This window comes from Bubalus bubalis, chromosome 3 (assembly GCF_019923935.1).
Source record: "Bubalus bubalis isolate 160015118507 breed Murrah chromosome 3, NDDB_SH_1, whole genome shotgun sequence".
NCBI lineage: Eukaryota > Metazoa > Chordata > Mammalia > Artiodactyla > Bovidae > Bubalus > Bubalus bubalis.
The window spans coordinates 124,953,822-125,073,252 of NC_059159.1; the positions used below are offsets into that span (position 1 = coordinate 124,953,822).

Genomic DNA, 119,431 nt, shown 5'->3' on the forward strand with positions numbered 1-119,431 from the left:
AAAATGAAAATTTCATATCACCAATGTCAACAATATCACCTGTGAAGTCACAGGTTTGTGGTATATAACAAATTCTTCTAAGGCACATTCAAATACACACCAAACTATTAAAGTAAAAGATATTTCATCTGAAATTTTCTGTACTACCCCAAGTGGAATGAATGCATACCACCTCTCGAGAAATGCTAGCCTATGCAATTAATCACTGAATTCTTTTTATTTCACAGAATTTCTAGATCATGTCCAAATTATCCTAAAATCAAACTGCCCTTTACAGTACCTCATTTATAATTCAAAAGGGACAGAACAAAAGACTCAAAATCATTCCCTGTCCTGCCACTGACCCAGTGTTATCATATCAGCTACTCTCCACAGGGTCTCTAGTTGAACATTAACCTCTCCCATTTTTGCTCTTTCTTCATCCCTTGGAATTTTAGCTACTCTGGCATAGAATATGTACTAGTACCTAACATGATGCTTTCATCTTTTAAAAAATATTTTTTCATAATAAAAAAAATTAATTAACTTGGCTGTGCTGGGTCTCCCTTGAGGCGAGCGGGGGCTATCCTCGAGTTGCAGTGCATGGGCTTCTCTTGTGGAGTACGAGCTCTAGGTGCTCCGCTTCAGCAGTTGCAGCATGCAGTCTCAGTAGCTATGGTAAGTGGTCTTAGTTGTCCCGCCTGAGACATGTGGGATCTTCCTGTGTCAGGGATCAAACCCATGTCCCCTGCATTAGCAGGCAGATTCCTAACCACTAGACCACCAGGGAAGCCCCACTTAGTCTTCTTTACTTGGAAACTTCACCTCCCTGCTTCCAGCAGATTACATCCCCTGGGCTTGATGTTTAGATTAGAATAACCTAGACGAGTCCTTGAACTCGGCTGATGAATTGCAACCTTCCAAATGGTTCAGACCCAGTGCCCGCCGAGGGCCCAGCACAAGGTATACATTCAAGTAAACGGTCATCACCTGAACCAGTTGCGGTAGAGGGGACTCTAGCTAGAACTGCTGCCACTAGATGGACATAAAAGGCAACTGCACCATTCTCACCTGTCAACTAGGCTCTGGCATTTCCCCTTAGAGGCAGCCGACCATGCTCCCTTATTCTCTTGACGCTCTCTGTTCCCCCTCCCTACAAGTCCTCCTCTGAATGAATTAGCATCAAGGATGTTTGCATACCGAACACTAAGCTAACTGATATTCTGCCACAATCTGTTCAACAAATGTTAGGCTTTTTTGTATTGTGTGTGTGTGTGTGTGTGTGTGTGTGTGTGTTTTAGTGACACTTTGGTTGTATTTTTAGCCAGGTTGGAGAGGGAAGAGAGGGAATTACTTGGGCAGGCAGAAAACATATTTCCAGGTCTTTCCTTGTTGGTATTCTCCTAAGCAGCTGTGAACACTCTTAACAGATGGAGCTCAAGATGTGATCAGATCTGATTTTATCAGCATGTATCCTGGGCAAGTTCACCGTGAGGATGAAGACTTCCTTTGTGCTTCTTTGTGTTCTGTATTGTCACCCTCTATTGTTAATACTCTCATCTCATTTTAGGAAAGCCAGCCTTTCTCAGCTGTGATAGACACTAGTGTGGGAGTCGTGTAGCAAAGTCTGATATTCCACTGGAAGAAAAAAGCAAGCAGTTCTGGCCCAGTGCTTTGTAAAGACTTTTTTACTATTATTAATTTTAAATTTCCATATATTTTTTTATATATGGTTGCACTGGGTCTTTGTTACTGTGAGCAGGCTTTCTCTAGTTGTGGTGAGAGGGGGCTACTCTTCGCTGTGTGCAAGGGCCTTTCATTGAGGTGGCTTCTCTTGCTACGGAGCATGGACTCTAGGTGCCCGGGCTTCAGTGGTTGCAGCACGAGAGCTCAGTAGTTGTGGCGCGTGGGCTTAGTTGCTCCAAGGCATGTGGAATCTTTCCGAATGGAACCCATATCCCCTACGTTGGCAGGCAGATTCTTACCCATTGTGCCACCAGGGAAGTCCTGGCCCAGTGCTTTGTGATGAGCTCTCCCCTCCCCATCAGCAACAAGAACGTCTTATTTTTAAGTGTCAGAATGTTCTTGGTAGTCAAGAGAGAAATTAAAACAAACCCCTACAGGATAACCATCTTCAGAGATATCCAGCAATATACCCAGAATTACCCATAGTTCTTCTATCTGATGGACTTGGTCTTCTTGATGAAAATAAAATAGGCTGTTATATGTTATTATTGCTATAGCCTTCATTATTGAAATTGGATACCATACTTCACTTCTCAGGAAACACTAACTAATGGGAGTAATTATCACCCTGAAGAGTATGTGGTGCAGCAGATAGAGCCTGGACTCTTGGATTAGAAGATAAGCAGGGTATCTATTTCCACAGAGCTGTTATTAACTTCTGTTTTTATCCAGTTCAGATGGGTGTACAACACTTTGTTCTCAAGCAAGGAGACTGGACAGAATTGTCAGGCAGAATTTAAATAACTTGGTTCATCCAACCAAGACAGACTTTCCTTTCTAGAAAAAGCCTACTCCTACCCTGATCTATGTAAAACTCCAATCCTGTATCCCACTACCAAATATGGCACCCACAAGGATTCAGACACCTCTCTGAGGAGGAATGAGTACCACAGAAAGTGAAAGAAAGTGAAGTCGCTCAGTCGTGTCTGACTCTTTGCGACCCCGTGGACTGTAGCCTACCAGGCTCCTCTGTCCATGGGATTTTCCAGGTAAGGGTACTGGAGTGCGGTGCCATTTCCTTCTTCAGGGGATCTTCCCAACCCAGGGGTCGAACCCGGGTCTCCTGCATTGCAGGCAGATGCTTTACCATCTGAGCCACCAGGGAAGCCAATGAGTACCATGAACCTTCACTAATCCAGTCAATTCAATTCCCCTTTAGTGGAAATTAAATTAAGATCTCAAAAATACATGGTGACAGTTCTGCTTTCTAGTCTTACATAGAAATTATACCTTTAGCTCTATATTCTAGTTATCTCTGACAGAGGAAGTGAACAGCTGGTCAAGTAATAGAGTTGCCTCAGAGTAGGGAGTTAGAGTGGAAAGAATAGATTGATGACTAGGTGATACACTAAGTAAGAAATGGGCTTGAGACTTTTTGGTAAGTCAGACAGGGATGCTTAAATGGGCAGGAGAGCTATCTGTTTTGGAAATTACTTGCAAACTTACAATTGTACTATATGGAGTTATGTGAACCTGGGACAGAGTGAAAAACAGTTCATAGAATTTCAGAGCTGGAAGAAATCTTTCATGTCATCTAGCCAAATTTCCCAAGAGATGTCTGAAAACACTGTACAGACTCAATTTACTAGAAAATGTTTCTCATTTCAAAAATTTTCTCAAAGAAAACTCCACAGAGACTTTTACAAATAACCCCATGAATTATAGTTCTGATTATTACTTCACAACCAACCCTGGGAAAGTCACTTCATTTTTGCTGGTCTTTGCTCAAAACATGCCCTTGGGCAAGTCACTTCACCTCTCTGGATATTAGTTTCCTTATCTATAAACAACAACCCAGTTCTGTCTTGCCTGCCCCTCAGGGTGGATAACGGGCTCAAAAAGATGATAGAAGTGCAAAGTCTTGGTAACCACTGGATAGGCTGTATTTTCTAAAACATAAGAAGCCTTGCTACCAGCACCTTCATTCCCCTGCCAGTGACCTCCCCTTGCTAAGCAAGCGTAGCAATGTGTCATCCCTCTCCATTCTATTAAGATGTTTCTCCCCCTTGCCCATAATTCTTCCCCATAGAGTTTACCCACAGATGTGTCCCTTCAAGAACATTCTCCAAGGGGCCCTGTGTATTTTTCGTGAAAGACAATGATTGGACTTGTGCAGGTCACAGAGTCTGAGAGGGAACAAGTCGCATGCATACAGGGAGGCTTTCAGTGGGAGCAACTGCAGGCCTCCTGCTTTTCCACCCATCCTCCGACCAGTGCCTCTTGGCCCTCAGCCTCTGTGAGTGTGGGTGAACCCTGAGGAGTGAGGCAGCAACCACACAGAGGACCCTTCTAGCAGAACCTCATAATGGCACAGATGGGTGTTCTTTCTAACAGACATTTAGTAAGTGTTTGTTATGAGTCAGGTCCTGTGCTTGCCGCCAGGGGTAAAAGATGAGTCAGACATGCTGCCCACCCTTGAGACCTCACAGTTTAGTAGGAGAAACCAACTCAGGAGTGTTATGTACAGGCTATGTTATGACCAATGCCCCCACAGTGTTTGGGAACAACTGATGGATCCCTTGAGTCTGTCTGAGGGCAGGGTGGGCTTCTCAGAGGCTGTAAGATTAAAATCTAAATAAAGGTGTAGACATTCTCCAGGGGGATTAAAGGTGGTGGGGGTGGGGGAGCATTTCAGACAGGAAGAGCTGCGAGGATACAAAGGCAGAGGGATGTGAGAGGGCAACTTGGTTCTGGGTGCAGTAACAGAGGAGCCGACATGTGAGCTACACATCAGAAATTGAAAGGACCTGAATCCCAAGGGCTAGCTGGGGGCCCAAGGAGAAGCCTTTATGACACTGTGGGGTTCCAGCAAGTAGAATGTCATGGTCAGCTAAAGTTCTTAGAGCATTATGGGGGCTGGGTGAGAAAAGACAGAGAAGATAAATTTACTGAGGGTATTAGAGGAAAGGACAGATTCTAGACAGATTTAGAAGGTAGAATCGATAGATCTTATGAGAAATTCCAAGAGCAACAGCACAGGAAATTAAAAGAGAAAGAAGGCAGACTGAAAATTTTGTGAGGGCCCACAGGTAAGATGACAACATATCTTGGATCAAGCAAATAACACTCCCTGATTTCCATTTCTTGACTGCCTGGCTGAGATGGCCTATGTAATGTTTATGGACAGGAGGTCAAAAGCTTTCATCACAAATTATTTTTAAAGCTACAGTGGTGGAGTCAGCAGTCCTGGCTGGCTAGGCCAGAGTTCCTCATTCTTCCCTTCCTGTCCCATGAGTCTTAGCCCCAAAGTTAATTGTTTTGTCCAGGAGGATGCCTTCCCCTGATAGAGAAAGGCCACACTTTGTTTGTGCTGTGCTGTGCTTAGTCACTTCAGTCATGTGCGACTCTTTGCAACCTCATGGACTGTAGCCCACCAGGCTCCTTTGTCCATGGGGATTTTCCAGGCAAGAACACTGGAGTGGGTTGCCATGCCCTCCTCCAGGGGATCTTCCCAACTCAGGGATTGAATCCAGGTCTCCCGCATTGCAGGCAGATTCTTTACCATCTGAGCCACCAGAGAAGCCCATGAATACTGGAGTGGGTAGCCTATCCCTTCTCCAGGGAATCTTCCCAACCCAGGAATCAAACCAAGGTCTCCTGCATGGCAGGTGGATTCTTTGCCAGCTGAGCTACCAGGGAAGCCACACATTTTGGTTAAGGATTGACAAATAACTGTGCCAGGATTGCCATACTAAGTACTGCCTAGACCCATGCATGACCACTAACTGTGTAACTCAGAATGCTTGGCAGTCTATAGCATACACTCACAGATCATACATGTGGTGAATTCCCAGAAGAAGTGATGTTTGCGCTGGGTCATAAAGGGGAAAACAAAGAGAATATAAGTACATTACAATGACATCCTACCTGTCCTGGCCCTTATTTATTTATTTATTGGCCAGATCATGAAGCATGTGGGATATTTGTTCTCCAGTCAGGGATCGAACCAGCACCATCTGCATTAGAAGCACAGAGTCTTAACCTCTGAACTACCAGGGAAGTCCCTAGCCCTTTTTAAGAAGTACATCTAGAATGTTCTAGACCAGAACTGTCCAATAGGAATTTCTACAATGTTGGGAATATTCTTCTGTATGATCCAATATGGTAGCCATGAGTCACATGTGGCATTTGAACACTCTGAATATGGCTAATGTGACTAAAGAACTGATATTTTGAATTTAATTTTTATGAATGTTAATTTAAATAGCCACCTGTAGCTAGTGGCTATCAAGTTGGACGGCACAGCTCTGGAGCCCACTTAGCAAGCTGAGATTCTGTTTCACGTGGTCTTTTTTTGCTTCACTCCTTATGCCCATCTCTGTTCTCTTCTGCCTAGCCCCTCCAGTTTGATGTACTAAATGACTAACTCCTAACTTCCAACATTGGTCCTGTTTCCTGGTTATTGATTTCCTCTGTCTCTCATCAGAGCAGAGCCCTGGTCTATCTTCCATGTGACTCATACCTTAATACCCCCCCAGCCTGTGTCGGTGTGTTGGCCCAGAGAAAATAGCTTCAGAGAACCTGTTTTCCCATGCTGGGCCCTTCACCAGGCCTTATCCACTCCCTCCCGTCTTTTTCTGTTTCTTTTCTAGGTCGCTTTAATCGGCCAGCTAGTAACCTGGAATATCCTTTGGTGTTTTCCCTCCCTGCCAGCTTGAGTTAGAGTTGAATTGAGGTGTGCATATTTGGATGGGGAGGGAGAGAGACATAACTGCTTGAATAAATACTTTGATTTCAGGTCTCTGAAAATAGGTGAAGAGCTCCATCCTGAGACCTCTCCTGTCAGGCATTTCAAGCTTTGATTTATAAACGGATAGCAATATCGATAGGTTGATTACACCTGTTGATGGAAAGGATTGATTCAGGACACAAAAAAGTTTCTTGATAGACCAAAGCACTGGGCCAAATTTAACAAGATGTAATGTAATGGTGATAAATCTCAGGTCCTGTTTTGGGGTCTAAATGGATAATTGCCTAAGTACCAATATATGGCTTAAAAGATTTGGTAGTTTTAGCTAATCAGGAATCAGTGATGGATAATGAGAGAGACAATATACTCTGGGAAAGCACTAATGGAATCATATCCAACAAGAGCATTCGCATCCAACAGAGACCTACTGATTTCCACCCTGGCCAGACCACACCAGGATCATTGCTTCAGGTTCTGAACGCCTCACTGTTTTTATTTCAAGGGGGGACACTGACAAGTTGAGTCACCACAGTGGTAAAGGCACTGGTAACCTGTCCCATGAGGACCTGGGACAACTGAGCCTTACAAGAGCAGACCGTGGGGACAACGTCACTGTCCTAAATCTCTACAGGATAGTCACAGGACAGAAAGCAGACATGTTTTACATGGCTCCAGAGGGCAGAGCAAAAACAGACAAGTGAAAACTCAAGCAGATTCCAGCTCAGAATGAGGAAAATGTTTCCAATTGACAAAACTGTGATTCGGGTGGTTTATCCTCTGCAGAGGCGAAGTTTGTTAGAGACCCTGGAGAAATGATGTTAAACAGGCCCCAGAGCCAGTCTGCTCAAATATTGATTGTCTCCGCAGTGATGGATAACTAATTCAAAATGTGTAGGCCCTGTATGTGCTAACCCATTTAGCTTTCAGGTTCTATATTAAGTGTCACTCCTCTCATTCTAGCTCAGCATTCTCAGTAAATAACCTTGGTTCCTTGTATGTGGGAAACAGGTTTCAAGCACAGAGTCTCTAGCACCAAGCAAAATGGCAACATAATTTTAGCTCCTGAGCAAAATGGGTCTCACAATAGCATCAGTTTGGTGTGCACATTAACATTTGAATATGCTGTATAATAAGCGTGCTAATTACTCTGAGAAGAATACTTGAAGAATAAAATAAGCTTTGATCATTAGAGGAGAAAGGGGCTAGTAATTTACGGCATGGCTGCTTGATATTCAAAAGTACATGACAGCTCTCATCGCAGGTAACAGGTAATTACTGTGATTATAAAATGTAATGACAGCTGCAAGAAGTGATCAGAAGTTTATTGGAAATCAGTTTGTGGTACAGTTTGTTTTTAATCACACTTAGATTTATTACTCATAAAAATGTGTCCTCGTTTGATGGTTTGGTTCCTTCATGCAGTTCGAACATAAATCCACTGCTGTTACTAATCTCAGCTTTGTAGGAAGTAGCCAAGTTTTCATCGTGAAGCTGAGGTGGGGAGGCCTCAGGTTGGATATGGGAACATGATCATCACTTTGTGCTGGGACAGAAGCTGTCATGGGGAGCTGGCTGACACCCCACACCCTGGATGACCTAGACCAGCGGTTCTCAGAGTCTGCTCTGCAGACCTCTGGGGAATCGTGATACTCTTTCAGGGGGTCCATAAGGTCAAAATTATTTTCATAATAATATTAAGATGTTAGTTGGCTTTTTCACCGTATTGAAAGACTTCAAATTATATGACTCAACTTATATAAAATCTGTGTGTGTGTGTGTGTGTGTGTGTGTGTGTGTGTGTGTGTGTTAGTCGCTCAGTTGTGTCCGACTCTCTTTACAATCCCATGGACTGTAGCCCGCCAGGCTCCCATGGGACACGCCCATGGGATTGTCCGTGGGATTCTCCAGGCAAGAAAACTGGAGTGGGTTGCCATTTCCTGAGAGGCATTTATAGAGACTGCTCTGTTACTAATCTCAGCTTTGTAGGGTGGCCGAGTTTTCATTGGAAATGAGAAGCTGAGGTGGGGAGGCCTCAGGTTGGATATGGAGACATGACCATCACTTTGTGCTGGTAAGGAGTTTCCAGGGGCTAGGGGAGGCCAGAAGGGGGAGTGACTGCTTAATGGGTATGGGGTTTCCTTCAGCAGGGAATGAAAATGTTCTGGAACTAAGTAGTGGTGGTGGTTGCACAACTAAATGCTACTAAATTGTCTCTTTTTATATGGTTAAAATGGTGAATTTTGTTATATTTTACAACAATTAAACAAATAAAAAAGGAAAGGTTGCATATTAAAGGAAGCAAAAGGGGAGTTCCCTGGCAGTCCAGTGGAAGCTCCTGGCCTCTGGAGCTTCCACTGCAGGAGGAATGGGTTTGATCCCTGGTCAGGGAACTAAAATCCCACATGCCACAAGGCACAGCCCCCCCAAAATAAAATAAAAAATAAAAGAAGCATTAGAGCTTCTTTCCATCCACAATATTAAAGCTGCTGGAGGGTTTTCTAACCCTGAAAGTTCTCTTTGCTAGGTCTTTCAATAGCTGTAACTCTGAAAGTATGAAACATTTGTCCTTATTCTCCTAACGTGCTAAGCCCTTCAAAACTACTTCTTTGAACTTTGCCTAATGCTAGTCTATACTTGAAATATCCTTTCTCTTAACCTGGAAGGCTACTACCTGTTGTGTGAAGTCCATTTAAAATGACATTCCCTTCAACTGCTGAAGCCTGCATGCCCTAAAGCCCATGTTCCACAACAAGAGAATCCACTGCAGTGACAAGCCTTCACAGCGCAGCAGAGTAACTACCCCCAAACCCCACGCAGCAGCAAAGACCCAGCAAAGCCATAAATAAATAAAATTCTTATTTTTTAAATGACATTCCCTTGATGAAATCTTCCTGGGCCTCCACCCCCAACCCCACCCCAGAAAATTTGGTCCCTTCCCTCAGTCTAGGTTCTTACAGAGCTTTGGTTGTGTTCCTTATGTGGTACTCCTGACATAAGATCTTGTCACCTTGTATCACAGTTACAATACATAACACCACTTTTTGTCTCTCTTAAAAGGTATTTCTTAACAGTATCTTCTTTTTATCTCTGAAGCCCAGCACACACACACACACACACAGAGCGCTCTCCAAATGTACTAATTAATAGCTTTATGTTAAGTACTTTTCAAAAGGCTTTATAAACATTGACTAATTTAATCCTTATAACTTTATATACATTTTATAGATGGTTAAACTGAGGAAAGAAATACTTTAGGACATGAAAAGATGTTAAAACAGCAAAACGGTGTGATAGCAAAACCACATGACGGCCTTTGGTGTCACACGTGGGTCTTGGTCGGTGCTCAGTAAATGGCTGTTCATCTGACTGAGTAAAAAATGTTGCCTGCCACATGAGTAAACAAAGGATGTTGCAGCCATCAAATTAGCACCTTACAGCACCCCAATGGTGAGCCCTGACGGAACTCAGGATACAAACCAGATGCCAGCTATCAAGCCAGCAGCCTCTGCAGCCACTTGCCATGGTGTGCCCTGAGGAGACTCAGGATAGGAAAACCCAGGGCACTGGTCACAGGAAAGCTGGGGTGCCTATCAAAGGAATTATTTCACTGAGCCCAGACTTCTGCATCTTCCCACACACAGAGAAGTATTAAATTCATTAACTTGAGTTGTCTGGTTTTCTTTCATTAACAATAATATTTTGGACTTCCCTGGCAGTCCAGTGGTTAAGACTCTGTGATTCCAATGCAGGGGGCATGGGTTCCATCCCTGAACATGAGTTTGAGCAAACTCTGGGAGATAGTGAAGGAGAGGGAACCCTGGCATGCTGCAGTTCATGGGGTTGCAAAGAGTTGATTATGACTTAGTGACTGCACAACAAATCTTTTGAAGTTCCGACTATCTGCTCTTTGTTGCAAATACTCCTGTATATCCTAGCTCCTCCTCCCTTACCTCCTCAGAGCAATCTCAGTGATATCTGAGAGGCTCTGTCCTGGGCTTAAAGCTCTGTTTTGTCTGCCAAATAAAACATAATTCTTTCTTTCTTTTTTTTTTTTAGTCGCTCAGTTGTGTTCAACTCTTTTGTGACCCCCCTGGACTGTAGCCCGCCAGGCTCCTCTGTCCATGGGATTTCCCAGGCAAGAATACTGGAGTGGGTTGCCATTTTCTTCTCCATAAAACATAATTCTTGACTTTTAGGTTGTGTATATTTTTCAGTTGACATGATAAAAGAAAAAATGGCTAATAATATTAAGTAAATGAAAGAGATTCATTCTTGTGACTTGTTAAATATTTCCATATATTTTTTAAACCTCATAGCGTGTGAGACCTTGGAGAGACCTTGGTTGTCTCCTCATGCAAGTTGGAGATTGGGCAGGGGGAACTCCAAGGTGATCCGGTGGAAGAAATATGGATCTGGAGCCTAAGAGGTGAGATTAGGAGTAGTAGAGCAGAGTGCTTAAAATAATAGAGAGAGAAAGGGCAGCTTTAAATTATTATCAACCAGCATTTAAGAAACCCCCTACTCAGAAGAAAGGGAAAGGCCAGAGAACTAGGAGATGGGAGAGTCCCAGAGTAGCACAAGCTGCCCCAAGACATGCATTATCAACAGGTGATACAAAGAGTTTCAAATTAAAGAACACTTCAAGGCTTCCCAACAAAACCAGCTGCCTTGACTTGTCCCATCCCACCCTGATGGGTCTCCCCAGGGGCAACTTCTGCCAACGTTTTTAGCTATTTCTTCTGATGTTTACCTCATATTTAGACACATGCTTATGTTCTATGCTTTCGTTTTTTCCACTTTAGATATTATCTATTGACTATTATCAGAAGATTAGGATTTAGTTCTCTTCTAGCACCTCTAAAAGCTGAGTGGGCACTAGTAAGCTGGAAACCAAGTGACCCATCTTAAAGACAGGCAACTGCTACTCAGCAGGTTATTGCTAGAGAATGCAGCTCCCCATTGGCAGAATGGACCAGAGTAACACTGACACTTATGTTCATATCAGATCAGATCAGTCGCTCAGTCGTGTCCGACTCTTTGCGACCCCATGAATCGCAGCACGCCAGGCCTCCCTGTCCATCACCAACTCCCAGAGTTCACTGAGACTCACGTCCATCGAGTCAGTGAGGCCATCCAGCCATCTCATCCTCTGTCGTCCCCTTCTCCTCCTGCCCCCAATACCTCCCAGCATCAGAGTCTTTTCCAATGAGTCAACTCTTCGCATGAGGTGGCCAAAGTACTGGAGTTTCAGCTTCAGCATCATTCCTTCCAAAGAAATCCCAGGGCTGATCTCCTTCAGAATAGACTGGTTGGATCTCCTTGCTGTCCAAGCGACTCTCAAGAGTCTTCTCCAACACCACAGTTCAAAAGCATCAATTCTTCGGTGCTCAGCCTTCTTCACAGTCCAACTCTCACATCCATACATGACCACAGGAAAAACCATAGCCTTGACTAGACGGACCTTTGTTGGCAAAGTAATGTCTCTGCTTTTGAATATACCATCTAGGTTGGTCATAACTTTCCTTCCAAGGAGTAAGTGTCTTTTAATTTCATGGCTGCAGTCACCATCTGTAGTGATTTTGGAGCCCAGAAAAATAAAGTCTGACACTGTTTCCACTGTTTCCCCAACTATTTCCCATGAAGTGGTGGGACCAGATGCCATGATCTTCGTTTTCTGAATGTTGAGCTTTAAGCCAACTTTTTCACTCTCTGCTTTCACCTTCATCAAGAGGCTTTTGAGTTCCTCTTCACTTTCTGCCATAAGGGTGGTGTCATCTGTATATTTGAGGTTATTGATATTTTTCCCGGCAATCTTGATTCCAGCTTGTGTTTCTTCCAGCCCAGCGTTTCTCATGATGTACTCTGCATAGAAGTTAAATAAGCAGGGTGACAATATACAGCCTTGACATACTCCTTTTCCTATTTGGAACCGTCTGTTGTTCCATGTCCAGTTCAAACTGTTGCTTCCTGACCTGCATACAGATTTCTCAAGAGGCAGGTCAGGTGGTCTGGTATTCCCATCTCTTTCAGAATTTTCCACAGTTTATTGTGATCCACACAGTCAAAGGCTTTGGCATAGTCAATAAAGCAGAAATAGATGTTTTTCTGGAACTCTCTTGCTTTTTCCATGATCCAGTGGATGTTGGCAATTTGATCTCTGGTTCCTCTGCCTTTTCTAAAACCAGCTTGAACATCAGGAAGTTCACAGTTCACATATTGCTGAAGCCTGGCTTGGAGAATTTTGAGCATTACTCTCCTAGCGTGTGAGATGAGTGCAATTGTGCCGTAGTTTGAGCATTCTTTGGCATTGCCTTTCTTTGGGATTGGAATGAAAACTGACCTTTTCCAGTCCTGTGGCCACTGCTGAGTTTTCCAAATTTGCTGGCATATTGAGTGCAGCACTTTCACATCATCATCTTTCAGGATTTGGAATAGCTCAACTGGAATGCCATCACCTCCACTAGCTTTGTTCGTAGTGATGCTTTCTAAGGCCCACTTGACTTCACATTCCAGGATGTCTGGCTCTAGGTGAGTGATCACACCATCGTGATTATCTGGGTCATGAAGATCTTTTTTGTACAGTTCTTCTGTGTATTCTTGCCATCTCTTCTTAATATCTTCTGCTTCTGTCAGGTCCATACCATTTCTGTCCTTTATCGAGCTCATCTTTGCATGAAATGTTCCTTTGGTATCTCTGATTTTCTTGAAGAGATCCCTAGTCTTTACCATTCTGTTGTTTTCCTCTATTTCTTTGCATTGATTGCCGAAGAAGGCTTTCTTATCTCTTCTTGCTATTCTTTGGAACTCTGCATTCAGATGCTTATATCTTTCCTTTTCTCCTTTGCTTTTTGCTTCTCTTCTTTTCACAGCTATTTGTAAGGCCACCCCAGACAGCCATTTTGCTTTTTTGCATTTCTTTTCCATGGGAATGGTCTTGATCCCTGACTCCTGTACAATGTCACGAACCTCATTCCATAGTTCATCAGGCACTCTATCTATCAGATTTAGGCCCTAAATCTATTTCTCACTCCCACTGTATAATCATAAGGGATTTGATTTAGGTCATACCTGAATGGTCTAGTGGTTTTCCCCACTTTCTTCAATTTAAGTCTGAATTTGGCAATAAGGAGTTCATGGTCTGAGCCACAATCAGCTCCTGGTCTTGTTTTTGCTGACTGTATAGAGCTTCTCCATCTTTGGCTGCAAAGAATATAATCAATCTGATTTCGGTGTTGACCATCTGGTGATGTCCACGTGTAGAGACTTCTCTTGTTTTGTTGGAAGAGGGTGTTTGCTATGACCAGTGCATTTTCTTGGCAAAACTCTATTAGTCTTTGCCCTGCTTCATTCCGTATTCCAAGGCCAAATTTGCCTGTTACTCCAGGTGTTTCTTGACTTCCTACTTTTGCATTCCAGTCCCCTGTAATGAAAAGGACATCTTTTTTGGGTGTTAGTTCTAAAAGGTCTTGTAGGTCTTCATAGAACCGTTCAACTTCAGCTTCTTCAGCATTACTGGTTGGGGCATAGACTTGGATTACTGTGATATTGAATGGTTTGCCTTGGAAATGAACAGAGATCATTCTGTCGTTTTTGAGATTGCATCCAAGTACTGCATTTTGGACTCTTTTGTTGATCATGATGGCCACTCCATTTCTTCTGAGGGATTCCTGCCCACAGTAGTAGATATAATGGTCATCTGAGTTAAATTCACTCATTCCAGTCCATTTTAGTTCGCTGATTCCTAGAATGTCGACATTCACTCTTGCCATCCCTTGTTTGACCACTTCCAATTTGCCTTAATTCATGGACCTGACATTCCAGGTTCCTATGCAATATTGCTCTTTATAGCATCGGACCTTGCTTCTATCACCAGTCACATCCACAGCTGGGTATTCTTTTTGCTTTGGCTCCATCCCTTCATTCTTTCTGGAGGTATTTCTCCACTGATCTCCAGTAGCATACTGGGCACCTATTGACCTGGGAAGTTTCTCTTTCAGTATCCTATCATTTTGCCTTTTCATACTGTTCATAGGGTTCTCAAGGCAAGAATACTGAAGTGGTTTGCCATTCCCTTCTCCAGTGGACCACATTCTGTCAAATCTCTCCACCATGACCTACCCATCTTGGGTTGCCCCACGGGCATGGCTTAGTTTCATTGAGTTAGACAAGGCTGTGGTCCTAGTGTGATTAGATTGACTAGTTTTCTATGAGTATGGTTTCAGTGTGTCTGCCCTCTGATGCCCTCTTGCAACACCTACCGTCTTACTTGGGTTTCTCTTACCTTGGACGTGGGATATCTCTTCACGGCTGCTCCAGCAAAGCGCAGCCATTGCTCCTTACCTTGGACGAGGGTTATCTCCTCACTACCGCCCTTCCTGACCTTCAACATGGGATATATATGTTCATATACACATAATTAAAACACAGCCAGAAAACTGACTTAACAAAGTTCACATCAAAGTACCACATCCAAGTGTGTGGTGTTAGTCACTCAGTCATGTCCAACTGTTTGCAACCCCATGGACTGTAGCCCGCCAGTCTTCTCTGTCCATGGAATTCTCAGGCAAGAATACTGGAGTGGGTTGCCATTCCCTTCTCCAGGGGATCTTCCTGACCCAGGGATAAAACCCGGGTCTCCCACACTGCAGGAAGATTCTTTACTGTCTGAGCCACCAGGGAAGCCCATAGTGTTGTTTTGACTCAGCCCAGCACCCACGTCATCAAAGCTGACCTCGATGTGAGATGGTTCCAGACAAGCCCCAGTGCTCCTCGACCATATCCAGATAGATACAGGTCACTTCTGGAAGCCTTTCTCTCAGCGGTCCTAGCAAATCTCTGTGGACTTGTACCTGTAGAAGATACTATGGGGGTTTCCCCTGATCTCCTCTTCAGGGGAACACATCTGTCCCTCAGCTGCTGGGAATAGTCTTGCTCTCAGCCTCAAGAAGCCATGCCCCCAAAGTTTTATACCCCCTCCCAGGGTGCAGCCTCAGGCCCATGACTGTCTGATGTGGGAACTCAAACATCCGGCCCCCTTACTTCAATCTGTGACAACTCTGAAGGGTCACCCGCATCCTTGAGTTCTCGGGGTCAGCTGAGACTTTGGTTGTAACTGCCACTGCACCTACTTTGCTGGTCAGTTTCTCTCCACACCCACCTCTGTCTTCTTCGCATCCCGATCGGTAACCTTCTCTCTTAGTAAACCTTCAGCATCCAAGTCTCATCTCAGATTCTGTTCCCAAGGAACCCAATCTTACAACGGTGCTTGTTTCTGAATCAGTAAAGATGACAAAAGGTAGGATTATGCTGATGAATTCAGATAAGTTTGCATGCCATGTTCTAGAACCAGGGATGGGATCCACCTCTCCAGCACACATAAGCTGAACAAGAGGGGATAGGGACTTTACTAAAGGGGGAAACTTTTGTTTACTTTACTAAAGGGGGCAACTTTTGTTTACTAAGGGAAGAATCATTGGTGAGGCAGCTACACAGATCTTTGGCTCTATCAAGAGAAGTCAGAAACAGTTTATGTTAAAAAACAAAACAAAACATGCCTTTCTTTAAAGTTTGTTTTTTTTTTTAAATGTGGACTATTCAAAAAGTCTTTATTGAATTTGATACAATATTGTTTCTGTTTTTATGTTTTGGTTTTTGGGCCAAGAGGCATGTGGGATCCTAGTTCCCTGACTAAGGATTGAACTTGCACCCCCTGCATGGGAAATCGAAATCTTAACCACTCGACCACCAGGAAAGTTCCCCTCATGATGTTTTGATGTTGAAATCTAATTGAAATATTTTGAAACATAGTCTAATACTGGCCCACATTTAAGAAGTTTGTGATCTTGGCCAGAGAGAACACAGGTGTATTTCGCAGCCCAGAGAGCTAAGTTGACACTAATGGTGATCATGAAGTCAAGATTTCAGCTCAACCCAAAAGGTTTCCTAATGATTTGAGCAATATGAAAATGCAATGAGGCACCTCAGGAGGTAGTGAGTTCCTTGGCACCGAAGGCCATTGTTTGAGTCTTGTTAGAATTTGAATTATATGATTTTTGAATTCCTATTCATTGATATCCATATAAAGTGCTGTATATACATATCACCCATACACTCCTCAGCTAACATCAATAGCAAACAGCAATGGGATTGCACCAATGGTTCTACTGAAACACAACTCAATTTCCTTTTCCTGGAAAACACACCGCACTTGACTCGTGGCTTCTGGATACTTCAGCATCAAAGGAAATAAAAGGTGAAAAGAGAAGCGTGTGTTTCATTGCCCTATTCTAGTCTTAGATACAAAAATGTCACCAGCAAATCCATTATGAGACCCTCTGTTGCTTAGAAATTAGCATTATATTCTAGGTATCAGAGCTGGAAGCATCTGAAAGATCATGCAGTCTTGCTCTTTCATTCAATAGGAGAAACCACAGAAAAGAGAAGGAACCCACCTGAAAGACATAGCAAAGCCAGGATTAGAATCCAGATCTCTTTACTCTTGAAGGTGAGTTCTTGCTACAACCCCAAACCCATTTTTTATTTTTATTTTTTTTGTCATTAAATTGCTATCGGCAAGTTATCCTGGACTGATAGGACTTCTGGGCTAATGGACCTCAAGATTCTCACAGACAGGAGGTAGCCAGACTCTGTCTTTTTCAGCAGTCTAGAATGCCTAACCATTTATAGAGATAGTTTATTTGATTCTGTTTAGAATCTTTTGTAAAAGGTAATATGCGCACATGGTTTAAACAAAAGAGGTATACACTAAAAGTTTCACTCCCACTTCTTCCCCCAATACCTCTTTCCCCTCCTATAGGTGATCTTTCTTATTAGTTTCTTGTGAATCATTATAAGAAATTTGAAATTACTTCCCCTGATTTTCAAAACCATCTTGGTAGGGTGGGGATATGCACTCATCTTCATTTTACCTATGAGGAACCAAGACTTAGGGAGCCTCAGTGAATGAAAGAATGAAAAACTAACCAAATCCAAACTCAGTGTTTTTTCCAGAATGTCACTATGACTTTCAATAGCCCCACCGTGTGTGGTAAAAGCTTAGCTACCAGGCCCAGGATGAAAGGCACAAGTGGGCCCAAAAGGCAGGTTGAGCTGCTGAACCAGAACCTCCTTACGTTTCCTAACACAACAGAGCCTGCAAAGGGAGTGATCAACCCAGGTCCTTCCTAAAGAGAAGGAGGACATACCAGGCAAATGACTACCTGGAAACAGCACTTGTTTCATCCTGCTCCTTCATTCCATACATCTGTCACAAAGCCCTGTCAAGCTTTCCTGTGAAATATTTAATCTATCTGTCCCTCCCTTTCTTCACAGCAAAAACACTGGTGTAGACTTCAGTTACCTTACATGTGGGTTGCTGTCACAGGCTTTTAATTGGTCTCCTAGTGCACAAATAGCTTTAACCTAAATGAGCATGTATTACACCCAATTTCCATTTGTAACATGGGTGTAAATTATGCTGGTCCTTTAAAAAGTCTATTTTGTAATCTTTCAACTCCATGCTGTGGAAACAAGCCCATTAGTGTGTTAGTGAAAAAAAAAAAGGTAACGTAAAGAAGACTTGCTCCAGCTCAGAAATAAAGCTAGTCATAAGAGAGAAGAGACTTGTTTAGAAAATGGATAACTAAATCACAATGTATCCATATTCTGGAATAGTACTCATAAAGAGAAATGAGCTACTATTTTACTCAACAACCCAGATGAATCTCAAAAATATGTTGAGTGAAAGAAGTCAGACACACAAGAGTACAGGTAGTACGATTTCATTCGTATGAAGTCCCAAAGCAGGCAAAGTCGCCTCTTGGGGCTATAATTGAGAACGAGGGTTGCCTCTGATGGGGCACTGGAAGGAGTACACAGGGATGCTATAGCAATGTTTTCTGTCTTGACTGGGGTGCTAGTTACACAGTTGAACACCTTTGTTATAAGAAGCCAACTGAAGATTTTCCTGGTGGTCCAGTAGCTGAGACTCTGTGCTCCCAATGCAGAGGGCACAGGTTCAATCCCTGGTTGGGAAACTATGATCCCACATGCCGTGCAGCACAGCCAAAAGAAAAAAATTTTTTTTCAAATTTTTAAAAGTTACCCCCAAAGTCACCAATTGTAAGTTTAACATCTGTGCATTGTACTGTAATTATTCTTCAATTTAAGAGAGAAAGATGGGAGAAAAAGCAAGCGAGAGGGAAGCTGACCTTCTCAGGCTATTGCAGAAAGGAGAACCGGATGTCCAAATACAGTGGCTTCAGAGTAATCCCTGCCTTCTCTCAACTTCTCTCTAAAACACATTTGAATAAATTGGGAAATTAGGGATCTCCCAACACTGTACAAAACTTGAAAGAAATGTCATGCCAGAAACTTAGCAATGTTTCTGCTCTTATAAAGTGTGTGTTGCAGCTGGATGGAGCAAATCTGACCCAATTTTGAGCTCCTATGACGCCCACCTCCATTCCAGAAGCAGACCGCCTCAGAAAGGGTGGGGAGGCCCTTGGTCCCTCCCACACCATCTGTCCTCTGTGCTCTGGGGACTTCCAAGCCCTTTTGGAATAGATCTCAGGCAGGCAGAGCACCTTTTCCCAGCATCCATACCCACAGTCAGGAGCCACTTCTGCCAGCTTGCATGCTTTTTTTTTTTTTTTAAGGAGACTTTACTCACCCTTTTTATTTATTTATGATATGTACACACTACTTTATTTATTTAGTTTGGCTACACTGGGTCTCCATTGCTGTGCGCGGGCTTTTCTCTAGTTGCAGAGAGCAGGGGCTGCTCTCTAGCTGCAATGCCCCGGCTTCTCATTGCGGTTGCAGAGCACAGGCTCTAGGTGCACGGGCTTCCGTAGTTGCAGTACAGCGGCTCATCAGTTGTGACTTGTGGCCCTAGAGCGTGCAGGCTTTAGTAGTTGTGGCAGGTGGGCTCAGTAGTTGCTCCACTACATGTGGGATCTTCCAGGGTCAGGGGTTGAACCCATGTCTCCTGCACATTCTAAGAGGTGAATCCTTTTCCTCAGAATTTCCTCAGGAGGCATCAAATGCTCCACTGTCTTCTAGTTACCCATGTTCTATTAAGTCTCATGCATTTTGATTTTTGAGCTTTTCATTATAACTTTTTTCTCTCTTAGGACACTTGCATTTGTTTTTTCATTACAATATTCCTTGATAGGCCATTTCAGTCTGGAAATCCAAAGGAACTGTGTTGTATTATTGCTTGATAATTTCATCCTTTACAGCTATAGGTACTGAAAATACTGGCATTTGGAGGTCTCTCCATGGAAATGCCAGCTTGCTTCCTGATCACCATGAAGTGATACCCACTAGTCTCTAAGACCTACCAGGACATCAGAGTTTCTGATCACCTTTTAAGTCCCTCTCTTGTAAATGTGAATGGATATTCAAGGATGACCACATACTCAGGAAAGACTTGTGAATATTAACAAAGAGAAATCGCACTAAAACAGAGTTGGGAGGCCAGAAGGGGAGCTCTCATGTATGTACTACACAACATCAATATAGATCCTCACAGGTAGAGACCTCTTTTGCATCTCTGGGAGGAAGTGACACTATTATGCTGCCTTGGGAGGAAGAAAAATTTCTCCTTGCCTGGTAACATCTCAGCCAGTTTCCTCCAATGGACTTTTTGTTTTTAACAGCGCATCCCAATTTCTCCTCCTCTTCTATAAAAGAATTTCCTTTCTTTTTCTTAACTGGACTTGCCAGTGGTTCACCGCAGTTGCGTGGCCCAAGTTGCAATTCTTTGCTGGTCCCAAATAAATTCACTTTGCTGGTAAAATAACTGGCTGTTATTGTTGCCGGTTAGCAGACTCTAATACAAGAGCCAGAAATCTGAGCTAGTAAAAAGGAACTTGGAGGGGACTTCCTGGTAGTCCAGTGGTTAAGAATCCACCTTGTAATGCAGGGGACATGGGTTCAATCCCTGGTCCCACATTCTGTGAAGCAACTAAGCCTAAATGCCACAACTAGAGAGTCCCTGTGCCACAATGAAAGATCCTGAGTGATACAATAAAGACCCTTTGTGCTGCAAATAAAACCCAACACAGCCAAATAACTACAATTTTTTAAAAAAGGAACTTGGAGAAAATGGAGACAATTCAGATATCAGAATAAAACTTATCTCCTCAAAGATAAGTGGTGTTACATCCATGAAATAAAAACAGGATGCTATAAAAATGAATAATTATAAAGACAAAAAAAGAGCCCTCCCTTGGAAATTACAGCTAAAATAAAACAAAATTTGGTTATCTTAGATGTTTACTCTTAAACCAGTCACTTTCCTCAGAAAAGAATCTTCCAATCTCCTGCCTTCAGAGATAGCTATTAGCATTCTGTAACTAAGTGGGGAAAGGGGTGTCAGAGGGGTACCTATATTTGGGATGTGGACTCCATTTTATCTTGTCTCTATTTCTTGAATTCTGATTAGTCAGATATTGGAACTCTGAGACTGATCCTTTGATGTTATTTGTCCTTTAGTATATTTCATTATCTTTTTGTTCAGTTTCTGGGAAATTTCCCCCAACTTTATCTTTAAAGCCTTTTGAGGATTTGGGCGAGTGTGGTGATAAGCATATGAGTTAAATCCACCACTGTTGTTGTTGTTCACTAAGTTGTGTCTCTTTGCAACCCCAGGGACTGCAGCATTCCAGGAATCCACCATGACTAACCAGAAATCCTTCTAATACCATTTTACATCTTGTCTGATTATCCAGTTGACTCTTGAACAACACAGGGGTTAGGGTTGCCTATCCTTCCTAAAGTTGAAAATCCATGTAAAACTTTAGAGTCAGCCCTCCATATCCAATTTACATCCATGGATTCAGTGAACCTTATATTGTATACAGATGTAATTCATATTTATTGAAAAAAATTCACATATAAGTGGTCCCACACAGTACAAACCTGCACTGTTCAAGGGTCAACTGTGTATTCTTTGGGGGACGAATGATAAGAAATAGGAAGGGAGAAATGTGCTGGGGAGCACAGGACTGGTGGTGTCACTGTGCATTCTGAAAGGTGTGTTCTCCACCTTTTACGTGGTTAGTGGAGATGCACTCTCACCTGGGCCTGATGTCTCCGAGTCCAGGGCCACTCCAAGCCCATGTCTCCAGAGAATAAATTTCTGGTCTTCTGCCATTTGTCCACTGGCTTCCCATTTGCTAAACTGTCCCAGAGGGTATAGACAGAAAAATAAGTGAGTAAAGAAGGAGGTCCAGAAATAGACTTAAGAATAGGAAGAATTTGGTATGTGATACAGGTTACATTTCATATTCTTCGAGGGAAAGATGGTTATTTAACACATGGTATTGAGACAAGTAGCTAACCATTAAAAATAAAGAAAATTAGACCTTTACTTCAAGCCATACATTAAAATATTAATCGATATAGATTTCACATAAAAATGAAACCAGAAGTATCAGATGAAAATATATGTGAATACTGATTTAATCTTGGGATGGGAAAAGCTCTTATGACATGAGAGCAATAAACACATAGATTAATTTTATCTTAAATAAAAATTTAAAATTTTTTCATCACCCTCACCAGTGTGTGTGTGTGTATGTGTATGTTTATTAATACATACATACAATTTTAAAAGCAAACAAACAAGTGGGGAAAAATAGCTTGAAGATGAATATCAGGCTAAGTGTTAATATTCTTAACATATATGGAGCACTTGTTAATAATTTTAAAATACCAACAGGACATAAACATGTAACTTACAAAAGAAAACAAACAGCCTTAAATACTTGAAAAAAAATTCAGCCCTATTAGTTATACACATAAGTACAAATTAAAGTAAAAATGATATATCATTGTCAACTTGCCTAATCGATTAAAATTTTTTACAGTTTTATTGAGATATAATTCAGATACCATAAAGTTCACTTCTAAAGATGACAATTTAGTAGTTTTTGGAGAAGGCAATGGCACCCCACTCCAGTACTCTTGCCTAGAAAAATCCCATGGACGGAGGAGCCTGGTAGGCTGCAGTCCATGGGGTCGCTAAGAGTCAGACATGACTGAGAGACTTCACTTTCACTTTTCACTTTTGTGCATTGGAGAAGGAAATGGCAACCCACTCCAGTGTTCTTGCCTGGAGAATCCCAGGGACGGGGTAGCCTGGTGGGCTGCCGTATATGGGGTTGCACAGAGTCGGCCACGACTGAAGCGACTTAGCAGCAGCAGGAGTGTATGTTCAGAGTACTGCAACCATCAGTATCAAATTTCAGAGCATTCCTGGGGACTTACCTGGTGGTCCAGTGGCTAAGACTCTGCACTCCCAATGAGGGGGCCTAGGTTGGATCCCTGGTCAGGGAACTAGATCTCACATGCATGCAGCAACTAAGAGCACAACCAAATAAATACATTTTTTCCCCCTAAATTCCAGAGCATTCCTGTTACCCCAAAAGAAACCCCACACTCAGTTCTGTCTGACTCTGCGTGACCCTATGGACTGTAGCCCATCAGGCTCCTCTGTCCTTGGGGTTCTCTAGGCAAGAATACTGGAGTAGGTTGCCATGTCTTCCTCCAGGGGATCTTCCTGACCCAGGAATCGAACCCTCATCTCTTCCATCTCCTGCATTGGCAGGCAGGTTCTTTACTGAGAAGCCCTCTTTGTACACTGGTGACAAATCAAATCTTGCAGACAGTTTTGGGTGAAGTAGCAAAGGATAGCTTTAGTGCTTTGCCAGACAAAGGGAGACACACCAGGTTTCTACCTCAAAAACTATGTGTCCCACTCCCAGAGAACTTGAGTCTTGCTTTTTCTAACAGTGGGTCAAAGGCAGGGTCTCTGACAAGATTAGGGTGTAAGCTGGTCTTGCACTCCCTCGTCTCAGTCTCCTCTCAGGCGGTGGATCTCCCAGTCCTAAAGAGTTTCTCCAGTCTCTTTAATCTTGCCTCAGGTGATTCCTTGGCTACTCCTCCCTTGATTAGCAACTGTTCAAATCTGTCCTTTGGAACTCATGGAAGGTCACTCAGACTCATGGCTGGGGTCTTGACTATAAGAAATGGGGGACAGAAAGGCCTTTGTGCCTGGGAGCCCCACAGGGCCCCACTCGGTTTCATTAGCAGTCACTCCCGATTACTCCCAGCCCTTGCTGACCACTAATCTATTTTCTGCCTCTATGAAAAAGTGAAAGCATTAGTTGCTCAGTCGTGTAGGATTCTTTGGGATTCTGTGGACTGTAACCCACCAGGCTTCTCTGTCCTCATGTAACCCATGCACACTCCTCTTGCATGGAATTCTCCAGGTAGCCATTCCCTTCTCCAGGGGATCTTCCTGACCCAGAGATCGAACATGGGTCTCCTGCATTGTAGGCAGATTCTTTACCGTCTGGGCCACCAGGGAAGTCTGTGTGGATTTTCCTACTTTAGACACTCCGTATAAGTAGAATCACACAGTCATCTTGTCAAAGTTCTTTCAGTTAGCATAATATTTTTACAATTCATCCATGTTGTAGCACATATCAGTACTTCATTCCTTCCAATGACTGAAAAAAAAATCCCATTGTATGTATATACCACATTTTGTTTATCCATTCATCAGCTTATGGACATTCACATTGTTTCCAGTTTATAACAATTATGAATAATGCTGCTATGAACATTCACACACAAATTTTGTAAGGACATATATTTTTATTCTGTTGGGTATATACCTAGAGGTGAAATTGCTGCCTCTATGTTTAACTTTATGAGGCACCTCCAAGCTATTTTCCATAGCAGCTGCACAATTTTACATTCTCCCCAGAGATGCACAAGGGTTCTAATTTTTCCACATCCTCACCAACACTCATTGTCCATCATTTTAATTACAGCCATCCTAGTGGGTGTGAAGTGGTATCTCATTGTAGTTTTGATTTTCATTTCCCAAATGCCTAATGATGTTAAGCTTTTTGTGCTTATTGGCCATTTGTATATTTCCTTTGGAGAAATGTCTATTCAAACTTTTCTGTCCATTTTTAATTGGGTTTTCATTTTGTCATTGAGTTCTAATAGTTATGTATTCTGGATACAAATCCCTTATTAGATGTATGATTTACAAATATTTTCCTTCATTCTATGTATTGTCTTTTCATTTTCTTGATGATGTCATTTGAAGCACAAAAGTTTTAAATTTTTATTAAGTCAAATTTATTTCTTGTTTTCTTTGGTTTGTTGTACTTCTACTGTTGTATCTAAGAAAGCTTTGCCTAATCCAAGGTCATGAAGATTTACTTGGTTTCCTCTGAGTCTTATAGTTTTATCTGTGTGTGAGCTCAGTTGCTCAGTCATGTCTGACTCTTTTCAACCCCTTGGACTGTAGCCCACAAGGCTCCTCTGTCCATGGAATTTTCCAGGCAAGAATACCTGAGCATGTTGCCATTTCCTACTCCAGGGGATTTTTCCGACCCACGGAGTAAACCCTCACCTCTTGTGTCTCCTGCATTGGCAGGCAGATTCTTTACCACTACACCACCCGAGAAGCCTCTTATAGTTTTAGCTTTTGTATTTAAGTCTGTGGTCTATTTTGAGTTAATTTTTGTATTTGCTGTGAGGCGGAGGTTCAACTTCATTCTTTTGCATGTGGATATATAAGAATTGATGCTTTTGAATTGTGGTGTTGGAGAAGACTCTTGAGAGTCCCTTGAACTGCAAGGAGATCCAAGCAGTCCATACTAAAGGAAATCAGTCCTGAATATTCATTGGAAAGATTGATGCTGAAGCTGAAACTTCAATACTTTGGCTACCTGATGCGAAGAACTGACTCACTGGAAAAGACTCTGATGCTGGGAAAGATTGAAGGCAGGAGGAGAAGGGGACAGCAGAGGATGAGATGGTTGGATGGCATCACCGACTCTATGAACATGAGTTTGAGTAAGCTCTGGGAGTTGGTGATGGGCAGGGAAGCCTGGCGTGCTGCAGTCCATGGGATTGCAGAGTAGGACATGACTGAGCGGCTGAACTGATATGAATCCAAGCACATTTTGTTAAAAGACTATTCTTTTATGTTGAATTGTCTTGGCACTCTTAGGTCTTCCACCTTCTCATTAGGTGAAAAACGATAAAGATTTTTAAAGATAATATCCAATTTAAGCAAAAATGAGGGGAAGCTTTACACACTGCTGAGGAACAGCCTCCGAAGGGTGATTTGCCATGTATATCTGATTTGAAAAATATATACTGATTCAGGAGTTGTACTTCTAGGAATTTATTTCAAGGAGATAACTGTAAAAGGATGTATGAATGAACTGTTGCTCAGTTGTGTCTGACTTTGTGACCTCATGGACTGTAGCCTGCCAGGCTCCTCTGTTCATGGGATTCTCCAGGCAAGAATACTGGTGTGGGTAGCCATTCCCTTCTCCAGGGGATCCAATGGTGAACAACTGAAGTAACATAAATGTCTATCAGAAGATGAGGTGAATAAATTGTGTTACAGCTGTACAATGAAATATGATGCAGTCTTTAAAATGATAAAATGATTTATTGACTTGGAGCAATAACTGTGACGTACTGCTAAGTGAAAAATAAAAGCATGTTACAAAGCACCCTTTATAGTAGTATTCCACTTATATATTTTACATATGCATCTACATTCATAGAAACAATTCACTGTTAACAAGAAATGTTAACAGTGGTTGCTGCTAGGTAATGGGATTTTAGCTAGCTTGTATTTTCTTCTTTATACTTTTGGTGCTTTTTATGTATTTGCACCATGAATATGTATTGTCTTTATATTCAGAAAGAGAAAAGCTATTTTCATTTTGCAGAAGAATGTCCTCAAGGAATATATATCGTAGAAGATTATTCAATGGCATGGAAATATGTTCATAATATGTTAACTGAAAAAAGCAGGTTATAGTATCATCCCACTTAAATTTTTTAAATGTAATATACACAGTATTTCCTAGGTACTATGATACCTTTTTTCACCACTTACTATTTCTGAAATAAAAATGTCTCTTGCAATCAATATGAATATTTAATGTAGTGGTTTCCCCCCTCCCTGCCTGCCTGCAAAGCTGTTATTAATGAGATGATCCTTCTGGCAATCTGAGACCTGAGAAAGTGCCATATGTGTGTAGAGAAAAGACTGGAGGAATAGACACCAAAACGTGAGCAATGCTTAGCCCTGAACTGAGATTTTAATTTTTTTGTTAAGCATACTTTCCAAGTTTTCTGTAGTATGTGCATAAACAAACATAAAAGAAGTCAGGAAACTGGCTGCTCCACTTTTCAAAGAAGCAGAGTGTGAGGGTATTTGGGACTTTGGGCCTTTACAAAATAAGAGACTAGCAAATTAGGGTCACACACACCACCTCAGTAGTGTCAGAGTCTGGAGTAAGGGAGGACTACCTTGCACGCCCATCAAGGGGCCCGGGCTGGGCAGGAGCTGGTAAAGCAAACTTTAGAACAGATGGGAGAGCTCAGTGAGCAGAAGCAGGGCTCTTGGATCAATCTTAGTTCTGTGAGGACAAGGAAATCCCTAAGAGGTAGGAGAGAGTCCAGATGGTGGGGATGCTGGCTAATTATGGATGAGAAGGATGCCCAACACTGTGAAGCCACACAGATATTTTCCAAGAGTATGTTCCCAGTCACTCAAGAGAGACCAAGGCTGCATGAAAGTGAACATGAGTCCACCCTTCTTAAAAGTCAAAACTTACATTGGTTAGGGAATTCCCTGGTGGCCCAGTGGTTAGGACTCGTCACTTTAACTATGGTGGCCCAGGTTCAATTCCTGGTGAGGGAACTAAGATTCCACAAGCTGTGCAGTACAGCCCCCCAAAACAAAAACAAAACAAAAAATACCTTATATTGTTTTGAGGTGAGCCCTTCCCTCAGCCAAAGGGGCAGAATAAATACAGGAGATGAAGGGCATGGAGCAGAAGTGGAAGATTAATGGCCAGAGTAGAACTTCAATAGCCCCTCAGGAGCCAGTAAGCTCTGGGCCTCTGCTAAGGAGAAGCGAGGGGTGGGTATTAACTCATTGAGCTTCCCCAATGACTCAGCCGGTAAAGAATCCTCTTTCAATGCAGGAGACACAGAAGACATGGGTTCGATCCCTGGGTTAGAAAGATTCCCCAGAGAAAGAAATGGCAACTCATTCCAGTATTTGTGCCTGGGAAATCCCATAGACAAAGGACCCTGGTGGGCTACAATCCATGCAGTTGCAAAGAGTCAGACACGACTGGGCACATAAACTCACCACTTATCATAGTAGGTGAAAAAACAAGTATCTGATTGCCAATATTGTTTTTAAAATATGTATAATAATAGAAAAACGCTACAAGGATATACATCTTAATGGTGGATATGTCTCAATAGCAGGAATCTAATTTTAAAATTTTTTCTTTAGTTTTTTTTTTTAACTTCCTCTCCACCTCCTCCTTGAGCATGTAAATCTTCTTAAAATAGAGAAAACAAAAAGGATTTTCAAAAGCAATTGTAAAGACTAGTGGATCAAAGTAATGAGAATGAATACAGTGAGATTTTAATTACATAGAAATCCAGGTTCTTACTAGCTATGTGAGTTCTACTTGACTTTGCTAAGCCTGTTTCCTAAACAATGAAACAGGATTATAAAGTCTTGTCCCAGCGAGCCATTGCCAGGATGATCTGAGATACAATGTACACGAAAAGTCCCAAGCACAGTACTTGGCATAAAGATAGTGCTTAATAAATATTAAACTCGACTCTCGGTGGTCGAAGCTCTCCCTTGCTGCCCCCGGAAGGCCAAGCATCTACAGCTGTTTCAGAGAGCAAAACGAATCTGGCTGTCTTGGCAGGGCCCCTTACTGGACCTGCAGCTGCCTGCACACCTGACACTCTCCCATCTTCTTTTTCTTGCCATCTGGAGACTAACAGGATCTCATTCCTTAACCCATTTTCACCCATTTGCCTTCCTTCTCTGTCTAGTGTCTCAGCTGTCTTTCGATAGTATTTTTGAGTACACGTGACATTATTTCAACATAACACACAATTGCAGGGCACCTATGTTCTAAAGATGGCCCCAGGCTCCTGCTCTCCATTCATATCGTCCAGAAATATTTGTATGAGCTCATAGTCTCGCTGAGAATTTAGATCCTTCAACAGCTCCCACGTGTTGCCTAACTGCTATAAAAGGCACACACACCATGCTGTAGAGACTCAGAGGGTAGATTTACCAGTGCACGCACATGTGTATGGGAGAGGAGGGAAAGAATGGAAGTATTTAGGATTTAAAGAGTAATGATTTCTTCACCCACATCTGTTTCATATACTGTCTTTCCTAAAGAGAAAAGGTGCCCCTTCTGCTAAACTGGTTTCAAGGCCAGTTAAGCCAATGCCTGTGTGGGGCTCTTCCCTCTCATCTTCAGATTTGTTAAACTCTGTACATATACTTAAAGTTTGTGGAAGGCTCTGGTCATCTGATGACATTACTGGGATGGAGAGCAGATCCAAGGAGTTACAAACTAGCTCAGAGTGTTCTCCTTAGACATTTTGGAGATAGTTGGAATACATACATTCTGATTAACAACCAGTTTTAAGACTCAACGGAGTGCCAAAACAAGGTGTTGTTTGATATCTGTATTACTTATTGGACAAACATTAACATCAATAGAAGTAAAAAGAGATTTACCCATATTTCAGATTCCCTCACAAACTAAGATTTTTTCTTTTTTCCTTATTCCCTTCTAGTCGTTCCAAACCACAAATTCATGGTCATGATAATAATTGGGGCTTAGATGCAGTTCAACATTCTACTTCTTTCTCACAGCCAGATGCATACACAGAATGATGTTAAGTACAGCATATCCAAAACCAGGGCAGTGTGACAACAGCCCCTTCAGGCCCGTGGACTGACAGTCCAGTGGAAGATGTTGGCAGGGCAGTGAGACACACCCTGTTCTGCCTGTGTTATTTATGCCTCTGGCAGTGAAGCCCCTGACAAAGAAGCATGTCACTGGAACACATGCTCTTTGTTCACAGAGGTGCATGCCAGCACCGGCTGTGTCAGAAGAGACAGTACTGGGTCTGTAGTCTCTCCTTTGGCTCTTTTGCTTTCTTTTTATTTGCTGCACATTGTGGCTATGTTTATTAATTACTTTGTAGCTTAATCTTATAAAACACACATTTATCTTTTGAGTCCTCATACCCTTGAGTTGGGCTTCCCTTGTGGCTCAACTGGTAAAGAATCTGCCTTCAATGCGGGAGACCCAGGTTCAATCCCTGGGTTGGGAAGATCTCCTGGAGAAGGGAACGGCTACCCACTCCAGTACTCGGGCCTGGAGAATTCTATGGGCTGTGTAGTCCATGGGGTCGCAAAGAGTCAGACATGACTGAGTGACTTTCACTCACTTCACTTCATGCTTGAGCTGCTCATAAGGAGAGGATAAGTACCCCAAGATTTTGCCCTCTTTCTGTAAGGATTGATATCACCTCTCCCATGAGCTACCCAGATTCTACTCTAGCACAGAGCTGCCACTTCTCCTTCAGCATCTCCTCTTTACCTACAAGATGGCACCAGCAGCCTCTGTTTGATATTAAAGGCTCTCTACAGATTGTACCCAACCTACTGTTCCAAAGCAGACACCCACGCTATATGACTTCATTCCACAGACTGATGGTGTACCAGAAGAGACTGAGGCCTTGGAGTCAGACCCATCTAAGTTCAAACCCTGGCTGCACCTCTTGTTGGTCACTTCTGCATCTGTAAAAATGAATAAAATATAATCTACTCGACAGGGTAATCTGAGGATTAAATTAGAAAGAACAGTATTAAGCCCTAAAAGTGGATGCTCAATCATTGCTTGTCAACTCATGTAACTAATTTGCCCACTTCATCTCGCCGGCCCTGTGGTTCCCATAAGCTTACAGTTACAGACTTCCTGTGACATCCTGAAGAGCACTTCCCTCATTTCCCTCACTCATAGAGATGTCTCTAAGGCTAATATTTTAAAGACTTAGGAAACAACATACTGGAAATTTTTTTTGTTTTCCATAATCCTTCTAAAATTTTTTTGTTTTGGCATTTTAATGCATCTGATGTTTTTAAAATTGATAGTTTTGTTTGCCACTAAATGAATTTAGGTTAAAAGGAAGAGTGCAGTCTTTCTTAACATTCAGAAAAACTGAGGTTAACGCATAGAATTATGCTTTTCTCTATTCATAAGTTGTTCTCAATCTTGGAGGCCCTAGTCTATACTAGAATTAAGATGGTATCTGATCTGACAAATGACGTGTTTACTTATTTTAAGCGGAATGTAACCTTGCATTACTTCCTGGAGGTCTGCAAAGCCGGCCTAGGGCTCTAACCCTGTCTCTCAGGGAGCTCTTGGAGGCAGCCCATTACAAAGGCTACCTGCCAAGCTTCCCCGAAATGGAGCCCATCAAGAATTCACACACCTCACAGGGGTGCCCTTAAAGATAAAAGTATTCGGGGAAACTCTGTAACTCCGAGGCCCCATTAGAAATGCTAATTGCTGCCTTCGTTAGCCTATATTTAAATGTTAGAAAACCCAGGGAGATCCTCCAGGACTGGGGGACTCTCGGCTCCTCTGTGGCTTGGGCAAGCGGCCCGGGCTACCCGGTCCTCGCCGGCCGCGAAGGTCGACTCCGCCCGGTGCCACGCGGTACAACACCGGACCGCAGCGCTCCTGCCGCCGACTGGGGTCTTCGCAGCACTTTCAGACCCATCCGCCCAAAGAGACTGGGGGGTCGGCCTGCTGGCCCCACACGGTGCGGAGGCGCGGAAGGAGAACCCGAAAGCCCTTGTCCCACGCTCTCTACACCTTTCCCGCCTTCGCGGGTGTCGGGCTGGCCTGGTCGAGTCTTCGAGGAAGAATTTGGTCTTAGGGACCCCCGAAGACGGGCAGTAATTTACTCCCCCCAGCCCTCCCAGCAAACGTCCAAGCGAGGGGGTGGAGACCCGCCTCCGGACGCGTGGAGGAGGGACCCCACGGTCTCAACTCAGCGGCAGGCGGGGAAGCCCCCAGGCGGGTCTTACATCAGCCACCCCACGTACGATCGGAGGGCGGGAGTAAGTCGCTCCAGTCCCCGGGGCTGCGCCTTTCTCCCTCTCCCACCCCCAGCCTCCGCCCCTCCCGCCGCGCCTCTTCCCCGCCCCGTCCTTGGTGCACAGCGGCTGCCGAGCCGAGCGGCGCCGCGCGGGGCCGAGTCGAGCCGAGCAGCCACCCGCGCCGCGTCGCCGGTTTAAGCGCAGTGCGGGACCGCGGCCGGGGGCGGCGGTAGTGAGACCAGAGCTGCGCTCCAGCCCCCTTTTCCCTCCATGGTTTCTCTCCGCTCCCGCGAGTAACTTGGCTCCGGGGGCTCCGCTCGCCTGCCCGCACGCCGCCCGCCACCCAGGACCGCGCCGTCGGCCTCTGCCTCGAGCAGACCCCTTCCGACGGGCCCTCGCTGCGCAGGCTGGGACGCCTCTCCCCCCTCCGCCCCCGCCGCGGAAAGTTAAGTTTGAAGAGGGGGGAAGAGAGAGAAACATGGACATGAAGAGGAGGATCCACCTGGAGCTGAGGAACCGGACCCCGGCAGCTGTAAGCAGACCCCCTTCGGGCGCCCTCTCCCCCCGATGACTTGCATGTAATGGTGGCCACCTGCGGGGCCCGGACCGCGGGTTTGCCGGCCCCGGCGCGGGGAAGAGCGCAGCTCGCGGGCTCGGACGGGGAAGGCGGGCGGGCGATGAGGGGGGAGCGAGCGCGCGGGGATTAACTCTTTGACGCCCGCGGTTGCCCGCGGCCGTACGGGGAAGGCAGTGGGGTAGGGGAAAGCAAACTTTGAGCTCCTCGCCCGCCGGGGTCCTTTCCCTGAGGAGCGCGTGTGCGTGTGGCCGGCAGCGAGGGAGGGAGGAGGGGATTGTGTAACGCTGGGAGCCATGTTTGCAGCCTCCCGGGATGCGCGGCCGGGCGGAGGTCGGGCCTGCCGAGGAGCCGCGCGGCCAGCCGGAGCCGGGCCCGCTGCGGGCCAGGTTGGGCTCCGCGCGCCCCAGGCCGGCGGGGGAAGGGGCTCGGGGTGGGGTGGGGGGCGGGGGAGGGTCTCCTCAGGCCAGGCCTAGCGGTTGGCCCCGGCCGGACTCGGGCAGGGGCCGAAGGGCGAGTAGGGGGTTCTTCGCCTCTAAGGGGGACGGGAAGCCCCCTCGGGCGCCAGGGGGCTAGAGCGGGCGCGGCTGGGCGCGCGCGGAGCGGGGGAGGGGCGAGGCCGGGCGGCGTAGGTGGCGCAACCGCCGCCCCTCCCCGGGCTAAGTTTGAAAAAAGGACGCGGTTCCCGCCATTTTTCAAGCCTAAAAATAAAACTTTCTCCCCCATTTCTCTCGCTCCCCTTTCGCCCCCGGCCTTCCCCAGTCCCGGCCTCCCAAAGCGGGCGTCGCTCGGCCGGGCCGGCCGTTGTGGCGTAGACGGCTTCTCCCTCCCCCCGCGCCGCGGCGGCGGAGTCCGGGGGCCCCTGCCCGGGAGGCTGGCCCCTCGGTGTGGGCGGGCGGCGGCTCCTCGCGTCAGCCCGGGCGCGCCACAAGCCGACACAGCGCCATGTTGGCTAGCACTCGTCTCCCTCCGCCGCGTGAGCCAACATGCTGGCTCGGCCTGCCAGGCCCCGCTCGTCTGTCCCGGCGGTGGCTGTGGGCCGCCGCTCGCCAGGCCGAGCTTGCGGCTTGTTTGGCGCCCGCCTCGCCAGGGCTCGGCTCGTTCTGGCGGGAGCTGCGCGCTCCGGCGGCCGCCGACTCATCTCTTGGGCGCACTGCCGTCCCCTCCCCCCTTCTTAAAAGGGCAACGCCAGGCGGCCGCCTCCGCCCGAGTCGGGCGTCTAGTGGAGTGGGGTACTGACGGGTTTGGGCTGGGCTCTCGGGCCGGGAGGCCTCTGCCTCCGCACGTGCTACAGGCTGTCGACCGAGGCCAGCACTCGCCTGCCGCGGCGGGTGGGCCTTTTAAGAACCGTCTTTCTTTTCCCCTGGTCCTCCTCGCGAACTAGAGCAGCTTCCTGCGGCCCTCGCCGGGGGGCCGCACCTCTGCCAAACCCCCTTTTCGGGTGAGTGGCGTCCTCTGTCCCCGGGGCAGCCCATGAGGAGTCCTTCCATCTCCGCCCGGGCTGGCGATGGGCTCGCTTCGTGCAACCAGAGAGTTGTGGGTAACAAGTTGCCCACTTGTGGAAATTTGTCAACCCGGCCTTCCCTTGTGCGCACGAGGTTTTGAATCCCTGAGGTCCCCACAAATGAAGTGCGGGGTTGTGGCACCTCGTGGCCTCCCCACTCGTCCCTGGAGGACCTCGAGGGGTGAGCGTCTCGATTCCGTCCTCCCGAGTTTTAAGGTTGAGGTTTAACCGCGGTCGTCCCTTCCGTCCGTCAGTCAGACATTTTGTTTCGGCCACGTGCTAGTATCCTGAACTGTTAAGCTTCTTCACACCGTAAACTTGCAGAGTTGTGATCTCATTTTGAGGCGTTGTTAATTTAAGACGTTTGAATTATTACTGCGTAGTTCCAAGTCAGTAGAATATGGAGGTATTTGATTTAGCCAAATTTTCCAAAAGAAAATACACAAGAATCTTCACAGTGCCTTAGAATGTAACATTTGAATTCTTCGAATGTGCATAAAGCACTATTAAAATACTCAGCCAAGAGCACCGTTGTTCCTTCTGGGAAACACAACTGGGCTGGTTGTATATGGATTTTTTTGAATTTGAAATAACTAATTACTGCTTTTAAAAATACATATACATGTGCACGTGTTAATTTCTCAAGAAATCAACTTAAGCCTTGCCCTTTTGTCGAAAACAGCCTAAAGTCGTGTGGCTATTTAACTTAAAAGGTTAGTCTGTCAGTTGCACTGTTCACATATCAGGTACTCAAGCCACAAGTGACTATTGGCTACTTTATTGGACTTCACTCTCCTACTGTAACCCACGGGTTTTATTAAATAAATACTTATGTGCCAACAGTATGGCAGGGCCAGAAAAAGCAGTGTGAATGAGGCAGAGAGCAGCCCCTTCCCTCCTGAAGCCTCAGAACCGGGTGGGGCCTGTTGCATTGTGCAAGTTAGGGGCCTTGGGAGAGTGCCTTGGGAGCCAACCAGGATTGTGGGGTAAGAATGGCTCCCCTAGGGACTTAAGGGATACTGAGTAAGGCTTAGGTTTTTAAAAAACCTTTAGGTTTTTAAATTTTTTTAATTTAAAAATGTTTTGCACAAAAGCATCATCTTTAAGGTAAGTGAGAAGTTACAGAATGATTCTAAGTCAGCTAGTCACGGGGCTCCATGTGTGTTGGGGAGCCAGCTGTTAGATTAGGCTTGACCTCTGGGATCCTGTAGACTCTTTTCATCTGGGAAAAGAGGAAGAATCCTGTCTCTTGTAAACCTATTGGTATAAGACAAGAGGCTTTTAAATGCACAACAGTATATTCCTTGGTTGACCTTGATGTCATCGAGTGAGATGAAAGACTGAGGAGGGTAAGTGGAGTTTGATCTTCAGTGTTTTTGTTTGAAGATCAGATGAGCTTTTTTTTTCTGTGAGTACGGCTTCTTTGTTTTTATTTTTATTAATTTTTCATTTTAATTGGAGGCTAATTACTTTACAATATTGTATTAGTTTTGCCATACATCAACATGAATCCTGTTTTTATTTTTTTATTTGGAAGTTTGAAGAAGGCCCTGGTAACACTTTATAAAGTTATCTTCAAAAAGAATAGTGATCACTATTTTAAAATACAGGCAAAGGGTAAGAATTATTTTATACAAAATATTGGTGTTGTCAGTTGTTTCATTGAGAGCAAATTGTATAGCACTAGAACATGCCAGGTACACCACAGAAATTGATGGTACTGTCAGATGTGGAAAGAGACACGTGCAGTAATGAGATACTGATACAGTCTGGATCTGGATCTGGAATTTAGATATATACCAGAATAGGAGGAAAAAATGTCTTTATGTGAGGCTGTCATTTTCCTATTATGCCAGACATGCCACTGTTACGAGCACCTCAATGAATCTAGGAACATCTGTCCTTGATGTTCCAGTCTGTTCAAAGTTAGAAAGTCTGTGCAGCTGGTGGGAACACGGGTGGCCTGTATGCTAAACTGAGACATTTTATATTCCACAAATAAGCATACTTTTTCCTTAGTCCCAAGATACTGACAAAAAATTTTTTTAAAATACATAATGTGAGGGGACTTCCCTGATGGTCCAGTGGTTAATACTCCATGCTTCCAATGCACAAGCATGGGTTTGAACCCTGGTCAGGGAACTAAGATCCTGCATGCCACATGGCAGTGGCCTTTTAAAGAAGAAAAAAAAAAGTCTATAACGCAGGAAAAACCTTTCCCCCAACTTTTGGCATTTATTGTGTCATGATTTTAAACTCAAGGGCTTATTCAGATTTGCTGCATGGCAGCCAATTGGGTTCTTTTTCTTGTATTATATAGGATATATATTTCTTGTATTCTTTAGTTTACAGCTTCATTGAATGAAAAATTAGATACAGATAAGCTAAAAAAATAGTAGATATAGATTTAAAAAACTTAAAAAAAAAAAAACAAAAAACAAAAAAACAAAAAACAGAAATCTCACAAACACCCATTCTACCACCAAGATATTCTGGTATAGTCCACAGGAAAAGTTTTTTCCGAACTTGGATCTTGCGATTAATGAATATAACACCTTGTTAAAGTATAGTAAACATCTGTCTTGCATTGTTAATGTCTACATAGATCATAATTTAACCATCCTCATTAGGTGGTTAGAAAGTTTTTTGCTGTTTTAATTAGTATTGTAACAAACATTTTGTAATGTGAATCTCTGCCAAATTGCTTTTTAGAATGGTTCTCTTTTTTACCTCCCCACCAGTAGGATGAGTGTTTCTTTCTTTCATACAGGCAGTTTTGCCACTCAAACATATTTCAGTACTACTAATGTTCTATTGTCATTTAGCATTCTTTTAAAATAGTAGCAGGGTGGAAGGTCTGAAGGTTGGTTAACTCAGAAAGATGGAAATTGTCAAGGATGGCAAGAGTTACTTTTCATGTGTTTGGATTATTTCACTCACTATAATAACCATTTATTTTCTAACTAAAATAATTGATAACTTAATGATCTTTAATTCTCCATATTGTCTTTTCCCCCTCTTATAACTGTTGTAACTGATAATTGGGGAAGGTCACTCCAAGAGTAGCTAGGTAGCTTGTTCAGTGAAGAACCAGCCTGCAGTGCAGGAGATGCGGGTGTGATCCCTTGGTCAGGAAGATCCCCTGGAGAAGGAATCGGCAACCCATTCCAGTATTCTTGCTTGGGAAATCCCATGGACAGAGGAGCCTGGTGGGTTACAGTCCATGGGCTCCCAAGAGTCAGACACAACTTATCGACTAAACCACCACCAGCCAGGGAAATGGGAAATGAGACCAAGTGGACAGGATGAAAGGAAAATTCCTTGATCTCCTCTGTGGCTCCTAGCCCCAATCTCTGTAATTTGGCTACCATGTATTTCAATTTTCATGGGAAAACTAGAGTATCAGCTTTGCTGATAGCTGTGGAAAACTAAAAAGTTGCGTAGGAAATAGTTTGGATTTTTGTTTTTAGTTCTTAAGTGTTTACCTTAAATTCGTGTTTGAGGAAAAAGAACTAATTTAGTTGGAAAATAAGGGATGAGGAAGAGTGAACTTGGCCCCCAAAGTTGTCATGTATCTTCAAGCAGAAGACCAAGTAACTGTGCCTTGGATCAAATAGTGGTAAGTGGTACACACAGATGTACAATTGCCTGCCAACATTCCCTCCTGGGAGGGTTTGGGACATAAGGAGGAAAACTAGGGCTGTTTTCCCTTGATTCGAACCTCCCATTTATTCTCGGTCTATATCAGGAGGCAGTGACGACATACGTCCCCCATCCCGTACACCCTCTCTTGTAAGGTATTCTGGATCCTGTCACACTCAGGAAGGCCTTCAGGGAGAGGGAAGGCCCAGTTAATCTCATATGCTGCTGACATAATGCCTGAGAACAGACACCTTTCCCTCAAAGTCCTGTTTAGAACTTTAGGCTGGCTAGAAGGGTGCTTATGGCAGGCTTTCCAGGCCTGTCATCCTTGGGCACAGCCCTAAGTGAACCCTCCTTTGGTCTCTGCTTTCTGCAGTAATTTCCACTCTGCTGTGTGCTTTTTTGTGGCTCATCTTCTTGCTGTGACTCTGTACTTTGTTCTGGGGTTAACACATTTCTTTACTACATCCTTAGCCTTGCTGGAAAAGTTCAGGGACATGACTTCACTGCTGAGCCATACAGCCCTTCCCTGTACTCACCCCAATAAATCGTTTCCTCCTACTCATGGAGAAAATTAAAGGTCTCAGGTATGTATTCCCTGACTTCTTCTCACTCCCCACTTGTAAACTTACCAGCTCCTTTTCTTATCCTATCTCTTCTCCCTCCTCGAGAGAGTAGAATGACATCTCATTTTTAATACGTATCTTTTATGATTTGTTGTAAACAAATGAGTTTGTTTACTGATTACCTTTTTATGACTTGTCTGCTTTTTTGTCATTATTTATTTTGGGGTATTTGGTTTTTTCCCTCAGGGTAAAACCAATATGCTCAAGAAAAAGGTAACTATATGCATATACCTAGAATTTCCATATATCAAGAAAGGTAACAGAAAAAGCTTGAGAGAGGTTGATTGTCATTTTAAGATAAAGAACTTGTAACTCAAAAGATTCTGATGTTTGTTTTTTCACCTAGCAATAGATTGTGAGGAGATAATCCTTATTACAAAAGAAATTTCACATAAAAAGATAGCATGACATTATTTATAATAGGGAAAGTTGGGTAACATGTTCATTAGGGAGTATTGTAATTTATGTTACATCATACCTTTTAATTTCTTTAGACATTAAAAAGTATAGTTGTTAATTAAGTAATACTGTTCCATGTTACTGTATTTAAAATATACAAAGACTGAAAAAAAACCCCAAAATATTAAGTGACAAACAGCAACATTCTTTGCATGTGATTATGCCTATCATCAGAAAGTAGTTTCTTTCTATATCCAGGTTTCCTGTTTTCATCCTTTCCTCAGTCCTCTACAATCCTGACACAAGTTCCTATGCCAGTTTTTCCGTGTTTGACTGTTGTAAATGCTCTTTCTCACATTGGAATATCCAGTTTAGTTGCTCAGTTGTGTCCGACTCTTTGCAATTCCATGAACCGCAGCACGCCAGGCATCCCTGTCCATCACCAACTCCGAGAATATAATGGTAACTAAAATAGGCATGACCCTGCCATTGTGATGCTTGATGAAATTTAAAATCTAGCACTGACTGTTTTTAACCTTAATTTTTTTTAATAGATCAATAATCTCATTGTAAAAGTGTTAGATAAGATTATGGAAGAGTTCCCAGGACAGTCACTTTTACTCCCTGAGAAGAATATAAGAAAGTGAATGTGTGACAGGTTACATAAATGAAAATATTTTATGTATTCATCCCCCAGTGTCTCCTGGAGATGTCTCTCCTTGATGGACAAATTATCTAATTTTTTTAATCCTCCCCCTTGCCCCAGTAGCTTCTTATGCCTTATTTTATAAGCCTTTCTACGTGTTTGAAAGTAATGCTTCACATTTGGGTACTACTACTACTCATTCTTCTCAAGTTTCCTTTGCAGGATCCCCAGGATTCCATCCTTGGTTCTTTTCGTAGGAATTCCATCCTTCCACTATTCTCTGCTCTGGTGACTTCCAAATACAGAACTTAAACCTTGAACTCCAAATTATCCTGTCCAACTCCTTGGGGATACTTTGACCTGGACTTTTCATGAGAACCTTAAACTTGGTATTCATTACATACCTGCTCCCCTTCCCGCGCCCAAAGCTGTTCCTTCCTATTTCCATCCAGTTGCATAGTTCCCATTTCTTTAAACCAGAACCTTAATTCCTCTCCATCTTCTTTCAGACCCAACAGTTTGGTTTGCAGATTTGGACCACTTTAACATCTTTTTTTCCCTACCAGTTTCTTTTTCTTGATTCCTATTCTGCTGTTTGCTTCAGCAGACTTGTTCTCTTTGACTCTAATTAAAGCGGAATTTTACCAGTTGAGAAAAATGTCCAAGAGGTGATTTCACCCATGAGCTGGGAGACAAAATGGCCATCTAAATTCCTCCTTATTTGGCTTTTGGCATATTGGTGTCATTCTGTATAACATTTTTGGATTCTCTGTCAGATATAGTCATAGAAAACCCCCAAATCAAATGGAAATATTTAGTTATATTGCAGTATACTGCTTAGGTTGGTGGGTAGTTACAGTTGACTTTTTTTTAACGATTTCTTGGTTTTCCTTTTTTTAATGCAAAAGAGAGACATGTTTGTAGAAGATTTAGTACAGACAGGAATAAAGTAAACCACAAAGGTCCTTGTCATTCTACACCTTTTCCCAGAGGTATTTTCTCAGCTTTCACTGTGGCTAAAGCACTACTTTCTACAACAGTTCTACTTCACCTTGAGGACACTGAGGCATGGATAGGTTAAGTGACTTGCCTAAGGTCACAGAGGTTGTAAATGGCAGGGCTAGAAATTGACCCTAAGCATCTGTCTCTGGTGCCCAGCTCTCCTCAGTTTACCTTAAGTTTTCAGATAGGCTAATTTTTATCAGAAGACGGAAGACTGTCCATAAAGAGAAAAGTGGAAGGAAGGGAAGAAAGAAACAAAAAGATGTAATGGCCCTGTGTGCATCCTGAGAGCAAGGCTTCTAAAGAGGAAGTAGAGTAGTAGCGAGTGAGAAGTTGTGGTGGTGTGGGTATCCCTGACTCTCTTAAATCTGTTTCCTTCTCTGTAATTGGGGGGAGGGGGGGTATGGTGGTAAAAAGAATAATGAGTTAATTCTCCATAAATGTTAGCCATTACTAGAGTGGTATCTTTGGATTTTATATGGGAGGATAAAGATACTAACTCCTATTTTCATTTTAGAGCTATCAGCATCTCATACATGTTTGATTACTCATTAATGCCATTAAATGTGTTAGATTTACTGCAAGAATGCCTTTGGCAGTTAAAACTTATTTGCATCCGTGTAAATTTATCAAAACGTGTTTAAAACTGGGAAGTGTCAGAGTCAACCACAGAGCAAGAACGGCAATAGAGATTAGCATGGTAGATATTTACACAGTAGACTTTATTAAATAATCAGTATTCAGAATTTTCACACGTGATACTCTTGGATGGGTTTGAATTCTGAATTTCAGGACCTCTAAAGGAGGAGATTTTGTGGCCTGAAAAAGGAATCTAATAGCTAACTGTTCTCTTCCTAGAAATAGCTTTTTTACATATAAAACAAAATGATCTTGGTTTTGAATTTAAGAGCTCTTGCATCTTGGTCTTTTCCAAGTGTCAGGATAATCTTAGTAAGGATTAATGAGACCAGAGGTAGAAGTGTGTTAGTCCAGAAACCTGTAGCCACAATCTCTTAGTGACCTTGCTGGAAAAGTGAAGTTTTCTTCTTCTTGTGTCAGTCTCCTGGGCCTTGTGGCCTAGAGTTTATGGGTGGGATGGGCCGAGAAGAGGGGTGGGTATCTTCTCCTGCACTTGTAGTTAAAGCGCCTCTTGGAACAGACTTGGGAAAAGGACTAAAGGGTAGGGGGTATTGTTTCTTCACTTAACATCTTAAGAGCTGTAGTTTCTGTCTGGAAAGTAGAGTTAAAATCTTTATTTGTAACCATGGTGTGACATTTCACCCTTGATATCTATTAGAATATTGTTATTAAAGGCTTAATCATTTTTTTCATTTATTTATAACTATGATCTGGGTCTAAGTAGAGGCTGCCCCTATATGTGAGTGATTTGTTGGGTATTTATGGTTGGAGGTTTTGCATTGTTCTTTGTTTTCTGTATGTTTTTGAAAGCTTTTCTTCCCTGCTTTGTCACCTACAGGTTCGAGAACTTGTCCTGGACAACTGCAAATCAAATGATGGGAAAATTGAGGGCTTAACAGCTGAATTTGTGAACTTAGAGTTCCTCAGTTTAATAAATGTAGGCTTGATTTCAGTTTCAAATCTTCCCAAACTACCTAAATTGAAAAAGGTAAGTGCTTTTTCTTTTAACAATAGAAGAGAACCATTCTGGGGAAGGGAAAAATAAACAATTCTATCTGTAAGGAAGCATTTAGTGTAGCAGAGAGCACATGGCCTTTGTAACTGGGCAGATATGGAACTCAGTGTTCCATCCAGCTCTGTCATTTCCCAGATGGGTGAATCTTTCTCAGGTTATGTAATCTCTCTAAGACTCAGTTTCCTCACCCGTAAACTGGTGATACCACCTGATCTTGCGAAATTGCTATAATGTTTGGAAATAATACATGTTGGATGCTCAATAAATAGTTATGATGAATAATTTAGTACTCAGTAATTGTTATGGATTTGTTGCTGTAATGTAACTACATTTTGTTCTTAGTATGCTCTGGTTTAGGAATCATGGGTTCCTCCTGCTTTTCATGTTTAATGTTGATTAAGGGAGGATTTAAGTATAGACCTTTCAGATTTGTAGCCTATGATATTTCAAATCCATTATGTAATTCTTAATGACTAGGGAGTTTAAAATGTGTTGTGACTGACTGAGAATTCACTTAAACAAAACTGCTGTATTTCCCTTGGCTAGTTAATGGTCCATTGTTAGGGCTTTATTGGTCTAATTATAAACCAATCGCTATCCTCTCTAATACTGTCCACCCCCACCCCCCCACAAACAGACACACACACCCATCCCTGCCACGCACCAAGAAAAAAAAAATTCTCAAGAAAAACGTTTTTTGTGTCTTGGCGCGTTAACCTGTCACAAAGCCTCTGCCAGAACTGAAAGAAACTTAAGATCTTCTAGCCTTGTTTATAGGCACAGACCCAGCAGCAGACCCAGACAGGTACAGTAATTTGCCTAAAGCCACCCACAGAAGTGGTTTAGTACTAGAGCCAAAACTAGAACCATAGCTCTTATTTGCTAACCCACTGCCTTTTCCATTACATATAAAAATGTGTGTGGTCTTGGCAGTGTTGCACAATTCTCCACTGTTTACCTAATCTCTTTATTAGGGAGTTTAAGTTGAAGCTTCATCTAAGAAAGATACACATAGAAAACTGAAATGCAATTTAGGCAACAAATAGGTAGGCTGTTCCTATATGCTTGCTTGAATCTTGAGAAGGACTTGTTTTTTGGTTAAATACATGAATTAAAATCCAGAAGTGCTGTGTGTTTTAAATGCTCAGGCAATGCTCATGAGTTTCAGGGCAACTCTGCTATTAAAAAGAATTCTGTTATATTTAAATTTGTAAATTTCTTTTCTTTTTTTCTGTTAGGTATCTGCTTTAGAGGTTCAAGTGTAATCCATTTTTGCTTATGTAGGTTATCATGACATTGGAAACTCTGTAACTGATGGCATTTTAGCCTGTATCTACATAAACCTGATACTGGCAGGTCCCTACTGTGTGTTTTGTGTTCCCTTCTGCTTTCCTAGCACCCTGGTACATTTTCCTGAATTACTGTTGTCTCTGTACTGTCATACTTATTCAGAAAGTCACAAGAAGCAGGTTCTGAAAGAAATGTCACGCGTTTCCTAAATTACACATTGATTTCATTTCAAAATAAATATGCCACTGAATGTTTTGGCAGATTGCCTTGTTATCTCTCCTCCCTAAGATACTCATGTTAAAAGGTTGTGAATATTATATATGTCGATATTGTAACCAACCAAGAGAAATTTTAGATATTTTACTGGACTGCCCATCAGAAGGGGGAAAAAATGTATTGAAATGTTGTATTTTTCTCTTCTGAAATGCTTAAAAACACCTAAACAGGCTTCTTGTCTTTTAAACTCTTTCTTTTGGTGAATATTTAAATTTTTAAGAGTTCTGCTCTGCATCGTATACTTCATTTCATTGCATGTCAGTCTAGATTACATAAATTTTCATTCTGTTCTAGGTGCCTAGCATAGGGAGGAGCACTGAAGCTAGGCTCCCTGTGCAAATCATAGGCTCACCACTGTAACAGCTGTTTGATCTTGGGCATGTTGCATAGTCTATTCTTGGTTCATTTTCCTCATTTGTAAATGGGGGTAATAATTCTACTTACCCATAGGGTGATTGTGAGATCAAATGAGTTCATGGATTTCTAGTTCTTCGAGCAATGCCGTAAGTACTTGGGTACTTAACACTTAAGTACTATGTCAGGATTAGATACAGTTACCATTGTGGTTGCTGGCAGTTAAAGTAGAATTGAAACCAGCTGTCTGGCCTCAGTTCTCTCATCTTCGAAATAAAGAGTTTGAATTAGATGCTCTCAACGGGTCTTTACTTTTCCAGGCTCCAGTTCCTTTCACTGTAATATTCCTTGGTGAAGGCTTATTCCTTCATTGGCATACCACTTACCACTCAACTTGACCTGCAGCAAAGAAATTAGAATTCTTATAAAGGCTAGTGATAGATTCGTGTAAGAAGTGTCCTCTGGGGAACTGGTTTCCCCAGCCCTGAAGCTATTGCCCCATTCCCTTTCTTGAAGTCATGGAACTTCTTTAAGGGCTTGTACCATTCCTGTAGCCTTCAGGGCAGCATTCCCTGGTGGCTTCCAGATGTAGAACCCCATGGCAAGTCAGCACTGTGCAGAAACAGATTAGGTTTCAAGTGGGCATCACGAGTTTTGCTTGACACACAGAATAGCTGCTTAGAATGCACTTACCTTTCCTGGCACATATAGCGTATGGCAACTTCTCAAAGAATTCTAATTTGTTTTGACCCACTTCTTAGGTTAGAAAATGTATTCACTGATGTTAGGGGCCAAACTGTTAAAATTGGCAGCTGATTAAGAAAATGCAACTCTCTCATCCTTACACATCTCTCCTTCCCTGAAGTGTTCCTAGGATCTGTAATTTGGGTTTAATCAAACAAAATGAACATACATGCCCTAGTAAAAAAGAGGTCATTTGGTCTTGGTAAGTGTGTGAGAGCTGTATTTGTTATTTCTAACACTTTAATGATACCTGTTTCTCTGTGTGTTTGTGTGCTGTGTGCATTTTCTCTTAACAGCTTGAGCTCAGTGACAATAGAATCTGTGGAGGTCTGGATATGTTAGCAGAAAAACTTCCAAATCTTACACATCTAAACTTAAGTGGAAATAAACTGAAAGATATCAGCACCCTGGAACCTTTGGTAAGTAATTGAGAATTTGGAAACCAGGACTTATTTGGTCATTTTCATTTTCATATTTCTTTATTGTGAGGGAAATAACTGGAAATAATAACTGAGAAGGTGGTGGTTTTTTAATAATACTTTTTATAAAAGGAGTCCAGAGTAATAGATCAGAACCTTTAGTTACACGTGTTCCTGTGACTTTGCTCTCCCTCTCTGTTTATTGTGGCCACTAACTTCAAAGGGGAAGTCTTTTCTTTTTTGTTCTTTTTAAATGTCATATATTGACTATAGCCTTAAACATTTATCTTAAAAAATTTTCCCCAGACTGGCCAGGCTACTCTATACTTTTATAGAAAAGGCTGTCTATATTGGGTTGGGCATCTGATTTGATGGAACAGGCCAAAGGCAGCTCCAGTGAGTTTTAGGTCTTCTGATTCACAATTTTGAGCTCCAGCTGGCTCACTCTTTGCATGGGAACCCCCAAATTCTCCTCCTCTTACATGCTGGGATAAACTATGGAAAGTTACATTTAAGTGCCAGTTGGGTTATAGACTTTGTTGTGTGACCTTGGGCAAGTTGCTTCTTCTCTCTGGGCCTCAGTTTCCTCCCTTATGAAGCAGGAAGGATAGTGATCCCTGCCTTACTTATCTCACTTAGGAGTTCTGAGAATAAAATAAGGTAATGTACTTACTTTGTAAGTTGGGAAGCTGTGCTGATGGGGGTCTAGTTAAGTGGAAGTTGTAGTGACCAGAAAAGAGCTTATGAAGCAATGTGGGGGGCCTGTTGCTCTCCTTTGCTCCATGAATTTTGCCTCCCCCTCCCTTTTTTCCCCCCTGTTATAGGTACACTCAGATACTTGGGCTCCTTCCTTTCTCACTAGTTCTGTTTTCTTCCCAGTTAATGGTGGGTGGGATAGCCCCACAGACTCTCTTCTTTTGATGCCACCTGGAAATTCCTATGATTTCAAGATTGTTAACTTGACTTTTTCCCCTAAACATGACATTCTGTTCACAGACGTAGAATTCAGTTTTAATGAGACTGATGAAACTCAGACTTTTTTCATATCACCCAAGGAAGCCTGTGGCAGCTTTCTTTTTTTCTGTTTTACATAAAGTCAGTATTTCCATTGGACTTAACTTGCAGACATTAATTGGGAGAGGGGCTAGTCAGGAGATAGGAGCTGTCTTTCAGGATCCAGCAGAGCAGAACTCAAGAGGAAAAGGCATCCTTCTGCTGTCTCTTATCTTTTCTGACATCACAATATATTAAAATACTTGAACTTTTTATCATTTGCATAGAATATTGATATTTCAAAGGAAGATAAGAGTTAAATTATGACTTCCTTTAATGAAGATTTCCTGCTGGAACTAAGAGTTTTTTTCTCTCCTAATAAGTAATCGAGGCTGTATTCCAGTGTAAATTTAATCACTGTTTACCAAGACCCTTGTTTTTATGTTTCGTTAAGTGGAGTGCATTTAGCTCATTTCTCATAAATGTTGGGAGCCTGTTGCTCACCTTTACTCCATGTTTTGCCCCTTTTTTTCTATTAGGTACACTCAGACACCTGGGCTTCCTCCTTTTTCACTGTTTTCCTCCAAGTCAACATTTCTTGTGTATAAGCAGACTTTTATTGCAGTTTTCCTTATTCAGAGATGTTAACATTTGCCCATTGTATCCTCATGTAATGCAGAGAAGAGAGGATGTTATTTTAGAAATGAGGAGACTGAGTTTAATTACACAGCAGCTTTAGAATAAATGGTGAGCAGGAATTCAAATCCAAGGCCATTCTTTCTACTGCCCTTGGAACCTGTTCTCTTTTTAACGTATAAATTTACTCCATACCCCAAAAAACCTAAACTGGGAGTTCCAGTACTAAATTAAGCTCTGATGGTCTCCCTTCGGTCCCGTGGGCTATACTAAACCTTTGTTGTGTGTTCAGTGACAGCCCTGTCAATTCACAGTAACTGTAAGCACAGGAACCCCTTGTCTCTAGAACATACCTTTCCTTGCTAGATCACTGGCCATTGCCTAATTCTCATGGCAACCTTAGTCTTTGATGTTTCATCAGAAGCTGTTGTCAGTGTCCTAGCATTCAGAGGCAGAGCAGAAGCAAACGTTGTGTAGGGATTGTTTGCACGAGTGTTCCTGACCTGATAAGTGATTTATATAGTGGGACCCTTTGGCAGTGAAAGTCTTAATCCCCTGAAACAGTGAAATATGAGAAATAATCATTATATAATATTTACTGTTGTTGGAAGATCTACTGTGTGCCATACACGGTAGTGGATGTTTTATGTATGTTATCCATTAATAATCTTCAACATTTCTACAAAATGGATTGAAATAACATGGCCCTCATTTTACACATGAGGAAGCTGAGGCTTAGGGGAAGCTGAATCCCTTGTCCAGAGTCACATACTTGGCCTGCCAGTGACAAAGCCATGGCACCGCACACCCAGGACTGTCTGGGGAAGGCAGAGCTCCTGCTATTCTCCTGAACTTGCTGTTCCAATTCTTGGGGGTGCTAGGTGGGTCTTCCTGAAGTTATAACTTCAGGATAAATCTGTAGGAGGAGGTGAAGAGGGGAAGTGTTGGGTCCATTTTAACTTCTGAAAGTATTCTTCAGTGGGGAAAACACCATCTCATCCTCATCAACCACATGCATTTTGAACACCGTCTACGTTGAGCCCAGTTCTTACAGTCAATGCAATGATTGTGAATGCCTCTGCTTACTACAGGGACATTAATCGAGAGACAAAGAAGGCATCAATTCAAACTTCCTTGGACACCTTTTTTAAGAGACCTGGGCCATCCAAACCATCCCCCAAAGCCCTTCTAAATTCTAAGAAGGCAAGCAAAATTATTGTTAATAAAATGTTTACTGTTTATTATGGCTAGCCTATTAGTTTTAGGCCAAATTTCTGAAATGGTAGAGTTGTGATTTTTTTTTTTTTTTTTTAAGCAGTATTTACATATTACATTGGGATCCTGAATAATCTGTGTGTAGTGTATTTGGGGTCTTAAAGCACAGTTTTAGCGCTTTAAAGTTCTAGAGTACTCCAGTTATTTGGGGTTTGTTGTTTATTTGCTTTCACTTCATTTTCTAGCATACTGTTCAGCATGTCCAAGTTATTCATAATGGTTCCGTTCTGAAGAAGTAGCAAAAAATGTTATCGATTCAGAGTTTCAGAAACTGGAAAGCCTTGGAGGCCCTGTGTACTAGGCTAGTCAAAAGAGTTAGAAAACGGGCTTGGAGCACTGTTGAGCATGATCGGGAGTTGTATGTATTTTGCACATCCATTCCTAGGAAATAATGTTGACCAATAAATGGCTCGTTCCTTTGAGCGAAGAATTTTATACTGAGCCTCTGTGGGAAAGCTACCAGATTTACTCATGGTTCTATCGTAAGGGGTATAGTGTCAACATATTTGTGAAGAGAAAAGTTTCCCCAGTTACCTGGTGTGGTATTTCAGCATTTTTTCCCTCTTTGGCAAGAAGTCATACCTGGACTTCTTGGGGTCGGGCTGTCCTATTCTGAAAGCTACATGACATAAAAGTCATTCTCCCTACAATCAGGACCGGGGACAGCTTTCTTAAGACTTTAGGTACTAACTTAATAAGCACATTATTGGATCTACAAACTCGTGGATAACTGCACATTGGTGTTTTGAGGAATACATTTTCCTGTTGCTATAATAACCCTGTTCCGTGTTCCCTGCCTGGCTCTATGTTCACAAGGGCTGTTCACTGAGAATAAAGCCAGTGTGGGAACCTTTTTGGTAAGGAATATGAAGGTTTGTGAGTGCAGGGGTCAGCAACCCTTGCCTCCGCAGGGCCGGGTAGTAGATCTTCTAGGCTTTGTAGGCCATATAGTGTCACAGCTTCTCCACCTTGCCATTGTAGCACAAAAGAAGCCATACGTAGTACATAAACAAGTGAGCATGGCTGTGTTCCAGTAAAACCTAGTTTACAAACACAAGAGGCAGGCCAGAGTGGGTCAGCCAACTGTCATTTGCCAAGGTCGGCTTTAGAGCAAAGATTTTTAAGTCATTTTGTAACTCCCAGCAATTACACGGATACTTCAAATCCTGAAGACAGAGTTTTGTTTCATTTCTGTATCTTCCCAGGTGCTTGTGAACGTTGAAGTAGATTTCCCAGTAAAGCATCAGTCTTTAAACAGCATTTATTTTTTTTGCAATTTACTTCATAAAGAGATCCTCTTAGTAATATTTAGAGAATGCCAACCTTTTTGTATTGACTCAGAACCATTGAAAAGTTAAGTTTATGAATCCATATATCCATGTTCCCCACCCCCACTCCCTATTTTAAAAGGCACTGAGCCACATAGCCGTTTACATTTTGTGTTCACTCTTTATCATTTGCTCCCTCGTTTCCTCCCTGGGAGGGTCTGTTGTCACTTTCTGTTGCTATCTGCTTACTTGCCTGTAATACTACCTCTGCCCTCCCGATCTGTTAATTCACCCTTAATCAAAACTTAATAGACCTGGTATTGAAATACTAGTACACTGAGGTAATAAATGATCTGAGTAGAATACACAGATATTTTCCTATCAGTTTGGCTGCTCAGAAAACTTCCTGGGCCAAGTTTTTAGATCTTAACTATTTTAGATAATGAAACAGGTTTCAAACAAATGAAGTATTGCAACAAAACTTTAAGGTATGGTAAAATCAGAAGAATTTTGTATCAGGAAGGTCTGGTAATAGCATCAGTCTTTGCCCCCAAAACTAAAAAAGAAGAAAAGAGTGTAAAGTTTCTCTTACTTTCGAAGTTTCAACCCTGAGTTCCCCTTGTCCCCCAGCTTACATTGACTTCTGTCTTCCAGAAAATACTTATATCCCCACACCTTGTACTTTACTTTGTTCCGTTCTCAAGTGTTTCGCATCTGTGTCCCTAAGTAGAAATGTCAAGGACCTTGATGCTGGCTGAATTGATATGACTGAAGAAAATGTTTCCCCTATTTTCCTACCACCCCAAAAGCACTGATTGCTTGATAACCCAGCATGGTCTTATTGGTCATTTGATTACTCAAGTCTCTGATTTGTCTCATACTGTAAAAAGATCCACATTTAATATTTAAAATTCATATTTCTTAAGATTATTCATTCATAGTGCCAAAAGGAAACAGTTCTCTGAGAGGACAGAGGTAGAAGGGAAGACTAGTTAAAAATCTAGTGACCAGTCATAAAGATTGCGATGGACTTGAGATGTTTTCCTATGTACAAGGCTGAATAGGTAGTAGCTTATTGAATTCAGAGTCTAGAATTTTACCATTTTAGGAGATGGTTTTTGTTGCTTATGTTCCTTTGGTTTAGGAGGTATGTTTCTTGATCCTTTTCTTCAGAAAAAGTTGGAATGTCTGAAGAGCCTGGATCTGTTTAACTGTGAGGTTACTAACCTGAATGACTACCGAGAGAGTGTCTTCAAGCTCCTGCCCCAGCTGACCTATCTGGATGGCTATGACCGAGAGGATCGTGAAGCCCCAGATTCAGATGCCGAGGTGGATGGTGTGGATGAAGAAGAGGATGATGAAGGTGAGTGGGCACTGAATGCTCTTGCTATCAAGAAAAATAATCCATGCACGTAGGCCTTCTGTTAAATTTGGGGTTCTTAGGATGTTGAATCTGCCTGCAATGCAGGAGATCCAGGTTTGATCTCTGGGTCGGGAAGATCCCCTGGAGAAGGAAATGGCAACCCACTCCAGTATTCTTGCCTGGAGTATCCCATGGACAGAGGAGCCTGGCAGGCTACAGTCCATGGTATTGCAAGAGTTGGACATGACTTAGTGACTAAACTACCAGGACTTTGAAGTCTTCAAATGATTCAAAATAGACAATGGTTTATTAGCTAATTAGTTTTGAATTTGGAGTGTTTATGGTTTACTAAAACGACCATTGCCTCAAGTCTCTTGCCTTTCTCCTAGCAGTTCCCCTTTCTTGACTACTGCCTATTTATCCTTACCATCTCACCTTTGTCAGCACTTCCGGGAACCATTTTGTGATGCTGGAGTTCCTGTGTGTGCCCGAGCATTCCCTCGCTTACCTTTCTCATAGCACTTGTTACTCTGCCATTCTTGTCTGTTCTGACTTTGCTATGATTATCTTCTTATCTCTTTATTCACAGGCCCTTGCACTTAGTGGGTACTTGGTACATGATTTTTGCATTCAAATATAAATATCTTTCCTACTTTTGATATATGGCTGCTGCTGCTGCTAAGTCGCCTCAGTCGTGTCCAACTCTGTGCGACCCCATAGACGGCAGCCCACCAGGCTCCCCGGTCCCTGGGATTCTCCAGGCAAGAACACTGGAGTGGGTTGGCCATTTCCTTCTCCAATGCATGAAAGTGAAAAGTGAAAGTAAAGTCGCTCAGTTGTGTCCGACTCTTAGAGACCCCATGGACTGCAGCCTACCAGGCTCCTCCGTCCATGGGATTTCCCAGGCAAGAGTACTGGAGTGGGGTGCCATCGCCTTCTCCATTGATATATGGGTTTTAAAAGGTAATGATTTGAAAGCACTGTATGTTGAATTCCATTTTCTCTTTAATAAAGGAAATAATCTTGGCTATAACATGGAATTAGAATATACTTTTTACTTTAGACATTTGATCAAGGTTTTTTCATCCTATTACCTTTAAGAATCTTAATTTTCTACCCAAACTAATCCTCCTGCTTAGCTTGTGCTTTCCTTACACAGTGACTTATTTAGTAAGAGTCACTCTTAGGATAAAGGTTTTTCACCTGAGAGGCTTAGAGGACGCAGAGCTATTAGTTATCACATCAGTCAGCATGAAGAAAATTTACTTTCCTGGAATTCCTCATGTTGCTGGAATTCACAGTATTACTATATTTGAAGTATTATTTTTGATATCTCTTTAAAGATAGAAGTTTATAAGGCAGAAGTAATCAAGAAAAGTGAAGAACACCATCAGGAACCTTGGTTACAATCAGTAGCATAGTATTCTGGAAACATTTTACAGTTTTGTTTTGCAGCAGATTTGAGACAAGGCACAAAGAATGGGATGTTAGATGGTAAAGTGAATAGGACGCTGAATAGGATGCTTCATCTTGTTCCAGATGTTCATTTCACTTAGTCCCTTCACTGCTGGATGTCTGTTTCTCTTACAAATCAGTCTGGTTATCTATTTAAGTTCACCTTAAATGGGTAGAGCAGCCACTTGTGTGCAGAAACCTGACGAGTAAAAGGCAGTTCTTAAGAGCAGGATCAGTCAGGCGAGTATTTGAGAGTTTCCTGCATGCCAGGCTGTAGGAAATAGTTTTAAGAAAAAACAAACATGGTTCCTGTCCCCTTGGAGCTTACTGTCTACTAAGAAGAGAAATGTTAAGTAATCGTAACTAAATAAATAATGATAAGTGAGCAAAGTGTATAGTAATGGAGAAGGACCCAGGTACTTGTGTGTGAGCATATGAGCTGAGATTGCGGGTCTGGCCTGAGGAAGTGATGTTTAACTGAGACTTGAGGGCTGAGCCAGTGTTAGTCATAGAGGAAGGAAAGGGAAGAGGCAGGAGAAAGCACAGTGAGCTCCAGGACCTGGAGAGGTAAGAACTGCTTGCCTAGGGGCCTGCACCAAATGCAGTAAAGATACAGGACACAGGTGCCTGGCCGCCACCGCTGTCCCCGTCGTGGAGTTGTTATGGGTGTTCTCCAGGTTCCTGATTTGCACAGCTGGTTTGTGGTAAAACAGGTTAACACCAGAGAAGGAGGTTGGTGAGGGTTTTTTGGTTGTTTGGGGGTTTTGTGACTTTGTACTATGGAGAATTTGAGACATAGACAAAGATAGAAATAACAGTAAAACTATTAGGTTCCCATTACTGAGTTTCAGCTGTGATTGGCTCATACCTGATCTTATTTTATACACATGCACTCCTACCCACTTCTCCCCTTCCTTATTTTGAAGCAAATTCTAGACACTGTATCATTTCATCAGTAAGTATTATAATGTACATAAGACTCCTGGCCTCTGGATTTTATTTATCTCAGGTCAGAAGAGCTGAGCCTTAGCAGCTTTTGAGGAAGGAGGTGACTGTGGTTCATGGTTTTTTCCCTGATATTGGTGTGGCCCAGCATTTGTCTGTGGGCCAACCCAAAGCTCCCTGCCACCTCAGTAGGTATACCTTGTGAGACACACAGGGTGTTTGATGTGTTCCTTTTGGACTGTTTTCAGAAGGAGAAGATGAGGATAAGGAGGAGGATGAAGATGGTGAGGAAGAAGAGTTTGATGATGAAGAGGATGACGATGAAGATGAAGATGTAGAAGGGGAGGAGGATGAAGATGAAGTCAGTGGGGAGGTCAGTGCACCTCCTGGCTGCCCTGCTTCCCTCTTGTAATTAAAGTGTGGATTGTTTGAAAAAGAAAGTCTTCTGAAGAAATTAGTATACTTGTAAATAGACTAATAGTGGTCTGACTAATTTAGCTTTTGTCCCCCTTTTAGTAAGTATTAATACTAAATGGAATGCTTACTGAATGCTAAACTAGACAGTGCTTGGCTCTGCAGAGTATGTTTTGACCCTTTAACTTTGGGAGGCAGTAACAAGTTGAGTATTCATTCATTAGGGTGAGAAAGCTGGGAACATTGAGAACTGATGAGATGTCCTTCCTTTTGTTGTATTGAAATGAAAGGTATCTTCACCAAGTCTAAACTTCTTGTATATCTTGTATATCCAGCTTAATGAAATAAGTACATTATGTACCTTCTGTGATAAACAGTTAAGGATGCAAAGTTGAAAAATGTGGTCATACTCTGAAGGAGCAGAGAAGGGGGTCTAATTTATGGGACACGTAGTAATAACAGAATCTCTGAGGAGCTGAAGAAGAAGCCATAGCTATCCTTCTAACCATAGAAGGATAGGAGAAAGGAGTGACTTTAATCCTAATGGGGATTTGTAAAAACAGGCCAAGAAAATTAGATGTCATCAAAAAAAAAAAATGTTCTTTTATAGTACAAATATAAGACTGAGCATTTGTATAATCTTGTAGGTAGCTAATGAAATTAAGTTTCTGAATGAAGCATTTTATTTAAAAAGTGGTGGGGGGGGTTGGATATAGAAATATTTGTCCAGGGACTTCCCTGGTGGTCCAGTGGTTAAGAATCCACCTGCCAGTGCAGAGAACATGGGTTCAGTTCCTGGTCTGGGAAGATCCCACATACCTGGGAGCAACTAAGCCTCTGCGCCGTAACTACTGAAGCCCACAGGCTCTGGAGCTCGTGCCACACAAGAGAAGCCACTCAGTGAGAAGCCCAGTGCACCGCATCTGGGAAGAAGAGAAATCTCTGTCCAAACCTGCTTTGAAGTTGAAGGTTTTAAAATTAATTCTGGAGTTATCCATTGTAAGTTGTATACTAATTAAACATCTGGAAAATACTTCTGAAAAGCAGTTTTTAAAGAAAACTTTTAATTAAGCCCATTAAAGAAAAACCAGCAGCTCTCAGTATCTTAAATAGATAAAAGTAACATTACAGTTTTCTCCTTGAATGAACTGTTAAGTTTATTGACAATTCTTATTTTTCTTTGTACTTCTTAGCTGGGCAGAATTAATCTAATAATGGTATGCTGTTTAACATTTTTAGGAAGAAGAATTTGGACATGATGGAGAAGTTGATGAAGATGATGAAGATGAGGATGAAGACGAAGATGAAGATGAAGGTGGGTTAAGGCATGCACTTTGGTCCCCCTCAGTTAAAGATCAAGGGAAGTGTTCATTAATACAGAATTTGAAATCATGGAGAAGAAAATAAAATACCTTTGGCCCTGGTGGTCTTCAGAGGCACAGATAAAAGGCCTGTTCGTGTGTGTGTGGCTCATCCCCTGCTTTACAGCAGTTAGTAATGCCTGTGTGAGGGAAGGAGGCCCTGGCCTCACTCCCCGCATGTTGTGTTTTTAGACCCCAACATTTGTGTTACTGTTAGGCATGAGATGCCTATGTTCATAATAATTGGAGTGTAATCTTTGCAGGATAGATAAATAGCACTGTTCCAGTTTTCCTTTCCCCACCACAATTAAAACCAAAGAAACCCTTGTTTGTTAAAAAGTAGATTTTAACACTTGTGTAAGTTTCAGAGCGCTGAATTGTTTGCTGCACTTTCTGTGAGTTTATACCTTCCAGCAGCATCTTTGCTCTGTGCCTGTCTCAGAACTAAATTTACTTTGGATACAGCAGTGATCAGTGCCTGGTCTCTGCCTCCAGGGAGATTTTTAAACAGTTTAGTGCAGATTTAGTTAACTTCATAAAAGTAATCATGAGTTTACTAGTTGAAAAGACAGAACAATATGAAAGTCTCTGTGTCTCAAATACCTAGAGTCTAAGAAATCTCTTAAAAGTTAATATGAACTACAGTTTGAGTCTTGCCATATTCTAGGCTAAATACTTTGCACTGGTTCACTTAATCCTCAGAATAACCCTATGGAGTCAATGCCATTGTCCCCATTTTCCTAGTGAGAAAACAGGCTTAAGGAGCTCATCTCCTAACCATTAAATTTATTGTTGTTGCTTCCATTTGCAACAGTTAGGCAAACTATACATATGCCTTTCCAAATGTCTCAAAGTGAATTTTTTTCTCGTACAGAAGAGGAAGAAAGCGGGAAAGGTGAAAAGAGGAAGAGAGAAACAGATGATGAAGGAGAAGATGATTAATAAGACCCCAATAACCTGCAAAAAAAAGAACTGTTCAGTATTGGTTGGACTGCTGACATGGATTTGGTAGCTTTTTTTTTTTTTTTTTTTTAAAGGAAAAAAAGGTAGCTGTGATACAAACCCCAGGACACCCACCCACCCAAAGAGCCAAAGAATAGTTCCTGTGACATTCCACCTTCCTCCATTTAGTCCCTCTTGGAAATCCACCACCAAGCTTGGGGACTTCACCCCAACAAAATTGTAAGCGTTTGTTAGGTTTTTGTGTAAGACTTGCTGTAGCGTGGATAGCTGTGATTGGTGAGTCAACTGTCCGTGGCTACCAGTTACACCAAGATTGTAACAGCATTTCTACTTTCTGTACAACAAAGAAGCTTTGTAAATAAAATCTTAACATTTTGGGTCTGTTTTTTCATGCTTTTCTTTTCAAAGACACTTTTTTACATTAGGACATTGTGACAACTGGCAAAAAAATATTTTTAAGAATTTAAGTGAAATAAACACATTCCTCTTTGATAAAGCCTAGTTGTATGCTTACATTTGTAAATTAAGACTTTGTAAGCCTGTGTTAAAACACACTAAAGAACTGGTTTCTTTGGTGTTTTTTTTAATTAGTGGTTGTTGAGAAATAGACAAGTGTGTAGGATCTTTGAGCATTTAAACCTAATCCTCGATGACTATGGGAGTAAAGGAGGTAGACTTCTGAAAAATGATGTTTGAAATTCAGTGCTGTGGAACCCCTGAAAGGCAGTAAAAAGTCATGTTAGGTTCAAATAATAGATGAATTAAGGAAAGGAGGGTCATATAACGGAGAAGAGTGCCAGGAGATCTGGATTGTAGTTCTGGCTCTGCTGCTGGTTTCCTGTGTGACCTTGTGTCGCCCTCTGGATTACCTCCCAGTCTGTAAAATCGAGGGGGTGTGACCAAATGGCTTCTCAGTCTTTTGCAGCACTGATGGTCTCTGACCCTCACTGACAGGAAGGTCTGAAGGAAAAAACGAGCTTTGTGCTAAGTAAGGCTGAAACACGTAGGGATTGACTGACAGGTGAACAGAGGACGGTTTGTTACCAAGACAGGCGTGCTGAGGAGGAGTGACATGTGAAAAGCTTGGCCGGGGAGTGGGTAGGCACTGCCTGAGGTCAGCTCGGCAGCTTTTTTTTTTCTTTCTTTTTCCAGAAAGATGGAAATTTGCTCTCTTACAGATCTTAAAAGGATTTGGGGGAGGCGTAAAATACTCGGCAGTCTGTATGCAGTGGTTCAATACACGTGTGACTGTGTGTGTCAATAATTTTTGTAGTGGAAGGAAGATCTGAGGATTGTTTTGGTAACTTATCTGTAGGCTACTGGATGAGTGGGTTTTTACACAAGTAAAAGCAGTGTTAAAGATTGGAACCTAATCTGAATTTAGTTCTAGCAAAAGTTACATAGTGTCAGTGGAGCCCCCTGATGCTGGGAAAGATTGAAGGCAGGAGGAGAAGGGGGCGACAGAGGATGAGATAGCTGAATGGCATCACCGACTCAATGGACATGAGTTTGAGCAAGCTCCCAGGGATGGTGAAGGACAGGGAAGCCTGGCGTGCTGTAGTCCATGGGATCACAAAGAACTGTACATGACTGAGCGACTGAACAACAACTAGGCTTTAGAGTGGAAGTTGCTTTTTACAAAGGAATATTAGGAAAATTAATTTCCAGTTTGACATATTTTCCCCAACACAAGGTCTTAATCAGTGCCCTTTGGCACACCTTCAATACATTATAAAGTGATCTGTACAACCTAAGCGTCCTTAGGTTTTGCATATATTGTCAAATAACAAACAGTAACTTCCGATGATTTTGTTTTCCTGCTTTTTTCAAGTTTATAGAACTTTTTGGTATCTTCCAACCTCCTGGGATATGCCAGGCTCTCCGTGGCTGGGCAAGAGGGAGGGGGTTGGGATGGAGACAAGCCAGTCCTTGGATGCTCACCAGAAATATAAGGAAGAGAAGACACGTGGGAGTGATACTTACCAAGACCTAGAACAGGTGGTCCTGTAGGAGGGTAATTCAGAGGTAGGAAGGGCAGCTTCCAACTGGGAAGATTTGTATTCGAGCCATACACGCGGTTATGAGTGACTTTAGAAATATGAATGGAGAAAGGAGGGAAGAATGATGGACAGAGGTCACGGGTAGGGAGTTGTGTACGCTTGAGTTCAAAGAGGCAAGTTTGAGTAGAGAATGAGGAAGAAGAGAGGAATGGCAGGTGAGACGGGAGCAGTGATTTGGGACCTTATCCCGGGGGGCTTGAACGGCAGAGCTTTTCTATGCATTCACCTTACAAAATGTCATTTTGACCTATGACCTGTGGCCAGTGAGGATTTCTAGGGGACTATCAGACCTGCTTTTCCTTGTCTTAAAATGAAAATTTCCAGAAGCCTGTAACATGCAGACCTCCGATAGGGCCGTGAGGCCCAGGTGCTCTCAACTAAAGACTTAAACTTCTTGAGAAACAGGCATTTTGGTGATGAGGTCACAGAGCAAACCCTGTTTCTGGAGTTCTCTCTCCTCTGAAGGAGACATTAATGGAGTGGACTTGCTCTCAGCTTTTGCAGTGAATGTTTTAAACATCTGAGCTGGGTGGGAGCTGTGATGGGCTGGATAACTGGTCCTTACCTGTTCCTGCAAGGTAGGGAGAGGGGTCTCTCCCACACACAGCTGCCCTCCAACCAGAGTAACGACCCTGTTCTGTGTGACACGGAATGTCATGATTGCATTTGTCTTTTAAAAACAAAGGGTTAGGGACTTCGCTGGTGGTCCAGTGGTTAAGAATCAGCCTTGCAGTGCAGGGGGTGCGGATTCAATCCCTGGTCAGGGAACTAAGATCCAACATGCTTGGTGGGCTGCAACTAAGCCCACACGCCACAACTGCTGAGTGAGCCTGTGTCCCACCAATGGAAGATCTCACAGGATGCACCTAAGACCTGAAGCCAAATAAATATTTAGAAAACAAAAGAGAAATATTGCTCCCTGTACATACGGGGAAACAGGCGTAGGAAAGCATCAAAGACTGGCCCAAGGTTTCCTGATGAGAAGCAGTGAAAGAACCAGGCCCTGTTCTCAACTTTGCTCTTACCTTTAGTTTACTCCTGCTGTAGGAATCCCGGCCCTAAAGAGTGAATGACACTTCTGATGCAAATGCAGAGCACTTTGTGTAAAATGCTAGCCCACACTCATCACCACCGCTGGGACCTCTACCTAGTTACACGTGCGAGCAGAGTTAAGAGTCGTTTTCATTTCTGGCATCCTATTTGGGCTGCATCACCTTCCCATCAGAGAAAGATGAGACAGAACCACTTGGTTCTGTCCCTAGGCTATGACCTTCCCTTTTCTCCAGTCTTGTCAAGTTGTGCCGACATCAGTCTTAATGAGACTGGTGATGCCACTGTGTTGACAGTTTGAAAAGGGAGTCAAGTTACCAACTGACTTAAGCTTCACCTGCCAAACAGTTGCTCTGCAGGAAAACCACCAAGATTGAAGCAAGTGTAGAAGTTCTTTCTAGAGCCAATTAGGTCAGCTTCCTAATCTCCAAGTATATTACAACTTGTCCCAGAGGTGTCAGAAGGGCATTATAAAGAAAATGACCCTTACTCTGTCTTGTTAAGGGGACTTGACCCAGACCAGCTTGTGTATGTTCGTTAGAGCACTGCCTCAGCCCAGCCCTGGAGAAGAGGAGTGGAGGTGTGGTGAGGGAATCCTCAAAGAGAAGCCAGAGATCTGTTCTAGCCCCAGCCTGGCCACTAGCTAGTATTTGACTCTCCTGAGTCATTTCCCTTCTGGGAACCTTCAGTTCCTTGACTGGAAATATGGAGCCCAAGCTTAAGTGAGCTTGCGGCCCTGATATAGCTATATACATCAGAACGAGGTATATATACTCCAAGTTCTAACCAGCAATATGATAGTAGTTACTCAAGCTGTTACTCCCACCTACCCCGCCTTCCTGAGGAGCAGGTAAGGATTTGGGCTGGTGGAAAATATGAAAGCTGTGCCTTAGGCTGATGGAGTAGAAGGGGATAGACCTGTAGCAAGAGGTCAGTGAGGAGGTGGTTACCGTTATCTGGACAAGTGTGCGTGAGGGCTGCACCACTGAGACTGATGGTGAACGAGGTGTCTTCAAAAAACTGCAATAGGGATACTAGTAAATCCATTTTACTACCGCAGTGTTGGAGAAGACTCTTGAGAGTCCCTTTGGACTGCAAGGAAATCAGTCCAGTCAATCCTAAAGGAAATCAACCCTGAATATTCATTAAAAGAACTGATGCTGAAGCTCCAATACTTTGGCCACCTGATGCGAAGAGCCAACTCATTAGAAAAAGACTCTGATGCTGGAAAAGATTGAAGGCAGGAGGAGAAGGGGATGACAGAGGCCAAGATGGTTGGATGGCATCACCGACTCGATGGACATGAGTTTGAGCAAGCTCCAGGAGATGGTGAAGGACAGGGAAGCCTGGTGTGGTGCAGTCCATGGGGTCACAATGAGTCCGACACGACTGAGCGACTGAACAAGTCAGACTAGTCAGTCTGGGGAGTATTTATAGCCTTATAGACTCACCTTAGCATGTGCAGGATGTATGTCTGCCCCTGGGGGGCACTAATGTTCTGAGTTGGAGGGAGGGAGGCAAACTGTATTCCTCACTTCACAGCTGTGGAAACTGCAGGATTTAGAGGTGAAGAGCCTCCAAAGTCAAGTAGCCAGTAAATAGCCAGCCTGGCTGGAGTTCCAACCCAGCTCTGCCCAAATTCACAGCTTTTGCTGATGGCTAAATGCTCCTCCTCAGGGCTGTCTGGCTCCTGACTCTGTTCTAATGAGAAAGTTAGTGGGCATATTTCTTCTCAGTCTGGAGAAAAGTAGATGCGGGCTAACATGAGGTTCAGGGCAGAGTAAGAACAGAGCTGGTTTTCAGAATTGGGACCATGAAATGCTTTAGGGGTGCAGGCAAACAGTGAACATTCTACAAATACAACTACCACTCTTAATCATAATACTTTCACACTGAGAGAGGCAGCCCTGCCATATAACAACTTAGTGAGCCAGCAAAAGACACTCTGCTTCTTGGAACTCAGTTTTCCATTCCTAAATCGGGGTTGCCCTGCACACTCTCTGCGTTAAGTTAATGAGTATGAAAGTGCTGGACACCATGAGGGGTAATGTGGAGAACTGCTGGGAACAGCCTACACCATGGGCTCCTCTCAGTGGCAGACTAGGCTGGCCTGCCTGCAGCCAGGGTTCTGCACAGCAATGCACCGAGGAGCTGCTGCAGCAGCAGCAAGTGGGTGAGAAGTGGGCATCTGAGCAGAGTGGGTGCTTGGGCCCTGGAGGAGTCAGAGTGGGTGACAGGACCCTGGGGAAGCAAGTAGTCCTCAGGATCCCAGCCAGCCCCTAAGGAAGGGAATTCCTTGACTTTGTCCATTCCAGTGCTAGGTCAGGACCCTGCCTTGTCCCTGATATGTCATATGGTTCCCTGCCTGCTGGGACACCAATCCATTGTTACCCTGTTTCTGTAGCCACCTGGTGCTCCCTGCCTGTCGACATCCTATTCTACAACCTCTCTGCCAAGCTTAGGCCTGACTTGTCCTAAGCCCCACTTCTGACACAAGGATGATGGTCCCCAGGTTTTCCATAGTATGCTGCCGTTTGCAGAGCTCACATCCATTATCTTGTTCCAGAGAGGCAGTGTGAGGATTCCCACCCCATCTTTCAAACGAGGGAACAGTCAGGGTGACTGTTGCAAGGCCCCCAAGTGCAGAGCAACTTGTACTTCTTTCCTTGCCTTGGACTAATCGAGGGGGAAAGGCCAGGGATGAGCCAGTAACTAGACTACAGGACACAGTCCACTGAGCTTGAGTGAGCTCATCTCAGAGGATCCCTTACGTGGATGGGAACTTCTGAAACCCAGAGTGCTTGGGTGCTTCAGCAGGAGGAAGATAGAGGGCGATGGAAGAAATGAGGCTGAGGAAATCCAAGTTCCCACATCATGGGCCACTTGAGGCCTCTCAGTGTCCCACCCAGGACCCATCCTCTCTAGGCTGCTCAAGGGACCTCACCACAGTTGCGCTCTCCTGATGCCACTCGTGAACTTTCCGTGACTTTCTGGCACCACACCCCCCAATCCTCCTTTCCAGCCTTACTTCCTTCCCCTAGTCCCCACACACCCTCCTAGCCATCTGAACATTCCTGTGTGTTTCACCTTGCTTGTGCTGCCTCCTCTGTCTGCACTTTTCCTCCATCTGCATAAGCAAATTGATCCCAGGAACTTCCGTGGTGGTCCAGTGGTTAGAGTCTGCCTACCAATGCAGGGGACACAGGTTCCATCTCTGGTCCTGGAACTAAGATCCCCCATGCCATGGGGCAACTAAGACCATGCACAGCAACTACTGAATCCTTGTGCCTCAACTATAGGGAAGCCCACGTGCCCCAGCAAAGATCCTGCATACTGCAACTAAGACCTGATGCAGCCAAAAATAAATAAAAAACAGACAAAACATAAGCCAAAAAAGACCCACCCCAGTTTCAAGAGCCAGTGCAAAGGCGTTAGCCTCTCCAATGACCCAGCAGACAGGAGACTTTCCTCCCTGCATTCCTTGTTCCATGACTTTGATGGCCTCGTTCTCACTGCGCTGGCTCTGGCTGCTTTGCTCCCTGCCTCGCCTTCCCTGCCAGGAAGTGAGAGCTCTGGGTTGTAGGCCTGAGTCCCTTTGCTGTGCCTCCCACACCAGTGCACTCAGTGCACATCTCCTCAGTGATTTTTACCCATGGCTTCCTGGGGCCGCCGTAACCAAATACCAGAGCCTGGGCGATATAAACAGCAGACATGTGTCATCTCACAGTTCTGGAGGCTGGAAGTCCATGGTCAAGGTGCCGGCAGGGTTGGTTCCTCCTGAGGGCTGTGAGGGAAGGATCTGTTCCAGGCCTCTCTCCCTGGCTGGTAGATGGCCATCTTCTTCCTGTGTCTCTTCAAGTGGCGTTCTTGTGTATGCGTTTGTGCACAAATTTCCCCTTTCTATAGGGACATTTATCTTGGATTACAGCCCACTCCAGTGAACTCAATTCATCTGCAATGACCCTTTTTCCATGTAAGGTCACATTCTGAGGGACTGGGCATGAGGACTTCAACATACACATTTAAGGGAGGGGTCATAATTCAACTCAGAATGCCAAACACAAGAACTGTGAAAACCTCTGGGCAGAGAATGGCAATCACATGCTGAAAAGCCCCCACTTGGGTGTTTGGACTTAAAAGCAATGTGATTAAAAGGTGGACCTGGGTGCTCAGGTTTGGAGAGGAGAGTCAAATACAAATTTTTTGTGGACACATTTTTTTAATTTCTCTTGGGAATATATTTAGGAGTAGACTTGCTGGGTCATATGGTAATGAGATAATTAACCTTTTGAAGAACCACCAGACTGTTTCCCAAAGAGGCTGCACCATTTTCATTCCATCAGCAGTGTATGAGGGCTCCAGTCTCGCCACACCTTTATCTGTCTTTCTGATTCTAGACATCCTGCTGAGTCTGAGGTGGTATTTCACTGTGACTTTGATTTGCATTTTCCTGGTAGTTAATGACATTGAGCAACTTTTCATGTTCTTGAAATATTGGAATGTTATCTTTTAACACATTAGGATCAATCTGGTTGGGCTTGAGTTGGCAGTATCACATAGTTGAGACCGGGTTGCTATAGGGTGTTCTGGCGTACTGGGACTGTTTCTAGAGATGGTTGTGAATTGAGCAGGCAACCACGTAAGCAGTCAGACTGGGGTTGGTGATGAAGATCTGGGAGTTATCCATGAGGGTGTACATCTTGAAGCCCTGTGAATGGATGATATTCTCAACGACAGCATGAGGGAGAAGGAGTGAAAGTTGTTAAAGTTTTGGGGACTCTTGGAAGTTAAGAGTGAGAGGGCAAAGGGGAGACAACAGATTCACTGTTGTTTTTTTTTTTTGGCTGCTCCGCACAACTTGCAGGATCTTAGTTCCCTGACCAAGGATTGAAACTGGGCCACCACAGTAAGACTACCTAGTTTAATCACTGGACTGCCAGGGATTTCCCTAGACCCACTGCCCTTAACTGGGGTGGTGAGGGGGTAGGACCTTTCAGACAGCAGGGTACGGTGGAGGGTGAGGAGGAGATGAGGCTGGTGACAGGCACAGACTGTCAAGATGAGATATGAGGAGGGGGACGGTCCTCCAGGCCACAGGCAGTGGAAGCAGGCCATGGGGCAGGGGCTCAGGACGAGACTTCTTTCTCTCGAAGTCTCTGGGGCGAGAACTCTGGGCAAGCAGGTCTCACGTGCCTGGTCTCACACGGTTCTCGCTACTGCTCTCTGGTGGTGGTGGTTTCCATTCGGCAGGAAGTTGAGAAGGAACAGGGCTGGGAGTAGAAGCCGGGCTTCGCTTATTCCAAACACTGCGATTTTTTTTCCAGGACACTATACTGTTTCAACCTCCTGTGGGGGCCAAGCTTGCAAATAGATTATTATCATGTGGAAGGAATTTGGGATGGGGGTCTCAGCTTCAGTGTTGATCCTTCAGACAGACCCTTCCTGACAACCTGTGTGAAAAATGTCCCCCGTTAGTCACACACAGCATTCAATGGCTTTCCTTCACGCCCTTCTTATGACAGTTCATGATTTTATAGCAATGTGTGAATATAGTTTACTTTCATCGTAAACTACTTTTACTGTAAAATGCAGTTTATAGGAAGAGGCCCCACACTCTTTGTTCCCCATTCTATTCCTGGTTCTTGGCATGGTGCCTGGCATGCAGCAACCCAAGAATCATGTGTTGGATGGGTGAGTGAGGTGGCATTTGGAAAGTGGAGGCAGGTATGGTGTGTACCCCATGTCAAAATCCTTCCAACAGAGATAGTGTGAAGTGACTTCCATCTCCCATCCTGCCCCAGGTGTGACAGTGGGCTTGTTCACTCTGGGACAGTATAAAAATGATGCTTCTGTTCCAGAGATGAGGACCAAGGTTGAGGAAGCAGGAACTGGGTATAAGTCAGGGGGTGTCCATCAATGGTGCCTATAAATGGAGCGACTGAGAGAACCTTGGGAGAAGCAGACTCTTTGGCCATTTGACACCAGGACAGGTCCTTGGTGGCTGGGGGTTGGGGAGCTTGGGTGGATTAATACTTCACTTCTTCCTCAGAGGAACTTTCCAGAAAACTGACTTCAGGGAATGGTCGTGTTCACCTAAGAGGCTGAATGCAGCCTGAAGAGTAAATACGTGAAGTCAATTACGCCTCAGTCTTCACTGTCATCTTTCCTTTCCTGTGCTTAGCCATTCAGAAAATTTTTATCAACACCTATGAAATGTTATGTTCTGTCTGTGCTTGGTGCTACGGATATAAGAGGAAACAGCTGAGGCCCTGTTCTCAAGGAGCTCTTTGTTCTGGAGAACTCAGTTACAATACAAGGCTCTAAGCCACATAAGGGCAGAGGTCTGGTCTGTCTTGTTTGTTCACCATGGTGTCCCTAGAACTTTGCCCTGGGTTTAGCACTGACTAGCTACTCCAGATGGTTCCAAGCCAAAGGAGCTCACACTCTATAGAGAGAAAGACAGACAAGAGGCAGTTCCATAAAGGAGGGAATAAAGAAGGTCATGCAGGAACATAGAGAAGGCTGTTGGGGAGATCAGAGAAGGTCCTGAGAGGAAGTGACTTCTACCCTGAAGGACTTGCAGAAGGACCTGCAGAAAGCAGGGGCTCAGCATGGTGGGTGTAGGGAAAGAGGGAGTGTGCAGGTTCAGGAAACCACCTGTGTCAAGGCCTGGAGGAGAGAACACGATCCTTTAGAGAACTCAGAATAGTCCACTGTAACTAGAACGTGGAGCAGTGACAAAAAATTAATCAGAGTTCTAGGTTGAAGGAGGCTTTGCAGGAATTAACTTCAGGAGAGGCCAAGCACAGTTGAACTAGCTACTGAGGTCCCAGGCCCCAGCGTCTCAGTTCTAGGAACTATGTCCAATCCTTGACCTTGACCGTTATGACCCAGCACTCTGGGTGCCGCAGTTTCTCCAAAACTAAGTTCTTCCTTGCCCTTTCCTTCCAAAAAAAAAAAAAAAAAATCCCTCATTGGTTTTGTTTTTAAGACCTTCCCACATGTCCTCATCCATTTCAACAGACTGAACACTGACTCATTACCCAAGCATGGAAACTGGCTTTAAAAACAAGAACAAGAGTAGAATAAAAATTGCATCTTTTCCTCCTTATTTGTGGTAGGCACTAAATAAGTGTGTATTTTAATGTATTGAAAGTTCTTATTTAACCACAAGTAACATTAGCCCAACTTCCTTTCATGGTATCATTTTTTAAAATGTGACGTCACATTTTTTTCTTTAATTTCCACTTATATATGAATTATGCAAAACCATAATGGTTTTCTTTAGTCAAGTGACTGAGTTACTTTAGTGCTGGGTTTAATTTTCTCTGTAATCAAGGCCTGTTGCTCAACCTCACCCAGCTGTGAAAAGCCATTTAAACTTGAGAGACCTAAAGCACGTGGCATCTAGTCTAGACATATTGCAGATGAATGAACCCCGCTGCAATCTCCTTGTTCCTTGGTTACTTTCTTGCTGTCCATCCAAGCTCCTCAACCCCAGCCACTGAAGGCCTGCTCTGGTGTCAAGTGGCCAAAGAGTATGCTTCTCTCAAGGTTCTCAGTTGCTCCGTTTATAGGCACCCTTGATGGTCACACTCTGACCTACACCCACTTCCTGCTTCCAAACTTGCACTTCCTTGGAACCCCTCAACTTTAGGACAACTCCCCCCACCCCCAGCCCATGGTCCATTTTCCAGCTGCTTTTTAAAAAATATATAATTTTTTTTTATTTATTTGTGTATGGCTGTGCTGTGTCTTCACTGCTGTGCAGGCTTTTCTCTAATTGCAGTGAGTGGGCTTCTCATTGCAGTGGCTTCTCTTGTTGCAGAAAACAGCATCTAGGGTGCATGGACTTCAGTAGTTTTGGATCATGGGCTCAGTAGGTGTGGTTCCTGGGCTGTAGAGCATAGGCTCAGTAGTTGTGGCCTATGGGCTTAGTTGCTCCGAGGAATGTGGGATCTTCCCAGACCAGGGATTGAACCTGTGTCTCCTGCACTGGCAGGCAGATTCTTTACCACTGAGCTATCAGGGAAGCCCCTTCCATCTGCTTTTAACAACTGAACTTTTTCAAGAAAAGATCCATTTTTGCCTCCTCTGTTTCCCCATCATCCCTTGGCCACCAAATCTGTTTTCTCTAGCATTCCCCCTGTTCCCATGTTCCCCACTGAGTTCTTGCTCCTCATTCTCACGCACTGCTCTGGGCCTTCAGCTCTGTGGGTCTCTCCTCCTCAGGACACACCCTGCTTCTCTGTCCTTCCAGGGCAGCTGCACAAGGCTCACTCCTCCACTGCTCAGTCCTCTGCACACTCTCTCCTTCAGGAGTCTACGTAGTCAGTCTTTCCTCACTCAGAATGGCTTCTGGATTTCTATCTCCAGCCCAGACCCACACTGAGACTCAGAGCTGCCTCTCCTCCTACCTAATTAACAGTTTCACCTGTATATTTATTTTTAATATTTATTTACTTTGTCTATGCCTCGTGGGACCTTCAATCTTCTGTTGAAGCATGTGGGATCTTTAGTTGCAGTGTGTGGGATCTAGTTCCCTGACCAGGGATTGAACCTGGGGCCCCTGCATTAGAAGCCTGGTCTTAGCCACTGGACCACCAGGGAAGTCCCTCACCTGCATATTTATACCAAGTGTCCCAAACCTACCCTTCTCCCTTCCACCCAGAAGCGCCTCTTCCTCTCCCTTCCGTTGTTGTTACTTTGCTCATTAGTTCTGGAAGTCAAGCGGAGAATCAAGTTTGCTTTTTCCTTCAAACTTATTTCTCAATTTTGTTTGCAACTCAGTATAGGGTATTGCAATACGTGAACCATGAACTTCCAGATGTTCAAGCTGGTTTTAGAAAACCAGAGGAACCGGAGATCAAATTGCCAACATCTGCTGGATCATTGAAAAAGCTAGAGAGTTCCAGAAAAACGTCTATTTCTGCTTTATTGACTATGCCAAAGCCTTTGACTATGTGGATCACAATAAACTGGAAAATTCTGAAAGAGATGGGAATACCAGACCACCTGACCTGCCTCTTGAGAAACCTATATACAGGTCAGAAAGCAATAGTTAGAACCAGATATGGAACAACAGACTGGTTCCAAATAGGAAAAGGAGTATGTCAAGGCTGTATATTGTCACCCTGCTTATTTAACTTATATGCAGAGTACATCATGAGAAACGCTGGGCTGGAAGAAGCACAAGCTGGAATCAAGATTGCTGGGAGAAATATCAGTAACCTCAGATATGCAGATGACATCACCCTTATGGCAGAAAGTGAAGAGGAACTAAAAAGCCTCTTGATGAAAGTGAAAGAGGAGAGTGAAAAAGTTGGCTTAAAGCTCAACATTCAGAAAACCAAGATCATGGCATCTGGTCCCATCACTTCCTGGGAAATAGATGGGGAAACAGTGGAAACAGTGTCAGACTTTATTTTTTGGGGCTCCAAAATCACTGCAGATGGTTATTGCAGCCATGAAATTAAAAGACACTTACTCCTTGGAAGGAAAGTTATGACCAACCTACATAGCATATTCAAAAGCAGAGACATTACTTTGTGAACAAAGGTCTGTCTAGTCAAGGCTATGGTTTTTCCAGTGGTTATGTATGGATGTGAGAGTTGGACTGTGAAGAAAGCTGGGCGCCGAAGAATTGATGCTTTTGCACTGTGGTGTTGGAGAAGACTCTTGAGAGTCCCTTGGACTGCAAGGAGATCCAACCAGTCCACCGTAAAGGAGATCAGTCCTGGGTGTTCATTGGAAGGACTGATGCTGAAGCTGAAACTCCAATACTTTGGCCACCTCATGCGAAGAGTTGGCTCATTGGAAAAGACCCTGATGCTGGGAGGGATTGGGGGCAGGAGGAGAAGGGGACAACAGAGGATGAGATGGCTGGATGGCATCACCGACTCGATGGACATAAGTTTGGGTAGACTCTGGGAGTTGGTGATGGACAGGGAGGCCTGCGATTCATGGGGTCGCAAAGAGTCGGACACGACCGAGCGACTGAACTGATAGAGTATTGCAAGAGCCCTAGGCTGGAAGGCAATCCAGGGTCCTAGTCCCAGCTCCACCGCGGCTTTCTGGATGGCTTGTGGACAAGTCAGTGAACTTTTTGAACTTTATGCATCTCATATAATAGGACCAGCAACCACTTATTGAAAGCTTACAGGCCAAGTACTGTGATCAGGGTGATCTATACGCTATCTCACGAACCTTAGGATGTAGAAACTATAATTTTTCCAGTTCAGAGAAAAAGGAAAATAAAGCTCACAAGGGTAAGGTATTCATGATCAACAGCAGGGATGGGCTCGAACCAGCTCTGTAATTGTAACTCCAGAATTCATTCTTTCCATTACACCGTAGGGCGCATTCTCTCCACGCCCAAGGAAGCCAGCCTTCAGCCTCCTTAGGGGAATGTTTGCTCACCGATGCAGGCACCCTACGACCGTCAGAGGTTACGCTCGCGGCTGTGAGCCGCACTCCAAGCTCTGGACTTCCTCTTTCCGCCGCACCGCTCTCCTACAGGGTGGCTCCGCCCCCTAATCTGATTGGCTGTCGGGAGCGAGGCCGTGCTTGGGGATTGGCTGCCCGGCGGCCAAGGACTGACGTGGCGGGGCCGGTGTGTGGGGGGGCCGGTGTGTGGGTCCCGCTGGGCTGCGGACCTAACGCTCCAAGGAGGTGGCGGGACCCTGACTGGTGGTGCAGCAGGGAAGCGTAAGCCACCACCATGCCGCTGGAGCTGGAGCTGTGTCCTGGGCGCTGGGTGGGCGGGCAGCATCCATGTTTTATCATTGCCGAGATCGGCCAGAACCACCAGGGCGATCTGGACGTGGCCAAGCGCATGATCCGCATGGCTAAGGTGAGGGGACGGTCTAGACAACTCGGGCACTAGCCCGGGGGCGGGGGGCGGGGTAGGGAAGGGCCTGGAGGAAGAGCGGCCTGGGCCGGGGTGGGGCGGGGCTGCGCAGAGACCGAATCATCCTCGCTCTGCCTCTCTGTGCCCTGCATCTGGCCTGGCGTCCAGCTCTCCAGGTCCACTTCCAGACGTTTCGAATCCTGTTCCTCATCCCTTTGCCACCCTCCTGATTTGTTTGCATTACTACAGTTGCTCCCTAACCCGACCTCTTTCGCCCCTTTCTGGTGGCAGAATGATCTTTCTGCAACACAGATTTGATGAGCCTTCAGTGGCTATGTACTGCCACTGTAGAGTCGAAACCCTTTAATAAAGTCTTCAAGACTTTAATGACCTGACCTCTTCCAGCCTATCATTTTTGAAATCTCTGACATTTTCTGCGACAGTGAATTACTTCCAGGAAGTTCCTGAAAGTTGCTGTTGTCTCTCTCATCTGCCATTCCTTGTAATTACTTCATAGAATTTTGAGAATAAAATAAAGATGTAAAGCTCTTAGTACAGTACGTGGCAAATAGGACTCAATACATGTTAGCTATTAGTGATATGATGTTAATGAACGCTCATGCTGCCTCTTCTCTTGGACGCTTTCTCCAACTCCTCCTTTCAGAGTTGGGTTCCTGTAGTTTTTCCCATGGCATTGTATTGTCAGTGTCTGTTTAAACTTTCTGTTAGACTGTGAGTGCTCTGAAGGGGGGACCTGTCACATTCTTCATTGTAAACCCAGTCCCCAGCATAAGATCTGCACTGTGATTTCTTGATTTAGAGGTAGTTCACTAAATCTTTTTTTCCTTTCACTTCCCTTCAGCCAGAGTTGTTCTGTCATTCATAATTAGGTTTTATTTTACTCTTTCAGGACTAACTCTGCTTTTATGGAACCCTGCAGAATCATAAAGATACTTTATTTTGGGACTTCACTGGCAGTGCCGTGGTTAAAACTCTGCTTCTACTGTAGGGGATGTGGATTTGATCCCTGGTTGGAAAACTAAGATCCTGGGTGCCACGTGGCCAAAAAAAGGAAATACTTTTATTTTAAATTTTTATTTAATCATTGAAGTATAATTGATTTGCAATAATATTAGTTTCAGGTATACAACATAGTGATTCAATATTTTTATAGATTATACTCTTCCATTTAAAGTTATTGCAAAATAATAGTTGTATTTCCCTGTGCTGTACAGTATATCCTTGTTGATCATTTATTTTATACATAGTAGATGGTATTTCTCAATCCCACACCCCTTTCTTGTCCATCACTCCTTCCCTCTCCCCACTGGTATCCATTTGTTTGTTCTCTAGATCTGTGAGTCTGTTTGAAACCTAAGTTTCCACCAACAAATGAATGGATAAAGATATAGTATGTATGCACAATGGAATATTATTCAGCCATAAAAAAGAGTGAAATTCTGTCATTTACAATGATGTGAATGGACCTGGAGGATATTATGCTTAGTGAAACAAGTCAGAGAAAAACAAATACTGTATGTTATCACTTATGGGTGAAATCTAAAAAGTAAAATGTGCTTTTAAAGAGTAACAATTGCCAGAACTTTTTAATGCTTACTGGGTCAAGTGCCTTAAATGCACCACCTAACTTTCAAATTTGATGCAGAGGGTGTGTTACACCTTGACTTATTTGTCAGTTTGCTTTTTTGCCGGTAGAGAAGCAATAAAAGCTTGAACAAAGAAACCATCAGCAGTGGGGTAAAACAGGGACAGTGATTGTGTTTTCTGAACCTAGAGTTGACCATAGCATTAAACAGATACAGAAATGTACCTCATTTAGGAAAGAAGTGGAGAAAAGAAGGGGAGGCAATTTCTGTCCTCCCAGTACAACTGCTGTCGTGTGGGATGTGGTAGAACTTTCTCTGATCTCTCCTCATTAGTACTTTCTGCTGTTTTACTTCACTTTATTACTTCCTATAAAGGGAAGGTTTGCCTAGATGGAGACAAGCTTTGTAACCTCTTGAGTGTAAGTCTGCTTCTTGAGGCAGACGTGAGAAGCAAAGGAGGGAAGCGTTGCGCTATAAAGATCATGTCGTGCAGCCCCCAGAAAAGCCCTCTGGCCGCCTCTGCCAGAGAGTCTCCACACAGTTTTGGTCAGGTCCCTCTAAGCCTTGGGATCTTTATCTAGACAATGAGGACTCAGTCGTCCAAGGTCACTTTCAGGTCTAATGTTCTTTGAACTTCTTTCTAGCATCAAGTTTTGACCATGCCATTTTGTGGCTTTTCCAGGAGTGAAAGTGACGCTCTGAGCACAGACATTTCTGGAGCCCAGGTTTCCAGCAACATGAACACCTGTGCGTCTGTAGCAGTGTCAGTGAGCTGAGACTTGAGAGAGTTTTCCTTAATCTTTCTACCGAGTGATTTAAAAAAAAACAACACAATTTTGAGAGCTTGGAGGCTGACTGGCAATAAAATTATAGCTTTTAGAGTCAGATAATCCAGCTTTTATATTATAGCTTCTGTTCAGTAAAGCTGGGGCATTTCTAAATTTTTTTGCTTGCCGTTACCCCAGAACCTCTTGTTCAAACAAGATGCCATATAGAAACCACATGTGCAAAACAGCTAACAGCCACCCCCATCAGGGGCTCCTCAGAAAGTTACAGGCCTTGGAGCTGTTCCACATGGCCATTTGTATAGATAGAGAAACTGAGGCCAGAGATAGGGAGTGACTTATCCAGGAGAGTCAGAGTTAAGGCAGATTCTTTTCCCCCTAAATTCTCGTCCAGTGCTCATATCCTGAGTTATACAACTCTGCTGAGTTATACAACTTAAAATCTTGATTGTTTGATTAATTATTTTTAATATTATAATGTAAAGCGAAGTCCCCCCCACTTTTTTTTTTCTTTTTTTTACATTTTAAGAGGGAAAAACAGAGGGGAACTCCTATCCCCAGCCTTTTCTTCTTTTGAGACTTCCTTGCTTCTGTTTCTCTTCTTTGGGAGTTCTTAAGAACTCTGTCATTCAATGTTGGCATTTGTTTGTTTGTTAAATATTTGTTTATTTACTTGTTTGGCTGCATCAGGTCTTAGTTGCTGAGCCTGAGTGAGAGAGTGAGTGGTCTGAGTTGTGGCATGCAGGATCTTTTAGTTTTGAGATATGCGGAATCTAGTTGCGGTATGTGGGATCTAGTTCCTTGACCGGGGATTGAACCCTGGTTCCCTGCATCCGGCGCATGGAGTCTTAGCCACTGGACTGGCAGGGAAGTCCCCTTGATGTTGTTTTTAAAGATAATGGTTTAATAGCAGCTGCCCCAACATTTCTCTTCTCTCTGAGAGCCCGTGACCAAAAAGTAAAGGAACCCTAATATGTGTTGCAGGAGTGTGGGGCCGATTGTGCCAAGTTCCAGAAGAGTGAGCTGGAGTATAAGTTTAATCGGAAAGCCTTGGAGAGGCCATACACCTCGAAGCATTCCTGGGGGAAGACATACGGGGAGCACAAACGCCATCTGGAGTTCAGCCATGCCCAGTACAAGGAGCTGCAGAAATATGCCGAGGAGGTTGGCATCTTCTTCACTGCCTCTGGAATGGATGAGGTGAGCCCTCTGCCATTTTACCAGACTTAGGGGACAACAGGTGGCCTGGTGTCTTGGTGTCTTTGACTTTAAGCCAGCTGCAGGCCTTGCTCACTTTACACTGTTCTGTGTTTTCTGAGCTAGAGTTCCCCATAACGTTGACCAGGTGAATGTCCAACTAAACAGGAGGCCAGGGGGATTGGAGGCCCAGTGAAATTTGGAGGAAAGAGAACTATGGTTTTCAAAACAGGCTGTCTCTGGGAGTAGGGGGCAACCACCTGGAAACCCAGCGTCCCTCAAGCCAATGGGAGATCCCACTGGGCCAATTTGCTCCCAGTGGAAAGTGGCCTAGACTCAGAATCGGGAAACTGCAGTCCTAACAGGAGTCCTCCTGTTGCCGAGTGGCTGTGGGTGATCTGGGTGGGGCGACACTGCATCTTCTAGAAGGGAGTGGCTCCCAGGATGGCCATGCCCACATCCTGGAAGAGACCAGCTGGTGCCAGGTCTCAGGTTCCATCTGCTCTGTGACCTGCCTCAAGACTCCTTCGTGGACTCTTTCTTCAAATATAAAAAAATTTAGTTATAAAAATAATGTCACAGAAAGTTTAGAAAACAGGAAAAAAAAGGAGAAAAACTGCTCTTTGTACATATTTCCTCCAGAACTTGTTTTATATGCGTATTTTATTACCTGGTTGTTATATTTTGAATGTTTAGTTCTGTGTTTGCTTCTTCCGGTTAATCTTATACCACAGTGTTTACCCATATCCTGGTTTTCTTTCTCAGCTTTATTGAGCTATAATTGACATGTAACTCTCCATATCTTTTGCTGAAAGTTATTAATTGTGGTATAGTATTTCTTTTGAGGATTTATAATATATGTGACCATTTCTTTATGTTTGAACATGAGGTTACTTTCAGCTTTTTGTGCTTTTAAATGATGCTGAGATGACCATCTTTCTGTGTTTTGAGTTTCCTTAGGATAACTTTGCAGAAACGGATCAGTAGACGAAACTTAACATTTTTAAGGCTCTTGGCTAGTGATTCTTTTAGTCAGGTAGGGTATTTGAAGAGACTCCAGTTCATTCTGTAGGCCTCTGACCTCTGTGTTACTGTTCCATCCCTAAGCTGTGCCTGTAAATTACATCAAAAGAAGCATCACTCTAGTCTAGACCATTAGTAGATTAAAAAAGGAGGGGAAGCAGAGAACCTAGATGTCTGGGAAACTTGACAAGTTCAGGCATCAGTTCCATAGCCCAGATTCATTCTTTAATTGACAGCCTTCATAAGCATGACATTCTTCAGATCTAGTTGTTCATCTAATAATCATAATTTCCTACATCTGAATTTGATGTTATAGTTTATGAAGCATCTTCGCTTACAGTAATATATTTTATCCCTACTATGTCCCATTTTACAGATGAAGAAATGGAGGCCCCAGGGGCTAGAATGTCTATGCAATGTTGCACAGTTAGGAAATGGGTCTTGAGGGCAGATCTGACACCTTTCTGGGGTCCCCCAGTGGCCACCTGGGTGCTGGTCCAGGCATGTACAGCTTCCCAGAGCTCAGCAGAGCCTTTGGGCTTCCCCCTGTTCTTCACCACCCTCCATGTTGGTGGCTGGAGAGTCTTGGACCCACGTTGCCCCTAGGACAAGGGCACAGATTTTTTCTTTTTTTTTGGCCTCATCATGTGGCTTGCGGGATCTCATTTCCCACCAGGGACTGAACCCAGGCCAAGGCAGTGAGAGTGCCAAATTCTAATCACTAGACTACCAGGGAATTCCCAGGGATAGATTTTTTAATAACAGCTTTATTGACACATCATACAATTCACTCAATTAATTTTAGAACATTTTTATCACCCCAAAAGGAAGCCCTATACCCGTTAGCAGTCATTCCTCAATTCCTTCAATTCTCCCAGCCCTACTGCTGCTACTGCTGCTAAGTCACTTCAGTCGTGTCGGACTCTGTGCGACCCCATAGACGGCAGCCCACGAGGCTCCCCCATCCCCGGGATTCTCCAGGCAAGAACACTGGAGTGGGTTGCCATTTCCTTCTCCAATGCATGAAAGTGAAAAGTGAAAGTGAAGTCGCTCAGTCATGTCTGACTCCTAGTGACCCCATGGACTGGAGCCTTCCAGGCTTCTCCGTCCATGGGAGTTTCCAGGCAAGAGTACTGGAGTGGGTGCCATTGACTTCTCCTCTCCCAGCCCTAGGCAACTTCTAATCTGCTGTCTGTCTCTATAGATTTGCCTTTTCTGGACATTGTATATAAAAAGAACCAGACAGTATGTGGTCCTTTGGGTATATATATATATATATTTATGGTAACTCAGTGTTTAACTTCTTTGAGGAACTGCCAGACTTTTTGAAAGTGGCTGCACCATTTTACGTTCCGCCAGCAATGTATGAGGTTTTTGCCTCTCATTCCTGGTAAGTCCGGGTGGAGGTTATTTACCTTCTTTGTGCTTCTGTGTCTTCAGCTGAACTCACCTCGCAGGGTTGTCATGAGGATTAAACGTGATCACCAGCAGAAGGCGCAGCACGCAGCCAGCGCTCGGCCACATTAGTTACAGTTGAGGAAGCATCCCGGGCTGAGGGTCAGGAAATCCAGGTCCTTGCCCTGCTCTGCTGAGTTCATCTGCATGTGAGCTTGGCAAGTTGCTGCCCCGCTCTGGGGCCTCCATCTCCTTTCATGTGTGAAGAAGCTGCCATCCAAAGGCTCTCCGTGCTCGTTTGTCCCGAGTCAGCCTAGAATCTGGCAGGGTCACTAAGGTGACTTGGACCTGGAATGAGGACTTTCCTGTTCAGACTGTTCCCAGACACCTGAGCTCCCGGATGTGGGCTCTGAAGGGAATGCCTGGCCTCTGCTTGCAGCTGGGCAGCCGCTGCTCAGGAAGTCACTTCTTTAGGTCTTTTGCTGCAGGGTGGCTTTGAGGTTAAGAGTCAGGAGCAGACAGGGGAAGGAGAGGAGTCTGGGTGTTGGTGGCTGGGGCTGCCTCCTGGTTTCCCAGGAAGCACTTTGGTGTGTAAATTTGAGCTCTGCAGCCACACTCAGGTGCTGACACACTTGCTCTGTGAGCTTGGGCTGGTCACATAACCTCTTTGAGCCACAGGTGTCCGTCCATCTGTGACAATGAGGTAATCAAGATGCCCACCCCACAGCTGCAGTGAGGACCTGGTGACATGAACCTGGGGGCTTGCAAGATTTGTACCCACTGACTGACAGCTGTTCTGTTGCTTAGAATCCTTTTCTCCGCTTCACACTTAAAGGGGCAGGGAGTCTTCTCTGTCTCAGGAATGCTGTTTGCTCCCCACTGGTGTCCTGACAGACCAAGGCACAGGCAGCGAGGAGAAATGTATTTTTTTTTTTAGATTTATTTATTTATTTTTGTTGTGCTGGGTCTTTGTTGATGTGCATGGGCTTTCTCTAGTTGTGGAAAGCAGGGGCTGCTCTTCCTTGCTGTGCGAGGGCTTCCCGTTGTGGCATTCTTAAGAGCCTTTGCAAGAGTGCCATTTGCTTTGCTCGCCAGGTCCCTTTTTGCTGAACCAGCAAGTCCTGTCTACCCGGCTGTTCGAGGTGGGTTGGTCGCTTGTTCCGTGTTTGTCTAGAAAGCAGCTCTGAGAATTCACCCCCGCTGACTTCCTCATGGACAGTAAGCATGTACTGAGTGCCAGCTTTCTCTACCGTGTGTGCTGTCCTGAGCGTTCTTTGTGTGCTGAGGAAAGGTTAAGGCATGGTGGAACTTTATGAAGACCAAGAAAATACCAGGGCACCTGGTCAGAAGCTGCACAGAGGCCTGTGGAACTCGACTGAAATGAGCAGAGTGCCTTTGGTCGAAATGGAGAGTTTTGTTGAGAAAGCAAATGGGAGCCATGACGTAGAGGCGGCCCTTGGAGGACCAATTCCAGCAGAGCCACCCTTCCCTCCTCGTGCCTGCCCCCACAGTGCCTGCCCTCGTTCCTCCAACACCCCTGCTGCAGGGCACCCCTGCCTGTGTTGTGGTGTGCTCTGACTGGGCTGAAGGCAGGCTGGGCCTTTTTGGCTCCATGCTTCCCTGCCCCCCATCCTTTCCTCAGCCTGGGCAAGCCCTCCGGCAACTGTTCTCCCAGCTTGGTGTCAGAGATCCCGAAATCAAGGGGAGTGGAAGCAGCTTTAGAAAAACCCCATTTCCACTCCTGTCTTTTCTGTTACCCCTTAGATAAGCAGGCTCCCAAATTTCTCATGGGATACATTATGGAAAGGGGGTTCCTCATTAATTCATTAATTAAAAGTCCCTTCCCCAAATAAACAAGGGTTCTGTGCTGAATACGTGTGGGAAACACTAGGAGTAAATTAGCTAGAGGAGTGTATTCACTAGGACCCTCCAAGGTGAGGTCTTACAGTGCAGTGTTTCACCCAGAGCAGTTTGCTGGTAGGACCCTTTGCTCTGTGTTTAACTCCTGGATGCCTAGTGAGGGTCATACTCGATTGAGTTCCTTTCAGACAGGCTCAGAAAGCCTTTGTGATGTGGGGCAGAGGAGAGGAGAAGTTATGAGGCTGCCTGGCTGCGTTGTATCGATATCCCGTAGATGGAAGGGGGACTGAAAGCAGCATAGACAGAGGAAGCCAGGAAGTCCACAGAGAGAAAGGCAGCCACTGGCGCTGACCCAGCCTGACGGGGCCTGGGCCCAGTAATACTGCCTCAGAATGGAAGGCTACTGAAACTGGCACCCTTTGCAGAAGAGATTAATCCAAAATGGCAGTTTTCTAAGTGGCCACTAGGTGGGGCTGGCTCCCTAGGAAGGCTGCAAGAAACCAGCTGCACCTTTCTCTGCCAATAGGAATTTACCCCTTTGCTCGCTTCAAAATTGTAGAGCTCCATGCATATTTTCCTGGAGAAGGAAATGGCAACCCACTCCACTATTTTTGCCTGGAAAATCCCATGGACAGAGGAGCCTGGCAGGCTACAGCCCACGGGGTCGCAAAGAGTTGGACACAACTGAGTGACTTCACTTTATGTAGATTTTACAATCAGCCATAGGTAAGCTTTTGCAAAGCATTTTTCCTACATTTGGCCCCTCCTTGCCCCTATGTGCCCTACGCCTCTCCTGATTGGGCTCATCCATCTCTTTATGGCCCTGGGGACTCTGATCATGAGCCATGCTCTCACAAAGTGGAGCATTAGAGATGAAATTTTGCACAGGATTTTCCCTCTTAAAATAGAAAACACTCTCTTCATCTGCCAGATAGAGTGGGGAGGGTGGGGACACTAGACTTTATTCAATAAATATGTTTAAAACAATGCTTTTCAGTTTCATCTTAGGGCTGGTTAATAGTATGAGACACACATACACAGGAGAGAATGACCTAGAAAACTGTGGAAGGGAAGAGAGAGACAAGGAAGACATAAAGCAGAGGGGAGGAGGCGGCGGTGGCTTAGCACCTTGGAGGTGAGTGGTGCTTTGGCCATCCTGAAAGGTGTCTCCTAGACTGAGAGTGTCATCTGCCTTTGGCCTGTTCACTGGCTGGTTAGGCACTGTATGTCTCTCCAGAAGCTCTGCTGCTGCTGCTGCTGCTAAGTCGCTTCAGTCGTGTCCGACTCTGTGTGACCCCATAGACGGCAACCCACCAGGCTCCCCCGTCCCTGGGATTCTCCAGGCAAGAACACTGGAGTGGGTTGCCATTTCCTTCTCCAATGCATGAAAGTGAAAAGTGAAAGTGAAGTCGCTCAGTCGTGTCCGACTCCTAGTGACCCCATGGACTGCAGCCCACCAGGCTTCTCTGTCCATGGGATTCCCCAGGCAAGAGTACTGGAGTGGGTTGCCATTGCCAGCAGCTCTGCTGCTGCTGCTGCTGCTGCTGCTAAGTCGCTTCAGTCGTGTCCGACTCTGTGCGATCCAATGGACTGTAGCCCACCAGGCTCCTCCATCTATGGGATTTTCCAGGCAAGACTACTGGAGTGGGGTGCCATTGCCTTCTCCAACCAGCAGCTCTAACCCCTACTTATTAGAGGAAAATGATTCTCTGAGTGAGGCCAGTGATTAGAGTAGCTCATCATCTGCTGGGAAGATGGGAGAAAGCTCAGGCAGTACTGGTTTGATTCAAAGAACCTGCTGGCAAGAACTTCCCTGGTGGTCCAGTGGTTAAGACTCACCACTTCCAATGTAGGGAGCACCAGTGTGCTTCAATCCCTTGCTTGGGAACTAAGATCCCACGTGCTGCATGGTAAGACCAAAAAAAGAAAAGAAGTAAAAAAATAAAGAACCTGCTGGCAGAATGACCTCATACTGTTCCTTACCACCCCCGAACCCTTTGGATTTCCATGCCAGTAAACTTGCTCCTTGCTAATCTAAGTATGTTTCACAGAGCAGTAACAGTGGTATTACTGAGGAGCTTACAAGAAATGCAGACTCTTGGGCCCCACTCTAGATCAACAGAATCAGAACGTGCATTTCATTCATCCAAGATCCATGGCAGGTTCGTGTGCCTGTATTAAAGTGTGAGAAGCACTGACCTAGCTAACTTCCAAACTTACTTCTGAGACTTGGCCAGCATTTTAAGATAGATGGAACTTAGATACTGGGAAATATTCCAAGGCATTGACTCTCTCTACTTCTGATTTTCAACTTCAATTAAAAAAAATAGTAATGAAAAGTAATTTGGGAAGTTTTGGTAATTGTACACCAAATTGAGATTTTACTCTTAAAACTTGTGGTCCACTAATTCCTTCAGGAGGCATTTGCTGACATTTGCCAATTTCCTGAGGGTTATTGATGAATCCCAGATAAGGATGGTGAAGGGCCCTAGAGAAGTAGCCTCAAACAGTCAGATTGGTTTTTTTCTGTGGGCAGCATAATTTGAGGTCTGAAAGGGCTTGGGTTTGACGGACCCTGCCAGCTGTGGATCAATGTGTCAGAGCTGGGCCATGAAACACTTCATTTCTTCTACTTTTGGCAAGGATTGAAATGGCCTCTCTTCCTGGCTGTTTGGTCCTGAGGCAAGGATAAGGCCTTTGAGGGACACTCACTTTCTCAGTGCCTACTTGTCTGAGTCAAGATTAGGTCATGACCTTTCTTGTTTGTTCACTGGGCCCCAGGCCCCCAGGGAAGGAAGGTCTGGCCAGGGGTCTGATTCTTTTCCAGATTCTCATAGACAGTGTGCGCCAGGGTGCAGTGTTTGTTGGACAAATGGATGGGTGGATATGAGTGAACGAATGTTTGAATTTGAATGAAATGACTGATAACGAATCTGTGTCTGCTTTCAAGTTGCTGGGCAAGAGAAGGGGTATTTCTATTTGTAGGTGGCTCCTCGCCTGTCTTGAGGATGGTGATTTTGAACCGTGGTGAATGTGAGCCCCCCCTTTGATTTTTGTAGATGGCAGTTGAGTTTCTGCATGAACTGAATGTTCCCTTTTTCAAAGTTGGATCTGGGGACACCAACAATTTCCCGTATCTGGAAAAGACAGCCAAAAAAGGTGAGTGTTTAATTTTTGTCATACAATCTGAATCCAGACTTTTTGTGTTTTTACACCATTGGTAATAACCCACTAAAGGAGTCTCCTGAAGACAGATTTTCCAATCAGCATTTACTCCTACTTTTTCATGTGCTGAGTTGAAAGAAATTAAAGATATACAGTTTTTATAAGAATTTTTAAAGATTTCTTTTTTTGATGTGGACCATTTTTTTAAAAGTCTTTATTGAATTTGTTGCAGTATTGTTTCTTTTTTATGTTTGTTTTTGGGCCATGAGGCATGTGGGATCTTACCTCCTTGACCAGGGGTCGAACCCATACCCCCTGCATAGGAAGGCGAAATCTTAAGCCCTGGACCACTAGGGAAGTCCTCATAAGAATTTTAAAATGAAAATTATTTTTAATTTCTAATAAAATACTTATATAAAATGAAGGATATGACAGTATAAATGAAACTCCTTAGAGGCAGCTCTGACTTTGAGAAGTACTCTCTAGGTATATTAGAACATCCAGCCTCTGCACATCAGAGCTTGTACAGTGGTTCTCATGTCAGTACTGGGACTGAAGCAGGTCATATGATGATGATGCTTTCTACTTACTTCATAGCCAAGAATCTGAGACCACACAGGTAGGACTTGGCAGCTCAAGGCCTCACCCTCTTGAATCTGGGGCATGCTCACCCTATCACACTGTGCAACCTCTTAATACAATGAGATGCTCATCTTTCTCTAAAGAGTGTCAGATTCCTCTTAATTTGGTTCACTTTGCTGCACAATAATGTTGTGGGGTGAAGGGAGTCTACGTTTCTTGTGGTTGAGGACAGAAACCCACCGACTTCGCCTGTGTTCCTCCACTGTGTAAGAGTTGTTTGAATGATGAGACCAACAGCAGGGGTGTGCTTAAAGGGAGAATCGGAACCTCTGAAAATAAAGTGATGATGGTACTGGTGTTGGGTCCTTCAGGCCGCCCAATGGTGATCTCTAGTGGGATGCAGTCCATGAACACCATGAAGCAAGTCTATCAGATTGTGAAGCCCCTCAACCCCAACTTCTGCTTCCTCCAGTGCACCAGTGCCTACCCGCTCCAGCCTGAGGACGTCAACCTGCGTGTCATCTCGGTGAGCACAAGGGAGGGCCCTTGTCTGACTGGGTCATTGGCTGTGGGAAAGATGCAGCCAAAATTTTAACCAGCCTTGACATGCTTTGTAATTGGGACATCCTTCCAGTGTTCTGGCCTGGAGAATTCCATGGACTATATAGTCCATGGGTCGCAAAGAGTCGGACGTGACTGAGCGACTTACACTTCCGCTTGATAGTCTTGCTGTTCCAGAATCAAATTAGAACCAACTATGGAGTTAAGCAGTCAGATACATTCTTAAAGATTATAAATTAAATTTTCTTAACACCAATCTTAATTTCTCTCATTATAAAATTTAAGGTGGAGTCTTTCAGGGTTTTTTTGTTTTTTTATTTGTTTTTTGTCATTTTAAGGTAGAGTCTTTGTAATTGGCCATATACATTTTTTTTGCCTGTGTGTATTGGCCATTAGGGGTCCCTTTTCTGTGAATTGCTGGCTTTTATCTTTTCTTAATGAGTTATGGATTTGTTTTTGGAAAATATACATACAATTTGCCATCGTAGCCATTTTTTGGTGTCTAGTTCAGTGGCGCTAAGTGTGTTCACATTGTTGTGCTACCATTGCTATGTCCATCTGAAGAACTTTTTCTCATCTCAGAGTCATATCATATTCTATACTCATTAACAATGAGTGCCATCCCCACCCCCGCCAGCTCCTGGCGGCTGTCATTTTATTTTCTGTCACTACGAACAAAGCTAGTGGAGGTGATGGAATTCCAGTTGAGCTATTTCAAATCCTGAAAGATGATGCTGTGAAAGTGCTGCACTCAATATGCCAGCAAATTTGGAAAACTCAGCAGTGGCCACAGGACTGGAAAAGGGCAGTGTTCATTCCAATCCCAAAGAAAGGCAATGCCAAAGAATGCTCAAACTACCGCACAATTGCACTCATCTCACACGCTAGGAGAGTAATGCTCAAAATTCTCCAAGCCAGGCTGCAGCAATACGTGAACCGTGAATTTCCTGATGTTCAAGCTGGTTTTAGAAAAGGCAGAGGAACCAGAGATCAAATTGCCAACATCTGCTGGATCATGGAAAAAGCAAGAGAGTTCCAGAAAAACATCTATTTCTGCTTTATTGACTATGCCAAAGCCTTTGACTGTGTGGATCACAATAAACTGTGGAAACATCTGAAAGAGATGGGAATACCAGACCACCTGACCTGCCTCTTGAGAAATCTGTATGCAGGTCAGGAAGCAACAGTTCGAACTGGACATGGAACAACAGACTGGTTCCAAATAGGAAAAGGAGTACGTCAAGGCTGTATATTGTCACCCTGCTTATTTAACTTATATGCAAAGTACATCATGAGAAACGTTGGACTGGAAGAAGCACAAGCTGGAATCAAGATTGCCGGGAGAAATATCAATAACCTCAGATATGCAGATGACACCACCCTTATGGCAGAAAATGAAGAGGAACTAAAAAGCCTCTTGATGAAAGTGAAAGTGGAGAGTGAAAAAGTGGGCTTAAAGCTCAACATTCAGAAAACAAAGATCATGGCATCCGGTCCCATCACTTCCTGGGAAATAGATGGGGAAACAGTGGAAACAGTGTCAGACTTTATTTTGGGGGGCTCCAAAATCACTGCAGATGGTGACTGTAGCCATGAAATTAAAAGACGCTTACTCCTTGGAAGGAAAGTTATGACCAACCTAGATAGCATATTCAAAAGCAGAGACATTACTTTGCCAACAAAGGTTCGTCTAGTCAAGGCAATGGTTTTTCCTGTGGTCATGTATGGATGTGAGCGTTGGACTGTGAAGAAGGCTGAGCGCCGAAGAATTGATGCTTTTGAACTGTGGTGTTGGAGAAGACTCTTGAGAGTCCCTTGGACTGCAAGGAGATCCAACCAGTCCATTCTGAAGGAGATCAGCCCTGGGATTTCTTTGGAAGGAATGATGCTAAAGCTGAAACTCCAGCACTTTGGCCACCTCATGCGAAGAGTTGACTCACTGGAAAAGACTCTGATGCTGGGAGGGATTGGGGGCAGGAGGAGAAGGGGACGACAGAGGATCAGGTGGCTGGATGGCATCACGGACTCGATGGACATGGGTCTGAGTGAACTCCGGGAGTTGGTGATGGACAGGGAGGCCTGGCGTGCTGGGATTCATGGGGTCGCAAAGAGTCGGACACGACTGAGTGACTGCACTGAACTGACTGATGAACATGACTACTCTCGGTTTCTCAAATAAATGGAATCATACAGTATTTGTCCTTCTGTGTCCACCTGCTTTCACTTAGCATAACGTCATCAAGGCTCATCCATGTTGTAGCGTGTATTAGCATCTCATTCCTTTTTAAGGCTGAATAACATTTCATTGTGTGTGTATACCACTTATGGCTTATCTGTTCATCTGTTGATGGACATCTGGGATGGTTCCACCTTTTGGCTATTGTGAATAATGCTGATATGAATGTTGGTGTGCAAATATTCATTTTTCTTCATATTGAATTGTAGGAGACCTTCTTGAAACTTCTGAGTTTTCCTGTTCTGTTATTTACCAGCTCTCTGATTCTTTCAGTACAGTATTTGACATTCTGAGGTTTTCTCCCCCTGATTATGTAAGCTCTTATACATTTTTCTAGAGAGTCTTTCCTATTTAACTTTTAAAAAAGTAATCTTTTTTCGAAATGACATGGCTGTCTTTGTAACTAAAATTTTAATCCCTCCCAGTTTTGTAGTCTTTTCTCCATTGCTCGCTCATCTCTAAATCATATTATTTTTAAAAATAAAACATGATTTAAGAAAAAAAAGAAACTCAGCCCTGATGTATATAACATAGAAAGTGAACATCCTCTATAATCCCATCCCACAGATTACCATAATTGACAATTTAGTGTGTATGGTGCCAAATATTTTCCTCAGTTTTCTTCCTTTGTGAAGCGCGGTCCTGTTTCCCTTCCACTGTCCCCCTCCTCACCTCCCTGGTGTGCTCATGTCCTTTATCCTGAGAGCAGGGCATGATCAGAGTTGAACTGCCCGCCAGCCCCCGACCCCTACCAGCCCAGCCCACCCCATCATGGCAGGGTGAGTACTCTGACCTACAACCTGCACGTCCTTGTCCATCACACGCCCTTAAGCCTGGTTTCTGAGGCCTTTGCCACTCAGCCGTCCTAATCTTTTATTAACTCCCGTCTGGGTCTTTCTGCTGTACTCAGGCCTTCTGGCCGCCCTCCCTGACAAGGCTTACTCGACTTAGCATGTCTTTTGTTGCTTCCAGTGAATTACAGATAACCAATTAATTAATTATTTAGCATTTCCACCGAAGGATTGAGATTGGGCTGTCTGTATTATTGATGGTGATCTTTGTGCATATAGCATGTTTGCTTTCAGTTCAGTTCAGTTCAGTCGCTCAGTCGTGTCCGACTCTTTGCGACCCCATGAATCCCAGCACGCCAGGCCTCCCTGTCCATCACCAACTCCCGGAGTTCACTCAGACCCATGTCCATCGAGTCCGTGACGCCATCCAGCCACCTGATCCTCTGTCGTCCCCTTCTCCTCTGCCCCCAATCCCTCCCAGCATCAGAGTCTTTTCCAGTGAGTCAACTCTTCGCATGAGGTGGCCAAAGTGCTGGAGTTTCAGCTTTAGCATCATTCCTTCCAAAGAAATCCCAGGGCTGATCTCCTTCAGAATGGACTGGTTGGATCTCCTTGCAGTCCAAGGGACTCTCAAGAGTCTTCTCCAACACCACAGTTCAAAAGCATCAATTCTTCGGCGCTCAGCCTTCTTCACAGTCCAACTCTCACATCCATACATGACCACAGGAAAAACCATTGCCTTGACTAGACGAACCTTTGTTGGCAAAGTAATGTCTCTGCTTTTGAATATGCTATCTAGGTTGGTCATAACTTTCCTTCCAAGGAGTAAGCGTCTTTTAATTTCATGGCTACAGTCACCATCTGCAGTGATTTTGGAGCCCCCCAAAATAAAGTCTGACACTGTTTCCACTGTTTCCCCATCTATTTCCCAGGAAGTGATGGGACCGGATGCCATGATCTTTGTTTTCTGAATGTTGAGCTTTAAGCCCACTTTTTCACTCTCCACTTTCACTTTCATCAAGAGGCTTTTTAGTTCCTCTTCATTTTCTGCCATAAGGGTGGTGTCATCTGCATATCTGAGGTTATTGATATTTCTCCCGGCAATCTTGATTCCAGCTTGTGCTTCTTCCAGTCCAACGTTTCTCATGATGTACTTTGCATATAAGTTAAATAAGCAGGGTGACAATATACAGCCTTGACGTACTCCTTTTCCTATTTGGAACCAGTCTGTTGTTCCATGTCCAGTTCGAACTGTTGCTTCCTGACCTGCATACAGATTTCTCAAGAGGCAGGTCAGGTGATCTGGTATTCCCATCTCTTTCAGAAGTTTCCACAGTTTATTGTGATCCACACAGTCAAAGGCTTTGGCATAGTCAATAAAGCAGAATTAGATGTTTTTCTGGAACTTTCTTGCTTTTTCCATGATCCAGTGGATGTTGGCAATTTGATCTCTGGTTCCTCTGCCTTTTCTAAAACCAGCTTGAACATCATGAAGTTCACGGTTCACATATTGCTGCAGCCTGGCTTGGAGAATTTTGAGCATTACTCTCCTAGCGTGTGAGATGAGTGCAATTGTGCGGTAGTTTGAGCATTCTTTGGCATTGCCTTTCTTTGGGATTGGAATGAACACTGCCCTTTTCCAGTCCTGTGGCCACTGCTGAGTTTTCCAAATTTGCTGGCATATTGAGTGCAGCACTTTCACAGCATCATCTTTCAGGATTTGAAATAGCTCAACTGGAATTCCATCACGTCCACTAGCTTTGTTCGTAGTGATACTTTCTAAGGCCCACTTGACTTCACATTCCAGGATGTCTGGCTGTAGGTCAGTGATCACACCATCCTAATTAAATGCGAGAGATGCTTTCTGAGTCAGTTTAGGCATTCGGTTATAGTTCTGGTGTTATTCCTGGTGGTTTGCGCAGTGTGACACATTCTTCAGATGTGTTCCTGATAAGAGCAGCCATTAGTTTTCAGCCTTCACAGTGTGCTGAGTGCCCTCCACGTGCTCACAGCAGCTCCCACCAGCTACCGTCATCCCCAGAAGGAGAGGCTCCGAGAGCCTCAGAGACTTCCTGGAGCTTCACAGATAGTGAGTGGCTGAATGGGGCCTCAGATCCATCAGCCTGACTCTGGATTGTATGTGGAAAGCACTACACTATTTAACCTTTTCCTTTTTCTATTTTAAAGGAATACCAGAAGCTCTTTCCTGACATCCCCGTAGGGTATTCTGGGCATGAAACTGGCATAGCGATATCCGTGGCTGCAGTGGCTCTGGGGGCCAAGGTCTTGGAGCGTCACATAACTTTGGACAAGACCTGGAAAGGGAGTGACCACTCGGCCTCGCTGGAGCCTGGAGAGCTGGCCGAGCTGGTGCGGTCCGTGCGCCTCGTGGAGAGGGCGCTGGGCTCCCCGACCAAGCAGCTGCTGCCCTGTGAGATGGCCTGCAATGAGAAGGTGGGTTCTCCTGGCCTGCCGGGTGCCAGTGTTGAGAGGAGCTATGTGGGCTTACCTGAGAGGCAGCAGGAACCAGCCCTACCTGAGCCCAGAACGGTGGGGTGATGCAGGGATGTTGCTGCGAGCCCCTGAGGTTTTTGGAGTTCATGTTAGCAGCGGGAGGAACTTACTGAAGAACTTTAGCTGTTCCTCTGGTTCCCTGGCATCATATGACGGCTTTCCATTAAGTCTCTGTGGCCCCAGCGCTGAAGACCCTGGTGGTGTCTGGGGCCTCATGAGGCATGCGGAGAGGTAGAGTCTGGGGTCCCATGTTGTAGGTAATCCTAGAGGCATGTTCAGGTGGAGGGGTTCCATGAGGCAGGGGCAGGAGGGCTGTGATACGTCAAGGAATCCCTAAGCATGGGGAGAGACTGGAAGCATGGGGCAAGGGTTCTCACGGGCTTGCTGGGGGATAATGCATACATTCCCTTGGGAGCCCTTTGAGCTAGCTGTGCAGCATTAACCTTCAGACAGAGTGGACGAGGGGAGGCCAGCAAACTCTGCCTGGCACAGGGGCCATCGGGCTTTCCTGGAAGCCAAGGCCTAGACCTGGCTCAGCCTCTGAGTCGGGGCTGCCAGGGGAGCAGGCACTCACTACTCTGATGCTGCAGGCTGTTTGGGCCGAAGCCAAGATGCCACACCAGGCCTGCTCCAGGAGGGTTGTCTTTTATTCCAGTGGGGCCTACTTGCTGCTCTCAAAGATGTATATACACTGGAAAATTAAAATAACAGTAAAAAGAAACTAACTGCCTTGTATCAGAAGAGAGGAGAAAGCTGGCTCAGAAACTGGAATAAGAGTTTCAGCAGCTGAGCACTGAATTTTGTTCTGAGCATCCTGGCTCTGTGGGTAGACAGTGAGACACCACAAGACGTAACATTTGATAATCATCTGCTAACAAGACCTTTGTCCTGACATAAATTCCAGAATGGATTCCTTGGCCCTCACCTGGAAGATGCAGAGTTAGATACTTTGTGGAACAGCATTTATAGACCAGACCTTAGAACTGCTGGTTCTGAGCTCCAGGTCTCCTTCATTCCTCTCGTTGCCCAGCCTGTCTGCCCCTTCCATGCTTGTGAGCCCTCCATATTCCTGTTGTACTGAATGAGGAGGCCGTAAGGTTTGTGTCCGTCGAGCCGCGGGCCAGGGGTCAGGGATCCCAGGTTCTCCTGGCTCCTTGCAACCTTGGCCAGCTTACCCGCCCTCCATACACCTCCATTTCCATGTGTTTAAAATGTGATACTGAACTGGATGATGACAAAAGTAATCACCATTTTTATTTACCAAGTCTGTGTTCCAGGTAGATTACGGGCATTATCATCACTAATCCGACAGGATAGAGGCACTGTTATTTCCCATTTTGCAGAGACTCTCAGCCTCGCCTTGTCCCCAGCTGCCTGGGATTTGGGTCTTGCTCTCTTTGGCTACGTAACCTGAGTCCTTTATTGTAAAGGCCACCCCTCTGAGTCTGAGTCCACCCCACACTGGCCAAGACCCTGCTGTTTGTGAGCTATTGTTCTAGGCACCCAAGGGGAAAACAGACTCCCTGCTTTCCAGGGACCTTGTGTGAGAAAACTGATCAGGGACCCTGGGGGTAAAACAGCGTGTGCTAGTTATTTGTGTGGCTGGCACTGAATCTTAAGTTTTATCCACAGCTGGGCAAGTCTGTGGTGGCCAAAGTGAGAATTCCAGAAGGCAGCATTCTGACACTGGACATGCTCACTGTGAAGGTGAGTGAGCCCAAAGGTTACCCTCCTGAAGACATCTTTAGCCTGGTGGGCAAGAAGGTCCTGGTCACTGTGGAAGAAGACGACACCATCATGGAAGAATTGGTAGAGAATCATGGGAAAAAAATCAGATCTTAAAATAAAGTGCCATTCTCTGAATTCTGAATTGCCTTGCTGGTACCATCAGGTGCATTTGGGTGAGGTGGGGCAGGACTGCTGGTCTCTGGGGATCCCCAGGCAGCAGACATTTTGGGGCCAGGCCCTGGGTCAAGCCCGTTGGAGGGATACAAAGAGCAAATATAGGCAGCCTCTGCCTCAGGTTGGCTGGCCCAGAAGGCGCAGTGGGCTCAGAAGCTTCTCCTCATTGCCCATTGCAGTGCAGAGGGGTGAATGCTAGCTGTATGGGCCCTTCCTTTCAGCCTGCCTTCTTCCAGCCTGCAAAGCCAACCCTAATGACCCCAAATGTCCCTTCCTTCCAGCTCTCTCCCCTTATCTCCTGCCTGCCCTGGGTTTTTTTTTTTTTTTTTAATATATTTATTTATTTTAATTGGAGGCTAATTACTTTACAATATTGTATTGGTTTTGCCATACATCAACATGAATCCACCACGGGTGTACACGTGTTCCCCATCCTGAACCACCCTCCCACCTCCCTCTGCCCTGGGGTTGAATCCAATTAGCTATATAGTGATCACTTGGCATTAGAGAAGAAGGGGTTGGTCAGTGTCTTACAGGCAGAGGAATGAGCAAAGAGAGGGAATGGCATTTATTCCTTCTTTCAACAAGTGTGGAGGGCTTGTCACGTGCCAAGCCCTGCTCTGTGGCCTGAGGATGCAGGACTTCCGTTCTGATGGGGATGAATGCTTCACAAACCAGGAGCACAGGAAGTAAACCACAGCGTGTTAGAAGGTGACATGTGCAGTGAGGTGTGTGAGGGAGATGGGGAGCGTGGGGCTTGGTGTGTTTGCAGCTTCTGGTGACTTGTACGTATGCCAGTGATGCTAAAATCAGCCTTTCTAGGATTTGCAGTGAAATTACACCCAGCTAACAAAATAGCCTCACTGCTGGACTTCCACTACAGCACGAACCTTTCACAGACATTCCATATCATATTCCTCTTTGTTATTTTGAACCAGTACTGAGATTATTTTCAGATTCTTAATCTTTATTCATATTTATTTGACCTGGTTACTGTAACTCGTGTTTCAGAGTGTGTCTTGGGGTCTCTCTTCAAATGTGTGAATTTGCCTTCTGAAGATTCTTTACTTGTGAAGATAGGGCCTCCCTCTCCTGTGGGTCCCAAGACAGTTTCTGGAAAGGCACCACCCTTATGGCAGAAAGTGAAGAGGAACTAAAAAGCCTCTTGATGAAAGTGAAAGAGGAGAGTGAAAAAGTGGGCTTAAAGCTCAACATTCAGAAAACAAAGATCATGGCATCCGGTCCCATCACTTCCTGGGAAATAGATGGGGAAACAGTGGAAACAGTGTCAGACTTTATTTTTGTGGACTCCAAAATCACTGCAGATGGTGAGTGCAGCCATGAAATTAAATGACGCTTACTCCTTGGAAGGAAAGTTATGACCAACCTAGATAGCATATTCAAAAGCAGAGACATTACTTTGCCAACAAAGGTTCGTCTAGTCAAGGCTATGGTTTTTCCTGTGGTCATGTATGGATGTGAGAGTTGGACTGTGAAGAAGGCTGAGCACCGAAGAATTGATGCTTTTGAACTGTGGTGTTGGAGAAGACTCTTGAGAGTCCCTTGGACTGCAAGGAGATCCAACCAGTCCATTCTGAAGGACATCAGCCCTGGGATTTCTTTAGAAGGAATGATGCTAAAGCTGAAACTCCAGTACTTTGGCCACCTCATGCGAAGAGTTGACTCACTGGAAAAGACTCTGATGCTGGGAGGGATTGGGGGCAGGAGGAGAAGGGGACGACAGAGGATGAGATGGCTGGATGGCATCACTGACTTGATGGACATGAGTCTGGGTGAACTCCGGGAGCTGGTGATGGACAGGGAGGCCTGGGGTGCTGGGATTCATGGGGTCGCAAAGAGTCGGACACGACTGAGCGACTGAAGTACCTGCCAGGTGGGAGGATTCAGTGCTGGGTGTATAGTGTGGCAGCAGACAGTCCCTGTCTGCTGGTACTTCCACAACCAGGCCCTGCATGTGTGAACTTCTGAAATGTTTTCCAAGTCATGGGAGCTATAAGAGTGGGCCTAGGAGATGAGGCATTGGCCAGGGAAGCTCTCCTGGAGGTTGTGGCACTCTTAGATCAGTCTTGCAGGTTCAGAAGTGACTGAGGGAGGAACTGTGGGATTTGAGGCATGGGAGGGGCTGTGGGTGTCCAGGTGATAGTTGGGCAGGGATGGCCACATGGAGAGGAAAGATTTGGAAGGTGGTCAGGAGAGGAAAGAAAAGATTTGGAAGGTGGTCAGGAAGCAAGCAAGGTCTTAAAGCCTGCTGAATTTGACTTGCATTCTATAAGCAATGGGAAGCCATGGAAGGCATCAGAGCAGGACATGGGGAACTCAACCTTGGGCCTCTCACTTAGTGCTTATCCACCCCACCTTGTATGCAGCTTGGCTTCCTGGGCAGGCAGTCTCCTCCTCATGGTATGGGCTCCTGTCCACCAGGCCTGGCTGTGCCGGGCCACCTCTATGCCCTCTGCTAGGCTGTCTCCCACAGGCTATCATCACTGTCCCCTTCTCCCTGACAAAGAAGAACTGCAGAAACAGAAGAGATGATGGAAGGTCCCTGAAATCTCTAAATATTAGTAAGTGACCACAGATGGCTTCAATGTCAATCAAAAATTACAAATATTATCTTGGATAGGAACAGCTGGAAGGCAGGATTTATTTCCACGTGAGTTCACTCAGTGAACTACCTTTAGAAATAGTGATCTCCTCCTGCTATTAGAGATACTCCATCAGGGACAAACTGACAGCAACAAGGGATTTGTGGAGAGGGTGGGAGATGAGCAAGGCCCCGTGCAGGCCTAGGTTCCCGGTACTTGAAGCAACAGAAACTCCCAATGAAGAACACGGTTAAAAGGGATAGTATTCATGTTTTATTAAAACAAACCACATCTGCAAGCAATTTGCTCTTATTAATAAAAAAATTTCTACAAATTCAAGTCTGCAAAGACAGTAAGTGATGGGTTACCGTTTCAGACCTGGACCCCAACAAAGCTCAGTCCTGTGTTGAATGCTGCCGGAGGCGCCTGCATCTGTCAGATGGCAGCTAGGACTATCGGCTGTCTTAGCACTGCCATGCCCAACAGGAACCCACTGGCATGCCAACAGGTCCTGGCATGGCACAGCACTGTAGTTTTCAGGACAGTTCACATCCTCTGGGCTCATTTGAGCCTCACACCACTGCTAGGTAGGGTCATTAATCCCACTTTACAGATGATCTCCCATCAAGTACAGCGACTAGCCTGAGATAATGACTGTGGACAAAAACTGCAGTTTTTGCCCTTTATAGTTCAGCTCTGACTCTTGCTACAATACATGAACCCAAAACCTCAAATCTCCCTCTGGGTGTAAGACTTCCTCTCAGAGCCCATGGAAGGTAATCCAAAGATAGATTCAATCCCGCAGAGTAACCAGGCAAAAGCAGGACATCACAGGCCTCATAAGAGAGGGGCCAGAGCAAGTAGGCACCGGCTAGAGACTGGCTGCATTCACCTAAACACGGTGAAAGAGCACAGACCCCAGCCCCACCACTAGCTGTGAGATACTGGGCATGTTATTCATTCTCTAAGTTTTGCCATGTGTACAACTGTCAAACTGTCTTTCTCCTAGGGGTGATGTAAGGATCGAATGAGTTAATAGTTGTAAAGCATTAGAACAGTGCCTGGCAAAATAGCAAGGATTTCTACTTGGACCCTGTGGCTGTGAGTCTGGGAATAAGTCTTACAGAGATGAACAGAGATGTGGGGTCAAGTGTACCCATCTCCCTCTGTCAGGAATGCCCTCTGCCTGTCAGAATTCAGCTTGGGGCCATCCCCAGTAGAATTAATTTCCCTTTTCCTGGAGTGTAGTGTTTAAAACATCTAGCCAAGCTAGAGTTTTAAATGATTTGGTTAGGACTAAAGCCACTTTTGAAGTTCCTTCTGCCTTGTATTCTACTTATATTACACTGCCTCATATGAAATTACTGTTTTTAGGTAAAAAAAAATTAAAAAACCACTGGATATGGGCAGTTTTATATGGTTCAAACTAATTAATGCACTGAGAGTCTGTTTAAACCACGGAGATTCAGCCTTGCATGTTCCTCATCCTACCACTGCCCTCCTGTCAAGCACCTAAGAAGATAATTTAAGACAGTATAACTTCAAAACCACATAAGGAATTCGACAAACAGGATGCTGAAAGTTCAGAACCGAGGCACAGACCCTAGAAAGAGGCCTTTCCCTCCCTCCTGGAGGAGCTGACTTCCTGCTGATTTAACCTTCTCTATTGACAACATCACTACTTTCTGGAAAGCAGGGGGTCTCTGCATTTCCTTGGCAACATTTTGGACCTGAGGAAAACAGGGATGCCTGAGCTGCCCAAACCCCACTCATGCTGAGTTCCTCTCCTTTTGATTCCAAGACAGCTGGGAAAACTGCCTGTGGTTGCTTAGCAACAGTCATCTGCTGATTTCTTCCCAACACCCCCTAAGAAATGAATAAGCAGTAAAATCTTCCAGGCTGAAAGCTGGGCTGGAAGGGCTGGGCCAGAGACACATGGCTGGGTGCTGGGGGGTGGCCCAGTCCTTAATGTCTGTGGGTGACTTGAGGCAACTTTCTTTCATGACCTTATTCTCCCCAAATGTACAATGAGGTCAGGCTGGGTGATCTGTGAAGCCCTCCCAACTCAGCTGTTCTGATTCACTAGCAGTCAGCTAGTGGTCATCGACTCACTGCCTTGGAGGGAAGGGACTTTTTGAATTTTTCAGGGTGAGGAAGGCGTAGGACATGGCTGCCCTTAGAAATCTTCCAATCTAATTGGAAAGACAGGTTGGGGAGACTTCCTGGGGCAGTTAAGCCTGGGGAGGGAAGACAGGCAAAAAGAAGAAAGGGCTTTCCTGTATAAATGTGTTTGTATGGGAAGGCAAAGGCACGGGTATACAGGTGGAACTATGTGACCCAGTTCTGATTGAAAGGTCTCTGAAAAGAGCAGTAGGAGCTAGATGAGGGTATGTACTTTGGGGCAGACTAGAAAAGCCTTGAATGCTAGGGTTAGGTGATTCCCCTGCCCCTCTCCCCATTGTAGTCCTTGGGAAGCTTTTGATAGTTCTAAGAAATTAAGTGAGGTTACAAGCAGATCACTCTGGCTGTAAGGTAGAAAATGAGCTTGGGAAACTGTTCAGGCCAGGAGGCGGTAAGAACCTCTTGCAGCTGCTCGTAAGGGAGGTGACATGGACAAGCTGAAGTAGAGTGAAGAGGAGGAAGCATATCCAAGGGACATTAAGGGATAGAAGAGTCCTAGCGACTCTCACTCATTCACATATTTATCTTGCGCCTACTATGTGCCAGGCAGTTCTGGGTGCTATGTGAGCTGATGCTGGGGATCATGTTCACTGACATGGTCAGGGTGCTTAAGGCTCACCTGGGGGTGTGTGCTTTCAGGAACCTGAACTAAAAGGCAGTGTAGTATGAGTGTCCTGGTGGCGGTGGCGGGGTCGCACGAGAGAGCAGCAGGAGGGGACCTGCAGGTTTAGGGCTCGTTTGAAGCTCGCCTACTAGGAGAGGAACTGTACAAAGCACAGGGAAGGACTGGTGGGGGAGACGATGGGAATGCTTACAGAGGAGGTCGTAGACCAGCTCCGTCTAGATGCGGTAGAGTAGAGCTGTGGAGAGCCTAAGGCGGTCACTAGGGTCTCGGCCACTAGGGCAGCCGGGAGATGCTGATGGCCCCTTCCCAGAGCCGCAGGGCCGGGTACAGCGGCTCCTGGAAGGCGGCCCGGAAGGTGTGTAGGTGGCTCATGCCGCCCGTCACATCGTAGAAGGCCAGGACGCCGGCCTCGTAATCCAGGAAGACACCGAGCCGGTCAGGGTCGTGGCGGGGCCGCAGGCGGCTGCGCTGGCAGTCGTGGAAGGCCCAGTACTCGAGGTCATAGCGTTTGAGGCACCAAGACTGGCGGTTGCAGCCCAGGCGGGCGGCGTCCGAGGCCCCGTGGCGTCGCAGGGAGCCGTAGGCCGCGCCCACCCACCAGCCGACGCCCGCCTCCTGCACATCCACTTCCCAGTAGTGGCGGCCGGCGGCGAAGCAGTCGCGGCCCAGCACCTGCCACAGCGCGTCGAAACGCAGCGCAGCAGTGGGTCCCAGGCGGCCGAGGAGGCTGCAGCGTACCGTCAGGAGGTCAGCAGAAAGGCGCAAGCGCGCGTGCATCGTGTCGGGCTCCAGACAGGGCGTGCGCGCGTCTGCGGAGGGAGGGGACACCGGGCCAAGCCTGAGGGGCGGGGCAAGCGATCACGACACAGCCCCGCCCCGCCCCCGGGAGAAAGACAGTGCGCGCGCAGGCTGTCCTGCGCTTGTTCAACGAAGAAAACTGGAAACACGCAAATCACCAGTGAGGAGGTGATCGGGGAACACGGGGAGGAGACAGCATTTTAATACACATCCGTTGTACAGCTTGAATTTTGTACAGTGGAATTTGCTGCCAATTTCTAAAAATTTAAAAATAACCCTATCACTATTTTAACACTTGGGTGTCCTTCCAAAATTTTTTACTTGCCCCTTTATGGTTTTTTTCTTAACATTAGTGTCATACCATACACTCTTGGTAATTTGTTTTTTAAATGTATTGATGTATTTATGAACATTTTACCACGTCGTATAATATTCTTTTATAAGAGCATTTTAATGGCAACGTTAAGATTTTGATGTATAGATGAACTCAAATTTAATCTATACCTTCCCCCTGCTTTAAAAAAATATTTAAGCTTTTAAGAAGACTTTTAAAAACACTAATGAATACATCTTTATATGTCTGATTATTTAGGCTATATTCCTAAAAGAATTGCTGGGTCCATGGGGATGATTGCATTTTTAAGGCTTTTGCCAAACTGTCCTCCAGAAAAGTGGTGGTGATTTGAACTCCCAGTTACAGTTCTTGTTGCATTATACACATTTGGAGACATGAAGTTAGAGAAAAATCTAGGTCTTAGGGCATGTGGATGTTCAACTTTAGTAGATATTACCAGATAATTTTCTTGGTAGTATTTTGGAGTTTTCTGGAGAGCGGTTTTATATATCTTTTATTAGATTTATTCCTAAGTTTTTAGAAAGTGTTACTGAAAATAATGTTTTAAACATTTCATTTTCTAATTGTTTATTGCCAATACATGACCTAAATCAAATCCCTTATGATTATACAGTGGGAGTGAGAAATAGATTTAAGGGCCTAGATCTGATAGATAGAGTGCCTGATGAACTATGGAAGGAGGCTCGTGACATGGTGCAGGAGACAGGGATCAAGGCCATCCCCATGGAAAAGAAACGCAAAAAAGCAACATGGCTGTCTGGGAAGGCCTTACAAATAGCTGTGAAAAGAAGAGAAGCGAAAAGCAAAGAAGAAAAGGAAAGATATAAGCATCTGAATGCAGAGTTCCAAAGAATAGCAAGAAGAGATAAGAAAGCCTTCTTCAGTGATCAATGCAAAGAAATAGAGGAAAACAACAGAATGGGAAAGACTAGAGATCTCTTCAAGAAAATTAGAGATACCAAGGGAACATTTCTTGCAAAGATGGGCTCGATAAAGGACAGAAATGGTATGGACCTAACAGAAGCAGAAGATATGAAGAAGAGGTGGCAAGAATACACAGAAGAACTGTACAAAAAAGATCTTCATGAGCCAGATAATCACGATGGTGTGATCACTGACCTAGAGCCAGACATCCTGGAATGTGAAGTCAAGTGGGCCTTAAAAAGCATCACTACGAACAAAGCTAGTGGAGGTGATGGAATTCCAGTTGAGCTATTCCAAATCCTAAAAGATGATGATGTGAAAGTGCTGCACTCAATATGCCAGCAAATTTGGAAAACTCAGCAGTGGCCACAGGACTGGAAAAGGGCAGTGTTCATTCCAATCCCAAAGAAAGGCAATGCCAAAGAATGCTCAAACTACGGCACAATTGCACTCGTCTCACACGCTAGGAGAGTAATGCTCAAAATTCTCCAAGCCAGGCTGCAGCAATACGTGAACCATGAACTTCCTGATGTTTAAGCTGGTTTTAGAAAAGGCAGAGGAACCAGAGATCAAATTGCCAACATCTACTGGATCATGGAAAAAGCAAGAGAGTTCCAGAAAAACATCTATTTCTGCTTTATTGACTATGCCAAAGCCTTTGACTGTGTGGATCACAATAAACTGTGGAAAATTCTGAAAGAGATGGGAATACCAGATCACCTGACCTGCCTCTTGAGAAATCTGTATGCAGGTCAGGAAGCAACAGTTAGACCTGGACATGGAACAACAGACTGGTTCCAAATAGGAAAAGGAGTACGTCAAGGCTGTGTATTGTCACCCCGCTTATTTAACTTATATGCAGAATACATCATGAGAAACGCTGGGCTGGAAGAAGCACAAGCTGGAATCAAGATTGCCGGGAGAAATATCAATAACCTCAGATATGCAGATGACACCACCTTTATGGCAGAAAGTGAAGAGGAACTAAAAAGCCTCTTGAAGAAAGTGAAAGAGGAGAGTGAAAAGTTGGCTTAAAGCTTAACATTCAGAAAATGAAGATCATGGCATCTGGTCCCATCACTTCCTGGGAAATAGATGGGGAAACAGTGGAAACAGTGTCAGACTTTACTTTTTTGGGCTTCAAAATCACTGCAGATGGTGACTGCAGCCATGAAATTAAAAGACGCTTACTCCTTGGAAGGAAAGTTATGACCAACCTAGATAGCATATTGAAAAGCAGAAACATTACTTTGCCAACAAAGGTCCGTCTAGTCAAGGCTATGGTTTTTCCAGTAGTCATGTATGGATGTGAGAGTTGGACTGTGAAGAAGGCTGAGCGCCGAAGAATTGATGCTTTTGAACTGTGGTGTTGGAGAAGACTCTTGAGAGTCCCTTGGACTGCAAGGAGATCCAACCAGTCCATTCTAAAGGAGATCAGTCCTGGGTGTTCTTTGGAAGGACTGATGCTAAAGCTGAAACTCCAGTACTTTGGCCACCTCACGCGAAGAGTTGACTCATTGGAAAAGACTCTGATGCTGGGAGGGATTGGGGGCAGGAGGAAAAGGGGACGACAGAGGATGAGATGGCTGAATGGTGTCACCAACTCAATGGACATGAGTTTGAGTGAACTCCAGGAGTTGGTGATAGACAGGGAGGCCTGACGTGCTGCAGTTCATGGGGTTGCAAAGAGTTGGACACAACTGAGCGACTGAACTGAACTGAACTGAACAACTAATTTTGGTATGCTGACATTACATCTGGCAGCTTTTCTAATTCATTTGTTAACTCTAATTTATAGCTTAATTTGGATTTCTGTAAAGAATCATATCACCTTTGCATAATGATCTTTTTTTACTCTTTTCCTATCCTTAGAGCTTACATTTCTTTTTCTTGCCTCAAGTCACTCTCTAGGACATCTAGAACAATGTTGCATAGTAGTGGTTATTCTGGACATCCTTTTCTCCTGTTCCTGGGTAAATATCCAACAGAAATGCATATAGTTGCATCAAAAGATATATACAAGGATGTTCATATCAATATTATTCATTATAGGCCAAAGCTGAAAAAAAAATCTGTACACACATGTACTTTAAAAATGTCTGGAAGAACATATGCCAAAATATTAACATTTATTTCTGGGGGAGGCAATTGTTTTCTTTTCATATAAGTAATTTGTAATTCTCTACAAGAAGCATGCATTACTTGTATAATTTTTTAAGGAACAAAGATATCCATAATGTATCAGTAAATGAAAACACAGATTACCAAACAGTATGTATAGTATGACACCATGTTTGTAAAATATATATATATTAAATATTTATCATTGTATGTTTATATAGATATGCCAAAGAAAGTTAAAAGGGCAAATAGTAGTACTTATCTACTGCTACATGTCTGCTTGGTAGGTAAGCAGAAAAACTTCCAAAGCTCTTCAGTGATTTATGAGTTATTTTCTTTTAAAATATTTTGTTTTCTACAATGAACATGTATTATTTCTGAATTAAAAAAAAAAATACCTGATAATAAGGGTTGGAAAAAACCAAAGGTGTGTCTCTCAGGAAGAAAGGGAGGCCCCTCTACTTCAGTGACCCTCCTTCCCCACCATTACACCTCACCCTCTTCCCCCTCTCCCCACACCTGGGGTCTTACATTTTAAGAAGAGTGATCGCTCTGGTGAGGGGCTTGTTTTCAACAAAGAACCCGGCTGGACACAGGAGCCCGAGAGCTGACAGTTCCTACCTGTAATGAATTGTGAGAAATCAGTGCCTGGTGTTTAGGCAAGCAGCACAAACTACAAAACATTACTAAAAATATTACAGAACTGGAGATTCACATAATCTCTCCCCAAGAATGGTATGCAAATTTAAGTAGGAAATGCAAATTTACAGTAACAGGGAAACTCCAGGACAAGGCTCAGATCTACAGAGAAAAACACACTTTTCAAGACTGGAAGCAAATTGAGCACTGGCAGGCCAGTGTGAGCAAGCCCCGGACATGGGGAGGAAACTACAGGCTCCAGGACCATGCTGAGAATCAACCATGTATTCAATGGTCAAGGAAGGGGGCAATTTCATGGCAGACATGCAAATTCTAGGATAAAGATAGAAAACAGGAAATTAAAGCTGAGTCCTCAGCAAGGTCATATTCATCCAGGTCAAAGGGAGTTCAGGTAAAAGGTCCTACTCGTTTCATATTCATCCAGGTAAAAGGTCATACTCATCCAGGTAAAAGAGAATTCAGGGGAAACTCAGGTCACAGTCCCTGTCTATAACAATTCAATCAGGTAAGTGAGGAGAGAAATGGGCGTGCTTGAGCTATGCCGCAAGGTAGAAAGTGCTCTGGATCCAAGAAGAGACATGAAAGGGCTCCAGGGCTTAGAGGGGTCAGTGAAGGCTTCCTGGAGGAGGAAGCACCTCAGCTGGCCCTTAGATTTGGGGAAGCTTTGGACACCCAGAAAAAGAATGGGAGGCTTTCCCAAGAATATAGCAGGAGCAAAGACAGATACTTGGAGTATTATGTAAAGTGAGGAGCCAAGGAAGGTGTTTGAAGGAGCGTAGACATGAGCAGAAGAATTTCTAAGCCTCTCTCTGATGGGGAATGGATGGGGTAGGGTGAGAGTAGAGACATCCTGTGGGTAGGCTGATGGCTGACCTGGGGCAGCAGGGATGGAAAAGGAGCCAGGTTCAGCATATACTGCAGTGGTACAAGTTCCAAGGCTTGACTCTACTGGGAGCGGGGAATGAAGAGTAGATTGGAGGCAAGCAGCAGCGGTTTGGGGGTTAGCGGGTGGAAGGTGCTGGATCCCATTTCAGCCTGTTGAACCTGCAGTGTCTGTGGAACTCACAGGTAGGGCGGTGAGGCGGGATGCTGGAAGGGCAGTGGTGCTGCAAGACCCCCATCTCCTTGGAGCCTTCCTGGGAGGCAGTACCTCTCAGTATTACCTGCGATAGTGAGAATGATGGCCTCATCTGGAGGTGGATGAGGGTGATGGCCTGGGAGGCAACAGACTCCAGGGGAAGAGAACACAATCCCTGGGACCAGAGTCTGTCTTAATTCTGCCTCGACTCCTACCAGCTGTGTGACCTAGGGCAAGTCAATTAACCTCTCTGACCCTCAGCTTCCTCATCTGTAAGATGGGGGATAACAAAGGCGTCTACCACATACATGGGGTGGAGCTGCTTGTTGTGCTTTTTAGCAAAGCACAGAGAATACATGAAGCAAATGACCGTTGGTAATCTTGCCATCAACGTGAGCTTCAATCACGGTTTGCCATTTTTTGATCATGGAGCGTATTTTGACATGGATAAGATCCATACCATGAAAGGCAGTTTTTGCCCTTAACATCTTCGGGAATTAGCTTTAATTCTCTAAACGCAGCTTCATCATTCTACAGATCAGCAAGACTCACTTCAAGAGGTGACCTTCAAGGCCATCAGATACAATTTGGGTTGCTACAGTTCTTGTGACTAGGGTTTTTCCAAAATTTCTTATTTGGAACATAGCTGCTGCTTTCACAACCTTTCTTAGAAAACGGGTCAACCACTCACTTTCTTCTTGGTTCCTTTTTGCTGCCTTTCGTCAAGCACTTGCTCTTGCAAATCCCTATAGTGCTACTCAGACAGCCAAAAGGGCTGTTCATTCCAATTCTAAGTGCTCTTTTTCATCTCAGAATATGACAACTTCTTTCTAGTTGTTCAGTTCAAAATCTTTGGAGTTTCCTTGGTATCTCTCTTCTTCCCTCTTGTGCCCACATCTACTCCAATTGACTGCTTCCGCCCCCCGCCCTTTGCTCTTCCTCCAGCAAGTCAAACTCACAATTGCCTTGTGCCTCAGGACCTTTGCACTTGCTTTCCCCTCTACCTAGAAGACATTTTCCCCAAGATGTAACAGCAGCAGTAACAATACTAGCTAGTGCTCACAGGTGCTTATTACGCCTGAGCACCATTCTGAGCACTTTACATGTAAGAACCCACTTTAATCCTTACAACAACTCTATGAGATGGGACTATATTATCTTCATTCTATGGATGCAGGAACAGAGGCATGGAACAGTTAGGTGCCCTGTTCAAGATGGCAGGGTTAGGAAGTGGTGGACCTGGGATAGAAGCCCAGGCAGTGTGGCTCCAGAGTCCATGCCTGTGACCACTAAGCTCTCTGGCCCATGCTTCAAGTCACCTCCCACATCCCCTTCTCAAAGAGGCCTTCCCCACTTCACCATAGAAAATAGCTCTTTCTCCTGGTCACCCTCTATTCTCCTTACTCAGTATTATTTTTTCAAGGCACTTCTTATTGCTGATACGTATTCATTAGTTGACTGTCTTCCCCTTAAAAGACTGAGCACTACAAAGGCAGAATCACTGTTTTGTACCCTGCTGTGCCCAGCACTTAACAGGGGCTCAATAACTGTTTTGAATGAATCCTAATAACAGAGACGAAGGAATGGATACTTCTGAGCACCTGCTTTGTGTCAGGCCCTATGGTGACCTCAGAGATGGACCCAAAGTGGTTCTTGCCCTCCAGGCATTTAAGAGAGGCAGAGAAGGGCCATATATCCAGCTCATAATCACCCCCAGGCAGGAGATGGAGCAGGCCCAGGGCAGAGGGGCAGATGGCTGAGAGAGCAAGGGAGCCCATGGAAGGGCTTCCCAAGTAAGTGCCTTGACCAGGTAGAGGAGGTGGGGGGAATTGGTCCGTCCAGCTGGGAGCTGAGTGCAGGCAAAGCTGAGGTGAAGCAGGACCCCGGGAGCGACTGAGGGGCAGGAATAGAGCAGAGCGGCTGTGAGAGACAGGACCTCTCTCAGGACAAGTAGGAGGTGAGGTTGGCAGGGAGGGTTGGGCCCAGCCTTGGGCCTCTGTGTGGGAGAGACATGATTCAGACATGACTGCACCATCTCTAATGACAGGACCAGGGAGTGAAGGACCCAAGGTTGGTCACACAGTGACTTACTTTCCTTAAGGCGGACATCCAGTGGCGTCTGCAGCAGTCTCTGCATGGCTTTCACGAGGTCCTTAAAGAAGCTCTTGACGGGCTCGAATGAGTGGGGCACGGGGTGGCACAGCTCCCCCAGGCTCATCTGCTGCTGTATCTGCTGCTCAGTGGCTGTGTACTCCTGCAAGGGCATGTGGGGCTCAGGGTAGCTTGGGGCCATGTTCCAGTCTCCACCATCATGCCCAGGAACAAACCCAGCCAGCGAGCATAGGCCCCACCTGGCCCTGACACCTGCTGCCAGCCCAGACCCTGTCCCCAGGAGCGGACCCCCACCCCCAGTGCTGGGGGGCTGTTGGTTCTTCTCTCCCTCCCTGCGGTGTGCACTGAGGTCCACTCTGCATTAGGGGGCAAGGGAGGGGGCAGGCTGATTGCCCTTGCCTTTAGCTCACTACCTTGAAAGGGACCCCAAAGCTTTACAGACACTGTGATAGGGATTGGTTTGAGGTACGGGGGAACAAAAAGAGTGAGGGGCCAGTTTTCCTGGGGGAAGGTGCTCCTGGGGCATGTCCAAAATGGACAACAGAAAACCACGTCCCCCAAAATGAAAGCCAACGACTCTGGAAGCTCAACTGGAAAGCTGACTGAGGGGACATGCCCACCACAGTGGGGGGCTGTCTTGTTTTCTATCTGGACAGTACCTTTTATTAAATACCCTTCCTGTGTTAAGTGTGGCTTTGCTAAGCGGAAGCTTGAAAACAGTCCTGGTCCCCCTTGCACCCACAGCATCTCCACTCCAAGTTCTGGATGTGGAAGCGAGGGTGGGCGGTGACAGTGGCGTGTGGCTGTCAGGGGCAGCAGTGGGGGGGTTCCGGGGGGTGGCCCTGGGTCGGTGGTGTGAGCTGTGACATCTTGCCCAGGGGAGAAGCAGTGGGGTCTACACTGGAGCAAGCCTGTGCCACAGCCTTGGCTTCACTCCTGTGGCCTGGTTTTTATCCCGACTTTCTGGCCCTCCTGCAGATCCTGTGTGCTACCCAATACTGTCATAAACTGCTTTCTTGCTTAAAACAGTTACAGAGGATTCTCTTGTTTGCACCTAAGATTCCCTGTCTGCACTTTCTGGAGAGTTGTCCCAGGCAAGGATTTAGAAGATAGAAGATTGCCTTAGGCGAGCAGGCCCTGGCTGGTTGGCAGTGCTGCCCAAGATGGGAGGGGCAGATGGATTCCCCAGGAAGGAAGGAAGGTGGCTCGGCAGGAGGGATGCTGGGCCTTGGGAGGGGTTGTGGGTACTCTCTAAGCCCTGTCTACCTAGGAAGCTACAAGTCTAGAGCCCGTCTTCATCTGGGTGAGGAGAAGGGAATTTGTGGGGAAAGAGGGCTAAGGTCACACCCAGAGGGCTGGGCAGGGAGCAGCTCTGGGTAGCAAGAGGGTGACAAGAGGGAAGATGGGTGGGGTGGGGCTGGGAAGGGGAATGAGGGACAAATGGGACCACCTGGTAACACCAAACTGCAGCATTTAGCATAGGGCCTGACACATAGAAGGTTCTTGATAAATGTTCATAATGGAATAAATGAATGAACCAAGCATATCTATTTCTTGCCTTTGCAAACTCAAAGAACAGCCATATAGCCACGTATCTCTCTGCCAGAAACCAGCTGTCATCTTGGATTCCCCTAATCACCAATCCTGTCATATCTCTCAAACCTGCTTGCTTCTCTGCATCCCCACTGCCCCTGCACTGGTCCAGCCCCTCCTTATCTCTCTCCTGGATACCTGTGGTCTCCTCCCTGCTTCCCTTCCAGCCTCAGTCCTGCATGCCCAGTCCAGCCTCCAACCTGTCACAGTGTCCTTTCTAAACCATTGATCTGACCATGTCATCCCTCAGTCCCAAACATTCCCCTGACCCCTTTTCTCTTTACAAGACAAAGTCTAAACTCCATGACTAGGTATATAAGATGCTGCATCAACTAACTCTGGCCTCCTTATCCAGTTGCATCTCCTAACAACCCCTCCCCTCTCGTAAACCTGCCCTGCCTCCAGCCAGGCTGAACCCAAGTGCTTCTCCAGCCTGCCAACCTCTTGCAGGCACATGGTTCCTTCTGCCTGGTATGTCCTCTCTGCCCCATCCCTCTGTATATACCCAGTGAGCTCCTCCTTATCCTCTCACACCAGCTCTACCGTCACCTCCTCCTGGACGCCTTCCCTGATTCCCCATACACAATTGGACTTCTTTGGACACACCTTTACTTGATAATTTGAAATGGCCAAGGCCACATAAAGGTATAAGAGTGTAAATATCCTCCAGGGACTGGCTTGACTATTTTGTACTGACTTATTTGCCTGCCTTATTTTGCAGCCAGAGCCCGTGCTCATCTGTGGTTATTCTCAGTGCCATCTTTACTTAGTTGTACTCTGTCTCATCCTACAAACCTTTAAAGCATCTTACAAAAGTTTGCTGCTGCTGCACAATTTTCCTTTACTGAGAAAAGTGAAGCCAAGAGAGAACCAGGATAAGAATGTAAGCTAGAAGCCAGTAAGATGAGGCACAAACTATATGAACAAAGTCTATCCCAGCTATATGAAACATATTTGGCTCTGAGCTTCCCAGAAGCCATGCCAAAGAGAAAGAGGAAGAGTCAGATGAGTAGAAAAGCAATCCAAGAGCACAGGAGACTGCACAGGAGCCTGGTGGATCAGATGGTAAAGAATCTGTCTGCAGTGCAGGAAACCCAGGCGTGCTCCCTGGGTCAGGAAGATCCCCTGGAGGTGGGCATGGCAACCCACTCCAGTATTCTTGCCTGGAGAATCCCATAGACAGAGGAGCCTGGTGGGCTACAGTCCATGGGATCTCAACGAGTCGGACCCTGAGCGACTACACTTTCACTTTCACTGACAGAAGAGTTTCTCCCATGGCTCTCTGAAGACAGAAACTCCACCCTCAACAGCAGGCTTTCACTCAGTGTAGCAGTGAACATCACAGGACTAGTTTTTAGACTCTCCTTCAGTATAACAGTCTCCAACAGAGCCCGGTGGCCAAGGAGTCCCGTCCTTCTCTCCCCTTTGAGCAAACTGTGACTCAGCTCTTGAAGTCTGCTTAGTAGATTTTGCAAGGATACTGGATTTTCCAAGAGTGATGTTTCGATTAAGACTGTATAGTCAGAGGACCAGGCAGAGATGTCTTGTGGCTTTAGATTCAGACAGACCTGATTCCTACCAGCTGTATAACCTTGGATGAGTTCCTGCATCTCCTGGAGCCTCAATTTCTTCTTAGTAAAATGGGATGAGAATATCCAATTTGCAGAGTTCTTAGTAAATATTAGAGCTAAGATACCTAAAGTGCTTGGAACACAGAGGCCCTCAAAAATGGTGGCTGATAATGTCATTTAACTAGTCCAAGATGTATATTATCTTCCTAACAATGTATATTTTCTGACTTGTGTGGGGGCAAGGAAGTCTACATGCTGGCAAAGAAATTCTATGTGCTTTTACTCAATGTATGAACACTGTGTTCAGTGCCACATTAACCAAGATGAAATATGGTGGCCAGTGTCCACTGTGGAGCAGAAACCCAGCATTACCTGCAGCAGCTGTACAGGATTGGTTTCTTGGCTGATAGTCCAGACCCTGTTGGACAGAGTGTTCATGACATCAATTTGTTCCCCACAAGACTTGATTTGCTCTGTGTATGCCTGCAGGGCAAGCTGTGTGTTTTTATCAATGAATTTCTTGGCCAGAGCTTCCTCTTCTTCAAGTAGTAATTTGAGTTCAGTAAATTTCCCGGTCAGCCAGGTTTTACTTGACTCTGCATGAGCCTAAAAAACAAACGAACAATACAAAACCAGTTGTAGATGATATAATTGCCAACCAGGAAATCTAAAATAATCAATATGAAAAGAAACTATTATAACTTCTGAAAGGAGAGTTCAGCACTTTAGCTTTTTTATAAAAAGCTTTCCTAAGTACTAGCTATAACCCATTGGAAAATGTATGGAGAAATAAAGATCATTTTTAAAGCAGCAGAAAAAACAGCAAAATATTTAAAATTAAACCCAACAAAAACTGTAAAGGCCTAGGTAAATAAAAGCATAAAATTGTATGGAAAGACAAAATCTGAATGCATGGAAGAAAAACCATATCCTTGTCTGGGAAGATTGATTACCATAAAAATGTCATTTGTCTCCAAATTGGTGTATAAATTGGATACAATCCCAATCAAAGTCTTAACATGCATATTAACCAAATGTTAAATTATTGTGAGAGAGAATAAATACAGGAAAAGTCAAAAACTGTTTTTTAAAGGATCAATGAAGGGGAATTCTCTGGCAGTCCAATGGTTAGGATGCCATGTTTTCACTATTAAGGGCTGCATTTGATTCCTGGTCAGGGAACTAAGCGGAGAAGGCAATGGCACCCCACTCCAGTACTCTTGCTGGAAAATCCCATGGACGGAGGAGCCTGGAAGGCTGCAGTCCATGGGGTCACTGAGGGTCGGACACAACTGAGCGACTTCACTTCCCCTTTTCACTTTCATGCATTGGAGAAGGAAGTGGTAACCCACTCCAGTGTTCTTGCCTGGAGAATCCCAGGGACAGGGGAGCCTGGTGGGCTGCCGTCTATGGGGTCACACAGAGTCGGACACAACTGAAGCGACTTAGCAGCAGCAGCAGGGAACTAAGATCCTGCAAGCCTCATGGCATAGACAAAAAATAAATAAATAAAAGATCTGTGAAGGATGAGCTGCCTTGTTGTTCTTTAATTGCTAAGTTGTCTCCGACTTTTTGTGACCCCACGGACTTGTAGCCCAATCAGGGTCCTCTATCCATGGGATTTCCCAGGCAAGAATACTGGAGTGGGTTGTTATTTTCTTCTACAGGGGATCTTCCCGGCCCAGGGATGGAACTCGGGTCTCCTGCATTGCAGGCAGACTCTTTACTGTCTGAGCCACCAGGGAAGTCAAAACGAACTGTAAAAATGCAGGATTTAAAAGTATGTGGTTTAGGCATAGACAAAAAGACCAAGAGAAAGAATAACTTAGAAAAGTATAAATATATATACTTGAATTGTATATAATCATGTATTAATATTTATAATATAATTGTTTATATAATTATATATTAATATTATATAATTATATATAATTCAAGAGATGGTATTGGTACAGCATGCAATTAATCATCTATTTGATAAAACTGTTAGATACTTACTTTATTCTGTATACAAACATAAAGTCAGACAGAACCCCACCTGTGAAGTACTCTTGTGAAAAATGTAAATCTGAATCTGATTAAGCCTCTAGATCTAACTTAAAGACATAATTTAGAAGACACGTAGAGGACAGAGGAGCATGTTTACCATCAACTTAAGAAATAGATCCATTAACTGCATTTTGAAAACTTTATTTCACTCGTAATTCAAACAAACAAAATATGACATTTATAAAACAACTGGGAATGTGACTACTGGTTGGATAGTTGATGATATTAAGGAGGCATTGTTAATATGGTGATATTAATATGATATTAATATAATATGATATTAATATGATGATACCTGATTTAAAATACTTTTTTTATGTATTTAAAATTGATACTTGATTTTAAAAATGAGTCCTTATCTTATAGATACAGGTAATATGCTCAGAGTTTTACCGATGAAATTATAAGTCTGGATGACATGTATGTATGCTTGAGGTTTTCCACAGTAAAAGCTAAACAGACAATTCTAAATAAATTAAGGTGCTATACATTAAAAAATAATAAACCTATCAAAATGAAATATAGAACAATTTTATTTTAACAAATTTGGGAAGGGAGGACCACAGTAAGACTCAGATAGCAAAAAGGGAGTCATGACAGGTTGGATCACATGAAAAAAGAAACTCTTCGCAAGAGGTAAGGCATTATAAACAAAGCTACATGACAGGTGACAAACTACACAGGCTTACTGTCCATAATATATAGTTCAAAATAAATCATTCCGTTTAAAAATGGACCAGAGATATACAAGTGTCAATTGACATATGAAGAGGTCCCTCAGCATCCCAAACAATCAAGATCAAGGAAGTGAGCAGCACTATATATATATATATATATATATACTGGCCATCAGACTGGAAAAAATGCTAACTGATGAATAACACCAAGAATCCGTAAGAGTGTGTGGAATAGGCATTTACATACACCGTGAGTGGCAGTGTCTATTAGTAGCTATTAGAATTTGTAGAGGGTGATATAACATCGAAATTTTAAATGCTTAAATCCTTTGATGAAGCAACTCCTCTTGCAGAAATTGATCCTAGAAAATGTTTTCACATGTGCATAGAGATTTGTGTAACAAGACACTCACTATAGCATTGTTGGTGACAGAGAAAAGTTGGATAAAAGTTTCAATATGAGAAGTACATGTATGTTCATTGTACAAATTATGCATTCACACACTGAAATAACATCCAGTGATTAAAATGAATTCAGTGTTCTGATATGTGCTATAATTCGGATGAATCTTGAAGATATGATGCTAAATGAAATAAGCCAGACACAGAAGAACAAATGTTGTATGATTCCACTGATATGAAATATCTAGAATAGTCAAATTCATAGAGACAGGAGGTAGACGAGAGGTTACCAGGAGCTAGTGGAAGGGGAATCAGAGAAGGCCATGGCACCCCACTCCAGTACTCTTGCCTGGAAAATCCCATGGACGGAGGAGCCTGGTGGGCTGCAGTCCGTGGGGTCGCTAAGAGTCGGACACGACCGAGCGACTTCACTTTCACTTTTCACTTTCATGCGTTGGAGAAGGAAATGGCAACCCACTCCAGTGTTCTTGCCTGGAGAATCCAAGGGATGGGAGAGCCTGGTGGGCTGCCATCTATGGGGTCGCACAGAGTTGGACACGACTGAAGTGACTTAGCAGCAGCAATGGGAGGGGAATGGGAAGTACTTGCTTAGTGATTACAGAGTTATGTTTAGGGTAATGAAAAAGTTTTGAAAACAGTGCTGATGGTTGCACAATACTGTGAATGTAATTAATGCCACTGAATTATACACTTAAAAATGGTTAAAATGGTCATTTTTACGTGTATTTTGCCACACACACACGAAGAATGCAGTGGACCTGCATTCTTGTCATGGAATGTAATTAATGTCACTGAATTATACACTTAAAAATGGTTAAAATGGTCATTTTTACGTGTATTTTGCCACACTCACACACACGAAGAATGCAGCGGACCTGCATTCCTGTCATGGAAAGCTCTTCAAGACATCCTGTGAAATGAGGCAAGCTACAGAATAATACATACAGGATGGTCTCATTTATGTAAAAAATCACAAAATAAAAACTGTATACGGATATCTGCATCTGTACGTCTGCAAGTGCATTTAAAATATCTGTCTGGTCATGTCTGGGGAGAGGTGTGGGGTGGGGAAGATGGTCAAGAGGGATTCTTACTTTGTACTTGCCAAAGTTCTACACTATATTCTAATACACTATTTAAATTTTTTAAAACTGAAATGTGTTTATGCATTACTAGTGCAATTAAAAACTAAAATCATAAAAAAATTAGGCCAGTATCTTTCCTCAGACCAAACATTTATACAACCCACAAGCAGGAAGATCCTTGGTATCCAGGCAGGCGTGGGAGTGAGCAGGCTCCCCTGTGGTGCCCAGCAGGGTCCCCTCTGGTGCCATGTTCTCTCCTTAGTTGGGCAAGAATGTGTGGTTTGTCAGGATCCAGGGGATGAGTTCCCAAAGTCTGTGCTTCCCTTACAGTGTTCTACACAGTGGTCAGGCTCTGAGTCTAACTTATGCCACCACATGCCACAGAGATATTAAACAGTTTTTGGCTACCTTGGGAATTAGTCTACAACATGGTTTCTATGAGTCAGCAAGCCTGTAAAGTACATCTTTGTTGAATGACTAAGTGAAGGAAAGAAAATGTGTTCTAAACCCTTGATTTATCAACACATTTTGGAGGCAACATATGTACATGGAGGACCTTTTTCTAGAAACTGAGAGCAAACGTCTTCTCCCAACAAATCTGTACTCCAAGCAGTTTCTACAGATCCACTTTTTAAAGAATATACAAAATAAGCTTAATGATACCACACATTGTTATAAATCTCAACATAGAAAACTTAAGGTATAAGCAACCTGAGACTGATTATGCAATATGGTTTAAAAAAAGAAGAGAGAATTCTGGCAATGAAACAAAGAAGTACTCTGGTTTGGGCCACATCAGTTCAAAGTGAACCGGTATACTATATATATATTATATATATTGTTGTTTAGTTGCTAAGTCATGTCCGACTCTTTGTAACCCCATGGACTGTAGCCCACCAGGCTTCTCTGTCCATGGATTCCCAGGCAAGAACACTGCAGTGGGTTGCCATTTCTTTCTCCAGGGGATATTCCCAACCCAGGTGTCAAATCCAAGTCTCCGGTGTGGCAGGAGGATTCTATACACTGTGTATTTATATACTTTTTTTGTTGTCATTTACAAAAGTATCAAAAGCTCAATGTAGAAAATTTGGAAGATTTGAAAGAAGACTATAACCACTCTGATATATGGTCATCTTATCCCAGTTTGAGTAAAAAGTTAGGGCAGCAGGTAAGTGTTGATTTTCCCTACACCTGGATGTGTGTAGGGAAACACACATCTCAGCCCCCCTCCCCGGAGCCGTGATGGGGAAGCAAAGAGCCTATTAAGGAAAAATCATTTAAAGGGTATTGGGTGGGGACTCAAGATCAAGCCCTTCTTGATTGCTCTCTGGAAAGACGTGGTTGGGTAGGCCTGGTTGCTGGCTTCTGATCAGTAGACTTTGGCCAATTATGAACTTTATTGGTTTTAATTTGTTTACCAAGCTGTTTCATGGGCTAATTTCCAAGCAGATGATCTTTGCCCTAGTACTGCCTCTGAGAAAGCGAGGACGGAGAAGCATGATTGCCCCAGACCTCTCTGCCACAACCGAGCCTGCTGCAGTTTGGTACAACGCACCAGAGTCCCCACAAACGTCTGTGCCTGTTGAGCCAGGTGACTCATGCTAGGAACGTGTTCCAAAGGAAATAAGTCAAGGTGCCAAATATCACTGCAGTGTTGTTTCACCTGAGTGAAAAACTGGAAGGGATCTAAATGTTCAACCTTGGGAAAATGGTTTCATGAATCATGGTCGAGCCATTTAATGGCACACACAGCCTCTAATACCAACACTGATAAACAACTTTTAATGACATAGGAAAGGGTTAGCATCTTAAAAAACAACCACAACACCCTACCCGAGTAATGACATATGTGCTGTGCTTAGTCACTCAGTTGTGTCCGACTCTTTGACCCCATGGACTGTAGCTCTCCTATCTAAGCCACCAAGGAAGCCCAAGAATACTGCAGTGGGTAGCCTATCCCTTTCTCCAGGGGATCTTCCTGACCCAGGAATCGAACCAGGGTCTCCTGAATTGCAGGTGGATTCTTTACCAGCTGAGCTAACAGGGAAGCCCAAAATGACATGTGTGTGTGTGTGTGTGTGTGTGTTTTTGTTAGTCACTCAGTCGTGTCTGACTCTGCGACCCCATGGACTGTAGCCCACCAGGCTCCTTTGTCTATGGGATTCTCCAGGCAAGAATACTGGAGTGGGTTGCCATTTCCTTCTCGAAAATGACATAGTTTAGTCAAAAAAGGGAGAAGGAGCAGACATGGGAAATCTTCCTTCCTACTACTTTCAAACACATGGAAATGCTGAGCAAATTTTAAAGTTACATAACCAGATTAAAAAAAAAAAAAAAACCCACAATCAAACAAACAAAAAGGAAATCCCCAGGTCCCCAAAACAAAGAAGGAACTTGGTATCAGAACCACGGTGAGTGACCTGGGTGGCATGGAGGTGGAGGGGCATGAGACAGCCACACCATGCTGGAGCCTGGGTCATCTAGGAGGGCGCTCTGGGCACCTGGCATCATTCCAGTTGGGAGTGGGAACAGGGCCATCTGACCCGAATCAAACCAGATTCACAGAAGGCTGCTCCATCCATGAACCAGGCACCAGTAAAAGTCTATCCACTGGCGGATGGGGCAAGGAATCTTGTCATCTACCCAGGGTCATGCACTACTTTTCCAACTTTCCATAAATCTGTAATTACTTCAAAATAAAGTTTAAGTTGGGTGAGTGAGTGTGTTAGTTGCTCAGTTGAGTCCAACTCTTTGTGACCCAGTGGATTGGGGCTTGCCTGGCTCCTCCATCCACGGGATTTTCCAGGCAAGAAGACTGGAGTGGGTTGCCATTCCCTTCTCCAGGGGATCTTCCCAACCCAGGGATCGAATCTGGGTCTCCTACATCGCCAGCAAACTCTTTACTGTCTGAGCCACTAGGGAAAACTAAAGTTGGGGAAAGCTTCAAAGAAAACCATTCCTTAGATTAAGCTGACACCTGCCCCCCTTAAGACTTTCCACACGAATCCTAACTTTTTCCTCGGGAGCCTCCAGACCATGTCTGCTCAGAGATTTACAGATAGTGAGCCTGTTCTCGGGGCCGAACATCCCCAAGCACCTCCCCTATCCCTTTGGGTGTGCCAACTTTTAGTTCCCATATTGTCTTAGACTGATGTTGCCTGAGCCCAGAGCTGTGCTCTTGAAGACGACATGATTAATAATTAAGCAAGGGCCACAGGTGTAAGACATCTGTCCTCAGTAAACTGGGGCAGGCTGTCATTCAAAAGCTAATGGACGCTGGACAAACAGGGGGCCAATTCTGTGGCCTAGTCTGGGTGCTAACTATTTCCATGGTCAGAGCCAGTCTCACTGCCTGACTTGAGGTAGCCAGTCCTGGTTCACAGAGCCCTCAGTGAGACAGGCCTTGGGAGGGCATCCCACCCCAGCCCTCACTTTGAGGAGCCCTCACTTCTCAGCGGTGGCTGAGAAGGGAAGGGACTAGCCAAGTTCACCTAAAAGGCTCCTAAAGAGCAATAATACCATTCTCACAGTTAAAACAGCAGCTAGGATCATGTCAGTCCCAACTTCCTACTTAAAACTCACAAAAGAATCCACTTAAGTAAACATTGTTACGACAGGATTAGCCTGAAGAACATGTCATGAAATATATTTAAACCTATTTGCTGTTTTTCAGCAGTGAAACTGAAAGTGTGATTTGTATGTTCCATTTTCTTTGCTTAAGGCAACTTGGGGTGTAGGAGGTGGAGGACTAGTCTGTCTAAGAATATGGCCTTGGAGATGGAGGGAGAAAAGACCATTCCTCCACTTTGTCAGGCGTTTTGGGACAAGGCTAGGCCTCCGGGTAGAGGCAGATTCACTGCAAAGCTAATGAAAGAGAAGCCCCAGGCCACTCTCTAGCATGACCTCTTCATGGTCTTGCAACTAATTTTGTGCTTTTTCTTCAAAAGGGTCCCCTAAATTACATAAGCTCCAGACCCCACCAAACCCCCCTTTGACGTTGGTTTTCATTTTCCCTGGCTCCATATTGGGGAGAACCCTGTGTCGGAGCAGAGAAGTAGACATCTCAACTAGGATCAGGAAGAATCCCCCACTTGCCTTGAGCTTCTCAGCAGCATCTTCTATCTGGGTTATGTTGCCAACTTGCTGCTGCTTCTTGGTTGCCAAATGCTTTAAGCATTCTTGGGTGAATTTCTGTATGTGAAAAAGTTAGGACAAAAGTCTTAATGTTGTCACTTTTGAGATAACAAGTCACTCCAGGGGTCATCTCCTCTCAACCCTGTATATTTTTCAGTGGAGGTATCTGGAACTCAGAAGGTATGGCGACTTGCCCAAAGTCATGAGGCAAGTTGGAAGGTGAGCTGGGACTAGGGCCCCTCTGATCCTCAGAGGCCCACATCAGGTATTCTCCGAACCTTGAGGTGCTCCCTTCTTTCTAGAACAGTCCTACTTGTGACCTGCTTTTCCAGGCCCTCTAACAGGATTTTAGGGAAGCAGCTTGGGCTCAGTGGAAGAGCATTCACTTCTAGAGTGAATCCTGAGTACTGTTAGTGCTGGGGCCTGTTCTAGGAGCTGCCTTCACAGAACCTCCCTCCAGGGTTGTCTGTGGTCCTCTGGCCTGGATTGGTGTTCAGAGGACCTGCATGTGTAAGAGGTCCCCTCTCCCACCTACATGGCACCCTTCCATATCTCTGCTGTTTGCAATTGCCGTTTCTTCAAAGACCTGCTCTGTGGACTCCCCTACGCTGTGACCTTACCTCTGCCTTACCTTCTTATGGCTCACCTTACATTCATCTGTTGGACCAACTATGCACTTTCTGAGGGCAGATCTGCTCCATTCTTGGCTCCTGCTCCCCAACAGGCACAAGGGGGTGTCCCTAAAGTGTTTGCTGAATTGAACAGAACTACCAGGGGCTGCCAGCTTCAAGTGGAGAGCTGGAGCAAGCTATGTATGAGCCCAAGTCCCAGAGTCGGACAGGACCTGCTAGGTCTGAGTCCTAGCTCTCCTTCCACATGACCTAGGCAAGTGGCCTCACCTTTCTAAGCCTCGGTTTCCTCAGCTGCAAAAAAAAAAAAAAAAAGGTGGGGGGACAACCCCACAGAGTTGCTGTAAAGAATGAGGACACAAAGTGCTTGGTGTAGTGCCAGGCACACAAAATGCTCAGTAGGTGTAGCTTATATGGGGGATTGGGAGTGAGCGCTGGGGGTGGGAACACAATAGGAACCCAAGGATAAGCCATGGCCTCACCTTCCACCTTCCAGGAGCACATCCTCCATCCCCCCCACCCCCCGCCCTTGAATCTTCTGGTCAAGCTCCTGTCTGTCAGCCAAGGATAATGTGGCATCCCGGTGCTTGAGCCCTCCAGTCACAGGGTGCCTCTCCTGTCTAGGTGCTTGGTGAAGCCCCACTTACTCGTCATGGCCAGTTCAATGGCACCCCCCACCCAGGAACTCTTCCTGGGCTTCCTGTCCCTGGTTCATTCTTCTTCTCTTTGGCTCCCACTGACCACTGCCTCAGGCTCCCCAATTACAATACTTATCATACTGTGTTGTCACTTGTTTGTTCTTCCCCTACTAGCCAAGGGACGCCTCCAGCTCGGGGAAGAATTGGTCTGTTCCTTGACTCATGGCACAGGTATAAGCTGAATGGATGTCTAAGGAATGAATGGGTGTGTGGTTACAAAAGAAGTAGGTGGACCTACCTATTAGAAGATGTTATCTCTGAAAAGCAGCCTTGTTAACTCTGAAAACAGCATTTTGAGGAACTATTGTTATTATTAACTATTTTATAGATAAGAAAAAGAAGATCTTGGAGGCAGAGGAAAGCCTTGAATCCTGGGCTCCACCTGCTAGATTAGCCCAAGGTGGTCTATTCTCACCTTGGAGCTTCAAAGTCACAATGGCTAAATCAAGTGCAGGGAATGGCTGTAGGGCTGGATTAATCACTTCCTGAAGGTAGAAGTGGTAGAATCAAATCTATGAGAGGAGCACCTGTCTAGCCCAAAGAGGGCTTTGCAGGGGTTTGGCCAGTCACTGGACAAGTTGGCCACTAGGCTGGAACAGGAGTCCAGAGCCCCCTTCCACTATTAGGATTAAGCATGGATGAGCGCTCCAAAGTGAGACTGGGCCCGTGGGGAGCAGTCCTGAGTTCAAGGCCCAGCCTCTGCCTCCAGAAGCCTCTTTTTGTCGGCGAAGCGGTTGACCTAGCTCCCACTGACTGCGGTTGACCAGCTCCCACTGGCTGTTAGGCGCGTGGTATGGGGCGTAGGGAGGGGGAGGGGCGGGGTTGGGCAGACCGGCCCAACCCCAGGGCCATGGGGACCCACAGCCCCTCCCAGGAACTCCAGGAGGGAAAACCAGAGGAGGCCTGTGTGTGGCTTTCCGGAAACACAGTTGTTTTCTAAGCTGGAGGGATTTTTTCATCTTTGTTAAAGGCAGCTTTTCTTTAGGTCCAAAGGCCGTGGGGTGGACCCACCGTGGTGGATGAGGTCCAGGATACCCGGCCAGCCGGGCGCCCAAGTTCTTACTCCCAAACCCACCTCTTCTGATGCTTAAATGATGGCCTTGGCTCGCCGGTGCCCTTCCTCAGTCTCTTTTTCTGAACAACAGGTCGGCCTCCGAGATGGTCCCCGGGCCGCCTTGCCGGTCCCGGTTCCAACCGGGAACTGCCAGTGGGACCCAGCACGCCCCTCCCCGCCCGTTGCTGCGGGGCTCGCGCCCCAGCGTCCCCACCTGCACGCGCGCCGCCTCGTCCAGCGCCAAACCGATCGGGTGGCCGCGATGCGAGCCCAGCACCGGGCAAAGCGCGCACACGCAGCGGCGGCAGCGGCGACAGAAGAGCTCAACCACGCGGTCGCCGTGCTCTGAACAGGGCCAACCGCGCGCGTCTTCGGACTCCGAGGGGCCCAACCCCCCAGGACTCCCCTTGAGCACCGCCGAGCCCGCCATTCACCCTCCAAGTTTCTGGGCCGCGGCCGAGCAGCAGCGAGAGGCCCATGGGGAATCGAAAGCTGGGCGCTGGGGCGGGGCGCGCCCAGTTCCGGCAGGGAAAGGCGGGTAGCAGGGCGCCGCACGCAGGCCGGCCGGAGGCGGGGCAGGGGGGTGCGGTGGCGGGTACGGCCGCAGCATCAGCCCCCTGAGGAATGCGCTGTGCCGTCCGGTCCACCTGCCCCGCAGTGAATGAATGCTCAGGCCTGGGTTCCCGGCTTAGTGTCTGGCCCAGAGGCAGCCACAGCAGAAACGGGGGTCACATCGAATGGGCTACCTGGAAGGAGGTGGGCTTCCCCGCTAAGTGACCCTTGTCTTGATCAGGAAAACTGCAGCCCTGTGGGTGGAACCAAAGTTGGCAGTGGCCTTCTGGGATGTTGTGCGTTACCTACATTTTTCATTTTCCCTTAATTCTCTCTTGCCCTTTCCCCAAGAGAAATAACCATTCCTGCAATTGTGAGAAACCGTTCAGGAAACTCCGATTGCCCCCATGCTAAAGTTTCAGCTTCTATGGAATGTCGGTTGGCATTATGGAAGCTCCTCAAAATATTAAAAATAGGACTACCGTATGATCCAGCAATCCCACTTCTGGGTGTATATCCAAATAATATGAAGTCAGAATCTCTGTGGTATCTGCACCTCCATGGTCACAGCAGCACTATTTACAATAGCCAAAATATGGAAACAACCCAGGTGTCCATCAGTGGATCACTGGAGAAAGAAGATGTGGTATATGTATGTATAGTGAAATATTATTCAGACTTAGAAAGGGAAATCCTACCATTTTCTAAATAAATGAGCCTAGAAGACATTACAGAGAAGGCAATGGCACCCCACTCCAGTACTCTTCCCTGGAAAATCCCATGGATGGAAGAGCCTGGTAGGCTGCAGTCTATGGGGTTGCTCAGAGTTGGACACAACTGAGCGACTTCACTTTCACTTTTCACTTTCATGCATTGGAGAAGGAAATGGCAACCCACTCCAGTATTCTTGCCTGGAGAATCCCAGGAACGGGGGAGCCTGGTGGGCTGCCGTCTCAGGGGTCGCACAGAGTCAGACACGACTGAAGCAACTTAGCAGCAGCAGCAGAAGACATTATGCTAAGTGAAAAGCCAGGTGGAGAAAGACAAATACTGTACCATATATAAATATGTGGAATCTAAGGGGAAAAAAAAAAGTCAAACTCATAGGAACAGAGAATAGAAAAGTGGTTGCCAGGGGCTGATAGAAAAAGGTAGGGTGGGGGAAAAGGGTAAAAATTTTAAGTTACAGAACCCATAAGTTCTGGGGATCTAAGGTACAGCATGGTGACTGCCATTAATAACACTATATTGTGTACTTGAAATGTGTTGAGATTGGCTCTCAAATGTTCTTCAGTTAAGTTCAGTTCAGTTGCTCAGTCGTGTCCAACTCTTTGCAACCCCATGAATCGCAGCATGCCAGGCCTCCCTGTCCATCACCATCTCCCGGAATTCACTCAGACTCACGTCCATCAAGTCAGTGATGCCGTCCAGCCATCTCATCCTCTGTCGTCCCCTTCTCCTCCTGCCCCCAATCCCTCCCAGCATCAGAGTCTTTTCCAATGAGTCAACTCTTCAAATGAGGTGGCCAAAGTACTGGAGTTTCAGCTTTAGCATCATTCCTTCCAAAGAAATCCCAAGGCTGATCTCCTTCAGAATGGACTGGTTGGATCTCCTTGCAGTCCAAGGGACTCTCAAGAGTCTTCTCCAACACCACAATTCAAAAGCATCAATTCTCTGGCACTCAGCTTTCTTCACAGTCCAACTCTCACATCCATACATGACTACTGGAAAAACCATAGCCTTGACTAGACGGACCTTTGTTGGCAAAGTAATGTCTCTGCTTTTGAATATGCTATCTAGGTTGGTCATAACTTTCCTTCCAAGGAGTAAGCGTCTTTTAATTTCATGGCTGCAGTCATCATCTACAGTGATTTTGGAGCCCCCCCAAATAAAGTCTGACACTGTTTCCACTGTTTCCCCATCTATTTGCCATGAAGTGATGGGACTGGATGCCATGATCTTAGTTTTCTGAATGTTGAGCTTTAAGCCAACTTTTTTCACTCTCCTCTTTCACTTTCATCAAGAAGCTTTTTAGTTCCTCTTCACTTTCTGCCATAAAGGTGGTGTCATCTGCATATCTGAGGTTATTGATATTTCTCCCAGCAATCTTGATTCCGGCTTGTGCTTCTTCCAGCCCAGCATTTCTCATGATGTACTCTGCATGTAAGTTAAATAAGCAGGGTAACAATATATAGCCTTGACATACTCCTTTTCCTATTTGGAACCAGTCTGTCATTCCATGTCCAGTTCTAACTGTTGCTTCCTTACCTGCATATAAGTTTCTCAAGAGGCAGGTCAGGTGGTCTGGTATTTCCATCTCTTTCAGAATTTTCCACAGTTTATTGTTCTTACCATGCACAAAAATGGTAATGTGAGGTGATGGATGTGTTAATTAACTTGATAGTGATGACCATTTCACAATATATTTATATATTAAGTCATTATCTTGTATACCTCAAGAAATCACAAGCAACATAAATATATACAATTTTGTCAATCACACCTCAATAAAACTACAGGAAAAAAGTCTCAGCTCCTGCCTACAAGGTCCTTGCCTCTTTAAAATTAAAAAAAAAAAATTTATTATTTATTTGGTTGTTCTGGGTCCTCGTTACTGCATGTAGACTTCTCTTGCTGTGGCTTCTCTTGTGGTGGAGCACGGGCTCTAGGGCACATGGGCTCAGTAGTTGTGGCACATGGGCTTAGTT

General features: G+C 44.7%; 3 protein-coding genes across 4 annotated transcripts; 2 read left to right on the plus strand and 1 right to left on the minus strand.

The window, feature by feature from the left end:
• Positions 1-31,556: 31,556 nt before the first annotated feature.
• On the plus strand, positions 31,557-55,601 carry ANP32B (acidic nuclear phosphoprotein 32 family member B). Of its 2 annotated transcripts, none has more exons than XM_006063454.4 (7): positions 31,557-31,953; positions 41,292-41,441; positions 44,429-44,551; positions 49,897-50,086; positions 52,735-52,859; positions 54,140-54,215; positions 55,136-55,601. In XM_006063454.4, exons 1-7 carry the CDS (start codon positions 31,900-31,902, stop codon positions 55,201-55,203), a joined length of 786 nt encoding a protein of 261 aa, XP_006063516.1. In that variant the 5' UTR covers positions 31,557-31,899; the 3' UTR covers positions 55,204-55,601. The 2 variants fall into 2 exon arrangements, with proteins under 2 accessions (XP_006063516.1, XP_006063517.1); XM_006063455.4 differs by lacking the exon at positions 31,557-31,953 and adding an exon at positions 32,252-32,384.
• A 13,331-nt stretch (positions 55,602-68,932) lies between these two features.
• On the plus strand, positions 68,933-88,762 carry NANS (N-acetylneuraminate synthase). The gene is made up of 6 exons (XM_006063453.4): positions 68,933-69,186; positions 72,560-72,775; positions 80,110-80,209; positions 81,169-81,323; positions 86,573-86,839; positions 88,532-88,762. Exons 1-6 carry the CDS (start codon positions 69,055-69,057, stop codon positions 88,739-88,741), a joined length of 1,080 nt encoding a protein of 359 aa, XP_006063515.2. The 5' UTR covers positions 68,933-69,054; the 3' UTR covers positions 88,742-88,762.
• Positions 88,763-91,654: 2,892 nt separating this feature from the next.
• TRIM14 (tripartite motif containing 14) lies at positions 91,655-116,700 on the minus strand. The gene is made up of 6 exons (XM_006063452.4): positions 116,386-116,700; positions 113,752-113,847; positions 105,795-106,028; positions 102,238-102,400; positions 98,940-99,029; positions 91,655-95,019 (listed from the first exon to the last, which is right to left on the minus strand). The coding sequence occupies exons 1-6, from the start codon at positions 116,599-116,601 to the stop codon at positions 94,484-94,486; spliced, it is 1,335 nt and encodes a 444-aa protein (XP_006063514.3). The 5' UTR covers positions 116,602-116,700; the 3' UTR covers positions 91,655-94,483.
• Positions 116,701-119,431: the final 2,731 nt, after the last annotated feature.

What these genes read in the sequence shown, in the direction of transcription:
- NANS (XM_006063453.4), top strand. Translation starts at nt 69,055, where the DNA reads ATGCCGCTGGAGCTGGAGCTGTGTCCTGGGCGCTGGGTGGGCGGGCAG. An exon ending in TCAACCTGCGTGTCATCTCG is followed by an intron (nt 81,324 to 86,572) that starts GTGAGCACAAGG and finishes TCTATTTTAAAG; the next exon opens with GAATACCAGAAGCTCTTTCC. An exon ending in AGATGGCCTGCAATGAGAAG is followed by an intron (nt 86,840 to 88,531) that starts GTGGGTTCTCCT and finishes TTTTATCCACAG; the next exon opens with CTGGGCAAGTCTGTGGTGGC.
- ANP32B (XM_006063455.4), top strand. Translation starts at nt 32,292, where the DNA reads ATGTTTGCAGCCTCCCGGGATGCGCGGCCGGGCGGAGGTCGGGCCTGC. An exon ending in TGAAGAAGAGGATGATGAAG is followed by an intron (nt 50,087 to 52,734) that starts GTGAGTGGGCAC and finishes GACTGTTTTCAG; the next exon opens with AAGGAGAAGATGAGGATAAG. An exon ending in AGACGAAGATGAAGATGAAG is followed by an intron (nt 54,216 to 55,135) that starts GTGGGTTAAGGC and finishes TTTCTCGTACAG; the next exon opens with AAGAGGAAGAAAGCGGGAAA.
- TRIM14 (XM_006063452.4), bottom strand. Translation starts at nt 116,601, where the DNA reads ATGGCGGGCTCGGCGGTGCTCAAGGGGAGTCCTGGGGGGTTGGGCCCC. An exon ending in ACGAGGCGGCGCGCGTGCAG is followed by an intron (nt 113,848 to 116,385) that starts GTGGGGACGCTG and finishes TTTCACATACAG; the next exon opens with AAATTCACCCAAGAATGCTT. An exon ending in GGATGTCCGCCTTAAGGAAA is followed by an intron (nt 99,030 to 102,237) that starts GTAAGTCACTGT and finishes AATTCATTACAG; the next exon opens with GTAGGAACTGTCAGCTCTCG.